The sequence below is a fragment of the Carcharodon carcharias genome, chromosome 9 (assembly GCF_017639515.1).
Source record: "Carcharodon carcharias isolate sCarCar2 chromosome 9, sCarCar2.pri, whole genome shotgun sequence".
In the NCBI taxonomy this organism is placed as follows: Eukaryota; Metazoa; Chordata; class Chondrichthyes; order Lamniformes; family Lamnidae; genus Carcharodon; species Carcharodon carcharias.
This window is the reverse complement of record NC_054475.1, coordinates 104,392,338-104,536,516: the sequence shown is the minus strand read 5'-3', so window position 1 is coordinate 104,536,516 and position 144,179 is coordinate 104,392,338. Positions and strand designations below refer to the sequence as shown.

The following is a 144,179-nucleotide window of genomic DNA, read 5'->3' as shown; positions in this document are numbered from 1 at the left end:
GGTTTTATAAGCTGGGGATATTTCTTTGCATAGCTTTGCAGCAAATTTCTGTGGTGTAGAATTGAAAGGGTTGTCCAGGCGAGAGGGAGGAAACAAGTGAGGAAGCGGGAGCTGTGAATGGGAGGGTTGGGGAGGGAAGTGATGACCGCAAAATGGCACTAGCCAAGAGGTTCAGGGAACAGGAAGGTAGGGGAGTGGTAGTGAGAGGGTCAGGGAGGGAAGTAGCAAGCAGGAGGGCCAGTGAGCAGGAGGGTGCAACTCCAAAATGGCACCATTCAGGAAGGTCAGTGAGCGGGAGGGCTAGGAGTGGGGGTGCAGTGAGTGGGAGGGTCAGCGAGCCAGAGGGGTAAAGAGCAGGATAGGCCGCAACAAAATGGCACCAATCAGGTCACGCATCATTAGCTCCTGCACGAAACAAAGTTAAAACAGAAATCCCATTGCTATATGCACACACCATTATATCCGCGACATTAAAGCAGAACAACTTAAAATGGGGCAACTTAAAACGGGGAATCATTGTACTCAGTTGTACTAATAACATCTTCAAAAAAGGGGCAGTGTGTACCTGCACATGGGTCAGATTTATTTTTAATTGGTTCCCCTTGGATGACAGGACTCACCTAACAGTTCATTTTGCTTACTGTATGGTAGTTCAAGGTCTCTATGTTATCAGGCAGATTTCAAAGCTCACAGTGCTAATACTACCACTGTCAAACAGTTAGGGTTCATAAACCCTAGTCAGGAGCACTCATAGCACCAAGTTCGGAGACCACACAGAACTCACACTATCATACTGGAAAATGAGAGTTCAGGTGAGAAAGGGTGAGAAATAGAATGATTTCAACTTAAGGTGAACTTTAAGATAGAGCGTTGTTGGACCAGGAGCCAATGTAGGTCAGCGAACTAAGGACTGATAAGTCTTCATGCAAGTAGGGACATATGCAGTTGATTTAGATGAGCTCAACTTCATTGAGGGTGTAGATGGAAGACTAACCAGGAGAATACTGGAATAATGGAAAACAAAAACAGAACCACCTGGAAAAACTCAGCAGGTCTGGCAGCATCGGTGGAGAAGAACAAAGTTGACGTTTCGAGTCCTCATGTCTGTTGAAGGGGCATGAGGATTCGAAACGTCAACTTTGTTCTTCTCCGCCGATGCTGCCAGACCTGCTGAGTTTTTCCAGGTGGTTCTGTTTTTGTTTTGGATTTCCAGCATCTGCAGTTTTTTGTTTTTGTTTTATCACTGGAATAATGGAGTCTTGCAAACAATACAAATGTAATGCAATGCATTTTGATAAGCACACATAATACACCCTTATTCTTTCAGAACAACCCTTTTCTCAAGTCTCTCCATGTAAATGAAGTCTTTCATTCTTAGTGCCATTCTGGTAAATTTTCTATGCACTCTCTGTAAGGCCTTGAAATCTTTCTGACAGTCTGGTGCCCAGAACTGGCCACAGTACCACAACTAAAGTCTAACAAGCGTGCATAAAGAAAAGCAGAATACTGCAGATGCTGGAAATTGGAAATAAAAAGAGAAAATTCTGGAAATACTCAATACTCAAAGAATCTGTGGAGAAAAGCAGCATTGTTTCAGGTCGATGACCTTTCATCAGAATTCAGCTTTTGTAAAGATTTAGCATAACTTCCTTGCTTTTGCACACAACTCTTGTGTTAATAAAGCCAAAGATCTTGAAAGCCTTTTAAGTCTTCGCCAATTATCCCAACACCTTCAGAGATGTGTTTACATACACGCACAGGTCTCTGACCCTTATAAAATTCTACATTTTGTTTGTATTGTTTCACCTCACTCTTCCAACTTCCCAGAGTTCCAGGCATACCTCCCCAACTCTGGTTCCAGACCTCCATTCCCCTGGTACCCCAATTGCAACCCTCCTCCAAGTCACAGGCCTTCTCCAAACAAAAACAACTAGGAGGAAATATGCTTCAGATCATAGGCTCTAACTACCTGGTGACCATCTTCAGTTCTACTCCTGTGCAGGTACACTTGCACAGGACAGCTAATTGCTTTTGTAATAATTACTCCACACAAGATATTAGGGTAGATAACCAAAAGCTTTATTTTAAGGAGCACCTTAAGGGAAAGGCAGAGGTTCAGGAAGGGAAATCCCAGAGTTTGGCATTTGGCAGTTGAAGGTGCAGCCATCAATGGCAGAGCAATTAAAATTAGGGGTGATAAGTGAACAGGACTTAGCATGAATTAGAGCACAGGGAGCAGACTTGAAACGAGCTTGATCTTATGGAAACCTGGCCAAGGGTGCATTGGAAAAGTCCAGAGGTAATAATGGCATGGATGAGCAGCTAAGGCAGGGCAGAGTCAGGCAATGTTACAAAGATGTGAGCATGCGTTAGGACCATAGGAAAGTTATGGAGAAGAAAGAGGCCATTCAGCCCATCGTGCCTGCGCCAGCCTTCAAAGGAGAAAAAAGAAGCTAGCCGCTCATTTTTAATCCCAGGTTCCAGCACCTGGTCCGTAGCCTTGCAGGTTGCAGCACTTCAGGTTACCTTTTAAATGAGTTGAGCATTTCAGCCTCAATCACCAACTTTGGGAGTGAATTCCAGGCATCCAACACCCTTTGGGTGGAAAAGTTTTTCCTCATGTCCTCCCTAATCCTTCTACTAATCACCCAATCACCTTAAATCTATACCCCCTGGTAATTAACCCCTCAGCTGGGGGAAACATGTCTTTCCTGTCTACCCTATCTAGGCCTCTCATAATTTTGTACACCTCAGTTAGGTCACCCCTCAGCCTCCTCTGTTCTAAGGAAAACAACCCTCGCTTAACAAACCTTTCTTCATAGTTGCAATTTTCAAGCCCTGGCAACATTCTTGTAAATCTCCTCTGCACTCTCTCCAGAGCAATTATGGCCTTCCCGTAATGTGGTGACCAGAACTGTACACAAAATTCCAGCAGTGACCTAACCAGTGTTTTATACAGTTCCAGCATTACATCCCTGCTTTTGTATTCAATACCTTGACCAATAAAAGAAAGCATTCCATATGCTCTCTTTACCACCTTATCCACCTGTCCTGCCATTTTCAGTGACCTGTGGATATGCACTCCAAGTCTCTCACTTCCTCAATCCCTCTCAATATCCCTTGCTTTGTTTGTCCTCGCCCCCCAAATACATTACCTCACTCTTCTCTGGATTGAATTCCATTTTCCACTTTTCTACTCAACCAAACCATTTATGTAATTCTGGAAACAACAACTATCCTCTTCACCATCAACTACACGGCCAATTTTTGTGTCATCTGCAAATTTCTCAATCATGCCTCCCACATTTAAGTCCAAATCATTAAATTATACAACAAACAACAAGGGCCCCAACACTGAGCCCTGAGGAATGCACTGGAAACTGCTTTCCACTTGCAAAATCATCCATCGACCATTACCCTTTGTTTCCTGTCATTGAGCTAATTTAGGATCCAACTTGCCACCTTCCCCCGTTTCCCATGGGATCACACTTTTCTGACCAGTCTGCCACACAGGGCCTTGTCAAATGCCTTACTAAAACCCATGTAGACAACATCCACTGCACTACCCTCATCAATTCTCCTTGATACTTCCTCAAAAAATTATATTATTAAGTTAGTAAGACATGATATACACCTAACAAAACCATGATGATTATTCCTGATCAATCGTGCCTCTCTAAGTGAGTTTATCCTGTCTCTCAGAATTGATTCCGATAATTTGTCCACCACCAAAGTCAGACTGACCAGCCTATAATTTTCTGGCCTATTTCTCGCACCCTTTTTAAATATTGGTACAACAGTCGTAGGCCTCCGGTCCTCTGGTACCTCACTTGTATCTAGTGAGGATTGGAAAATGATCCTCAGAGCATCCGTTATTTCCCCCATGGGTTCCTTTAACAACCTGGGATACAATCCATCTAACCCTGGTGACTTATCCACCTTCAAGAATGTCAGCCCTCCAGTACTTCCTCTCTCATTATGTTTATTGTATCTAATATTTCACACTTCTCCTCCTTGACTAGAATGTCTGCATCATTCCACTCCTTAGCGAAGACATAAATAAAGTACTCATTGAGAACCCTGCCCACATCTTCAGCATCAACCTGCAAGTTACCATGTACATCTCTGATAGGCCCTGCCCTCTCCCTAGTTCTCTTCTTGTTCTTAGTTTACTGGTAAAACATCTTTGGGTTTTCTTTGATTTTACCTGCCAATATTTTTTCATATCCTCTCCTTGCTTTCCTTATTTCCTTCACCACTGTACTTTCTATACTCCTTTAGGCTTTCTACAGTATTAAGGCTTTTCTGAGTGCCACAAGCTCTCGTTTACTGTTTTATCTTACCCTATATGCTTCTGAATAACCAGGGGTCTCTAGATTTGGCAGTACCATCCTTTCTCTTTGTGGTGACATGTCTACACTGTGCCTATAGAATCTCACTTTTGAATACCTCCCATTGATTTGACACTGTTTTCCCTTCTAGTTGCTGTATCTAGTCCACTTTTGCCAATTCACCTCTCACTTTGTAAAATTTGTCTTCCCCAATTTAGAACTTTTACTCTTGTTCTGTCTTTGTCCTTTTCCATAATGATGCTAAATCTAACTGTATTATGATCACTATCTCCAAAATGGTGCCCCACTGCAACTTCATCCACTTGCTCAGCATTATTTCCTAAGACTAAATCTAGAATTGTGCCCCCTCTCATTGGGCTTGTTATGTGCTGGCTGAAAAAGTTCTCTTGAATGCAGTTCAAGAATTTTGTGCCTCAGTGCCCTTCACACTGTTCTTATCCCAATTAATATTAGGGTAGTTGAAGTCTCCAACTATTACTGGTCTATTGTTTATGCACTCAGAAATTTGCCTACATATTTGCTCTTCTAACTCCCTTCCACTATTCGGGGGTCTATATTACACTCCTAGCAATGTGGCTGCACCTTTTTTATTTCTGAGCTCAATCCATATGGCCTCATTTGGTGCTCTATTTATTATATCATCCCTCTCACAACTGTAATCGATTCTTTAACCAATAATGCTACGGCTCCACCTTTTTTTATCCCCCTGTCTATCCTGTCTGACTCTATATCCAGGGATGTTGAGCTGCCACTTTTGCCCCCTCTTTAAGCCAAGTCTCCGTTACAGTGATGATTTCCTGCTGCGTTGTATCTATCTGCGCCCTCCGCTCATTGGCTTTATTTGCTATACTCCTTGCATTTACATATACACCGTATAACACTGCCAAATTCCCGTGCTTCTTCTGTCTTTCAGAGTCACTCACTAATTCTCCATCTCCCATTCCCTGCTCTGATTTTGCCCTCAGGTGCCCAGCCCCCTGCCAATCTAGTTTAAACCACCCCCACCCCCCCAATTTGCACTAGCAAATCTCCCTGCAAGGACATTCACCCTAGTCCTGTTCAGGTGTAAACCATGCAACTTGTACAGGTCCAACCTTCCCCAGAACCGATCCCAATGCCTCAGAAATCTGATGCTCTCTCTCTCCTACACCAGCTTTCCAGCCACATGTTCAATCGCCCTTTCCTCTGTCTCTGTGCGTCAAGTTACTGCCTACAGGAACCAAAGCTGAGAAAACTCACTGCCCAGGGTATCGTGTTCTTTGCCTGGGACTGTTTAAATCTCTTTGTTTTACTGCTATCCTAACGGAGGTATAACTGGAAGTCAGAATTTTAGCAGTGTGGTTGCTCCATTGACTGAACTATTAAAAAAGAACAATGAGTTTCAATGGAAGCAGGACTGTCAGAAGGCATTTGACAGTTTGAAAACTGTATTGAATATGACACCAGTTTTGGCAGTGCCCAATTACACCAAGCAATTTAAGTTGGCCATTGACACAAGTGACATAGGCATTGGAGCCATATTGTTACAAGAGGATGAAACTGGAATTGAGAAACTGATAAAGTAATTTTCACAGAAGTCGAATGTAAAACAGAGGAGATATTCAACGATCGAAAAGGAGACTCTGGATCTGGTGCTGCCATTGCAGCATTTTGGGACATATGTTGAAAATAATTTTTTATACAGACCACAATCCTTTAAAGCTTCTGGACAAATTTCGAGACAGAAGTGCAAGGATATTCAGATAGGCCAGAATTTTATGGCCCTGCCACAGTGTGTCTCCCCCTGGCTGGATGTGGCAAACCATTTACATCTCCATTCAGTTTGGTGGGACTGTAACATCCAGCCAGATGGGAGGGACTGTAAAATCCTAGCCTTGGAGTTTATTACTTCAACCATTTAATTTATAGTTTATACATGTGGTTGGATGAGAAAATCTAATTGCAGATGCATTATCAAGAGTTTGAAGCTCAAAGGGAAAATTGGACATTTAAAAACCTGGACTGGAATGATTTGTTGATACCAAGGATTTGTATACATGCATCTGGTAATGTAATAGTGTGAGTAAATAAGTATAGGAGTGTAAGATGTGTTAAGAAAATAAAGCTGTCTTTTTAAATTATGACGTTTCATTTTCCCATGGGGGGGGTGTCATGAAAATATAATAATTTCATAATATTAGGATTTATTGTAAAGGTAGGTTGATAGTGGGGTTTGGATTAGTTTGTGTGTGTGTGTGAGAGATTTAATTGAATTGGAGACAGCTGGTCTGGAGGCTTTGAGTTATCAAAAATAAGCTAGGTTTGAAATGTTAAATACGTAAACATGGCTGAAGTTCTAAAATGTGAGGTGTGAGGAACATTTGCATTATAGATAAATTAGGTTAGTTTGAATTTCAATGAGATGGTGAGATGTTATACCTAGCCTGAAGAAGCTAAGCCAAACAGTGTGTTTATTTTTCTCAAAGGCTACTGACAAAATTAGTACTGAGATTTATGAGAAAAGTAAAGTTCCAAAGATATATTGGAACAATGGAATTTGCATTAAAAGGGAGAAACACATATAAAGGAGATGAGGCTATGTATAAGAGGGGTAGATATACTAAGATCTAACACAAGTGTGAAAAGCCTCTGTGCATCAAGTTACTGTCTACAGGAACCAAAACTGAGAAAATTCACTTTGAAACTCACTGTCCAGGGTATCATGTTGCTTTGCCTGGCACTGTTTAAATCGATTTGTTTTACTGTTGCCTTAATGGACGTGTAACTGGGAGCCAGATTAATTAGGGGTTTTAGGAGTTATTATAGAAGTAATTTATAGACCTACGTATGTGCTTGAAATCATTTTCTAGTAAATGTTTAATTTAGTTTTCTAAAAAACCTCAAGTTGTGGTAGTCTTATTACTTCTGAATTCAGGGCACACACCTCAAATTAAAATACAAATTGCAAAACAGCTGTGACCATGTGATCAAGTTTCCCTTGTGGATTTGATCCGCCTGACACACATCATAACATCTCCTATTTCTATACTCACCTGCACATAGGACTGGGAGTATCCTGAGATTACTGCTTTAGAGGTCGTGCTTTTCAATTTTTTTCCTAGCTCCCTAAAATCTGCTTTCAGGACCTCACCCCCTTTCCTACTGAAGTCATAAGTACCAACGTGGACCACGACCTCTGGCTGATCATCCTCCCCCAGAAAAATGTCCTGCAGCCACTCTGTGACATTGGCACCAGGGAGGCAACATACCATCCTGGAGTCACATCTGTGGCCACAGAAACGCCTGTCCCCCTAACGAATCCACTACCACTGCTACTCTTCCCCTTTCCTTCCTCCCCTCCTGTACAGCTGAGCTGCCCATGGTGCAGCTGACTGCATTCCTGGCTCTGACTGCATTCCTCCAAGGACCAATGCCCTCACTAGAATCCAAAATGGAAATCCACCTGGCAAGTGGGAACGCAGGGGACTCCAGCACTACTTGCCTAGTTATACTGTACTGCCGGGCGGTCACCCATTCCCTCGCTGCCTCCAGGCTCCTAAGGTGCTGAGACTTTTCTGAACATGCTATCCATAACTCTCAGCCTCACAGATATGCCACAGTGACTCCAGCCACCGCTCAAGCTCTGAAACCTAGAGCTCAAGCTTCTGCAGCTGATGACACTTTCTAGACATGATCATCTAGGACTTTGGTAGTGTCCACGACTTCCCACATTACAAGAGGTGTCCTGCCATTGCTTCAATTTACTTCCCTTATGTTAACTTTATTTTACTTTGGCTTACTTATACTTTACCTGGCCTTGACAAGTTTACTTCCCTATTGATTGTGTTTCTTACTGAAATCTAAGTAGCTCCTTTTAAGAATGGGCTTATCTAATCTTCAGCTACTTGAAGGCCCTGCCTAACAGCAGCTTCTCGCCAACCGATGAACTTGTGTTTCTCTTGTGATGTCACTCTTGGATGTTTTCAAAGCTCAGCCCTCTCATGCAGCTTTTCAACACCTGGTCTTCTGCAGGCTGAGAAAGATAAAAAGAGTTTCAGATTTTCCTGGGGGTGAGCCTTTAATTTAAATGGAGATGGGTTTCCTGTCCAATTAGCTGCTGGGGCTGGGGGTGACATGGGCTTTAGACATTTAAGGTAGCAATAATAGAAAATGCTGGAAAACTCAGGGGGTTCGGCAGCATTTGTGCAGAGAGAAACAAGACTCAACGTTTCAACTCAGACTCTAATTTAGAGCTCCAAGTCATACAGACTCCATAACTCAGCTAGTTCTTTCACTGCACATGGTGCCGGACCCGCTGAGCTTTTCCAGCATTTTCAGGTTTTGTTTCATACTTCCAACATTTGTAGCATTTTGCTTTTACTCAAGGGAGCAATCACTGTGACTGCCAGTTGTCCTAAGGAAGAGTTTGTGACAGAGGCCTACCACTGCAACACACAGAAGCAAGGTCACATAGGGAAGGTGGTGGACTGGCATCAACAAGGGAAAGCAAAGTCCTCCTCCCAGATTGGCAGGCCACCTCATCATGCAGGGGAATTTGCCTGTTCAGTGTCATTTCCCTCTGGCTCCAATTCCTCCAGCTCTCTTACCCCCTGCTTCTCCCACTGTGAGCTGTCCACTTCCAGGACCACACCATCAAGGTCTACAGATCTCTGTGGAGGGCCATGTTATGCAGAAAGCAGCAGACCATCACAACAGCCAAAGCCCTTGCAGGAGGGTATTGCAAGGCAATAACTGACAGCAATACGCACCATACTCAGTGCCCTCTAAGGCCACAATGCCCCAGTAGTTGTGATCCTAAGTTGTGGCTCAGCATTGGTAAAGGGACCTGTCACCTCCATGATGTACTCGTGTGCAATCACCTGAGATACCACAGAGGTACATGGTAACAAGGACACAGACGTCTATGGCCATCTGCTTAGAATTGCAGTCTCCTTCAGTACTGGTTTTGTTATCTACAAGTCTCTTCACCTGTAGATCCTGCAGTCAAGGTAGTGCCTGTCTGCCTGAACTTCCTGTGCAGGCTGCTGCTCATTTCCAATGGCCTTGTTTTCTCCAAGGGTGCTGCATAATCAGGTGCTCAGGTAGTCTGAGTAGCTGTGTCCACTGCCCTAGTGCCCACAGGATGCTACTAGGGAAATGACCTCCTGAACTGGCAAGTTCTAAATGCTGGTTCCTCCCCTGACCCAAGATTAGCTGCAGCAGCCTTAACTTCAGAGGGTTAAGCCCTTTAAACTTTAGGAAGCATTTTCACTTTTTGAATTCTTCCTACCTCCAGGAGTTGCCTCAGTCATGGTGATCACCTCCATGCAGCTGGTCTGATCCAGACAGCCACTAAACTGTTTCCCCTCCTCTCCCAGAAAAGCTGAGAAATTGTGGGATCTAGGGTTTCTAGGTTGTTAACTGGCTTCATTATTGGGGCAGGTGAGATCAGAGGTCCATGTTGTTGGGAGTATTGGGAAGGGCTGAAACAGAGGCAGGCCTTCCAGCCACACATTGTGGCCATTTTCTTTTAACCTGCCTGCCCATTCTGACCCAATTGAGACCGGGAAAATCCAGCTCCTTCTCAAATTCACTCAGCTGTTATTAAATGCGGCAAAAGAAAGCAACATTTTAAATAGCCATTACTATAATGTCTCTGCTAAGGAATAAAGTCCCATTCCATTCCCTGTGCTGAGAAACGAGAATGTCTCATGCAAGTATTTCAAAACAAAACATTTCTGAAATAAGATAGTGATTAAGCAACCAGAAAATTCTTAGTGCAGCTGAGTAAAGTGGAAATGCTCCCCTTAAAACAGGTGACAGGGAGATTCAGTATTCAACCCTGTACCCATTTCTTGCATGGTTATAATCATGCAATCTACTGCAGTGTGCTACAGAACTGCACAATTCTTCTAGATTTCCCCAGTAATTTTGTTCCTTCCATTTATCAATGCATGCTTTAGAACGGGATACTCTTAGTGAAACACAATTTGTTTTAATAAAAACAATGTTCTATAGTATTGCATTAGCAGTACAGATCCTATTCTGCAAAGGAACATGGCTTTGGACATGCACCCTAAGGGCATATTACTGAGGATTTTTGTACGAGGGCAGCGAAGAAAACCAAAGAAAAACTACACGCAGTGTATATATATATATATAGAAAGCCTTTTTTTTAATTCTGCCGGGGGGTGGTACTACCACTGTACAGTTCTGATAATTAGTTGCTACTCTGCTTTGCAGCCAGCCTCTTGTCTCTCTCTTCAGCAATGGTGAGGCGGATACCCTTTCCACGAGGCAGGGAAACCCATGGTTTATTACCCTAAGAACAAAGAAAGTTGATTAAAGTGGTGGAAGAAAAGTAAATACATAAAACACATTTTTCTGCAGCTTTTGGATCTATTATCAACAGCACAACCCCAATGGTCACTTGTTTTCCAGGCACCTTTAACTTTTTACCATTACCTCCCTTCCCCCTCCCTGCCTGGAAAACCTCAAGACTCAGCTGCATTGCAACCAGTTGGCCATGGGAGCTTCTAACGGTACATTTTATAAATACAAATCCCTAACAAGTTGCTAGAAAGAAGTGTTGTTTTAAGAAGTTTTGATCAACCATAGAGTAATGCAGAATTAATCCACTTTCACAATAGATTCTGAGAATGGCAACAGGTTCAGTCTTCTGAGAAAGCCACTTTTACTTCACAATTAAGTCACTAACTTGTTCAAATCGACATGTACAGAATTTCTCAAAAGGGCTTGAACCAGAATGCAGCAGGCAACCAGAACTAAGTGCCTGAATTAAATGCAGCCTACCAATTAAACATTTAAATAGAAGAATTTGCATTTTCATGCAATGCCTTTCACATCCACAGGACACCTCAAAGCACTCCAATATCAGTAAAGTACTTCTGAAGTGTAATTGCTGTGGTGTTGTAGTTAGAGACCAGTTCATTTGTTTTAGTGATATTAGCCAAGGGACAAATGTTGGTCAGGACACCAGGAGTCCTTTGTCACATTGTCCCATGGGATCTTTTTTGTTCACCTATGGGGCAAATGGGAGATCAGTTTAACATCTCATCCTAAAAAACAGCACTTTCAACTCACTGAATACTGCATTGAAGTGTCAAATGCTCAAGTCTCTACCAATGGCTTGAATACACAACCTTCTGACTCAAAAGGCAGAGGCTGACACAACTGAAGCTCTGTATTCCAGGCAAAACAAAAGACTTGCATTTATATAGCACTTTTCACAACCATTGTGTGTCTCAAAACACTTTGCCACCAACTAAGTACTTATGATGTGTAGTTACTGCTGTAAGAAATATGGCATCCAATATGCATTCAGCAACACCCCACAAACAGCAATGTGATAACGACCAGATAATCTGCTTTTGCAATGTTGAATAAGGGATAAATATTGGTAAGGACACTGGGGATAACTCCTTTACTTATCTTCGAAATAGTAGCTGGGATCTTACATCCAGAAGAGCAGGCAGATGGGACCTCGGTTTAATGCCTCATCCGAAACAGGACACTTCTGACAATACAGTGCTTCCTCACTTCTGCACCGGAGTGTCAACCTTGATTGTGCTCCAGCCCTTATGTTTCAGGGGCAAGAGTACTACCAACTGAGCCATGGTTGAGAGCACGGAAACAAACGACTGCAATGAACTGGTGAATGTATGCCACTGTATGATGAAGTATTATCTTAGTTTATCAAGTTAACGTTCACACCCAAAGAATTAACAGGCTCATAACCATGCTGCAGTTTACTGCAAATTATCACTACTGTAGAGTCCTTAACTAAGAGCTATCCTGGTAAAGCAGGGCTACTTCTGATTTAACTAAAGCCAATTGCCTACAGTCAACTAGGTAAAAAAACACACACACTTGCTTTCCATTGGTACCAGGAGTCATACTCACCTTTCCAATAACAAAAATGTTGGAAAGCCTGGTAGCAAAGCTGTTACCATTAGCATCCTTTACGTGAACAACATCGAAAGAACCAGGGTGTCTCTCACGATTAGTGATCACTCCAATACGACCCAAGTTAGCACCTCCTATCACCATGCACAAGTTACCTGCAGGGACAAAGAAATAAATGATAACAAATCAAGGATTCACAGATGTTTAGGAATGATACTTATGGATATTATATTCTATAAAAATAATTCATTCAGGATTTTTTTCAAAATGTAAAGTATCCCAGGTACATCACACACAAACAACACTGCATCACAGTATCAACAGTCTAAAAATTAACATTCCCCATGTTCCTGTGCCCCCTAAAAACTCCCAGACCAACATGATCTCATTACAATTGAAGTGGGTATTCATTTGCTAATCTACAGCTGAAGAAAGCTGGGCACATATGCGCAAGAATCAGGCTACAGGAGAGGAAACAAGCCAGAGTGCATGTTCCTGATCTCTATTCAATCCTCCCTGTCGAAAATCCAATCGTGGGAACTTCAGACAAGGACAGGATTGTAACCTGCAAAACTTCTCTCTTCCAGTACGTCTCAGAGGTTAATACGCCGAAAAGGAGGCACTCACTTAATACATGGGGGACAGGTTATTTTTAAAGGAAATATATATTGCTGCCTGGTTGACAGGCACATATCAAAAGCAAGCCAGTAACATGCTTAGATCGGGAAGTCCTCTATAAATGTTTTAACCACTGTCACAATATTTCAATGGAGACTGTCTAATGAGTCATTCAAAGTGCTTGGCACAGATTATTGAAAATTGATTAAGAACTATGTCTGAGGTAAAACTTAAGTCAAGTCTTTAATGGACATGATTCCTTGCAGTCCCTAATACTATCTGTAGTTTCTCATTGTCAGTCATATGTGCCTGTCTGCATGTTGGTTACCAATTTAAAACAGCAAGTTAGATGATTATTCAGAAAGCTCTGTGGTAAAGGATAGCCATGTAAGAAGCAACCATCTTAATTTCAATACTGATCATTTATCCCTTATGATGTTCAACAAATTTGTCAGGGGGGTTTAGAACTGAGCAGCTCTCCGATTATGTTACTTCACCACCCACAGACAAGATTATTGAGCAGCCCAGAATATAACTAGTTGGCATCAGCACAATGCAAAGGTTATCCATTGGTTCCCTGAATTTCACTATATATACCCAGGTAGCTGGCACTAAAAGGCATACATTATACTCACCACCACAAAATTAACTACAAAAACAAATCCACATGATGTTTCATTGAAAGTACAGTATAGGAGCAGATCATTTGGCCCAACTTGTCCGTGTCAAGAATTGAGATTCCACAAGAAGTTCCTCCCAACCCACTTCATCTAACCCCATTAACATAACCTTCTATTTCATTCATCCTCACACGTTTATCCAGGTTCCCTTAAAAAGCATGTACCATATAAACAAAAAGTCCGTTGCGGCTAGTTAGGTGGGCCAATTGATTAATTACCAGAATTCTGTTCCAATGATGCCCTGATTAAACAGCTTCTAATTGTAGAATAATCAGTATTTGTTATTAGTTGTTTGGCAGAACAGAACTCGATTATTGAAGAGATATTTTCTTGTCGAAGCATTTCGTCTACACTCATAAGGACAATTTGCAAGAACACCAAGTGCAGAGGGAACAATTTATACTGGATAAGAGTGCTGATTGGCTGGCAAGTGGACGCTGATTGGTAGACACTGCCATGGAAAACATACCAGTTGACGCTAGCGCTGGTGGGAAGGCTTTAAATTAAAAAAAAACTGCGGATGCTGGAAATCCAAAACAAAAACAGAATTACCTGGAAAAACTCAGCAGGTCTGGCAGCATCAGCGGAGAAGAAAAGAGTTGACGTTTCGAGTCCTCATAACCCTTCAACAGAACAGACCCTTCTGTTGAAGGATCATGAGGACTCGAAACGTCAACTCTTTTCTTCTCCGCCGATGCTGCCAGGCTTTAAATTAACTCGGCAGGGTGTGGGAACTAAGCAAAAATATTAGAGGAATACCAGGGTGCACAAAATACCGGGAGGAACAGATAGAACTAGTATGGAGAATAATAAGTTAATCGGTAAAGTCAGGGTAAGGAAGAAGTAACAAAATCTAAATCAGGGTTACTATGCATGTATGTGAATGCATGGAGTACAGTAAATAAGATTGGGGAGTTATAGACGCGGATTGCCATGTAGAAATATGGTGGCGATAACAGACCTGGCTCAAGGACAGACAGAACTGGGTGTTAAATATTTGCGGGTAAAACATGTTCAGAAGAGATAGGAAAGAAATGGAGAAGAGGTACCGGTATTGGTTAAGAAGAGCATTGCAGTGCTGGAGAAAGAGGATGTCCCAAAGGGTTCAAGGACAGAATCAATTTGGCTAGAGCTAAGGAGCAAAAAGGGTGCAATTACATTGCTCGGTGTAGTCTATAGACCGCCAAATAGTGAAAAGGATGTAAAAGAACAAATCTGGAGGGAAATTAGAGATGCAGGCATTATAGAGTAGTTATAATGGGGGACTTTAATTACCCGAATGTAGGCTGGGACAGTGGTAGTGTAAAGGGCGGAGAGGAGCAAAACTTCTTAGATTGTGTTCAGGAGAATTTTCTATAGCAGGATGTGTCCAATCCAACAAGAAAAGACACACTGTTGGACTGGTTCTTGGAAATGAGGATCAAGTGTCAGATGGGGAACATTTAAGAGACAGTGATCATTGCATTGTGTATTTTAGGATGACGATAGAAAAGGTCAAAAGGCGATCCAGAGTAAAAATAATTAACTGAACAAGAGCCGACTTTGATGGGGCAAGAACGGAGCTAGGCCAGATAGACTGGAATGAAAGACTAGCAGGAAAAACTGTAGCTGAACAATGGGCCACCTTCAATAAAGAACTGGTTTGAGCACCTTTATGGTATATTCCATCGAAAGGGAAAGGTGGGATAAACAAGTCCAGAGCTCCCTGGATGAAAAAGGGAGATTGAAATTAAGAAAAAGTGCACTTATAACAGGTGTCAGGTAGGAAACACAATTGAAAACCAAGAGGAATACAGAAGGTTCAGAGGGGAGGTGAAATAGTATATTAGAGAAGCAAAGAGGGATTATGAGAAAAGGCTGACAGCCAACAAAGGGGAATCTCAAGTCTTCTATAGCCATATAAACAGTTAAAAGGGTGGTAAAAGGAGGGGTAAGGCCGATTAGGCATCTAAAAGGGAATTTACACATGGACGAAGGGGCCATGGCTGAGGTATTAAGTGAATACTTTGCCAAGGAGGTAGTTGCTACCCAGGCTATGGTGACAGATGAGGAAACTCTGTCACTAGAAGGGTTCAAAATTGATAAGGGGGAAGAGTTGAATAGACTGTCGGTACTTAAAGTTGACAAGGCTTTGAGACCAGATGAGTTGCATCCAAGGATACTGAAGGAAGGGAGAGCAGAAATTGCAGGGGCACTGGCCAGAATCTTTCAGTCTTCCCTACACTCAGGGCTGGTGCCAGAGAACCTTGTTAAGCCCTTGTTCAAAAAAGTTTGTAAAGATAAGCCCAGCAACTACAGACCAGTCAGTTTAACTTCAGTGGTGGGCAATATTCTAGAAACAATTATTCAGGATAGAATTAGTAGTCAGTGGAAAAAGATGGATTAATAAGGAAGAGCCAGCATGGATTTCTAAAGGGGAAATCGTGTTTAACTAGCTTGAAGTTTTTTGAAGAGGTAACAGAAAAGATCGATGAGTGTAATACTGTTGATGTGGTGTACGGTGACATTGAAAAAACATTTGACACAGTGCCACACAACTGACTTGTGAGAAAAGCTATCGATCATGGAATAGAAGGGACAGTAGCAACATGGATACAAAATTGGCTGAAAAACAGGAAGCAGAGAGTGGTGGTCAATGATGTTTTTTGGGCTGGAGAAAGATTTGTAGTGGAGTTCCCCAGGGGTCAGTATTGGGACTCTTACTTTTCCTGATACATATTAACAATCTAGATCTTGGTGTGCAGGGGACAATTTTAAAATTTGCAGATGATACGAAACTTGGGAGTGTTGTGAACTGCAAGGATGACTGTGTGGAACTTCAAGAGGACGTAGACAAGTTGAAGTGAGCAGATAGGTGGCAGATGAAGTTCAATGTGGAGAAGTGTGAGGCGATTCATTTTGGTCGGAAGAACGTGGACAGACAATATAAAATAAGGGGTGGAATTTTGAAGGGGGTGCAGGAGCAGAAAGGCTTGGGCGTATATGTGCATAGACCATTGAAGGTGGAAGGAAAGCAGTTGATAAAACGTAGTATTCTGGGCTTTATTAACAGGGGCATAGAGTACAAGAGCAGGGAGGTTATGCTGAATTTATACAAGACCTTTGTTAGACCTCAGCTGGAATATTGTGTACAGTTCTGGGCACCATATTATAGGAAGGATGTGAACACATTGGAGAGAGTGCAGAAGAGGTTTACAAGAATGGTCCCAGGGATGAGAAACCTCAGCTATGAGGATAGATTGGAAAAGTTTGGACTGTTTTCCTTGGAGGAGGAGGAGGAGGAGGAGGCTACTAGGAGACTTGATAGAATTTTCAAAATCATGAGGGGGCTGGGCAGAGTAGATAGGGAGAAGCTGTTCCCACTCATAAAAGGATCAAGAACGAGAGGGCACAGATCTGAAGTGATTTGCAAAAGAAGTAAATTTGACGTGAGGAAAAACTTTTTCACACAACGAACAGTCTGGAATGCACTGCCTGGAGGCAGGTTCAATCGAAGCATTCAAGAGGGCATTAGATGATTATTTGAATGGAAACAAGGTGCAGGGGTATGGGAAAAGGCAGGGAAATAGCATTAGTTCATAATGCTCATTTTGAGAGCCGGTGCAGACTCAATGGGACAAATGGCCTCCTCCTGTGATTATGATTCTGTGATTCTCAGGCTGCTGAATCACTGATCAATCACCTGCTAAAGTGATTCTGTGACTGACAGTTAACTGCCAAGCATTGTTTGAAATTTAAACCAGGCAGCTCGATTCTGACTGATCAAGGCTTTGCCCTGAGCAAATGGCTGTCATTTATTTTGTTTAGCAGAAACAGATGCAATGTGTGTACGTGTTCTTGTCTGCAAAGAACAAGGTCCTGTCTATTAACATATGTAGCTACCAGTACACGCCACACTTCGAACCCAACGGACAATCTTAAATTGGTTGTCAACGTAATCCTTAGCACACTGAGGATTCTTTAGCAAATGTTGCCCAATCTTGGAATCACACCTAATGTTGGGCACTGGGTTGAGTTTTGCAAGCTCGGGCTGGTTGGTATGGTCTTCACCTTGCCTGTTGCAAACAACGAAGGGAGATGTTTGAAACAATTCACCAGTCTTTGGGACATATGGCCTACATAATGCAAATACTGTATTTATGCAAAACCCATGTACAGAGTATACAAAGTGCGTTTATTCCATGTTTCAGGTACTGCAAGAAATATTATTGACATGGATCCCTAAGAAACTTAAAAATGTAAATTTTATATGATTTGGGTATTCAAAAGTTAAATTTAAGTTTAGTTTCACTCTGCATTCCCTCGCTTCGCAAAAGTCTTGATTTGCAACTTAAAGGCAAAAATTCAATGATGATCTGAAACAAAGAATTCTACCCAGTTTCAACCAGAAAAAAGAGATCTTAATTTAGCAGATTTTGATTTTAATTTGAAAATTCTCTGCCATTGTATACTGCCTTATGGCACTGTCCTCTCTACTGCATATGTCTATGCAGACACCTGAAACAATTCCCATTTTAATACCCTTCCTTTAAGTGAGCAGAGGCAAAGGCCTAGAGCCATTTTAACCATAAACTCAAATACCTGTGTCAAATTTGATGAAGTCTGTGATCTTGCCAGTATCCAGATCAATCTGTACAGTGTCATTGACCTTAATCAGAGGATCTGGATAGCGAATGGTTCGCGCATCATGTGTAACCAGATGAGGGATTCCTTTGGTGCCCACACGGATCTTCCTTACTTTGCACAGCTTATACTGGAAAACAAATTAAATTGTCACTCTTCATTGACACTGTCTAAAACAAACATCTTAAAACCAATTTCTACAAATTTAAAAAAGTCCCTACTTGTGCCTTGTAGCCTCATCTCAGAACATGTTGCCACTTTTATCCAGGAAGGTAACTACAGTTAAATACCTTTCAGGTACTGAAGAATGAGGTTATCACCTTATCCTACACTACCTCCAAAAATAATTTTACAACACTACCTATTACAACACTACTTAATTACAAATTAATATTGTAGCATAAACAATCCATCCAATTTAGAAGGTGGGACTGATAACACAGTGCTGCAGTGCACAGTAGCAACTGTGGCAAAGTGGTAAGGCACAAGTCTGCACCTGCAATTTTCCATACTTTTACCAGGTCAACACAAGATTTGATGTTGAGCTGGGGCAACATTTGAACACAGATTCACAATGACAGAAACCCATAAACGCCAAAGCAATTTGTCCTCCAGGGTATAAGTAGGAGAGGTGCAAGAATATAAAAACAGTGAAGTGGTGCAACTTCCAGATTAAGCAAATATTGTTTACACACCTATGTTTCATTAACTTATTAGTTTACTTAAATTGAGGCTTTTGCTCAGAAATCAATTCTCATTAAATAAAGTTGACAAGTCCATTACATATTACTGTACTTGCTCCAACATTATACCCATCTGCAGATCCCAGTGAACTGGGCCACAGAGTAGGGTAATTTAAATATTCATAAAGCCATCTTTAAGTTGATATAACTTCAGCAGCAAACACAAAAAACTAACGGGCCAGTAACCACCCCTCTGCCTAATTACAGCAAAATGAAAATAGTGAATAACACCCAAGGCTGAGGAGCTACATTATTCTGCCCAATTTTACATCGACACCTAGAATTATAATCAGGATTTTAACACAGCTTTAACCTGAGGGGGAAAAGAGGCAGGGGAAAATTGATGACTCTAAACAGATGCTGGAGCTTGGAACCAGACCGAAAGGAAGAACTGCCACCTATCTCAACAGCAGATGCCACTTATATGGCCTGGAAAGACGTGCAAAAGGATAATGTACAAAGGTTCAATTTCTACTATGAAGAAGGACTGAGTAGATTAGCCTATATTCTTTGAGGTTTAAATGTATGGAAGATGATCTCACTGAAACATAAAAGATTCCGAGGGGGTTTGATGAGGTAGATGCTGAGGAGCTGTTTCACTTGCCTGGAATCAGGGGCATAATTTCAGGATAAAGGGTCAGCCTTTTAGTACGAGAAGGAATTGCTTCTCAGGAGGCTGTGAATCTTTGGAGTTCTCTAGCCCCGGAGAGCTATGGAAGCTCCATCATTGAGTATATTTAAGTCTCAGATTGCTGAGACCTTTGCACTGAGGGTACAGGAGTATTGTGAAAAAGTGGAGTGAAATAAAGACCAGCCATGATCTTACTGAAGTGGTCATATGCCTGCTCCTATTTAATGACACTGAAACAAAGCAAAATACTGGACATTGGAAATCTGACCAAAAAAAAAACAGGAAATGTTGAAAACACTCAAGATGCTGTGTGACCTGCTGAGTGTTTCCATGATTTAATGACAATTTGTTTTCAGGCCGCACTTGGCGAACCAATTTTAAAAAGGAAACAAAAATAGTTTCCAGCTATCTCTTATCCGTCAGCACAGCTAAATGGAAGTGCTGCAAATACTGAAAGTACAATTTAACTCAAAACATACAGTGCTGTCAGTAGAATTAATCTATTACAAGAACTTCCAAAAGCATTATTCCAAATGCTGCCAAGCATTCATCTTTGATGCCAACTTCATTACCAACCAAGAATCATGCTACTACCTACTAAAGCTTTCAACTAATGCAAGACATGGTAAAGGCAGCATTTGCTCACCTGCCAGGCTACATAGAGGTTGGGCCTCATTTTCTACACATTAAGTAGCTCGACTGACATCCAGTTATTTAGACTCTTCCAGCCCCAAGAAACCAAGCTAATGCTGATCATGCAGAGTTTTGTCAAAATATTCTCCCTTCCACTGCACAAGACACAGACTCATGGCCATTACACCAGTCACAACCCCAAATACATAAAAACGGAGGCAGGGAAGTGAGCTCATCAAAAAGGGGGGAAAAATCAACAGAAATAAATATTCAAGTCACTCTTGAGCATGTCACTCCAAAGGGCCAGTTGAAGCAAAAACAAGTAACATATCCTATTAACTACTTAAGATGCACAATGCAATTTGGGGTGGGCAATAAATGCTGGCCTAGCCAATGACATCTACATCCCATGAAAGAATAAATAAAATTTGTGATGAGGCAATTACCTTGGCTTCCTCAGCTGTAATTCGATGTACAGCAAAACGACCCTTGGTGTCATAGATCAGACGGAAATGTTCACTTGTCTTATCAATGCTGATCACATCTGCAAATAAACACAAATTTATAAATTAGGCCACAATCCATAATGAGCAATTACTATGCAAACACAGATGTTCCCGAATTCAAAAAGCAATCAACAATACAAGAGATCATTCTTTGCGGGGATGCAGTAGCTACAATATCTGGCAGTTTATTAACATGAGGCAGCACCAGAATCATATAAACTTACCCAGTGAATTACACCCGCCCCCCCCCCACCACCCCAAAACACACATTCCATTTCCTTCAGGTTGTCCTTGCCTTTCCACCTTTCAGATTTGAATCTGGATGGACTCAACCAAATACCCTTTTTTCCTTCTTTCATGGGGTGTGAATATCACTGGCAAGGTCAGCATTTGTTGCCCATCCCCAATTGACCCTTGAAAAATTGGTGGTGAACCATCTCCTTGAACCTCTGCTGTCCATTTGGCACAGGTAGAGTGACAGTATTGTTAAGGAAGGATTTCTAGGGGCCAAATTTTGTGGCCCCTCTCACCAGTGGGATTTTCCAGTCCCGTCAAAGTCAATTGACTTTTGAACAAGTCATCACATTTTCCAATCCCACCCCAGCCATGGCAAGGCCGTAAAATTGCACCCTGGGTTTTTGACCCAACGACTGAAAGGAACAGCAATATAGCTCTAAGTCAGGGTGCTGTGTAGCTTGGACAGAAACTTTCTAAACACACCCATTTGACGTCAGGAGATGTGTGTGTAGTTTTCCAAGAAATAGCACAGCAATGTCTCCATTTTATTTGACTTAGAAACTGAAATCAATCTGCTGAAACCAATATTCAATTCAGACAAAACATGCAAGGGATATTGAGCCTCAAACACCTTTAAAGAATTTCAATTAAGGAAAATCCCCGTACTTACCCATGAATCCAGTTGGGTAGGTGATATCTGTCCGGACTTTGCCATCAATTTTGATGAATCTCTGCATACAGATCTTCTTCACCTCATCACCAGTCAAAGCATACTTCAGACGATTTCGGAGGAAAATGATGAGGGGGAGGCACTCCCGGAGCTTGTGGGGACCAGTAGATGGACGAGGAGCCTAATAAAGCAAAACAGTTTATACACTCAATTTACCACCTATCAAAATTCCCAAATACTCCCTTGGACAATACATTCACTTACTCAGAAAATGTTTTATAACTAGAATGCTTTCAGTAACCCTGCTTTTACTATCAAGCTGCATTACCTACATTTTACTTGAAGCCACATTTCTCATGGTATTTTCATTTCTCTTCCTTCCTTCCCTATAAGCCACAGAAACAAGCCCACAAACTTACTATTGCCAAACCCAACTGTCAAAATACATTCATTTGGAAAGAACCTTAGATCAACACTCTAGGCAATAGAGCAGAACAACTCAAAAACTTAGGCTGAAAAAAGATGACAAACTATGTCAGAGCCTTTAAAAAAGTGGGACTACATAGCAATTGCAGTCTATTACCATTTTCTGACCCTCACTAACCTTGATACAATCACAAAGAATCAAATTTCAAATGCAGTTGAAGAAAATATAGTGCCAAATTCAATGGAGTAAAAAGCCCTTGTTGATACATCACTCTGCCTGTAAACTCAGTAGATTACAACCTAACTGTTAAAAGTGAGAAAAACAAAATTAACATTTTGAGTCCCTATGACCCTTCTTCAGACCTGTTTCAGATTTCCAGCATCAGCAGTATTTTGCTTTTTATCTTAGTGTTAAAAGTGTAGGTTATTTCAAACTGAACTAAAAAGTTAAAAGACATTAACATTGCTAAACAGTTCTTTAGGCATAAAATAGTCAAGGGTTCCAAGAACAGAGTTGCAAGACTTACAAATGTACAACTAGGTATGCAGAACTGAGTACAAACTCTCCATTCAACAGAATATGAAATTTCTGCGATCCCAATGGGCCTATTTCAAAGGGCTACAAAATTCCACCCATCTAAATTCATCCACCGTATCAGAGGCAATCAAACATTAATATTCCATGTGATGCTGGGGAGATACTTACAAATACCCCAGTCAGTTTATCCAGCATCCAATGCCGGGGTGCCGCTAGGCGCTTCAGATGCTTCTTTGGACCTCGGGCCTGTAGGAAGAGTAAAAACCGTTTAGTTTGTGGCTGCAACTGAAGCTCTCAATGCTCCTGTGTCCAGATCCCCCGGACGGCAGCAGCAGCTCCCTCCCCTGCCCGAGTCCAACTCGCTCGCCTAACTCAGAGGAAGGAGATATTTAAAAACCCCGAAACCCAACAGCGAGTCCTGGGCTGAAGCTGCAATTCCAGCCCGCGGATGGCACGGCCCAGCCCTGGGCCTACATGGCAGACAGGGAAGGGAGACAAGTTCCAGTAACCGCACTAAATAATTAAGTCAGCGCCAACCCGAACCCGCCGCCTATAATACGATGAGGGGACAGTAGCAGGGCCGGGTCCCAGGAACCCGAGCGCTGCCCCGCCTCAGGCAGCAATGGCTGACGCTTCCCCCAGCACCCCAAGACCCGCGCTTGGTGCTAAAATATCTAGAAAGCACCCATTCGCTTCGCACAAATTAGCCCAGAGACTGATTCCCCGGCCGTTTATAGATGGATTGCGGTAGGATTAATCGTGTTTGTCCGCTCTATAAAGTGGATGTTATTGGATTCGCCCCACGCTCTCACACCCGCTGATTCTCACCATTTCTGTAGCTGCAGGAAAAAGACCGTTTCCCACAATACAACGCGCAACCAGGCCGCTGTGCGCCTGCGCACTACGCTTCTTGTTCCCCTGTGCAAGTCAGAAACTGGTTACGTAGAGTGTTAGCAGCACAATGGTTAGACGTTGGGAAAGGTTGTGCTCTCATCGTAACTAACAGCAACGGCTTTCTTTTCAACGATTCTAGGGTTTTCACTTTACGTTATCTTACATTAGAGTTGCTAACCATCCAGGAATTAAAGATTAACCTGGACATTTCTGTGAGCAACCAGGGAAAAAAAATATAGGGGCTTTTTAAAAAAAACTTTCCTTTTACTTATTAGTTCTAAACATATGGGGAAGAGAATATGTGTAGGGAGGTAACATCTTCAGGAATAAGTCCAACAGAATTAGCAATCCTACTTTATATGGCAGTCTATCCCTGACTGCTCACTCTTCTTGAGATGATTTTCCTCAATTTAGTTCAAAATTTGCCTTTTCCAGTTTATAACTTAAGCTTTAACTCCACAACTTATGTCTTTTGTCATTAATGGATCTGATCCCAGTCACAGTGTTTTTTCGTAGAGGGGAGCTTGGCAGTCCAAAGAGGAAGCAGTCCTGCTCCTCCTGGCCCAAAAGGTCTGCTGTAGAGGCACTTAGCTTCTCCTCTAGGCTGTCCTTCCCACCATTCAGCTGTTGGGTTTCTCAAGACCTGGAAAACCAGGCTGCACACTGCAAAACAAAGTAAGTCCAAAGCTGCTGGCCTCAATAGAGCAAATAAAGTCTCAGCCCACCAAGGTTGGCTATCGGCCCCTTGCCCTGAGTCCATTAAACTCAGACGTGAGTGGGTTGGGGTTCAGATTTTTAAAATTCTAACATCTGTCCCAGCCTCCAGCTCATTTCTGACTATTAAAATTCACCCCATTGTAATTGTTTTGAGAAAAAACAAACATTGGCCCATCTAGCTAACCCTGCTAAACCATCCATCAGTTTGTTAGCATGATTCTAGAACACTTAGCCATATATCTCCATTGCTAATATGGGTTCATCCACAAATCAATGTAATCAATGAGCCATCTATGTCACCCTCTAGAGCATTAATGTATATAATAAACAGAAGGAACCAAACACTAACCCTTGGGGAACCCAACTCAGGACTGGAGACCTTTTGTAGTGTACTCCATTTTAAACTACCTTTTGTTAAGTCTTATTCATTTTAATGCATCCTTCCAATGCCTCACCATTGTTACAACCAGTCTGGACGAGGTCCCCAATTTTTAAAATTCCCGGATGAGATCCCCCATTTGTTACACCCGGGACTGGATCCTAATTTTGTTATGATCCTGGGTGAGGAGGAATAAGCTGGCTCCCCTTTTATTCAACCCCTCAGTTGATCGCAACAAAGTTTGTTTAAAAATCTTTTCCCTGCGGACACCTTTTCCCAGTCCAAATGTATTTACTTTTTATAAGGAGCCTATTTAATTAGGTTTTCTTGAGTCAAAGAAAGAGTAATTTTATTAGTTACTAAAACCCAAGAAAAAATATTAAAGACACGACATACATATACATATTCTGATCAGAAAGGAGAAGTTGAGAGTCCAAATAAAAGTTTAAAAATTTACAAATCTGTCCTTGGCTTGTCCGTGAGGCGTAAAATTGGGTGATTTCGGTAGAACTGACTGGCAGATTCACAGTCTGTCAGAGATGCTTGTTGACTGGTCCCAGGGAGAGGAATCTTGGTTCTCTGAAGGGTAGCTGAAGAGGCTGCCTGTTTCTTTTTTGGTTGTAGTTTCTGCTAAAATCTTGCTTCCAGCATGAGAAAGAGAGAAAATTACCTGCTTGTCTTTGCAGAGGTGACTGACTAGTGTTTCTTCTTGTTTCTGTCACTAACATCGCATTGGTCTGCAGCCAGCTTTTTAACCCATTTTTCCGTGTGTATTCCCTGGAGGGGGGGAGATGCATGTCTTGCACCCAGAATCTGTTTTTCTTTCATCTCATCTTACACATTCTGAGATATAAATCAACAGAAGATGGATTTTTGGATGACTGCTGACATGTGGGAATCAGTCTTCATTGTCATCGCAAATACAGGACATTGAAAGTCCAGTCTTTTGCATTTTCCATATCTTCCTTTCAAGTGTCTCTGTTTGAAATAGGCCTTGACACCTCTTCAGGTGCAACAGTATAATCCACACAGGAATTTTCCAGAAAGTGGTCACTTTACATTATCAGCCATCTTTTAGTCAGTCTTTACTTGCATTTCTTTTAAAAACACAGGTCTTCCTTTAAAAAAGTTCAATATGCCCATAGGTAGTTGGTAGCTGTGCCCACTTTCGTGACACAGTACCATGAGACCTAAATCTTCTGCTCAATTCCTCATGTACCAACAGCCTTTTGAAAATCCAAGTAGATGATGTCTATCAAGTCTCTTTGATCCAGCATTCACTTGAGAATAGGCAAATACAATGTTAAAATATATCTTCTCCACTCAGAGAAAAGAGTATGTGGAATGGGCTATCCAGGAAGATAGCTGATCTGACCAGTGTTATAATTTTTGGGAGAATGGTGGATATATTTTTGTCAGTCAGAGCTATTAAAGAGTTTGTGATAAAAAATGGGTTATTAAGTGTATGATCTTAGACACCCCTCCTAAAGGATAGTAATTGTCTTTTCCAGCCCAGTATACTGCTATGTGTCTGAAAGCAGTGGGACACATTGAGAAGGGGGATTAAATACATTTGTGGTGAATCATGAGTAACTGTAGTCTTCTGAAACCTGCCTGATTATTTAAAAAAAGCCAGGAAGAAATTTCCCAGGACTAGTCATGATATTGGCTGCAATTTTTTCTTTTTTCTGTACTTACTCCCTGTCCTAAGCCCCCACCCCCCCACCCTCACCACCCCAAGAGTTAGCAGTATTAATAATTGTAGAGGGTGGTGTGAAACATTGCCATATGTTGAACAACTGTGGTCTTTGGTCTTGTTTGTATATAGTAATACATGCTTGTAAAAACTACTATTTGTGAATATTGTTTAATTTGAACTTACCCTTTGAATTTACCTTTTCTATATTTCTATAAGATTACCTTATTGCCTCCTATCAAAGCTGAAAATCCCAATTTTTGTCATTCTTTCCTCATCTTTTCTGATGTTGGTAACCTGTCTTGCCAAGATTCATGGCAGTATTTCCACAGCTTGAATGTCAGTCTTGTGATCTAATAGCTAGATCTGAATACGGTAATCAACAGAGTCTGGTCAGACCGCTGTCCCATCCAAACATGACTGTCTCCAAGTTATACTCTACTGTAGTTCAGCATTTTAGCGTAAACCTAGTGTACAGATGAAACATTGACTGAAAGATAGAAATCTTCACTAAAATAGAAGGAAGAGGAATTTCTGGTGAATGCATTAAACATTTGCACAGTAGAAACTCACGGTTTCATTTCAAGGCTTGAGTGAAATGATACAAAATCCCAGGAAAGCTTTTGAGCTGTAACTGCCATTATAACTGTTAGAAACAGTGCATGTGAAGATTTTCGATCCAGCTATTTAAAATATTTTCTTTCCTATCTTCTCCTATCTTCCTTTGCATTTCTTAGATTTTTCCAAGCTAACCCCAGCAGCATAAGCAGTCTGCTCCCATAGTCTGCAAAGTACCTCACTTTTGATTCAGGATATGGGAAGCACATGCATGTGACTCATCTTCCAAGGTTCTCTCTTGACAGCACATAGCTGTCAGTTCCATTTAGGAAATTTGACGATTTGCAGAGTGAGGCTTCATGGATATCAAGTGGCGCCCTACCGTTCTAGGGCAGAATTCTTAGGAGTACCAATATGCTATACCAACGTTTTCTAACTCTATTCCAAGTGATTAGGCATTTTAAATGTATCGAATCACTGGCATTTTAAATGTATCGAATCACTGGCATTATCATTAAAGTTCTAATTCATGTTGCACATTAACAGTGAGAAATGCCTGGCTAATACACATCAGAGTACTTACCAGATAAGTAAAACAAAATGAGGCATAGAGCACCAAGAGAGAGATGAATAAGGAGACAAAAAAAGGACACAGAAATAAGGATGATGAGAGTGAGAAGAAAAAGAAAAATAGATTAAAAGATAATATACAGAGATTTAGGGCAGGATTTTGCATTTTGGGTCAGAACCTCCAACATTGGGATCAAATGCAGGTCCTGACCCTATTGCATGTCAGGATCAGTCACCTGACAGTGAAATTGTTCTGTTTATTCGGTTAGTGGCCAGAGCAATGGCTTGTTGTCCAATTAAAGACGACGGGTGGTCTCTTGAAGTTGGAAGGCCAATAGAAGGCCTTCCAGCATGGAAGGAACTGCAGACTACTGCTTCAGGTAAGGGAGAGAGAGGGCACCTCTATCTTGAGCCCCACACCCATAAGTAACTTTAAAAAATCTGAAATAAAAAGTGGCCTGGGCTACTGGGCCACAGTTATGGAGGGGGGAGGCTGTGGCCACAGCTGTGGTCAGGTACACAGGGAAGGTCCTCAGAGTTTGCCTTAAGCACCGACTCCCCTGGTCTGCCATGGATGGTTGCCTCTGGGCAGCTGCCATATTGCCAATGCTGTGAAGGGACCCCTTGAAAATTTCAGTCGGCCTCTGATCCAAGGCCTTAATTGACCTTTTAATGACCTCAATTGGCTACCCCCTGCATATGGATGGGTAGCATTCCACCGCTGATCCCGCCTTCTCCAAAGTGGCTCCGGAGCAGGATCAGCGGTGGAATGCTACCCATGCACACAGACCGGCACCATGAAGTTTTGTGCCATTGTGCCTCCATTTCCACCACAATATCAGGGTGAAATTCCTGCCCATAAAGAAAGCAAAATAGCAGACTGAAAGAAAGACTGAGAACTATTAATTTTGCATCTTTTCTCACGGAATCACACATATCCTAGATTATGTATTCCAAAAGTCACAGCCAGAATCATGGAGTATTGTCCTGAAAAATGCACATCATATGGTTAACTCTATGAAATGAGATGCTTCACACTCTTCATTTCTATATGACAAATTGTATGTTTATTAAGTAACAGTGCTGGTAAAATAATTTTGGGCCATTTTAAACAGTTCTACAACATTTCACCCAGAATAAGACCAAAGTGCCACAGTTTTAGGTCATCTTGATTTTTTTAGTGTGTACATTTATCAACAATCCAACATCAAATGACCCTGTGAAAAGGTCTAAGTTGACAGCACTCTATTGTATAAAATAATGTTCCACCTTTGATATGGTCATTATAAATCTATTTTGCGTTGAAAGCAAATCTTAAGAATTTGCCGTATTTTCTTCAAACAAACTTTTGCAAATGTTTCAAAACTGTGGTGTAGGACATTAAGGACACAGTTCCTGTAATTTTCTCACTTTATCCCTGCCTTAAATAACTGAAGAACAGCAAAGGCAGGGAACGGTGTAGGAATTGTATGCGCAGACACTTAGAGTCCAAACTATTGAGAATTAAACTGAAGATCCTGGCAATCTGAACTAAAAACAGAAAATGCTGGAAATACTCAGCAGATCGGGCAGCATCTGTAGAAAGAAACATTGTTAATGTTTCAGGTTTGTGACCCTCCATCAGAACCGTTCTGATGAAGGGTCATCACCACCTGAAACATGGGGCCGAATAATACAGGGGTGCGGACAGCACATCCCCCAAAAACCACATCACAATAAAGTGCTGCAGGACTCATTAACGAGGGCTGAGTGGGATTTCTGCCCCTCATTGGGGCGGAGGACCCACCCTCTGGAACTGCTGGACAATCGGATTGGCCAGCAGCTCCATCAGTCCTGCAGCGCCTGGAAGGCATCAATGGAAGCGGCCGGGACTGCAGCTGAAAACAAGACCCCAAGGCCTAGAGTCCCTGGAGCACTTAAGTCCAGGTTCTTGGGCTGGGAATGTTTGGGAGCACTGGGGGTTGGGGGGTGTGCAGGCTGGGTTTAAGAAATGGAATCGGTAGGAAGGAGCGGGTGGGGGGCTGGGGGAGGGGTGTTCAGTCTAAGGGGGTGGAGCCACCCCACAATCAGCAAAGGGCAACCCCCAAAGACCGACCTCCCCCCTTCTTTCCCACCCTTTAACCATTTGAGGGTAAAAATCGGGCTTCCCGCTCCTGTCCTGTTGCCTACACCAAATGCATTATGGTGTGGGCAGCATATTATCAGGGTCAACTGGCTTGATAACAAGCCTAATTGACCCTAGATTTGTCATTCTAATATGACGGGTGGGCTGCCAATTTTGGCGCCTGCCCCCATATTATGATAGTGAGCTGGGGGATGGGAGAGAAGGTGGTGGGATGAGCACCCACCCCATTTTACATGCCCCCTCCATGGGAAACACACCTGCTGGAGACATGTAAAATTCAGCCCATTAATTCTGTTTCTTTCCACAGGTGATGTCTGCCTGACCCGCTGAGTATTTCCAGCATTTTTTATTTCTATTAATAAACTAGTGTGAACATGGTCCAATTAAAAACTGGGAATGGAAAGAAGAACTTCCCATTTTTATTTAAGAGTGACTGCTCTTAAGCCCCATGGTAGGGAACAACTGAAGGTCATTTCCATCATAATGATACCATGCAAGTGACTGACATTTGTTGAACTTCCAAATTGATTCATCACATCTGTGTTCTTCAGAATTTTTCTAGGAAACTAGGAAATAGTTTCTTAGAAAATATGTTGTTTGCACTTAATCAATTGTAAGAATTACAGAATGGTTACAACACAGGAAAGCATTCAGCCCTGTAAGTCTGAGGCACTTCTCCGTAAGATCACTTTAAATAGTCCCACTCTCCTGCAAACTCTTTCCCTTTAGGTGCTTATCCAAATCCCTTTGCAAAGCCACAATTAAATCTGCCTCTACCACCCTTTCAGGCAAAGCTTTCCTGATTTTAACCGTCATTATAATTATAAGCTATTTTAGATTTTCAGCGCCCATCTTTCCACCTGGAGATAACACTGAACTTACTCAACTACTCAGCTTCATTGCTCAAATTATTTTATCTGATTTCCTTCTCTTCACCCTTGACAGCTATATTTTTAGATTTTTCTCTTTACTGATGACAATCCCAACTCAATTTCTAAAGCAAGAGGGCTGACAAGTAACCTTAAGCATAAAGGGAGCTTAACAAGCTTAAGGGAACATGATGACATTGCAGTAATGTCACTTGGCTAGTAATGTAGAGTCCTGACTAATGCTTTGGGGATATAGGTTCAAAACCCACAACAACAGCTAGTAGAATTTGAATTCAACTAATAACTCTGGAATATAAAGCTAGTAATGGTGACCATGACAACCAGCACTGATTGTTGTAAAAACCCATCTGGTTCACAAACATTCTTTGGGGAAGGAAATCTGCTATCCTTACCTGGTCTGGCCTACATGTGACTCCAGATCCACAACAATGTGATTGACTCTTAACTGCCTTCCAAAATGGCCAAGCAAGCGACTCAGTTCAAGGGCAACAAAGTCTGGCTTTGCTAACAACACCCACATCCCAAAAAATACTGGTCCTCTTTTACAACGGTGCTCTCTAACCAGCTCCACTGACTGTGCTGTACAGAGTGATATGTGGTGATTGGCTGATTCTTCCTTCTTCTCCCTAAAGAAAGCATCTAATGCTCCCAGGCCCTTGCTCCTAATGCTACTTTAATTTTGGATGTAGAGCTCTTGAGACTCGAGTGAAAGCATAATTCGGTTTGTCTCCTGCTTTTGGCACACAAACATGAGCAAGCTTGAAGATTGTCCATTGAATATGCAGGGCTTGGCTATAATCACACTACATTTATCTTCTCCATCCACAACCTGCTGTATGTCAGCAACAAATCTGCTTCTCTCATGTTCCTTTTGGGCTGTAACTTAAAACCTGATGAACTTAATCCTGAACTTATTTTTTTAAATTTTTTTAAAGAAAATCATGCTTTGCTTTCTGATAATTCTAAGTTGCACATGATCAAGAATGAACATCAAGCTGCCTGTTAGTATATAAGGACAGCTGATCATTTATGACATACTACTTACTACTGAGTGTTAGAACTTACTGTGCATTGAACTGCATTGCAAATCCATGTCCTACCTCCACATTACTTTGATTATTTTACTACCTAGTGGGATCTAAATGTCTAATAGTGTGGGTCTAATATCTTAAATTAGAAAATATGTTTTCTACCATTGGGACTTTGTCTATCGTACAATAGCCCAGCTCAGGAATGGGGAAAGGAGCCAGGTGACTCCTCAGGATTCTGCCAGTATCAACCTGAAACTGGCCACTAGGAGCACAAGAGTTGTCCACAGTGAGTGACAGGCATTCTGATTTCTCTGTCCTGTTGGGGAGAAGTGTCCCTTCGTACCTCCCCTTACAAACCAGGAACATAGCACTATCAGTACTACCATTGCTACATATAATACGTATATATAAACCATATATAACATATATATGAGTTATGTAAACACCACAACTCTGAAGTAAGCTGAAACTACTTCGGCCATAGATATGGGAGACAAACCATAGGCTGTGGACATAAACTGGGAGGAAGACTGAATGCTCAACAGTGTTTTTCATGGGATATGGCCACTGCTGTCCCTCTGCTTTCATCCTGAATAGCAAGCTTCCAGCTGTATTTGGTAGTTTTTTATATATTTTTCTTTTGTGTTTCTTTAATCAGTTTTTACACAACTGATAAGGTAAGGAGGGCAATGGACTAGATCTGGAAGACTACGAGCATCCTGACGGAGAAGCTTTGGCCCTTTTCTCCCTATAGGTCAGGACATGATGCTATTTTGCAGAGATGCTTATGCAATCCAAAAGGAACTACATCAAATTTATGTCAACTTGGTTGTTCAAGTTAAATAAAACATCTGGCATGTGATGTATGGTAGTGTGGACTGGTGAGACAAAATCCTTAGGCCACTGCCCATCCCAGTCCCAAATTAAATACAGCAAATTCAGCAGTCCAATAAAGCAATCTGGCATTTTCCAATTTTGTCCACAGAGGATTAGTGTGTTTCCTGCAGAGCTGAGTATCTCAAATTTGCCATCTAAATGAAAAACAAGAGAGTGGGATATGGCTGGTGTAACTTTAAGGGAATGTCTATGGTTCTGGTTAACCATCTCCAGCTCCCAGGTGAAAAAAAAACAAGAATGTTGCCAACTTTTTAAGGCACATCAAACAGGATCATAGATCCTTTTGTGTTTCCAAGAAATTAGGATTTCAAGTGCCAGCTCCGTTTGTGTCAAACATATCTTGATGGTGTCCTACAGCACTGCAAGCAAGCTCCTTCATCGACTCTGCAACTCGGTCAATGTGGAAATCTTTCCTTGAGAGATGACATTTCTATGACATAACACTTTGCGAAAAGAAAGCCAGTCCACTATCTGAGTATACAGTATTGGTACAGCTTGTAAATAGGGAACTGAATGCTATCATTCTCAGATCAGTTCACTTCGGCCCAGTTCAGATCTGTTTTAATCAGTTGGGATCAGATAGGTTCATACATATATAACTAGCAGCTGGCCAGGCTGGCTCACTGTCAGCAGGTCGGAGTCACATCAGAGGTGAAATCAAACTCATTGTGTCCCAGCCAGAGTTCAGGTAGTTCGTCCACTTGGTCCAAGCCCAAATCCAGCACCAGGGTCATAAGTACGTCCTCATCGATGAGGTCCGTATCAATGATACCTGGGGGGTGGGAGGCCGGGACCGTCTGGGCTGGGGGCTGAGGAGCAGCCGGTGCCTGGCTACCCCCAGGGGTTGCAGTAATGTGCAGAGCTGAGCCGTGGTACTGGCTGTTGAGTTTCTGCAGCTGCAAGCTGGCCAGCAGCTGCGGGCTGTGCAGGTTGAACTGCTGCTGCTGGACTCCACATGAAGAGGCGATCAGCCCTGAGTGAAACTGTCCATTGCTGCCACCGGGAGCCCTGCTGCGAGTTACCGAGTCTCCATAGTGCCTCATTGTGACTGCTTCCCGTTCCTTCAGTCCGGGATACACCAGAGAACTCATCGACCCACTGAGATCAGCCAAGGACCTTGGGGAGGAGGGGAAAACAATTTTAAATTAGCAACACCCCAGGGATAGAATTGCAAACACCAACAGTGCATCTTCAGGAAAAAGCACATACCAAAAACTTGTTCATTCTGGGACTTTTTAAATGCTTACATTCTAGTCGCTATGTTGCAGCATGTTAGTATTCAGAATTGGCATCAGCGTGTGCCACAGTCCTCACCAGATCTCCTCCATACAGTGCATCTTTTAAGGTCAGTTTCTCATTAATCATGTCATAGGGCAAAACAACAAGACTCTTGATGATGGTCCAGCTCTAAGTGGCAAAGCATTGGGGATCCGATTAGCTCTTTGCGATCAGATAACAGTTTGCTCCAAGTGAGATTGTTAAGACATTTTAAAAGATGCAGTTCATGTAGAACTGACAGCCTCTGCAGACAGAATGCTGTCACTGAAATCAATGTAGAACCTGTGTAGACAACCATACCTAATCTAACCAAAGAAATATTGAAAAGAGTTATAATTGGCAAGCCTAACCTCTTCATTCATAAGTGCAGGGTCAGTAAAGGTCGCTGGCCCTCACACTCTTCTCATTTCACTATGTTGATCACCCGTGTTTCTCGTTGCCCAGCGGTATTCCAAACATTTATCGCTTTTGAAGAAAGCTGTTCGTCCTATTTTTAATTTAACTTGATGTCCCCTGGTCTTACTTCCCTGCCTTGATTTAAAATAGAATTTTGGGTTTACAGTGTCAATGTCATTTATAAATCTCCATGAGGTAACCTCTTCCACCCCCCACCAACCCAACCCTTAACTGCCTCCATCTGGACTGTAAAGCTTAGCTGTTCTGATTTTTCCTCACAACCAAGGGCACTGGTTTGCAGTTTACACAAAAATATTGAATAACTTGCTGGAATCTTCCAAAACACTAGCACATTTCCTGCAAAATCCCCTAAAATCCTATGTGAAAAAAAAAGAAATTTGCTTATTCAGTTGCCATGAACCAGTGAACCTGTCCATAGCTCAATGGCCTGGTAATTAATTGCCCGAACCAGAGTTTTAATCCCTAGGTATTACCCCTGCTTACCTCAGCAGTGCCCAGCGGGTGATAAACCAGTTCCGCCAGATATCCTCCCTGACCTCTCACAGTCTGTTGGATATATATCATGTGGTCCAGAGGAGTTACAAATGTGAAATCCCTTTAACCTATCAAAGACATCTGCCACACCTGCTTTAAAGTTCTCAATTGGCCCTATAAGAAAACAATGGGAAGCAAATTAATATTTGCTGGATATTTCAAAACATTCCTACAACTACATTCCTGTAGTAACATTTTAATTTTCATCCTCATTTCACACCACTTTTGCCTTCCAGAATTCAAACTTTTTAAATGATCCCTTTGTTGCTATGACACTGGAAGAATGTTTTTCGTTGTATGATGTTTCAACACCATCTGCTCATCCCATCTCTTGGACTTTTTTTGTGTTTCTATTATCCCCATTAACCTGCCATAACATATTCCCACAGCACCCCCAAGGATGTCTCCCATTCCAAATGGACAGGGTCACTGGTTCTCTAACAAGGCAAGGGATTACATTATGAATGGTAGAACCCTGAAAAGTACTGAAGATCCGAGGGACCCCAGTGTGCATATCCACAAATCCCTGAAGGTAGCAGGGCAGGTAGGTAAGGTGGTTAAGAAGGTTTATGGGATACTTGCCTTTATTAGCCAAAGCATAGAATACAAGAGCAGTAAGTTTATGCTGGAACTGTATAAAACACTGGTTAGGCCACAACTGGAGTGCTATGTGCAATTCTGGATGGATGTGATCACATCAGAGATGGTGCAGAGGAGATTTACCAGGATGCTGCCTGGGCTGAAGGGTCTGAGCTATAAGGAAAGATTGGACAGGCTGCGGTTGTTTTCCTTGGAGCAGTGAAAGTTGAGAGGGGACCTGATAGAGGTGTATAAGATTATGAGGGGCATAGATAGGATGGATAGGAAGGCACTTATTCCATTAATAGATGGGGCAATAACCAGGGAGCATAGATTTAAAGTAAGAGGTAGGAGGCTAAGAGGGGAGTTGAGGAGAAATTTTTTCACCCAGAGGGTAGTGGGAGTCTGGAACTCACTGCCTGAAAGGGTGGTTGGGTCAGAAACTCTCATAACATTTAAATAGTATTTAGATATTCACTTGTGTTGCCATAACCTCCAAGGCTATGGGCCAAGAGCTGGAAATTGAGATTGGTGTAGACAGATTTTGTTGACCGCGCGGACACGATGGGCTGAATGGCCTCCTTCTGTGCTGTAGACGTCTATGAGTCCAACACCAGGCCTTTACTGAACTTTTCAAAGCCTAAAAGGCACATATAATAAACATTTAAAATCTTTTAACAAGCCCTAAATTGATATTTTAGTAATATCGATATAACGGATCTTGTCTGCCATTAAATGACTACATAAATGCAGGGCAAGAATATTACAAGGGTTAAAAATGTAGACATTTGTTCAGACGCATGCTTATATTTTATTCTGAGGTTGAACCGCACCGGTTCTGTTCTGTTTGACATACTTAACGGTGAACTGATTGTGCGATGGATGATCGAGACCTATACGTTTCAAATACCATAGAGTCGAGAGATGAAATGCATTGGATGCATTCATTGCACTTTCATCCACAGTTGAGACAATGTCACCTGGATGCTAAATATGGCAGGACCCAGTTTCCCGGGCGGTTGGATTGGTTCGGGGCTTAGCTAAACCCAGCGACCTGTTCCATAAACACGGTTTCTGTAAAAATTCAATTGGAGCCAAGGGGTCTGCCAGCCTGGCTCCAGCTGTTGTTGGTGGGGTCAAACTGGATGAATCTGGTGAAATATCTTTTTAAGCAGCATGCATATCGATGGAAGCTACTTCTGCAGAGGACCGGCTAGCCCCTGCTGAACGGCCAAGTCGACAGTTCCTAAAAGTTGAACAATTGCTGAGGTATACTTTATAACATAGTAAACTTTATAATCTAGTCTGCATTCAATCTGCTGAGCATTAAACAAAGGGGAAAGGGACCCGTGGTGTCCAGTCTTACCTTCTCCAAGGTTGCTTCCCCCGAACTAGTTGCTCAGGTTTCTTCTGCAAACATGACTTTGTTGATCGGATGGAAATGCAGAACCACAATAACCAACCCCCTCCCCTCCCCTCCCCAAACACTCTCAGAAAGTAACCCTCCAATGTCCAGCTTCTGTGTGATGCGGTCCTGTCTCCTTGGGTTGGTGCTGGAGCTCCGCTGTCTACACACTGATCTGATCTGGATAAATCCCCGGAATTGAGGGCTCAGTCCGAGTCGATGGACGGTAGAGTTCTCAGTCAGATCCGAGAGCGCAGTGTTGGTCCCACATTTGAATTTGATGATTTGCTGGATCACTTACAGCCACAGCGGTATCTGTGCTGGTTTTCTCCTGGGTTGGAGACCGTTCCCAAAGGATATCTCAATTTGAACGATCTACACTCAATCCGATTCTCTCTGCCCAGCGAATCTGTGCACCGCTCCCTCTGTGAATCCCCACTTGCAATGAAAGCGCTTTTCTCTTCTGGTCTCGGCGTTATTCTGACCTATCCCCATCAGCATTCACTGACACAACGTGCAAATGGAACCGAGGGGAGCGACTGCAAAACCTGGTCTGGATTGTCCTGTTTGTTCGTCTGCAGCTTTTCCATTGATTCCTTAAATAAAAGCAAAGTCAAGGCATCATTAAAAGGGGAAATCTCAAATAATGCGAACATCTGCTGATGGTGTGTCGCTTAGAAAGAACAAAAGCCAAATTGCCTTTTATTGATTCAAGGTGCATACTAAGCAGTTCTGGTCTCAAATGGCTGGAGAAGAATGTAAGAGCATAAGAAACAAAGAGCAGGGATAGACCATGTGGCCCCAGCCTGTTCCACCATTCAATACCAGCACTTGATTCTCTGAGAGACCAATGCATCTCAGTCTTAATATATTCATTGATGAACATCCGCAACCCTCTGAGGTAGAGCATTCCAAAGGTTCACAACTCTCTGAGTGAAGGAATCACCCAACGCACTCTAGATCTTGCCCCCATGCTTTAGATGCCCCAGCCTTGGGAATCAACCTTTCACTGTCTACCCTATTAAGCTCCTTCAGAACCTTTGCATGTTTCAATGAGATTGCCTCTCATTCTTCTAAACTCCAAAGAGTAAAGGCCCAATTTACTCAGTCTCTTATCACAGGACAACCCTCTCATCCCAGGAAACAATCCAGTGAACCTTCACTGTTATGTCTCTAATGCAAATATATCCTTCCTAAATATGGGAAAACTGCACTCAGTACTGTAGGTGGTGTCAGCAAAACACTGTATAATTGTAGCAAGACTTTCTTATTCTTGCCCTATAATCCCCTTGCAGTGAAGGCCATTTGCCTTCCTATATGTTAAGTTTCTCGTTCCTTGCATGAGTTAACCCAAGTCTCTCTGAACGTCAGCATTTAGAAGTCTCACACAAAAACAAAAACAGAATTACCTGGAAAAACTCAGCAGGTCTGGCAGCATCGGCGGAGAAGAAAAGAGTTGACCTTTCGAGTCCTCATGGCCCTTCGACAGAACTTGAGTTCGAGTCCAAGAAAGAGTTGAAATATAAGCTGGTTTAAGGTGTGTGTGTGTATTTAGAAGTCTCACACCTTTTAAAAATGTGTTCTACTTTTCTACTTACTATGAAAGTGAATAACATCCCGCTTCCCCACTTTGTACTCCATCAACCACCTTGTTGCCCACTCGCTTAACTTGTCTTTGCAGCCTCTTTGTGTCCACCTCACAATGCACATTCCCACCTAACTGTGTATTGACAGCAAACTTGCAATACTCCAGGTCTCTTTGTCTAAATCATTAATATAAATTGTAAATAGCTGACACTCTAATCTGATTAGCCAGCTGCTCTCTAGTCCCAGCAGTGCCAGAAGCTGCAGTGGACAGGACTGGGACTGCAAGCAGTCCCCAGAGTCTAAGCATCAGGAGTTCAATATGAGGTCCTCAGGGTGGGAAGGGGAGCTGTGAGGGGAGTGGGACTTTGGGCAGCAGGAGGATGGGGGTATTGATGGAGAGGCTGTGGAGCAGGCGGGGGAAAACCCACAGGGTGTTTGGGAGGGGTGTTCCTGATGTTGAAAGGAGGCTGTTGATAGAGGTGCCTCCTTCCCCCGCTTCCCACCTGAGGCCGGAGCAGGGGCACTTTTCAGGTTTACCCCTGCTTTTAAAGAGCAGCATACTCAGCAGTAACACTTACATGTGATCAGACTGCACACAATGGGCTTTGCATACATTAAGAAATCATAAGGAAATAAATGGGAATTGTGTGTTTTGTTCTCATCTGACAATGCATCACATGCAAGTCCTTTATTAATTGTGATCAAGTGAATACAGCATGTGTCTGATCATCACAAGTATAGACAATGTTTTTGAAATACAGTATTAACAAAATTTGGCATTGGCATTGGGCTTTTGATATTCATGCTTTTGGTCTTCCTGATCCCATGATATCTACAGAAACAGCCTCAGGGGGACATGAATATCAGATAGAAAAGGGAAACCAGGTGAAAAAAAGAGGAAATTCTTATTTCAAAATGGGAAATTCTTCTGTACTTAGAAATCAACATAGGTATTTCTTATACTCCTGCACTTAAATGTGCAATAACTCAGGAAATACTAAGTAAGCCCACATTTGTCTTGTACAATCCCTTTCATCGATACTTTGAAAAATATTTTTTATTTCACACTTTGCTTGTGTCCAGAACACTTTCCCTTATTTCTGACAGATTAGATTCAGAGGAATGAGCTTTTTTTTTATTCATTCATGGGAAATGGGTGTCACTGGCTGGGCCAGCATTTACTGCCCCTCCTTAATTGCCCTTGAGAAGGTGATGGTGAGCTGCCTTCTTGAACCGCTGCAATCCATGTGGTGTAGGAATACCCACAGTGCTGGTAAGGAGGGAGTCCCAGGACTTGAACCCAGCGACAGGGAAGGAACCCCAACCCCCACCTATGGCACCACCCCATGCCCGCGCAAAAGATGTAACACCTGCCCCTTCACTTCCTCTCTCCTCACCGTCCAAGGGCCCAAACACTCCTTTCAAGTGAAGCAACATTTCACTTGCATTTCCCCCAACTTAGTCTACTGCATTCGTTGCTCCCAATGCGGTCTCCTCTACACTGGAGAGACCAAACGTAAACTGGGCGACCGCTTTGCAGAACACCTGCGGTCTGTCCGCAAGAATTACCCAAACCTCCCTGTCGCTTGCCATTTCAACACTCCACCCTGCTCTCTTGCCCACATGTCTGTCCTTGGCTTGCTGCATTGTTCCAGTGAAGCCCAACGCAAACTGGAGGAACAACACCTCATCTTCCGACTAGGCACTCTACAGCCTTCCGGACTGAATATTGAATTCAACAACTTTAGGTCTTGATCTCCCTCCTCCATCCCCACCCCCCTTCTGTTTCTTCCCCCTTCCTTTTGTTTTTTTCCAATAAATTATATAGATTTTTCTTTTTCCCTCCTCCTTTATTTTGAAATATTTTTAAATCTTTTATGCTCCCCCCACCCCCACTAGAGCTATACCTTGAGTGCCCTACCATCCATTCTTAATTAGCACATTCGTTTAGATAATATCACCAACTTCGACACCTATGTGTTCTTTTGTTCTGCCGTCTGTGACATCTTTTGATGATCTGCTTCTATCACTGCTTTTGCCTACAACCACACCACCCCCCTCCACTTCTCTCCCTCTCCCCCAACCCAACCCCCCCCCCCACCCCCCCCAACTTAAACCAGCTTATATTTCAACCCTTCCTGGGATTCACCTAGTTCTGTCGAAGGGTCATGAGGACTCGAAACGTCAACTCTTTTCTTCTCCGCTGATGCTGCCAGACCTGCTGAGTTTTTCCAGGTAATTCTGTTTTTGTTTTGTGACAGGGAAGGAACGTTTGAGTATGGGTTGAGCAAGGCACCATGGTTATGCATTTCAAGGCTTGAATTGGCACCTGGGAGATTAATGAATTTGAGGCTAAGGGATGTAGAAGTGAGGAATAAGGAGGAGGCAAGGATATATGTGAGTGAGAGTGTGAGAGAACAAAAGGGAGATAATGAGAAAGAAATAAAATGTTATTGGCCAGTAAAGCCTAAAACACCAATTCTGATGAAAGGTCATTGAGCTGAATCTTTACATCTGTTTCTTTTCTACAGGTACTGCCTGATCTGCTGAATGCTTTCAGCATTTTCTATTTTTATTTCAGATTTCCAGCATCCACGCTATTTTCCTTTCGATCCTGTGATGCTCCTTTTGTATTACTACAGGGCTCAGCGTACGAAACATCCCATTCAGTGTTACCGTGAAACAGTCCAAGACTGCGGTCAGTCCATGTTGTGTGCCACACTCATTCCTCCATGTTTTGCAACAATCCACTTCCATTCATCGAAAAGGGCAGATGTTCAGAGTGTTTGCACAAAAGTAGCTGCCTAATCGGCACTTCAATAACACTATACCTCAGTATTCAGGGCAATTTGAAGACCACCCGTTAAACACACTTTCTTTTCAATGCCACCCTATCCAGAGCTCTGCATTTCAAACTGCTTTTCCTTCCAGTGGGAATGTTGCAGCTCCACCATTTCCACAAGATTAGATTCTTTGCTGTTGTGCGTTACATTGTTTTCAATAGCGTAACTATCTCTCAGCTTTAAGCTGCCAAATTCACATCTGTCCGTCTGTCGCTCACTGATCTGCTGATCAATACCCACATTTAGAAAATGTAAGCATGGAAGTATCAGAGGATGAGCAAGATATATTTCAAGAGGCAGCAGTGACGAAACGATCTCACAAAAGTAATCTCAAGTGATTCCCCTGTCTTTGAAATATTTATTAATGTAGTATTACTCGGGAGTGGTCATTCTTTTTTTAAAAAAGTCCAGCTTACACATATAATTAAGAATTGATACCAGCGCTTGTCTAGCTTCTTCCCTGACTGCGACAGGATGATTTGTCCTCAGGAATAGAATCTCCTGGTTTAAGAGCATCCAATTTGTTGAATCTCTGTTTGGACTATCCGCAGAAATTCCTGTATTTCTTCTGGGTTCTTGAAGCATCCCAAGGTTGCTTCAGTCTGATCCCTCAGTGTGTCCACGCCTGGGAAGAACAGCTCTATCAGTCACTTTTTGCAGATCAGGATCTTTTCAGCCATGCGTCCAGCTGTTCAAGGTTCATTTGTGGGCGTTTGTTCTCTACAAGCGATGTTGAATTTTATCTGTATCTGGAAGATGGCCAGTGAGATAGCGGGAAGCTATTTAAGCAAAATCCATCTGCAAGGCGAGAACACCCAGAGAGGCCATTTGAATGGAATGCTACTTATTCCAACTGTCTACTGTAAATTTTCCCAGACCACCTTTACTGCTTCTCTTATGGGAGGTGATAATGGAGGGGACCACTCAAAGTATTGGCGGTAGCTCTATACACATTCACTATAGAGAATGGTGCTGAGTCAGCATTCTGCCACAGTCTCCTATTAAGGCCGAAGGGGGCTTTATTTGAATGGACCGTTTTATTTGTCTCTCCCCTCCCCCACCCCTCTTAGCAAAAAAACACACTTATTAGGAATGACTAGTTATCAACCTGGCCACCCGGTATTGAGGATCGCTAGAACTACCCAGCTTGTCGACAACACTCTCACTGGTACTAAAGTAGTATTGTCGGCATTCTGGAACAGTGGGGCTCTTCAGAAGGAAACGTCATGAAAAATCTCGTTTCTGTCTTTAAGTGAGGTGCTTTGAACACAGAGACCACAGGAGAAAAAATTACAATTATGTTGGTGAAAATTGGGTAGTCAGGAACAATGTGAACTCTTTGAAAACTGTTATATTATTAACAAAAGTAAAGATATGGCATACGGGTTGATCGATTAATTTGTGTTTTCATTTACAGCAGAGGAAGAGGAGCTGGACATCTCAAGGAAACTAATATTGTAACAGGGACAGAGACACATCAAATGCAAACTAATGTATGTAACAACAGGACTAAAGGGTGATAAATTCAGGACCAGATTTTAAAGGAAGTAGCTGAGAACATTGTAGATGCCCTAGCTATGATCAGCCAAAATTCTGTAGAGATTTTTCCCCTTGAAATTGGAAAATTTCACATGTTGCTTTGCTATCTAAGGCAAAAGGGGGAAAACGGAATTATAGCCCAGTCGGCCTAACATCAGTTGTAGGGAAATTACTAAGGTTTATAATTAACCATAGGGTAACTAAACACCTTGAAAACTTTCAGCTGATCGCAGAGAGCCAGCATAGATTTGTAAAGGGTACATGCCTGACAAACCTGACTGAGTTTTTTGAAGAGGTGTTTGAAGAAGTGGACAGGGAAATATCAATGAATGTTATTTATATGGAACTCCATAAAGCATTGATAAATTCCTTGATATGAGGTTATTAGCTAAAGCTTGGCAAGTTTTATAATTGCCAGGATGTAATTAGTGGTGTCTTACAGGAATCCGTGTTGGGGCTCAACGATTCACCAAATTTATTAACAATTATTTAAATGGGATAGAAAGCCACCTGCAAGTTTGCTGACATAAAGATAGGCAACGTTGCAAGCAGTGTAGATTGAAGTATAACATTACAGAGGTATTGATAGATTATTTGAATAGGCAAAACTGTGGCCAATGGATTTTAATGGAGGCAAATGTGAGGTAATCCACTTTGAACCTAAAAAGGACAGAACAGGATACTTTCTAACTGGTGAAAAGGTGGAATTGGTGGAGACCCAAAAAGACTTGGAGGTCCAAGTCCAGGATCATTAAAATATCACGAACAGGTACAAAAGGTAATAAAAAAGACTAATAGAATGCTGGCCTTTATTTGACAAGGATGAGAGTATAAGGGGGTGGAAGCTGTGTTTCAGCTATACAAAACCTTAGTTTTGCATTTCTGGATGCTTAGGAAAGAAATAATGGCTTAGGAAGGAGTGAAGTGTAGATTTACTAGAATGAACCTCTGAGGGTTAAATTACAAAGAAAGATCACACAAATTAAGGTTGTATTGGCTGGAATTCAGAAGGTTAAGGGGTGATATGATTGAAGTTTTCAAGATATTAAGGGGAACAGATAGCAAAGAAAGAGAGAAACTATTTCCACTGGTTGGGAATCTAGGACTAGGAACATAGTCTAAAAATTTGGACTGAAGTTAGGAAGCATTTCTACATACAAAAAAATGGTAGAAATTTGGAGCTTTCTTTCATAAACAGCAATTGCTGCTAGATCAATTGTTAATTTAAAATCTGAGCTTGATAGATTTTATTAATTGAAGATATTAAGGCATATGAGGAAAGGGTGGGTATATTGACTTAGGTCACTGATCAGCCATGATCTCATTGAATGGTGCAACAGGTTCAAGAGGATAAATGCTCTACTCCTATTCCACTGCTTTTTAAAATTGTTACTTCGAAAATGGAGATTTCAGTGTCATGCCAGTACAGGCATGAAGATATTGCAATTTTAAAAAAACTGTTTCTTTTAAAATGGACCCTGATGAACCATTAATATGTCTGTCAAGAGAGTCCGGTGACCATTTGCAACTTCAACAGACTAACAAGCTTCAGGAAAGTTCCGAATTGGATTATAATGGGTGGAGGTTCCCCCACATCCCCTCCCACCACCATCCCTTGAATGGATATGCCTAAACAGCACTCCTCTGTGGAATTTCATATCTGCTAATGTGAAAGTGTTATCCAAAACACAGAGGCAAAAGACTCCTAGGCTGGGATTTTCCAGTCCCGTTGTGGGTGGGACCTGCCACGGGCGAGGTGGCACCCCAGCCAGAAGTCCATTGACTTATGTCGGGACCAGCAGATCATGTTGGCGGGCAGGTGTGGAAAATCCTGCCACTAGAGTCTATGACTCCAGGTTTGTGATGTACCAAAGGAAAGCTATTGAGACCAGTTATCCACAAATGAAGTGCGAATGACCACCATTTACCTTATATTGAAATCCAATGATCTTTGACCATGTGACTGAAACTATAGTAATTTTTTTACTACTGGAAGGCCATCATTTTGTCATGCATCAATGGCCATTAATCAAGTGATTAAAACAGTTCTCAGATATTGAAAATCTTGTATTCCAAAACACAGAAGAGACCTGGACAGTCTGCTGACCAACATCAATATACCACAGTTGCACAGAAAGGCTGTGCCATTTGGCCTTTCAAGAACTGAGAGGCTCAGACACCTTTTAAAAGGCCTCCTCCAGCCTGTTTCCGAACAGCTCTGAGTTTGCCTATAAAGAGATCGGGCCTCCAGTTACAACAGCCACCAGTGCCTGTCTACATGACCTGCTGAACAATCTTCCCTTCGAAGGAATCCGGCAGTTAATCTGGATCTGACCCAGCCATCTGAACTTACCTGAACTACAATTCCAGAGTGGGAAATTCCTTCACTTTTCTCTCAAAGACACTTGAACTGCGAACTATTCTGCTTGGTTTTAATACTTGTAGAAATTGATGTGTGATTGATATAATGTTAGATTTTTCCAGGGTGATGTGTGAATAACAACCATCCCTGTTTAACTCCATGAAAGCTTGCTGCTGGTGATTTTTAAATTGTCCACACGCTAACGAGAGTTTGGGAACATTAGCCTTTTAAAAAATAAACTAGACTGATTATGGACAGAAGGTGTCATGATAATGAAGGAAAAACACCAAATTGCATCCCGAAATATTGGACTTTAAAAATAAGACCTGAGTTTTTAAAATGCACACAAGCCACTGGCTAGAGGGTGTCTCCCTAAGAGATAATGGAACCCCACCCTGTTGCTATACAAGGTACTGCTAAAGACATCCAGAAACTAACTGCTCCCTCCAGTAGAGACAATGGGACATAATGGGAGATGAGCATCATCTCATCAAGAAATCCTGTGAGCAATGCCCAGGCAGATTTGTGAATTCACTATTCACTTCCCACTTAGAATATACAAATGGGGGGTTAAAAGTGAGCTGAAAAGCTGCCCTGGTGTCTGTCTATTGTTGAGTGTTCTGAGAGAGAGCTGGTAGTTTGACTCAGAATTAACAGCCACACACAGTACCCCATGTATTGTGCAAGGGTGACATCAATCACCATTTTGCAGGTATCCTGATCTCTCTCCCGCTCTACCGAATTCAACACCACTGGAACCTCGAAACCAACTATTCATCTACCAGAATCAACTCTACTGGAATCTCGAATCGCAATGCTCAATCACCTACTCCCCATGAGTCAAGAACTATTCCGTATACCCTTTTATTTTTATTTACATTTTTATATATATATATATATTATATATACGTTCATTTATTCAAACTAAATTCTTACTTTTAACCTGTATAACTGTATATGCATGTGTTATCATTTCTTGCCTTTAGTAGTTAATAAACTTACTTTTACCTTTTAGTCAAGGGTCTGATCAAATTGGTTCCTTCAAAACCTGAACGATTGGGTCTGGGAAAAGGTATCCACAAAGGGGATCCTTTTTAGATTAAACCTTGTTGCGACCAACAGAAGGAGGGGTGGCGGGGCTGAATAAAGACAGGAAGCCAGCTTATCCCTCCTCACCTGGGGCATAACAAGTTGGGGGTGGCCCAGCCAGATGGTGACAAATTGAGGGGTCTCACCTGGATCAACAACTTTGGGGAACCTCACCTGGGAGTGGGTTGTAACAAAGGGAAGAAAAATTGGGGGTTTCAGTTTATCTCTCTTTCCTGTTTGTAATATCATTAAGCTACAAAATGACCACTAACAGCCTGACAACTTTCCTTGATAGTTCCTCCAACTTGCTTAAAACAGAACAAAAACAGAATTACCTGGAAAAACTCAGCAGGTCTGGCAGCATCGGCGGAGAAGAAAAGAGTTGACATTTCAAGTCCTCATGACCCTTCGACAGAACCTCTCTTCTATTTTTCCTTAGTTCTGTCGAAGGGTCATGAGGACTCGAAACGTCAACTCTTTTCTTCTCTGCCGATGCTGCCAGACCTGCTGAGTTTTTCCAGGTAATTCTGTTTTTGTTTTGGATTTCCAGCATCGGCAGTTTTTTTGTTTTTATGCTTAAAACAGAGACTGACAGATGACTGTGGGATTTGCAGTTGTGCTCATGTTTGGAGACTACCGTGGGTAGGAAATTGCAAGCTTGCTTCTCCTACAAGGTGTAAAAGGCTGTTAACATCTCTCCTGGCTCATTTATTCAAAATAAAATCCATTTTAACATGAAAAAATCCCCATGGTATAAAACTATAGACTGACTACCACTTCTCAGCACCAGTGTAACAGCAGCAAACTGGGTAAACTGGAACTATGTCCATACAGAGCTCATCTTGAGGGTCTACGAAAGAGACAAGTGCACGGATTCAATCCAGATGATCAGATTTATAACAGACATTGTAAGAAACTTCTCTCTGGAAAGGGTTTATCAATAATATATTAAGTATTGTTAACTTTTCGAGTCCGTATGACTCTTCAACAGAACTAAGGAAAAATAGAAGAGAGGTGAAATATAAGCTGGTTTAAGTGGGGGGTGGAGTGGGGGGGGGGGTTGTTGGTGGGACAAGTAGAGCTGGTTAGAGGGCCAGTGATAGGTGGAGATTGCCAAAAGAGGGAGGGAGGGGGAGGTGTGAGGGCGGATGCGCGGGAGATGGGCCGGACACGGCTGAGGGTCCTGTCAACAACCGTGGGTGGAAAACCTCAGTTAAGGAAGAAGGAAAACATGTCAGAGGAACTGTTTTTGAAAGTGGCATCATCAGAACAGATGCGACGGAGGTTTCCCACCCACGGTGGTTGACAGGGCCCTCAACCGTGTCCGGCCCATCTCCCGCGCATCTGCCCTCACACCTTCCTCTCCCTCCCAGAACCATGATACGGTCCCTCTTGTCCTCACTTATCACCCCACCAGCCTCCACATTCAAAGGATCATCCTCCACCATTTCCACCATCTCCAGCATGATGCCACCACCAACCACATCTTCCCTTCACCCCCCCCGACGGCATTCTGCAGGAATCATTCCCTCTGGGACACCCTGGTCATCTCCTCCATCACCCCCTACACCTCAACCCCCTCCCACAGCACCTTCACATGCAACCGCAGAAGGTGCAACACCTGCCCCTTTACTTCAACTCTCCTCACCGTCCAAGGGCCCAAACACTAATTTCAAGTGAAGCAGCATTTCACTTGCACTTCCCTCAATTTAGTCTACTGCATTCGCTGCTCCCAATGCGGTTTCCTCTACATTGGAGAGACCAAACGCAGAGTAGGTGACCGCTTTGCGAAACACCTTCGGTCTGTCCGCAAGCATGACCCAGACCTCCCTGTCGCTTGCCATTTCAACACTTCACCCTACTCTCATGCCCACATGTCCGTCCTTGGCCTGCTGCAATGTTCCAGTGAAGCTTAACGCAAACTGGAGGAACAGCACCTCATCTTCCGACTAGGCACTTTACAGCCATCCGGACTGAATATTGAGTTCAACAATTTTAGATCATGACCTCTCTCCTCCATCCCCACTCACTTTACGATCCCCCCCTTTTCCAATAATTTACATAGATTTTTCTTTTCCCACCTATTTCCATTATTTTTAAATGTATTTCCATCCATTGTTTTATCTATACCTTTTGGCCTATTTCGATCCCTTCCCCCCACTCCACCCCCACTAGGGCTATCTGTACCTTACTCGTCCTGCTTTCTACCCTTAATGTCACCTATTAGCACATTTCTTAGCTAATATCACCACCGTCAACACGACTATGTCCTTTTGTCTATGACATCTTTTGGCAATCTCCACCTATCACTGGCCCTCTATCCAGCTCTACTTGTCCCACTCCCCCCTAAACCAGTTTATATTTCACCTCTCTTCTATTTTTCCTTAGTTCTGTTGAAGAGTCATACGGACTCAAAACATTAACTGTGTTCCTCTCCGCAGATGCTGTCAGACCTGTTGAGTTTTTCCAGGTATTTTTATTTTTGTTTTTGTTTTGGATTTCCAGCATCCCCAGTTTTTTGCTTTTATATTAAGTATTGTAATGCTTTAGTATATTGTGTTTTTGCTTCTGTATACTCCTTCACCTGTAAATAAATTTGAACAATTAGTTTTAGTCTGTATGGATTGGTCTGGGTTATTTTCTAATTTTGAGGGTGGAAGAAAGTGGTGGGCATCCCAAAAATTTCCATTAATCCACTTAGCATGTTTAAGAATCAGGGCATACTGACAAGCCCACAGTGGAGAATAAAGACTCAAGTTCTGAATTAAAAGCAATTAGGTTTGATCATGGAAACTGCCATCTAACAATGAGCACAAGAGAAAGTCTGGGGAAAGAACTTAAATTATATTGTGGGTCCTTAACTGACACCTTTGCTTTGTATTTCAAAAGTGTTCCAGTGCTATGGTCATTTGGAGGTAGCTTAGTTTCAAAGCAATTGCCTCCAGCAATATTTAGCACAAAATGTGTGAGAAATGTTTTTTTTTATACTCATTCCTGAGATATGAGTTTCATTAACAAGGCCATTCCTAATTGTACACTGTACACCAGTAGTTGAGGGAATAAGTATTTAAGTTGGTGGATGGTGTGTTGATTAGGTGGGCTTCTTTGTCTTGGATGGTGCAGAGCTTCTTGAATGCTGCTAGAGTTACACTCATTCAGGCAAGTAGACAGCATTCCATCACAATCCTGAATTGTGCCTAATAGATGGTATAAAGACTTTGGGGAGTCGGGGGATGAGTTGCTTGCTGCAGAATTCCCAGTCCCTGATCCAGTTAAGTTTCTGATCAATGGTTACCTGCAGGATGTTGATGATGGGGTTTCAGTCGTGGTAATGTCATTGACTGTCAAGGGGAGACAGTTAGACTCTCTCTTGTTGGAGATGGCTGTTGCCTGGCACTTGTGCATGCATGTTGCTTGCACTTGAATGTTACTCATCACTTATCAGCTCAAGCCTGAATGCTGTCCAGGTCTTACTACATGTGGACATTGACTGCTTCAGCATCTGAGCTGTGAATAGTACTGAGCACTATGCAATAGTGCAAAATAATGCAAAAGTGAACATCCCCACTTATGATGGAGGGAGGTCAATGGTGAAGCAGCTGAAGATGGCTGACCCTAGGGCACGGTCCTAAGGAACTCCTTCAGTGATGAACTGAGAAGAGATGATTAGTCTCCAACAATTACAACTATTTTCCTTTGTGCTGGAAACTGCTAGATGCACAAGATCTGGCTCAGCTCAAATGCTTCCCATGATTAACCTAAAGACACCCATGGATTTAAACTTTCATGCGCAGAATGGGATTTTTGGTGATCTGCTGGAGGAATACTTAAGAAAAATAACCACCTTTAAAAGGGGCAAGAATAACAATTCAGTTTCACAGTAAAATATTTTCTTAGACAAGCAATACCAAAAAGACTGATTGACTTTTAAGGATCCCCTAGCCCATCTTTGACAGGTCAGCAAATTATTGTCTACATGATAGCAATATTGTGTTTGTTCTCTTCAAGTAGTTGATCAGCACAACTTAAATCTTAGATATAATTCATCCATCTGGCAGGAGATGCTGGGGATGGAATTAACTCAGTAAAGTAGGAGACAGCCAAGGTGACAGCTGCTGACAGAACTAGTCTCATTCTAATACTTCACCAGCGGAGATAATTATTCACATCACATTTCTTTAACAAATGGAAATTCCTTCATATCCTTTCTCAAAGTAACTCTAACATTGAATATTGCTGCTTGATTACATTTCTTAGGCTTATGAAAGTCTAACAATCCCTAGTCTTTCTATGCTTTATCATTTTTTTGCAAAATGAGATTCTCTTTTCCATTGAAAAGCAGTGAATAAAATATTTATACTAGTTATTAAATGAATGGTGGTGGAAAGCAATGGTACAATGACCCAGTGAGTGCAATTGTTGCATGGTAAGATATGAGCCATACAGGTCAAGAAGGTGGCAAGTTCAATTTGACTGAGGTAGCTATTCTCAACTGGAGCAATTTTGGGATGCTAGAATTAGCCTTAGATTCCTAGACTAGGGAAAAGGCAAGAGAATAAATAGTGTTTTCGCTTGCAATTATAGAGGAGATACAGTACAGAAACAGGTCATTCAGCTCAACCAGTCAATATGCCAGCTCATATGCTCCACTTGAGCTCCCTCCCATCTTTCCTCATCCTTCATCTAATCCTAGCAGCATAACATGCTACTTCCTTATACGCTTATTTAGCATCTCCTAAATGCAGCTATTCTACTTGCCACAACTCCACCCTGTAGAGTTGAGTTCCATATTCTCAGTACCCTCTAGGTAAAGAAGTTTCCTCTGAATTCCCTAATTGATTTCTTGATGACTGCCTTATATTGGTGGCCTCTAGTTTTGCTCTTTCCTACAAGTGAAAATGCATCAAATCCTTTCATAATTTTAAAGACCTCTATTAGATCACACTTCAGCATTTCTTTCCAGTTGAAGTCCTGTAATAACTGCTGGAAAGCAAGGATATTTAATGAAGGCTAATTAGCACTCAGTGTGTAAATACCATCCCGCTGCCTCCACCCAGTAAAATAGTTTAAAAATACTAATTTGTGAGGCTCACACATAAAAGGATGATCATAACAGTGAGGTCCTAGACAATTATTGCTGTGTTTATGAGAGATATAAAATCCACTTTTTGGTTTAATAGCCTGTTCCAATGAATCATACCTAACATGTGAGGCAACTGTTCATTATCCTCAATGTAAAAATTTATTTTTAATCAACACCAAATACACCCTCACATGAAAACACACAATTGCAACAATAGTTTCTAAAAGAATGTTTTCAAAAGGTGAAACACATGTCTTTATGCACTGTTCTACACTACAATGGATGCAATCATTTCCCATAATTCTCTACATAAACTTCTGATCAAAGACACGGAATTAAGGGATAGATTGAGAGGAAGTGATACACTTATCCACACAAGAGCATACAAACAGCAAACCATTGCTGTCTATCCCTTAGGCATTGTGATGCGAGCCATTCTGATGCTTGAAATGAGAACCCTACCTGCAGAAATGCATAGCCTGGGAAATATTTGCAATTAAGTAGTTCCTATTCAAGACAAACATTTTTACATAGCTTATGGAATTGAAGGCAAATTGTTGACCTAATTAAGAAATTGGTTGAACTTCAGGACACAGAGTGTAGGGATAATGGAACAATATTATATTTGACAGGATGTGACTACTGGTTTCACACAGGGATATGTAATGGAGCCTCAATTATTCAATGTATTTATTAACGACTTAGATGATGGAATAGAGAGCCACATATCCAGGTTTTTCAAGGACATAAAGATAAATGGCATTGTAAACAGTGTGGATGGAAGTATAAAATTACAAGGAGATAGTAATAGAATAAATGAACGTACAAAATTGTGGCAAATGGATTTCTATCTCTGTGCTTTTCTTCATTGCTCGTCCATACTATATCCCTCACTTTTATTCCTGGCACTATCCCTCACTGTTGCTCCTGGCACTAACCCTCACTGTTGCTCCTGGCTCTATCCCTCACTTTTACTTTTGGCATTGTCCCTCGTTGTTACTCCTGGCTCTAACCCTTACTTACTCCTGGCTTTAACCGCACTGTTACTCTTGGGTCTATCCCGCACTGTTACTCCTGGCTCTATTCCTTGCTGTTACTCCTGCTTCCATTCCTTGCTGTTACTCTTGGTTCCATTCCTTGCTGCTACTCCTATCTCTATTCCTCACTACTACTCACAACTGGATTAGCAGGGGGATGGGAACCTGAAGGCAAATTCAGAGCAAGGAACGGGAGGTGGAGAATTAGTGAGTGACTCTGAAAGACAGAAGCAGCACAGGTTAAAAAGTGTGCAGCACAGGAATTCAGCAGTGCTAAAAGGTATATATGTAAATGCAATGTCATGCCTCACTGGGGATAGTGCGCTGTAAAATCAAGCCCCACTGCTCCCCGAGGTGTGACAAATGTGAAAAGTTTGACCAAACCACCAGATTGCCCCAATTCTACCTAACTGTTTGATTTAGGTTAACAGATTACGAGCACCAGGTTTGTAAACTTAATAAATAAAAAACTGTTTATTGACCAAATTGTCTTTAACTGGAGACAAAATAAAGAATTATGAACTGCTAACTTCTAACTCAATAATTTAAACTCTACTCCTTCTTAAATCCCTACACACATACACACACACACAGGACACACAAAAAACATGGATTTTAAGGGTGGGATAAAAAACAGTTTAATAGCACCAATTCTGGAGTACAGGATTCGATGGGTTGATTTTGATCAATATCTTCCAAATTGCTTTCAGTTCTTGTGGATGACACAAGGTGGTCTTCCAGCAATTTCAGTATTTAGTTCACTGGTTAAGCATTTGCCTTTCAATGTCTCTAACAGTTCTTTTCCCCTTTGCCTCTTGACAGGGGTTTTCAGAGAGAGCGCAGGTTATATAGATAGGAGGAGAAAAAGCCAGTTAGCTATTATTGTGGAATTACTGGAATCTTTCACAGACAGGAGAAATAGGTTATAGGTCTTATTCTTTTCAGGCTAGGAGCTATTCTTCTGCACTGTCCTCACACAAAACCTGGTCACCTGGTCAGGAGCCAACTAAAACATTGTTGTCAGGCAGCTCCCTTGGTCCAAGATTCCTTTCCAGCACCATCCTGTCTTTCATGGCACATTCTATTCCAGGGCTGCAATATTATATATATCTCTCACACTGTTCTAGTGGATATGTCTTTCAAACTACAGCCATTGTAATTTTAATCCACAGTCCAACAGAAAATAAAAAGATGTGTTATTTACAACAGTCCAACAGAAATAAAAAAATGTGTTCCTTACATGATTCCACCCTTAAAAGAGATGAAACGCCATTTCAAAAATGTGTTTCATCACAAGATATGTGGCACATAGACAACAAAACACCAGACTTGCTTTCAGTCATGCTTTCTCTTCCTTACACAATCTTATAAACCTCTTTAACTTATTTTAGTATTTTACACCTGGGACGATGCATCCGCAATCACATTATCTTTACCAGTAATATGAACAATCTTTACATTGAATGGTTGAAACAATAGTCTCCTATCATGAAGAGATTAATGCCTATAATATTATTGGAAATTATTTTTTTAAAATAGAGATTATTAGTGTCTGTCTATGTGTGTGTGTGTGTGCCTTAATTGGATTAAAACCAGCTAGTCTGGGTGCTTTGATGTTTAGAAAGAAGCAGGTTTGAACTGATAATTAGATAAACATGGGGAAGTTTAGAAACCATAGGTGTTAAGGGTGTACATTTGCATTTGTTGAATAAAACATTCAAAAGTAGGAGTAAAATCTTGCAACTAGCTGGCAGATGCCAAGCATTGTGTTTAAATTATTAAAAAAACTGGTGGAATGAAAATGTTATTGTTAGAAGATGTGATGTTAAAAACCAAGTAATACAATAGGAAATTTACATTCAAAGGGAAAGCTAGGTATAAACAGAAAGGAGTTTGTGTGTGTAAGGCTGAGGCATTTAAGATCTAACCAGTCTATACACCTGCAACTGTGTCTGCAAAGAACCTCAATTTGAATTCATAAGGTCAAAAGTGCTTTGCCTGGGGTCTTTTTAAATCTATGAGTTTTACTGTTGTCTTAACAGGGGTGTAACTGAGAGTCAGATTAATTAGGGGATTTTTGTAGTTATTATAGTAATAATTTTGTAGACATATGTATGTGCTTACAATTTTTCTTGTATTAATACATGTTTCATTTAGTTTTATAAAAAAATCTCTTGAGACTTGGTGGTCTTATTACTACTGAATTTAAAACATACATCTTGAAAAATACAAATTGTAAAAATGGATTATGACAGTTGTTTCAAGTTTCCCTCTGGGATTTGAGCACCTCAGCCTTTACCAACTGCTGTGTCATAATGCTCCATCTAAACAGTTTGACATTTCAAGTTTTAAACATTTCAATGAATGCCAGTGGATTATGGTCAGTGTAGATTAGTGTTTCTTTGTTATTGTGTTGGACATAAACTTCAAAATGTTGAAGAGACAACAACAATGCTAGAGTTACTCTTTCTATTGTAGACTACGTCCTCTGATATTGATTTAGTTTTTTGGAAAAGTACCCCACTGGCTTCTCCATCCCTAATTTATCATCTGAGCCTACCCACAAGTTGCTAACACCAACTGCCATTTTAAAAGGTTTGGTAAAGTCAGGGGCAGCCAATACTGGTTCATTTATTAAGATTACCTTCAGCTTTTCAAAAGCTGCTTGGCATTCTGCTGACCATACCACTTTTGCTTGTTTTCTTAACAAATTGGTGAGAGGTACAGATATTGTGCTGAGGTTAGGCATAAACTTCCTATAAAACCAACACATTCTCAAAAACCTCAGGATTTCTCATTTAGTTTTAGGAATGGAAAATGGGGAATTATATTAGGGCATTCATTTTTGCTGTTCTTGGTAACACTTGCCCTTGTCCTACAAGGTGACCCAGATATGTTATCCTTGCTTTTACAAATTTGCTTTTGGCCAGATTTATGACTAAGCCAGTGAATTGCAATTGCTTAAACAGGTCTTCTAATTGCTTTACATGTTCTCCCCATGTGTTACTATATATTACGATATAATCTAAATAAACCACACGGTTAGGTACTTCAGCTACGACTTGATTCATAAGTCTCTGAAATGTAGCTGGGGCATTTTTAAAGCCAAACAGCATGACTAGACATTGATACAACCCACTTGGTGTAACAAAGGTGGATATTTCTTTAGCCCTTGATATTAATGGCACTTACTAGTACCCCTTCAATAAATCAAGTTTAGTAAGAAATGAGGCACTACCAACCCTATTGATGCAATCTTCTAACCAAGGAATTGGGTATGAATCTGTCCTCATTACTATATTCACTTCCCAGTAGCCCATACAAAATCTAGTGGATCCATCCAGCTTAGGAACAAGCACTATTGATGAACTCCGGCTGCTTCAGCTAGACTGAATCAATTAATTGTCTAGCATATATGGATCTGTCTCTAACTGAGCTTGTTGTTCTGGGCTCAACCAATAATGATGTTGTTCTATCGGCATTGAGTCTCCTATGTCCACATCTTGTTTACCTTACGTAGTACATCCAAGTGTATCCCTACAAATTCCCTTATACTTCCCAAGTAACTATATTAGATCTTTCCTTGGTCCTTCTTCTAAATATGAAAACACAGTGTCTTATTGTCCCAGTATTGTCGTATTGGCTAGTCAAATTGTAGGAGGTTCGCTTTGGGCCCTGTCCACTTCTCCTTCTACCTTGCCCTTATTGCCTCTGTCGTCCTCCACTACTCCTACCACCTGGCATGTATGAAACATTTTACAAAATTGCACTATGTCCTAATGGTGCCTTGGCCAGGTAAATTGCTTGTTTATCAATGCTTGGGTTTTCTGTATTCCTATATGTCCTGCCATTGGGATTTCATGTGCTACTCGCAATATCTCCTTACAATATTTGGGTAGTACTACTATCTGATGAACAACCAACCATTCCTCATCTGCAAGTCCATGAGGGTGTCTCCAGTTCCTCATCAGAACTCCGTTTTTAATGTAATAGCACTCAGGAACTCCTTCAGCCTCAGCTTCAATGTGAGCTGACTATGCTAACTTGTTTAACTCTGGATCTGCTTTCTGAGCCTCAATTAATGAAAACTTGTCAAACACTTCCTTTGAATTATCCACATCCTTAAAGAAAATTTTGGCTACTCTAACATCTGCTTGTGGTATTACCCTGACCTCTGGTGATGGACTTTGTTTAGCCATTGCTCTGGTCACCACACATGATGGAAAATACCAGGAATTTGTTCTTGTCCCTTGTTCCATTGCAGGGACATCTCTTCCACTTGCAGGGAAGCTTTAGCAGTTTCTAGCGCCATCTTATTTTTGACAGTACAAACCTGATGTTTCCTTTAAGCTTTTATTACTTAATGGAAGTGTAATTGCTCCATCTCTTTAGCCTCTCTTGGACTTTCCATAATTATGGGCAAAGCTATAATCTTCACTCCTGACAAATCATTCCCCAGGAGTAAATCAACTCCATCCACAGGTAATTTCTTAACCACTCCTACAACTACCGATCCAGATGACAAATCACACTCCATTTGAACCTTGTACAATGGAACCGGGATAAACTCTCCACTTATCCCATTTGCCAATACTTTAGCTTTCATTGAACTCTCTGGAGGGAAAACTAGGTCCTTCTCCAGCAAACGAGTAGCTCCTGTGTCCCTTAATATAGTTATGGGCTTAGCTGTATCATTTGATGAAAAAGGGGTTACCTTTCCTTTAGACAAAAACCCTTTATATCTCTCATCTACCTTACTCACTTCACCTGCATTCACGGCAGTGGTTACCTCTAGACCCTTATTTGTAATTAAAGCTACAGTTTGATCTGTGGCACTTTCTTTTTGAGTTCCCTTTTCGGACTCATTCTTACGAACTCCAATCAGTCCCATGGGCTTCCCTCACAACTTACAGCATTCTGAACAAATGTGTCCTACTTTATTACAATGGAATCATTTAGGCCTCCGAGTTTCACCTCCACCTTCAGTACTTTCCTTCATGATCAAGGGAGGAGATCTCAAGGTATTCCCAGCTATCCATTCTTTATCCAGTCTACTTGCTTTCCTTTCACTCTCCCATTTTCTATCCTTTTCAAATTTATGGGGTGATGGAACAAAGGTTTAGTTTTATCGATCAGCTCAAAATCGTTAGCCATTACTGCTGCCGTCTAGCAGTTGCAATCCTTTGGTCTTCAACTTGGGTTCTTATTACAGAAGGTAGATAGTTTTTAAATTCTTCCAAGAGAATGGTCTCTCTGAGAACTTCATAGGTAGCTTCAACTCCTAGTGCTCATATACACCCGTCAGAACTGCTTTGCTTAATCCTTTCAAATTCAATGTAAGTTTGTCCAGGCTGTTTCCTTAAATTTCGAAACTTTTTGTCTGAATGCTTCAGGGGCTATATCATATGTACTCAAAATGACCTTTTTCCCCACATCATAATCCCTAGAAACCTCCTCTGACAGTGAAGCATACATTTCCTGTGCTCCACCTGTCAATTTGTTCTGCATAGGCAATGTCCTTTGGCCAGTTCATCTGTTTAGCTACCTTTTCAAATGAAATAAAGAACACTTCAACATCTCTTTCCTCAAATTTTGGAACAGCTTGCACAAATGTAAGCATCTCCCCACTGGGTTCTGATCTAGAAATAAGTCCTGCCTCACCTACTGGTGTCTCTTTTGTAACTGTCAATATTTTAAGCTGGAATCCTCTTTTTCCCTTTCCTCCTTTTCCAACTTTGCTATTTCTAGCTCCCTTTGAAATGTCCTTTCTCTTTCCTTTTCTGCTGCCTCTAGTTTCAATTTTTTAAATTCGCAACTGAATTTGAACCCATTCCAATGAACCACCCTTTGGAGCGCCCTGTCTTTTGGGTATTCCTTCCAATTTCAAATGCTGTGCCACCTCTTCGATTATCTCTGCTCCTTAGTTTTAGCAGGCAATCCTACTTTTAATTTACTTGCCAATTCAATTAACCTGGCTTTTGGGATCCTTTGTAAAATGGTCAGGGACATCTCTTCCACTTGCAGAGAACCTTTGGCAGTTTCCAGTGCCATCTAATTTTTGACAGTACAAACCTGGTGTTTCTTTTTAGCTTTTATTACTTAATGGAAGTGTAATTGGGAGTTAGATTAGGTAGGGGATTTACAAGTTATTATAGTAGTAATTTGTAGACATACATATGGGCTTAAAAATAATTTTTCGTGTTAATAAATGTTTAATTTACCTTTGTAAAAACAAATAAGACTTGGTGGTCTTATTACTACTGAATTCAAGGCATGCATCTCGAAATTTATACAATTGCAAAACATGTTGTGGCAGTTGTTTCAAGTTTCCCTTTGGGATTTGAACAACTCAGCATTTACCATCAGCTGTGCCATAACAACAGGTAAGAGGTGCAGATTGGCCTCTCACTGTACCTATGGGCAGAATTTTCCAGTCCTCCCAGAAGTGGGTTTTGTGGCAGGTGGGAGTGGGAAATTCAGAGAGGCCAAAAGTCAGGATACTGCCAGTGGGAAAACAAGTTGGAATTTTCTCCTCACCACTTTCATGATGGGCTGATTGCAGGTTGGATTTCCCTACTGACCCATCATGGGAACCCTATTTGCATATATTAGCAAGTCACGAATACTCATTAAAAATGCAACTTGTCAAATTCACGTTCTCCATCCTAATCACATGCTACACCAGCAAGAAATTAGACTGCCCTCATTCATGACTGGATATAAGTGGCGTGCAGCAATCCACCCACTCTTTGCTTGTGACTTCGAGGTGAGTGCAACATTCGGTGCCTACCTGCAACCGGGCTGCACTGGGTCCTCAGTGATGCCACTATTGGTACACACACTGGTGGGGGTTTATGCTTGGGCTATTCACAGTGGGTGCTGTGGGTGTTGAGCCAGGCTGCTCATGGTGGATGCTACGCTACTCCGGGACGTCAGCATTGTGTGTGACGGGCCTCAGGCAGGGCTGCACTCTAAAACAGGCCAGCATGATGAGGTGTGAGTATGAAGGGAGTATGGTGGGGTTGCAGGGGGAACAGAGAAGACTAAGGCACTAGGGTGAAGAGGGTATGGTGAGGTTGCAGGGGGAACAGAGAAGACTAAGGCATGAGGGTGAAGAGGATATGGTGAGGTTGCAGGGGGAATAGAGAAGACTAAGGCATGAGGGTGAAGGGGGTATGGTGAGGTTGGAGGGGTACTGAGAAAGAGGCTAAGGCATGAAGATGAAGCAGGTTTGGTGGTATTGTTGGGGGTGTGGGACACGATGACAGGCAGGTGGAAGATTGGGGGTGGGGAAGCTGGATCCATGGAACACTTAAACTCAGACACAGGAGTGAGGTGGATGGGATTTGGATTCCATGAATGCGAAGGGATGCAAACAAACTCTGGAGTAGGAAAGTGTTGGTTGGTGGTGGTGGGGGGGGGGGGGGGTGCTGGTGTGGCATGCAAGGGAAGGATTGCAAATAGATTCGTGAGAGGTGGCGGGGAGGGGGAGGGCAAGGGCATAAGAGGGTCAGTTTGCAGAGAGACTCATGGAGGAGAAACGGTCTTGTGGCTGGTCTGGGGCAAAGAGGTCTGGTTGGGAGATTAAAGGCAGCTCTGGGGCTCTGTGGACCACTTAGTTGAGGTGAGAGATTAAGGTAGCCCTGGGGCTTCACAGGCTATGATACAGGCCTATGCATGGCATGCATGTTTTCTTCCTGCTCCAGGGAGGGGCAGGGCCTGTGTGCTCAATGGGGATCAGGCACAGTTTGATGTTCATAGTCTCACACTCGGGGGTGATGGGGGTGTCTGGCTTGGTATTGAGCTGCAGACGGGGACGGTCATGGTCAGGGGAGGCATCTGCAGCCTGTAAATGGGAAAACGTAATAAAGGTGGGGTACTCAAAGCTCTCTTGAGGGGTGTGGGATCACTTGTTTGTCACCATGCACACAGCCTCAAGATTGGGAGGAGTGAAGTCCATATGGGATGTGGGGACATCAACAGTGATAGGTTCAGTGAGGGGCAGGAATGTATACTACAATAACAATGGGATATGGGGTTACAAGAGGAGGCTGGAAAATCACCAGAGGGAGTTCTACCTACACATCGTGAGGTTTGAGGAAGATCAGGCGGACCCTGACACTGACTGGAGAGGATTAAAGCTAGTCTTGGAGTAAAAAGGCAGCACTCACCGTCTTGAGACCTCAAAAATATGATACAGTTTAAAATCAAAACTGGAAAAAAATCTGCCTGGGAGGAGTCTGAGGGTGTGGGAGGAGCCCATGGCTGGGTTCAGAAGCCCTCTCAGGATCACCCTTAAACTAGTGACAACATTGAAATGAACTGATGGAAGTCTGGGAGTGTTTTGAGAAGTGCAATTGGAAGCACTATATCTGGAGCACTTTAACTTGAGTGCAGGACTCATTGAGATCACAATGAAGTAGATCAATTTGAGCATTAACAGAGAGGAATGAGAGGATGGAAGATGCAGCCATCCATTAAGGGAGCACAGCTGCTGGATATCTGCAAGACGATCAACGATAGCCTGAAAGGTGCTTTCTCCATCCGGCATGGCTAACGGGCTAAAGGACATCCAATCGTTCCAAAAGTGCTAGTTAGGCATAATCAGTATACCAGAGCAGGCATAAGAGTGGCCTTAAGGTTGAATATATCATGGATCTGCTGAAGCCTCTTCCAACCTCTCAGGGATTGAGATGTCAAATTTCTGGTCAACTTGGTCTCCTAGATCTGTGAGGTAGCACCTCAGCTAGAACACTGGATCAGGGAAAGGCAAGTAGCGCAGATACAGCTCTAGGGCTTGACAGTGGCTTTCTGGTAGCAAATGGCAGTCGACTACAGTTGCCCATCATTCATCAAACTGTTGCATCAATCTGTCCACAAAGAGGAAGAGGAGCGAATAATGGGGTGGATTGAGTCTGTATACCCCAGCGTTTCGAAGAATGAGGACTGACCTCATTGAAACTTACAACATTCTTACACGGTGTGACAGGGTGGATATAGACGTTTCCCCTGCCTGCTGAGTCTAAAGCCAGGGAACTTAATCTCAGGATAAGGGGTAGGCCAGTTAATCTGAAATGAGGGAGAATTTCCTCACTCAGAGGGTGGTGAATCTTTGGAATTCTCTATCCCAGAGGTTATGGAAATTCAATCATTGAGCATGTTCAAAGCAGAAATTGATAAGATTTCTGGTGACTAATGACATTCAGGGAAATGGAAAGTGGAGTTGAAGGAGATGATCAGTCATGATCTAACTGAATGGCAGAGCAGGCTCAACAGGCTGAATGGCCTACTCCTAGCCTTATGTTCAAATCTTTTCTATTTTGGATTGTTCCTATATTTCTGTTTTTATTTGGACTAAATACACATTATAATAATATTGCCAGATTCTAAGGTCAATGGTTCAGAAAGCCCTTCTTTATCGGTGTCTTCCTGGGCCCTGGTCTCAGCAAATTTTGGTGTTGCTGCTGACCGTGTAAAACCCATAACTTGGAATCCAATGCTATTAACAACAGCTGCTTGTGACCAGGCTCCAGCCAGGAAAGCAGATGAGTACAATCACAGACTTTCAAAAATATGATTTTGTTTGTTGCCAATTTTCTGTATTCCACCGCTGAAGCATTAGTGCTTGCTGGCATGTGGTTCCCGGGCCTTTTGGCAGCTCACCGAGTGTCCATTATTTGTGGGTGAGCCTAAACAGAGCATCTTCAGGCAGTTCAACCAGAGATGAATTACAATTGAGCCAAATTCCTACCATCATTCAACATTTGCACATGGAAAACACCTGAAGTTGCTGGACAACAATGAGGCAAAGTTGCTTTTTCCACTTTAACCAGGCAGTACAACAGCCAATTGTAGCATTCATACTGTGAGTCCAATGACATTAGCTTATTTAGCATAGGTCAGGGATTGTCACCTAATCAGTAGATAACTAAACATGCCAGAAATGCTCATCTTTGATCTCTGGTCTATTGAGTTAGCTGATATTAACCAGAGTATTAGATATATGAGGTGTTATTAATGATGTCAGTGCCATGGTAAGAGAGATGGGGGAAAATCAGCTAAGGTTCTTGCATGGATTACCATGCAGTTACACTTACTGGAAATTTACACACATGTACATTGAATAGGATCTGGATTGACTGTGATGCCCCCGTGATTTAATAGCCTCTCGTCACAAAATGAATAATAGTGACTTGGATGATGCAAAGAGTAACTGGGACCCATGGAAATAATAGGCTAGCAAGGAGACAAGGCGTCACATCTCTCACAAAAGCAAAGACGACTGAAATGAAAACACAATTCCATGGTGGTGGTGGTGGTGGTGGTGGTGGTGGTGGTGGTGGTGGTGGTGGTGGGGGGGGGGGGGGGGGGGGGGGGGGGGGGGGGGGGTGCGCGCGCGCAGACAAGCAATAGCAAGAAAGGAATTGTTGCCAATGGATAGGAGGTAAAGGGCACAGGAACAGGAGTAAATCATATCACTAACATGAAGTTAAGAAATTCTTTTCAGGGGGTGGTTGTCTCATTATTTTTCTTGTTGGGTATTTCTTAGACTTGCACCCACAAAAGTGAAAAAAGGAAGATAATACACCCCTCAAGAGGATAAAAAAAAGGCAGTTTTGATCTCTACCTTTAAAATGAAGCCCTGTGCATTCTGCATGAATTTCCACATTGGTATCCATTTAGTCTTACAGGCAGCAATGGCTTTCTTCATATTACTCATTGCCATGTGAAGAACCAATATGATCTTTGGTAGCTAACAAACGTGCAAGTTCCAAAAGAGATTCAGTATTCAGAAGGATTAATCTGCACTGTTTTTTTCAGTGATGTGTGCCAGTGGTAAAACTCTTCCCTTGATTTTTTTTTCATGGAAATACAAGGAGGTTAAGAAAAATATCAAAACTAAGCCCCAGTCATGACTGTACTGTACTAGCCTTTAGAAACACTGTTAAAGGAGCACTGTCTGAAAGCAAAGAGAAGTAGATGGTGTTTTTAATTCCATTTATTAATAACAACATTGTATAGTTTCTGGCCACCACGAAAACTGCAAAAATAAGAAACAGTAACAGGAACAATGTACAAAACACTATTAGAGCTTGGCTCTCAGTAAAAATGCCACAAAATTATTTAATAAGGCTGAGGTATAGTTAAAAACCTATGTTTGAAATATACCTAAATAGGACTTGGTTTCAAAAATATGTTAAAAACAAGCAATTACAAGAAGATGCTGGTGAATGAATGGATTGGCTAAAATTGAAGCATCCATTTTTTTTATTAACCTCCGCAGATGAACTGTGACAATTCTCTCACAAGACATTGTTCTTCATTATAATAAACATTTCACAGGAATGCTTTGGTGAGTGTCAAAAGGATGTGGCAGACATCTCAACAGTGACAGAGTCTGCAAAATTATGGTTGCTCAGGAAAAGCGGGGTCCAGAAATTGACATTCCCAGTTCCAGCTAGATTGAATCTCCTACCAAATTTAACACTTACATGATGCTAATGATGCTAGGGGCAAAATCATAGAGGTAAGGACCAGGGAACTGAACTGCGTGTCTCTCTCCACATTTTCACTAATTACAATTTTTTCATTATTTTCTGTCACTTTGCTGTCTTTTAGCTTTCAAATTTCTCACATTTGATTTATTTGCTTATTTATTATGTGTTCTCGTTACTCCTGCCCATCGCTCTTATTTTTCTCTCTGTGCGCAGTTTAATCCTTGCTCTGGTGTTGGTTTTAAATCTTCTCAAATCTTTCACAATTGTGTCTTAACCAACATTCCACGCTCAATCAATACCACCAAAAATCAACTGATCAACTTATGGCTGTTTGTGAGTCATTGCCAGGCTTGCCGAAATCAACGGTCACTGCACTCCAAAAGTAGTTCATTGTGTAAAGCACAGGTACTTAAAACTGATAAGGCACATATTAAATGCAAGCCCACAGAAAAAATCTCTTGTTCGGCATTTTCCTAGTATCTGTGTCTATATGGTGTGTTTTATATTACTAGAAGCGGAGTTTTCTATACTCCAACATAACAGCAATGCCTCTTTATAACCACTACTTTTTTTGCTGAAAATTTTTCAAACCAGTGGTGATGACAATTAGCGGAAGCAGATTTGACAGGTTAGAGGTGACTGTGCTTGATGTGTGAGGGAGTTGAATTTATATCAACAGAAGTAGAGACAATAGCAAGCAAACATGCTATTTTAACTGTATGCCAAGCATAGAGTAAAGATCTCTCACATTATTAGGCTCTATACCGCCAACACTTTGTGGTTAGAATGGCACATCTATTGATTAATTCAGTTTCCTAGTTTTGCTAGGCTCAGTAGCACTTGCCCGCCAGTACTCAGTTCTTCTGACTGCTTTTATGTTGTATTCAAACTCATGATAGAGATACCAGCTCTCAGTTTCCACATTACATGCAGCCATCTATAAGCAGAAAAGTCAACTTGCTGGAATTCTCTAAGATCACATATTGGGGAGATCCAGAAAATGATTCTTCCTAGCTGCCAGCCTCAGTAAATACTGTGAAGTATACTTTTGTATTTCTAATGCTGCATGAGATACAGGTGTTGGGAGTTTACTGACGTCCTTGCTCTGTTAGGCCTAGAGCCAGCAGCTAGTATTACTTACTGTGCAACTTTTGGTGTTTATTAAACTCCTTCATGGTGTTGGGCTCAGTAACTTCTTCACTTAAGTCCTCTTGTCACATCAGAATTCAGTATTTAAACAAATGCATTTAAAAGGGAAAAAGATTAATCATAACGTTTAATAATTAAACCCTTAAGGTTACCAATAATGATATTTACTTTTTGAAGAAACATTTAGAATGGATATCTAGGTGTAACTGGCATTTAATCTATAGCACAAGAATTTACAAGCTCTTGTCCTTAAGGGCCATATGTTAAGCTAGTATCCACTTTTCCATTAATATTCACAGGTCAATTACTAATACTAATAGCTCTTGCAGTTCTAATTTAGTGAAATAACAGCACCAAGAAAAACACTTCCAAACCTCCACCCATGTTAAATTCAAATACAACAAACCAAGATGAGATAAACTGAAGTTCAAGGGTTACACATGGCTCCAGGACTGCAGGTTGGACATCCATGTTATAAAGTTAAGGTTAAAAGTGTTCATTTTGACCAGTAAGCCTATCAACTAAAATTACTGTTTGTAATTGGTGGCAGATGTCCTCTCTGTGAATGTTCAAAAACAAAAAAATGTTTTTCATCTTTTTGTAGCATGCATCTGTTGTTCCAAATTGGTATTTTATCTCAAACACCACTTGAGTAACTTATTTTCACCGATATTTTTCAGAGTTGGAAATAGAAATCATCACAAATTTGAGCTATTTGCTAAAGACATTGCCACTCCATGCATCTGTAAACTAGAGGTTTGCTTAGGACAGCAGGAGGGTTACGATCTATCCCATCACAGAGTGACTGCCTTAGGGGCCCTAGGGGAAAAGGATGAAAACAACCACACAAATCCATATATGCTTGGATTGAAATGCGATTCTACAGCAAATCCTTCCAGAAAATAAAGAAAGAAAACAAACAGTGAGGAAATTAAAGATCAACTTAAAAAGCTGTCACAGCGAATGACTAATTTCCTAACCTTTCATTTGAAACTTTTGCTGATTTCCCATCTATTTTAGGCACCATCTCTCTTCTTCACATGATATGCACCATACCTACAAAAAGGACTGGTTTCACCCAGCATTTTGGAACCAGGGTTAAAAAAGGATCTTTAAATGGCTCTGGAAGAAGATCTTTAAATGGCACTTTTCACTCACCTTTACTAAGACATTTTGCCCCCTTCCTCTGAAAATGTAGCCAATAAAATTGCCAGGTAAAGAACAAAAAATACACATCCAGGTCCTTCCTTAAAAATCAGTGCACTGGAACATTACATTGCTACATGGATTATTTCAGTTTATAAAGTTTATATTCTCTTTTTGCAATTTCTCTGTGGTTGAACCAAGTCATTAACTCTGTATTTAGGTACAGAAAGCAAAATGCTACTCAAGTCCCAGCATATATAACTGGCAGGTTCTTTGGCCAACTACAAAGTCAACTGCAATTCCACTATAGGGTGTATTCCAAAGCAGCAACTAAAATGAATTAAAAATATAGTTACAACAAAATGAGGTTAATTAAAAACAAATCCCACAGGATACCGTAATCTTTGAATGTCCGATGTTCTGTCCCACATAGTTGAACAAGAAAGGGTTAATTGCAGCTCTAAGTTTCAACGAACATCTGTTGTCCTGGAACTTGCAAGTAATTTCGTCCAAATTTCCCCTGCAGCTACAGCAGCCACAGACTGCATTTAGTTAAAAGACTTCTCCAGCCTTCCGCTCACTCCCCACCACTTATTAAATTACATTCTTCAGATTTCCTGGAAAATACACACAAAAAACAATATTTTTACATAAACTTTTCCCCTCACTGGTTCATAGCACTATACCACTAGCATATTAGCTTCAGATCATATGCAGAAAGTGTGAATCAAATGTAGTCAGATCCTCACTTTGTCAAATCCAGGAGGACTCTCATTAAGCTGCAGAAATAGATAGTCTTGATAAACATTAAACCATATAACCATAACAGAATCTCCTTTAGAAGGATTGTTTCTGTACTACCAATAGAACAGAGATCAGCTGACTGCTGTGGTGTCAGAATATGGTTAATTGGATGCCAAGTTACCGTTTCCAATTATCTGGGAAGATGGGATGCACATCTGTATCTGTGTGTAGGCAATGCTTCAATCTTATAAACTGCACTGTTTAAAAGCATTCATTGCAGGATATATTCAGGTCACTTAGTGCAAAGTCAAAATCCTGGAACTCCCTCCCTAACAGCACTGTGGGTGTACCTACACCACACGGACTGCAAAGGTTCAAGAAAGCAATTAGGGACGGGCAATAAATGCTGGCCTGGTTAGCAATGCCCACATCCCATAAATGATGAATTAAAAAAAATATAGATTGAACACATTCCAAGACAGTGGCAATTAACTTGAATTTTCAATTTATCAAACTATCGGTAAGACCTAAATAGCTAACTTCTGATATAGTAATATGTGATAATGATCAAGATTTGATTCTGAAAATCTTAGTAATTTAAGTTCATATAATGCTTTTCAAGGCTGTAACAGCATCCATATGTCACAACTAAGAAAAAATGTTGTTTTATTATATCACATACGTATTGCCATCTTCTGCTTTTGAACTTTGAATAATTCCGCTATCGAGCATATGGTCTCTGCAGAAATGTAGTTTGGTTGACATGTTAGACAAGTATATTTCCTGTGTTTAGTCTGCATCTTGTATAGTGTCCTTAGAGACACAATACCCTTATGCTTGCCAAAGCCAGTATTACATGCCTACAGATATATTTTTGCATGATTGTCTCTAGTTAGGTGTCAAAAATCTAACCATTACACACTTGCCACCAGTACCAAAGCCACTAAGGTATTCCATGTTCCTGTGAAGTAATGATCTAATATTGTCAGATAATACGTGCTAGTCCATTTGAATAATTTTCTGGCACTCATGAAACCAGAACTTTGAATGCCAATAGGGATTTTCCAGTAAGGAGAGCAGGTAGAATTAGACACAGGTAGCAATCAACTAGAATGCCAGGGCCAGATTTCTTTTAGTCAGGGCTTTCCCAGCAGCAAGAGGTCCAAAAAGAGACTCTTGAACTGAGGAGATGCTCGGTTGCACCAGTTATATTTTGGGGCAGCTTCCTAATTTTATTATTTGGGGATCTAACAAGGCTTATGGATTGCTGTTTGTGAGCTCTCAGTGCCTTCTGTGCTGGCTGTTGATGTTGAGGATGCACAGCAGGCCTCGGGTTTCCATAGCCAATATTGGAGAGAGCAGGCGTCCAATATACTTCAGTACATCAGATTACTGTCCCCCTAAAATAATGCACATGAATTTGTTGTTTGCTGATATTAATCAATAGTTTCTTTAAAAGATTTCACCATATAGATTGAAAGAAGTCAGGACTGGTGCAATCTCATTTGGATTTGTGCAACAACTTCTAATTCTCTTCGATTTACAACAGGCTAACTGATGGAATATGTATGTAGAAATGCATTGCATTGGGTAATTTTCCAAAACAATTTGATGCCCAGCAGTCTGAGGTTTAAATCTTAAGATTTGTGAGATTATTGAATTTATTACGTTGCAGATGTCTTCCAAAACAACAACAATGTGATTACATCAACATCAAATAACAATGCTCTGTGTCCCATATAGTTAAATAGGAAATATAATGCTTCCACCTTAAAAATAGAAATTGTAGACTATAGATGTCATTTCAGTTTAGCTTCTTGATGGAAATTTTCTGGACTCCAAAGATTAAAGACTGCTCACTGTTCAGTAGGTATACTTAAGCAGCCTACCTCTCTTTGCAACAAATCTGACGTTATCTTAAAAATGTAAATCACAGAAGGATCCAGCTAACTCTCCCAATACTGAAAAATATGTCATCAGATCATAGAAACTTGGCAAGTAGATCAGTCCAATTTCAAGAGCAGAGCTGTTCTGTTCCAGAATATGGTTACACAATTTAATCGCTTTTAAAGTTTGTTAAATATTGTTTGATAATGCTCCTGTGAAGTGCCTTGGAACATTTTACTACAGTAAAGGTGCTATATAAATAAATGCAATTTTCTTCTCTGGAGAGAAGGGCATTATCAACACAACACTATGACAGTGAACTTAACCATTGATTGTGGTGGGAAAAAGTTTGATCTTCCACGGTTGAACTCCTGATCTTAGCCATACTTTTATGGCTAGATACAGTATTGAAGAGAGGTCAGGAAATTACTCAATGATAGGACCTTTAAGGAAAACTGGAAGTACAGCCACCTTTGGGTCACTCAAATGGCTTTTTTGAATGTTGGAGAACTACTTTTCTGCCTAACTAGGAACTGGATATCCCAATTTAATTTTGCCTCCCATAGACTACAAATCCAGAATGGAAAATGCCAACTCCTTAAGGAAACCTATGAACCAGCATCCATTTAAAATCAATAATGATGAGTCCAACCAGTGCTGATTGGGTTTCAACTTTTTGGAACATAGAAACAGGAGTATGCCATTTAGCTACTCCAGCCTGTTCTACCATTCAGTGAGGTCATACCTGATCTATGAACTAACTCCAGTATCCCCTTTTGCTCCATGTCCCTTAATACCTTTGTTAACAGAAATCCATCAGTCTCAGATTTGCAATTAACAATTTGCAGAGAAAGTTTCAAACTTCAACGATCCCTTGAATGTAGATGTACTTCCTAAATTAACTCCAGAAAGACATAGCTCTGATTTTCAGGCTATGTCCTCTAGTAAATCTAAACTACACTCCCTCCAAGACCAACATAGCCTTTCGAAGGTGTGTTGCTCAGAACTGAACACAGTACTCCAGGTGAGTCTAACCAAGATTTTTCTATAGCTGTAGCATAACTCCGAACCCCTTAATTTCTAAACTTCTAGACAAAGGCCAGTATCCCATTCATCTTTTTGATTATTTTTGTACCTGTTTATAATATTTTAATGATCTACTTATATGGGCCCTCATTCTCTTTGGACTGCCACTGTTTTTAGCTTTGCACAATATAAAAAACACTCTATTCTACCTTTTTAGATACAAATTGAATACCTCCCACTTGTCCATGCTGAAATCCATTTGTCACACTTTTGCCCATTCACTTAATTTATTTCTCTCTTTGTAACTTAATGTTCCATCAACACTGCTTACAATGCCTATCTGTGTCATCGGCAATCTTGAATAAGTGGCTTTATATTCCATCAAAGTCATGAATGAATATAGTGAATGGTTGAGAACCCAACACTAGTCAGATTCTGCTATTTAGTGTACCTGCCTATTAATTTTACTTTCTGTCCCCTGCCACCTAGCCAATTTCCTAACCAGGTCAATAATTTGCCTTCAACTGCATGGTCTTCAAATTTAGCTACAAATCCCTTATCAAGTATTTTATCAAATGCCTTCAGGTAGACCATATAAATTATATACACAGAGATTCCCCTGTACACTACTTTAGTTACTTCTTCAAAAAAATCAGACACAATGTATTTCACATATCCAGGTTAGCTCTCTCTAATCAGCTAGAAGTTTTACAGATGTTCAGTGACCCTATCCTTAATTATAAACTTCAGTAACTTGCTGACGACAGATGTTAGATTAACTGGTCTCTGATTCCCTGGTTTCCTTCTATCACCTTTCTTCAATAGTGGAGTTACATGGGGAATTTTCCGATCTAAAGGAACAGTTCCTGAGTCAAGAGCACTTAGGAAAATTACAGTTAAGGCACGTGCAATGTTCTTGTCTACTTCCTTTAAAATCCTGGTATGAAAACCATCTAGATTTAGCACTCTTCAATGGCACTGATTGGAATTTTTCACAGAGGTGTTGGCAAAATTCAGGGGTGAACCCGCCTCTGCTGGCCCGGGAAGCCACAACTAAGTTTCATAGTTGTTAGGCAGTTAACTGCCTGAGGACATGGCTTCTATCCCCATGCGTGAGGGTATCCTGCCTCCACAGGACCAGCAGCTCTCCAGTCCCAGCAGTGCTTCCGAAAGCCGTGGTCACTGCTGGGACTGCAGTCGGTCCCCGACATGGAATGTCACCAGAGGGCTTTACAGAGCCAGTCAAGCAGATCCTGGTGAGTTGGGGGAGGAAGGGGTGTGATTGGGAGTCAAAGGGGGTGGGGATGTGAAGCGGGGGCAGCCAAGAGCAGCATGGAGGGTGGGTCCCTAAATTTCTGGCCATTATTTTCTTCATTAGTGTCAATTTGATTGCCCTTGCAAGGTTCTTTTCATGCTCCTTTTTTGTAGTTCTTAGTACGTTTTGTCACCCTTTCCCGTTCTTTGTACGTCTGCTATTCACCAGGATCTTGTAAGCTTTTTCTGCAACAACTTATATTTCTACAGCAATCCTAACTAAAACACCCCAGGACACTTCACAGCAGAGTTATAAAGCAAAATTTGACAATGAGTCATGTAAGGAGATATTAAGGCACATGAGGTAATGTTTAAGGAGCATCTTAAAGGAAGAGGTTTAGGGAGTGAATTCTAGAGCTTAGGACCTTTACAGATGAAGGAATAGCCACTGATAAATAAAATGGAGATGCTCAAATGGACAGAATTTGAGGAATGCCGATATCTCGGAAGGTTGTAGGGCTGGAAGAGATTACAGAGATAATCATGCAGGGATTTGAAAATAAAAGATGAGAATTTTAAAATTGAGGTGTTGCTTAACGGAAGCTAATGTAGGTCAGCAAGCACAGGGGTGATGGGTAAATGGAACTTAGTGCAAATAAGACACAGGCAGAGTTTCAGGTGAAGGGTAAAATGTGGAAGGCTAGCCATCAATTCATTAGAATAGTCAAGTCTGGAGATAACAAAGGCATAGATGAGAGTTTCAGTAGATGAGCTGAGGCAAGGGTTGAGTCAGGTGATGTTACAGAGGGGGAAATAGGTGGTCTTAGTGATGGCACACAGTAGGTGTTAAGAAGCTCATTTTGGGGTCAAATTTGACACACCAAGTTGTGAACAATATGGTTCAGCCTCAAGCCAATTACTATAAAGAGGGATGGAGTCAGGGATGAGGGAACGGAATTTGTAACTGGGACCGAAGATAATGGTTTTAATCTTCTCTATATTTAGTTTGAGAAAATTTCTGCTCATCCAATACTGGACGTCAGACAAGTCTATGAATTTATAAACAGTGAAGGAATTGAGAGAGGCAGAGGTGAAGTAGAGACAGGTGTCATTAGTGTACACGCGAACATATGGACGGCTTGCTTTCAAAAATGTGCTGAATAAGAGCATGTAAATGAGAAAAAGGAGGGAGTCAAGGATAGATTCTTGGGGTGCAGCTCAGGGAACAATGCAGAAGTGGGAAGAAAAGCCATTGTAGGTAATTCTCCGGCTACGTTAGGTAGGTAAAAATGAAACCAGGTGAGTGTAGTCCCAACTACCTGGATGACAGTGGAGAAGCAATGGAGGAAGATGGTGTGGTCAATTGTGTGAAAGCCCACAGACAGGCCAAGGAAGAACAGGAGAAATAGTATACCTTTGTCAAAGGATGCCGTTTGTAACTTTGGTAAGAGATATTTCAGTAGTCTGGTAGGGATAAAACCTGACTGGAATGATTTAAACATGGAGTGCCAGGAATGATTTTTTAAAAATTAGTTTTATATTGTCATTGATCTGATTTAGTCACCAATGAATCTTTTTTGGCAAGTAGAACTCTTGCCCCTTAGTGGTATAAACTGTATCACGTTAAATTATTTTTTGAACACCCCTGCTGACATTCTATAGTTTTACCCATCAAATGATTTGCCCAGTTTACTGTGGGACAGCCTCTGCCTCATCTTATTGAAGTCAACATTACTTGAATCTTGAATCTATGCAGCTGCTTTGCCTTTCTCCCTTTCAAACATGGCAATGAACTCAATCGTATTATGGTCGCTAATGGATAAATGTTCATGCACCATTCGGCTGTTAAATAGATCTGGCTCATTACTTATTACTAAATCTAGTATGGCCTATCCCCTTGTTGGTTCTAAGATATACTCTTGCAGGAAACTGTCCTGAACACACAAAAAATTTACTATTTATCTGATAAGAGCTCATCTGCTTCTCCCAATTTCATGATAGTATGTGCTGCTCACCTCGAATTGTGCTAACTATCTGTTCAATCCGCTGGGAATCATTCTGGTCAGTCCTGCAGCTTCGGGTTATTTCCAAAACATAATCAGGCCCATATTCTGTAAAATACTATGAGGTCAATTGGGTTAGTAATGGCATTGAAAAGTCTGTAGCTAAGTTAAGCATAGTGTATATATACTCAGAATCTAAGTAAAAAGTACAAGTTCAAATCCCAATTTAAATTCAATTAAATAAATCTGAAATAAAAAGCGAGTATCTGTAATGAAGAGCATGAAGCTACCAAATTGTTTTAAAAAACCCATCTGTTTTGCCCCTTAGGGAAGAAAATCTGCTGTCCTTACTTTGTCTATATGTGGCTCCATGCCTACAACCAATTTAGTTGACTCTGAACTTCCCTTTGAAATAGCCTAGCAAGCCACACTGTTGCATTCAAAAAGGTAGCACACTATCAGATTCTCAAGAACGATTAGGGGCGGGCAATAAATACTGGGCTTGCCACTGATGCCCACGTTGCTTGAATGAACTGGGAAAAATAGGAAGAACAGTATTTACTTAGATAGTTCAATTTTTACCCCTGCAGCAACTATAAGTTACAACACTGACTGCCCCTGAATTACCCTGATACCCTGAATTAAAGTGATATTTACAGATGCAGGTTCCCAACCACAACCATATCTGAACTGGTAATACTCTATGCTGCCATACCTTCTGAGTATTTTCAGCATTCTCTGTTCAATATAATCAAGCTGTGGAGTAGGAACGAATTTTCTAAGACTTACATTGCCCATAGTCATTCAATACTAGGTTCCCAATACTAGGTACTCTGATCAAGTTTTTACTGTGGAAAAGTGACCTGTCATCTGAATCAATTATTTTGGTCTACACGGAGCAACCCAAGCTCGTTATTCAATGTAGCAGGCAGGATTTGTAAGGGCAATTGCCTGTAAATTCTACAGTACAATGTCTTCTGAAGTAATTGCAGGAAGTGCCAACCCAGTTACACTGGGTGTTGATAAATAATTAAGTAACTTGAGGCTCCATACAAGCGGAACCAATTATACTCATGACAATGGAGCTGTAAACCCAATCAGAGATTAGAAGCACAAAGTTCGGGTTGCACTGCCTCATTATTCTCAGTTTACTAATGGTCTACTACATTTTCAAAGCAAAAACCTGTGTGCTTCTCTACACTTGGTGTGAGAATGTTGCAAATAAAGAATTAAATTCGAAGTGGCACTGTGTGAACAGATGCCCTAATCTGCATACACAAGCTTAATTACCAAAGGAAATGTCAGTTCCCTCAGTGCGGGGAATGATGTTAATTATTCCATGGAAATGGAGCAGTCAACTTCCTTTCAAAGCTCAGTGCTCTGAAATTAGATTAGGACCACTAGTCCTAGGGGGATTGTCAAACTGAAAATTCAGCTTCAAAAGTTCCACTTCAGGTCATTTCACATTTCTCAGTCCAGCTTTTTAGCTTCATGACCACAATCTTAACCCTTCTTTCACAACTTTAAAATGATAATTTGTGGCAATTAAGAATTTCTTTCTGCTGCTTTTGTAAAATTAATTTTCTCTTCCAATTGAGTCTCAAGACTGTACACTATTCACAGACTAGGAGTGTCAGTGACCTGCTTTCAGGGTTCAACCAAATTCTGCCCTGAAACCAGTTGGTGGGAGGCACAGAAACATACTGGGATGACTGCTTCCTTCACTATTGGCAGATCCTAAATGCCTTTAGCACCTTCCCACGGTAAAACATCAAAGATCATTACTAACGCAGCATGTTGATAATGGAAACAAACACTTGCCATCACTTCAGGGCTACAATGGCACTTGAACATGCTCTAGCCCCTCAACGTGTTTTCCTCCCTTTGCAATTGTATCACACAGGCAAAATAAAAATCTATTCACTGGTTCAAATGAACAACTCACCTTGTACCAAGAAGAAATAAAAAAGCACAGGTTATGTAAATCACCATTTGACAGTTGACATGGCAACCTAGAATGAACAGGCTGTTTGAGATTCCAGAAATTGTTCTTGCCAACAAAACAAACAGAGTACCTCCCTGTGACAGAGGTCAAAGAAATCTTATATTCACTGCATAACTCAAGAAAGATCATCATCAGCTCAGTGAGACTAGAGATATCCCCCCCACCCCCACTACTGCTCTCAATCCATTCTCAGTGGACTAACTGAGATTACATTTGCTATTATGTTTACATTAATGTGTTAAAAGAACACAGTAGAAATCTGCGATTAGCAAGATACGAATTAATACACTACTGTACAATACTGGGTGGTACTTAATTTTTTAAATCATTCAAGGGATGTGGGCTTTGCTGGCTAGGACAGCATTTATTGCCCATCCCTAATTGAATTCTTGAATCACTGCAGTCCATGTGGTGTAGGTACACCCATAGTTCTGTCAGGGAGGGAGTTCCAGAATTTTGACCCAGAGACAGTGAAGGAACAGCGATATATTTCCAAGTCAGGATGGTGAGTGACTTGGAGGGAAACTTCCAGGTGGTAGTGTACCACGTATCTTCTGCCCTTTTCTTTTTAGATGGCAGTGGTCACGTGTTTGGAAGGTGCTGTCTAAGTGAGTTCCTGCAGTGCATCTTGTAGATGGCACACACTGCTGCCACTGTTCATCGGTGGTGGAGGGAGTGAATGTTTGAAGATGGGGTGCCAATCAAGCAGGCTGCTTTGTCCTGGATAGTGTCAAGTTTCTTGACAGTTGTTGGAGCTGCACTCATCCAGCCAAGTGGAGAGTATTCCATCAAACTCCTGATTTATGCCTTGTAGATGGTGGGACAGACTTTGGGGAATCAGGGAGTGAGTTACCCATCACGGGATTCCGAGCCTCTGGCCCACTCTTGTAGGCACAGTATTTATATGGCTAGTCCAGTTCAGTTTCTGGTCATTGGTAACCCCCAGGATGTTGATAGTGGTGATTCAGCGATGGTAGTGCCATTCAATGTCAAGGGGCGATGATTAGATTCTCTCCAGTTGGAGATGGTGATTGCCTGGTACTTATGTGGTGCAAGTGTTACTTGCCACTTGTCAGCCTAAGCCTGGATGTTCTCCAGGTCTTGCTATAATTGGATATGGTCTGCTTCAGTGTCTGAGGGGATGCGAATGGTGCTGAACATTATGCAATCATCAGCAAACATCCCCATTTCTGACCTTATGATGGAAGGAAGGTCATTGATGAAGCAGCTGAAGATAGTTGGGTCTAGGACATTACCTTGAGGAACTCCTGCAGTGATGTCCTGGAGCTGAGATGACTGATCTCCAGCAACCAAAACCATCTTCCTTTGTGCTAGGTATGACTCCAAACAGCAGAGGGTTTTGCCCCTTATTCCCGTTGACTCCAGTTTTGCTAGGGCTCCTTGATGCCACACTTGGTCAAATGCAGCCTTGATGTCAAGGGCAGTCATTCTCGCCTCACCTCTGGTGTTCAACTCTTTTGTCCATGTTTGAACCAAGGTCATATTGAGGTTTGGATTTGAGTGACCCTGGTGGAACCCAAACTAAGCGTCAGTAAGCAGGTTATTGCTAAGCAAGTGCCACTTAATAGCACTGTTGTTGACTCTTTCCATCACTTTACTGATGATTGACAGTACACTGATAGGGTGGTAATTGGGCGGGTTGGATTTGTCCTGCTTTTTGAGTACAGGACATACCTGGGCAATTTTCCACATTACTGGGTAGACGCCAGTGTTGTAGCTGTACTGGAACAGCTTGGCTAGGGGCATGGCAAGTTCTGAAGCACAAGTCTTTAGTGGTATTGCCAGTATATTGTCAGGGCCCATAGCCTTTACAGTTTCCAATGCCTTCAGCTGATTCTTGACATCACGTAGAGTGAATCGAATTGGCTGAAGGCTGGCATCTGTGATTCTGGGGACCTCTGGAGGAGGCCAAGATGGATCATCCACTAGGCATTTCTGGTGAAGATTGTAGCAAATGCTTCAGCTTTATATTTTGCACTGATGTACTGGGCTCCCCCATCATTGAGGATGGGGATATGTGTGGAACCTCCTCCTCCAGTGAGTTGTTTAATTGTCCACCACCATTCATGACTGGATGTGGCAGGACTACAGAGCTGAGGTCTGATCTGATGATTGTCCAGGCTTGATCCCCTGGCTTGATGGTAATGTAGAGTGGGGGATATGCTGGTGCGTGAGGTTACAGATTGTGGTTTAGTACAATTCTGCTGCTGCTGATGGCCCACAGTGCCTCATGGTCACCCAGTCTTGAGCTGCTAGATCTGTTCAAAATCTATCCCATTTAGCACGGTGGTAGTGCCACACAACATGATGGAGGACATCCTCAATGTGAAGATGGGACATTGTCTCCAAAAGGACTGTGCGACAGTCACTTCTAAAGATCTGTCATGGACAGATGTATCTGCAGCAGGCAGGTTGGTGAGGATGAGGTCAAGTATATTTTTCCCTCACCACCTGCCGCAGACCCAGTTTAGCAGCTATGTCCTTTAGGACTTGACCAGCTCAGTCAGTTATGGTGTTGCCGAGCCATTCTTGGTGATGGACGTTGAAATCCCGCAACCAGAGTATATTCAGTGCCCTTGCCACACTCAGTGCTCTCTCCAAGTGGTGTTCAACGTGGAGGAGTACTGATTCATCAGCTCTGGGTGGGTGGTACACAGTAATCAGCAGGAAGTTTCCTTGCCATCGGCCTGATGGCATGAGACTTTGAGGATTCTGAGGTCAACTCCCTCCTGACTGTATACCACTGTGCCGCCACCTCTGCTGGATATATTCTGTCCCACCTGCAGGACAGACCAAGGATGGTGATGGTGGTGTCTGGGACATGATCTGTAAGGTATGATTCTGTTACAATGACTATGTCAGGCTCAATTTTGGCATAAGCCCCCAGGTGTTAGTAAGGACGACTTTGCAAGGTCGACAGGGCTGAGTTGCCCTTGTTGTTTCCAGTGCCTAGGTTGATGCTGGATGGTCCGTCTGATTTCATTCCTTTGAGGCATTTTAGCAGTTTGATATAACGGAGTGGCTTGCTAGGCCATTTCGGAGGGTGTTTAAGAGTCAAACACATTGCTATGGGTCTGGAGACACATGTAGGCCAGACCAGATGGGTTTTTACAACAATCGATAATGGTTTCAGATTTTTATTTTTATCTGCCATGGTGGCATTCGAATGCAGGTCTCCCAGAGCATTATCTTGGGAATCTGGATTACTGGTCCAGCGACAATACCACTATGCCACCATCTCCCCTGCACTGTGCTATAGGATAATGAATGGCATTTAAGATCGATGTTTCTCTTTCTACTCGGAAGAACTCTAATGCTATTGGGGTAAGCAATAGCAATAATGGATAATCCTACTGCACACCAGGGATATTTTCATATCTATGGAAGAACACTATATGGGCAGGTCTGACAGCATCTGCGGAGAGGAACACAGTTAACGTTTCGAGTCTTCAATTATACGGACTCGAAACATTAACTGTGTTCCTCTCCGCAGATGCTGTCAGACCTGCTGAGTTTTTCCAGGTATTTTTGTTTTTGTTTTGGATTTTCAGCATCTGCAGTTTTTTGCTTTTAGTTTTGCTTTTAACTACATGAGCAGACTGTGTACTTCAGACTAAACAGCTAATTTTGATTTATGGCAAGTAAAATTATACAGAAGCAAAAGCAATCAGCAGATAAACATCAACAAGTAAAGGACTTAACATTATGTCGTCTGTTCCATTGAACACTGAGAATTCTAAAACCTTAACAAAAACAGAAATACCTGGAAAAACTCAGCAGGTCTGGCAGCATCTACGGAGAGGAGCACAGTTAATGTTTCGAGTTGAATGTTCCTTCAACAGAACGATGTAATTTTCTAGCTATTTAAAAAATATAATTTAACACAAGTCAACAATCAAAACAGATGTAGTTAATAATGCAAAAGCAATCTCTTCTTATTTCCTCCCAGTTGGGAAACAGTACATGGAATTGGAGATGATTAATCTAAAAAGTGGGAGGAAATTACTCAAAAATGTAAAATAAAACTTTTTTACTTAGTTCTTTTGAAGGGTCATTCGCACTCGAAACATTAACTGTGTTCCTCTCCGTAGATGCTGCCAGACCTGCTGAGTTTTTCCAGGTATTTTTGTTTTTGTTTTGGATTTCCAGCATCCGCAGTTTTTTGCTTTTAATTCTAAAACCTTTGCAACTTGCTTTGGTAAGTTTCAGACACTAGTGTGTGATGGGAAGTTTTACGAGGAATTAGCCTCAACACGTAGTAACACAGTAAAACAGGAAAAAAATAAGAATATGGGGCATATGCCTGGTTTGAATTCTTCCTTCGCTTTGATGTCCAAACTGCCAGGCAAAAGACATCCTTAACAAATAAATCAAAGCAGCAGTGACTGAGACACAAAAGGATACTGCAAATGTAAACAATCTCAATATACAAAGGCCAGACACATACAATTTAACTAATTAGGATACACACAGAGGTGTCCAGTTAATTTGACCAATAAGCTCTCAACAGCAGGCTGAGGATATCTTTCTAAATAAAGCATGGCAGTCACAACTTCTTTCTTATCCAAATGACCTGCCACAAATTATCCTAAAAAGATGCAGTATTAGTTTAAATTGAGGCTGGAGGGATTGTAGGATCCATCATGCCAGTTGCTTAAAAATGTTAACATTTATGTGCAATAGAATGAACTAGAGTACTGACTTCAGATCTGCCTCATGTGTTGAAGGTTTTAGTTAATTACTTTCAAGGACAATGAAATGTACAGCAATGATGAAGCAAGTAGCAATGAATAAGCAAGTATGCTAAACAAAGAATGAAATGAGGATACATTTTCTAGCTATTTAAAAATATAATTTAGCACAAGTCAACATTCAAAACTGATATAGTTAATAATGCAAAAGCAATCTCTTCTTATTTCCTCCCAATTGGGAAACAGTACATGGAATTGGAGATGATTAACCTAAAAAGTGGGAGGAAATTACTCAAAAATGTAAAATAAAACTTGCTGCATAAGCTAAACACAATATGCTGTCCACCAGCAGCTACGTTAACATAAACCATGTACTGAACAGTAGACTGAATTTAACGATCATGGTGGTGGTCTCATCCACCAATTGGAAAGCTGGTAGCAACCCCAATGCTGTCAATTCTGGGAGCCCTGACAGGATTAAATGCCCATAGTTATAAACACCTAGCTCATGGTTCATAGTAATATTTTAGAGGTTTTTTTTGTTCTGGGAATATTAAAGTTTAACTAACGAAAATGGGATAAATGCAACTAAAGCAGCTTGAAGGCTATTACACTTAAAAGGTTGGGGCCATGTTGACTTCAGGAATTAAGAGCTAGAAAGGTAAGATCATGAAACAGCAGGTGGGCTTACTTAGCTGGAGAATTGGAGACGAGATATCTACACTGCTTGCAAAGAAATGCAGCCCAGAGAGTTACTTTGTTTTGGGAGTGTGTTTGCTGGGGGAAATGTGCGTTCTGTAGCAGAGGAAAAGGCCATACTCAAAAGGTCTTGCTGTTAGCAGGCTCCAGGCAGCAAGAGCATTGCTGTTAGTTGACGCTGTGTAGTTGGGCTCAGAAGTTCTGGGGAGCTGAGAAGGTGGTGTCCTTTATGCTAGGAAGAGTTAGGGCTCAGAAGAAGCCTTGAGAGCCATTTATAGCTAGGTGTGGCTGAGGAGATTGGAACTTGATGAAATCCAGTGAAGTAAGTTGGCTAGTAAAGAGCTGAAATTGCAGAATCAGAAATCCAGGAGAACGAGGCTGAAATCCTGGGAGGTGTGCAGTTGTTGGAGCGGCTTTGAAAGTGAAAAGTTTGGAGTCCCTTGTGAGGAAGTTTCATCAAAATTGGTTGACTATTTATTGACGTGTTGATGAGAAATCTGGGGGACCTGTCTTGGTTGCATTTGCTATTTACTGAACAGTGTGGTGTGTCCGACCACAGTTTGCCTGTTAATTCACATGCACCTCATATTAACCGTGAATGTTAGAGTATAAGATAGATATTGTAAATTGTTTTATCCTTTTGACCTTACATAGTAAAGTTTATTTCTGTTTGTTCAAAAGCTTTGGCTTTATTCTTTAGCAAGTGTCTTGAATCTCAAATTTTGTCTACTTTAACCAAAACGTTATTGGTCACTAACCTGATCTTACCAAAAACTTGGGGTCTGGTTTAGAATTATAACACCATCATGAAGTTAACTGGCTGCCATCAGATTCCTGGGCTTTTGAAGGCGAAAAGCTCACCCTCAAGAACTGTCGGTCAATCATATTGCCAGCAGTTCTTCAGTCCCAGCTGTGCCACCAGAAACAGTGGCCACTGTTGGGTCTATGGCAGGTCCTGGACCAGAAACATTCCTGGATGCCAGGAAGAGAGGAGAGTGGGGCGGGCTTGCTGCTGGGGTAGGTGGTTGTTGTGTAGAGCAGGGACGCTTTTATAGCAGGGGTGGCCTTTGCTACTGGAAGAGCCCTCTGTGGGGCACAGTGTGCCCAATCAAGAGGGACCCCCACCTCTGAACCTACAGGCAGGCCGCCAGTTATGCCTACCTGGTATGGGTCCCCCCACCCCACTAGTAGAATGCCCTGTGACAACGAGGTGTCCCTTAATTGGCTACTTAAAAGCCTCAATTGGCCCAGGGGCCAAAAGGCTGACTTCAATCTTTCCCATTCTGGACTTAGTTAAATTCTGCCTTTTGAATATTTAGCCCCAGTATTTGGAACTCAAAACATGATCTTCAGTCTTACACTTAGGTAATTGTTGAATTGACAGGACATTCTTTCACGAACATGAAAGATCAAGATCTACAGCTCTTCTTATACACAACTTAATGGTGGGTCATTATTATGCCAGCAATGGTAGAATGTTCATTTAATGAACAGCAATTGAACAACTATATTAAAAACATTATGTAATTGGACAAGATTTGCTACACTGATGGAAGGTAAAGTTTCCACGAATGCAGATGGCATACAAGATTATGAGTTGGCGTGTCCAACTGTGGTACTAGAGTCACTTGCAACCCTACACCCTGGTAATCTGCTCCTTTTAAACAAGGCAACTAATTCCTTTTTCTCTGCACTGTAGGTAGCCCTGCTCAGTACATTAAGAAACAATCATTCAGGAAAAAACAGAAACCTGTAAGATAAGCATTAAATTGTATTTGCATGGAATCAATGTATCTGTGATAACAACAAATATGCAATGTTTAAAAAGGATACAATACTACCCAAATCTGAAAAAAAATTCAAACTCTAAAAGTTTGCAGAAAGGAGGCCTCTCAGTAATGACTGAAGAACAACCAAATGCTTTGTCTATGAATCAAACAGTTGTAGCTTCTTTCAGTTCAGAACAAGCCCATCATTCTGGGGGAAACGGAGAGACAGTGCATTATTGTTGCGCTGTCACTTGACTACAAAACCATATTCAGAGTAAAAGCCCCAGGTTTGATTAGTCGGAAGACTCAGCAGATAGCAAGAAAAAGAAGCCTTACCTCATGATCAGGAACCTCTGAGGAAAGGGTTTTTCCAAGGATAATGGCAGTCAGATATGTCCAGCACCGGGCTGTGTTAGCATGGTTATAGCCCCCTGTCTCCACCAGAAAAGCAAACCACACAGAAATAATTTATTTGACAGAAGGCACAGTGATGATGTTCTTTATTATGGTCCCATCTTAAAACTATCCTTCCGCACTGTTATATTTTAGGAGATGGTTGAAGTTATGGTGACGGATGATTTGTGAAGATTTCCAATTATTTCACCTTTCCATCTTCCTTCAATAACAATTTTTCCTGAGCTGGCACAATGCATTTGATCCTTAGTACGTGGGGCATGAGTACATGTACCTGTCTAGATCCTCAACACTAATGTGACTCATTAACATTATTGACAGCCTCATCAAAGTCTATATCATGGCCTACTAGAATGTAATATTTCCTTTTCCCTTGAGCTAAATCAATAATTTGGTGCCACTCTGGGCAATTGGTGCTTTAAGGACATGAACATTATAATGTGAGCTGAAACTGCCCAAATTCATTTTGTACAGGATGCTTACAACAAACAGAGAAGGAATGTTTCATTCCATCAGTCTGGGATGGATTTGAACTCAGATCCCAAGTTTGTCTTTTTCTAATCTCACTCTCAAAATCATTTTATTTAATTGAACTGTGATTGCAACATTGATGAACTCAAACTCTCCCCTAATTCAACACCCATATATACTTCTTAACGATACCACTGCTGTGAATAAGGAGTGGTAACTCTAGTTGTTTTACACACCTAACTCAAGGATAGTGATCAAATTTGCAGGGCTTCCACTATTGCTTCAGCTAAAATGTGTTCATTCTGTTAACAGATCTGGGATGGATCTTGGACCCTTGTGGCCAGTTTACTTCAGTGCCACACTATATGATGCATTTATTTACACAATTGCTAAGAAGCTCTTGCTTTATATAAAAAAACTCCTAAAACAAAACTAAAACGATGTTAAACTATTTTTAAAACACATAGCAATAAACTCCTCTTTACATTTAATGTTGTAACTTGTCAATTCACTGGTTACTTCTCTATTTGCAATTATTAATCACCTCTGTATTTATTAAACATGTTGCAACAAAAGACAGATGGACTCACCTCCTCCTAAGACCAGAGTTGGTAGCTCCCAGTTCAGAATGTAACGCAGGCACTTTCCCACTCCCACTGGTGTCATATTAAAGGAGCACATTGGGTCTCCAGCAATAGTATCTGCTCCTAGCTGGCAGACCACTGCTTCAGGATTGAATGATGCATACACCTCTTTTAACACACTAATGAGGAAGCAAAGTAAATAGATGTTACTAGATAACAGACATTTGCTGCACTTGGCATCGCAGGATCACTGTATTCAACAATTTCCTCATCATCAGTCCTATTCCCAAAGGACCATATAGGAATGGGCAATAAATGTTGGCCTTGCTGGTGGTGCCCACTTCCCAAGAATGCAAAAATAGGTCAGTCTAATACCAATACTATGCTTTATTGACTCATTACTTTTTCTATATTGAATAGTTTAATCATGAACAGAACTATTACTTTTTGGATTAATTAGGTGTGTACGCAGCTTGTGTGATCAGGCACACTGGAAATGTTTAGGGGAAGCCCATTTCCCTGAAGGGAATGGCATGAGGGATAAAATCAGATGGAAAATCATCTTTGGGTGCTCTCATGAAGTTTCCTGTTGGCGAATTCAAGTTATTGCTTGCCATCCTACATGCAAACATGAGAAAGGTGTGAAAGCCTGTTCCAGTAATCCACTATTTGACTTTTGAATTCGCTGATAGGAAATTTCATGAGAGCACCCAAAGATGATTTTCCATCTGATTTTATCCCTCATGCCATTCCCTTCAGGGAAATGTGCTTCCCTTAAAAATTTCCAGTGTTTAACTGCCTGATCATACAAGCTGCATGCACACATTATTAATCCAAAAAGTAATAGTTCTGTTCATGATTAAACTATTCAATATAGAAAAACATCTTCACAAAACCAGTATTCCTAAATTTGCACAAATATAAATGAATATCTAGAAATTAAATAAAATCAAACAAAGTTAAAAGTTTATGCTTGTTTGTGATGGTCAGAGTTTTTTCCTTTAAATGGTTAACTGGAGTAAACCTACCATCCCCAGGCTGGCACCTGGAGTGAGTTACTACGGTCCCTCTCAGTATCAATGTAAAATACAGCTACTCCTCCTTTGACGGCTAATAGTTTACAGCTTCCACATAATTTTTTCATCACAGATATTGTTTGTAAATGATCTCAATGTTTTATATTACACAACCACAATTAAAACAATATTAAATAAGCACAACACATCTCTCTTTATGAATTCTCTTGTTGGAACAAATTCTTCTTGGGATACAAAAAAAGGCTAAACGTTTTCTGAGGCTTAACCCTCAATATTCCTAACAACTAACTGAAACTCTGCAAGAATGAGTCCAGTCAATAGGAAATCAAAATATTTTTAAAGATCCTGTTGTTTGTGCACATTGTATTTGAACTTCACTGGCTGGAAGCAATTATTTGTGCTGACACCATGTGACAGTTAAATTATCAGAAGAAACAAGGTCATTAACATAGGGTACTAGTTGTAAATAATTACTGAGTCTGATAGCTCAAGGCAACTGTACCAACATCAGTACAGGTTCAATCACCTACTCAGGGTTCTGGCTGAGAAGTGCAGGAATGCTGAATTACCATAAATAGAGATCTCGCCATGAGCCCAGCAAACAAACCTGACAGTAAGACTCACTGTTAAAACATGTGCACTCAATGGGCAGAATTTAACGGGGACCTCAGGAGCAGACTGGGAGGCAGGGTGGCCGGAGAAGGCATCTTCCCAATGCCTTGGAATTCAATTAGCAGTGGGGAAGGTCGAAGACAGCCTCCCTGCCCAGAGGACATAGGTATAAAGAGGGATGAGGTCTTGCATCAAGAATTCAGGGAGTTAGGCAGTAGACTAAAAAGCAGGGCCTCTTGTAATCTCTGGATTACTCCCAGTGCCACGTGCTAGCGAACACAGAAATAGGAGTATAGCGCAGATGAAAACGTGGCTTAAGAGTTGGTGCAGGAGGGAGGGTTTTAGATTCCTGGATCACTGGGACCATTTCTGGGGAAGGTGGGACCTGTACAAGGTCTACATCTAAACCAGAGCGGGACTAACATCCTTGCAGGTGGGTTTGCTACTGCTGTTGGGAGGAGTTTAAACTAATTCGGCAAGGGAAGGGGACACAGAACGTTAGCAGAATGGGGACACATCATAATACAGTAAAACAATCAAGTCAGAGGGAGTACAGCTGCATTAAGTTTCAAGGGAGTAAGGCAAGGCTGGATGGCTTCTACTTTAATGCCAGGAGTATTACAGGTAAACGGATGAGTTAAGGGTGAGGATTGACACGTGGAATTGAGATATAGTAGCCATAACAGAGATGTGGTTGAGGGAGGGGCAGGATTGGCAGCTCAACATTCCAGGACATAGAATCTTCAGGTGAGACAGGGGAGGGGGTAAAAGAGGATGAGGCATTGCATTATTAGTTAAGGAGTCAGTTACTGCATTAAGGATAGATGATATCTTGGAGGGGTCATTGAATAAAGTTTTGTGGGTACAGCTTAGGAGTGAAAAAGGGGCAGACACATTGTTAGGCATTTATTATAGACCCCCAGATAGTCAGTGGGAAATTGAAGAGCAAATATGTGCAAAATTTGTGGAGGTGTGTAAAAACAATAACAATAGGGTAATTATATTAGGCGATTTCAACTTGCCCAACATTAATTGGGATTGACATAGTGCTAAAGGCTTGGATGGAGTGGAACTCTTGAAATGTGTACAGGGGGACTTTTTAGATCAATATGTAGAGGGTCCAACAAGAGACGGCGCACTGCTGGACCTATTTCTGGGGAACGAAGCCGGACAGGTGGCTGAGGTGGTGGTGGGGGAACATTTTAGTGATAGCAATCACAACAATTTAAGCTTGTTATCGAAGAAGAAATATACATATTGCAAAAAAATGTTTTGGATTGGGGGAGAGCTGATTTTAGTAAAATAAGGCAGGATCTGGCCAAGGTAGACTGGGAACAGCTACTTGTGGGGAAATTTACAGAACAGCAGTGTGGGGGCGGGGGGGGGGGCATTCAAAAAGGAAATGGGGAGGGTACAGGCTCAACATGTTCCCTCTAGGATGATAGGAAGGAGTAACAAGCCCAGAGAACCATGGATGACCAGAGATATTCAGGATACGATGAAAAGGAAAAGAGAGGCTTTTAGCAGGTACAAGGGGAGCAAATCAGTGGAGTCATTAGTGAAGTACAGAAAATGCAGGGTGGAGCTTAAGAAAGCAATTCAGAGAGCAAAGAGAAAATGAGAAAGCTCTGGCTGGTAAAAGTAAGGAAAATTCCAAGATATAGATAAGTATATCAATAGGAAGAGGATAACCAGGGAAAAAATAGGGCCCATAAGGGACCAAGGGGGCAATCTATGGGTGGAGCCAGAGGACATCAGTAGAGTGTTGAACGAATACTTCACATCTGTCTTCACCCAAGAGAATGAGGGTGAAGGTATGGAACTTGGGGAGAGAGACTGCAAGGTTCTTGAGCAAATTGATGTAGTGAGTGACAAGGTATTGGAGGTGTTGGCAGGCTTAAAAGTGGACAAGTCTCCAGGTCCGGATGATTTGAGTCCCAGGCTGCTGAGAGAGGCAAGGGAGGAGCTCGCAGGGGCTCTGGTCCAAATTTTTAATTCCTCTCTGGCCACGGGGGAGGTGCCAGAGGACTGGAGAACAGCTAATGTGGTTCCGCTATTTAAGAACGGTTATAGAGATAAGCCAGGGAACTACAGACCAGTGAGTCTCACGTCAGTGGTAGGGAAAATATTGGAGAAAATTTTGAAGGAGAGAATCTCTCTCCACTTGGAGAGGCAAGATTTGTCAGAGGGAGGTCATGCCTAACAAATTTGATTGAATTTTTTGAGGGGGTGACCAGGTGTGTAGATGAGGGTAGTGTAGTTGATGTAGTTTATATGGATTTCAGCAAAGCCTTTGACAAGGTCCCATATGGGAGACTTATAAAGAAGGCAATGGCACACGGGATAAAGGGTAATTTGATAAGGTGGATTCAAAATTGGCTTAGTTGTAGGAAACAGAGGGTGATGACAGAAGGCTGCTTTCGTGACTGGAAGCCAGTGTCCAGCGGTGTACCACAGGGATCTGTGCTAGGTCCCCTATTATTCGTCATTTCTATGAATTACATAGTCATCTATGTAAGGGATAGGATTAGTAAGTTTGTGGATGACACAAAGATTGGCCAGGTGGTTAACAGTGAGGTTCAGTGTCTTGGGTTACAGGAAGATATAGACAAGATGGTCAATTGGGCAGATAAGTGGCAGATGGAATTTAACCCTGAAAAATGTGAGGTGATACACTTTGGAAGGAGTAATTTGACAAGGAAGTATTCAATGAACGGCATGACACTAGGACGTCCTGAGGAGCAAAGGGACTTTTCGTGTGTCCATAGATCGCTGAAGGCAGAGGGGCATATTAGTGGGGTAGTGAAAAAGGCATATGGGACACTTGCCTTTATCATTCGAGGCATAGATTACAAAAGTAGGGAGGTCATGTTGGAGTTGTATAGAACCTTGGTGAGGCCATGGCTGGAGTACTGTGTGCAGTTCTGGTCGCCACATTAAGGGAAGGATGTGATTGCACTGGATGGGGTGCAGAGGATATTCATCAGGACGTTGCCTGGGATGAAACATTTAAGTTATGAAGAGAGGTTGGATAGACTTGGGTTGTTTTCGTTGGAGCAGAGAAGACTGAGAAGCGACCTGATTGAAGTGTACAAGATTATGAGGGGCATGGACATGGTAGATAGGGAGCAGCTGTTCCCCTTGGTTGAAGGGTCAGTCCTGAGGGGACACAAGTTCAAGGTGAGGGGCAGGAGATTTAGGGGGGATGTGAGGAAAAACTTTTTTACCCAGGGTGTGGTGATGGTCTGGAATGTGCTGCTGGGGAGGGTGGTGGAGGTGGGTTGCCTCACATCCTTTAAAAAGTACCTGGATGAGCACTTGGCACGTCATAACATTCAAGGCTATGGGCCAAGTGCTGGTAAATGGGATTAGGTAGGTAGGTCAGGTGTTTATCACGTGTCGGTGCAGACTCGATGGGCCGAAGGGCCTCTTCTGCACTGTGAGATTCTGTGAATTGAGGCCCTTAAATGGGGGGGGAGGGGAGGGAAAAGGAAAGGAGGCCTCTGCCATGTGGGGGCAAACATCCACAAAGATCCAGGGGCATCCCTGCAGGCTCAGGAAAGAGGCTCTCCTAATCACTCTGTGGCCCACAGAGGGTCCCTTCCCAGCAACAAGGGCAACCTCTGATGAAATGCTCACCCACCACTTCCCATCTCACCAGAACCTTCCTGACTGGCTCCGGCGATCCGGGCCCCACTTACCTTGGTTCTGGGTAGCATCCATGATGTTGCTCTGGGCTGGGTGCAGTTCCACCAGTTGCCAACACTGATGTGGGTGAAGTGCTGCCTAGCCTCTGACTGGCCAGCAGCTCTTGGAGGTGGGATATCATCTATTAAAGGGACAGGGGCCATGACTCAAGGCAATTGATTGCCTGAATGCCACAGAATCTAGTCAGGGTTCCCAGATACTCCTCAGGCATGGTTGTTCCCAACTTTCCAGCCAGCTGTCGGGGCCATCCTAACAAAGTTCAACTCAATATCAATGCAATGGAATGGGATTAACAGCAGAAAAGCAGGTCAATTGTTTAATACATATTCATTTGATGCAGTAGCTCCTCTAACCCAGTTTACTTGATGACAACATTAACACTGACCATTTAAATAAAACTAATACACCCTCCCCAAGCAAGTGGAGCTAAATAATTGTTAGATTCTGCAATTCAATTTGATTATTAGAGTAGTGTCCTGTTGCTGATTGGCAATGGTGTGAATGCTTGTATGATGGGAGTCACAGGATGTGGTTTTCCAGCCTTAGGCCAGAAGAGGGGGATAAAACTGAGATTGGGCCCAGTTGTTCCTTGGTGTTCTGACTTAGTTCCTAGCATTTGGTTTCAAAGCAATATTGAGAAAGGACTAAGGGAAGACCTACATCTGCCTTGACAGCCACAGTACAATGGCAGAATAACCAAGAAGAAGGGCAGTATGGCCAGGAGATTTGGGGCGGCGCAGGGGGGGAATGGTGGTGGGGATAGAGATTTTTAAAAAAACAATACCTCCACAAACCTCACAATATTGAATACTGCCTGAAGTTAACAACATATTACTATCCAAGGCATCTAAGTTAAGCGCTAAAGCAAAATTTACTATTAGAGTGCACAAGCCTGATTTTAACTGCGTGTAAGTGGATGGGTTTTGATAAATTAAAATCTCAGCCCATGTTTTCAAACTGAATTTCAGAGATGATCCCAGAGGATAACAGAGAACAGGTTTCTATCTCTCATCGGATTTTTCTATTATTTCTACATTCACCAGAATGTCATTTCTGTTGCGATAGGCTAAAATGATGCATCTTCTGCAATGACTGCATTACTTTACCATCGATAACTGATACAAAAATATTTGAAAACAAAAGCATGCTATGTTGGGAGCAGATTAGGTTGAGAGATAGAGGAGAACCAGGTTTGTGCATAATTCTAAAGCATGAGAGACCCCACAGATTAAATTGTAAAGCACAGGCAACTCTGAACTGATACTGAAAAGTTCTTAGAAAATGTTCTTTTTTAAAAAAAAATTGAATAAAGAAAAACACCAACTACCATTCTGGGGAAAGACCAAATGTTCTTTCTAATCCCATAAATTTTAACCTCACTCATCTTTCTATCCATTCAAGACTTTTTTTCAGCTCGATTCGATGATTCCTATCTTCACAAATCTGCATGCTGCACACAGTTCTTGTGGTCACGGGAAACAGAAAGTGTAAACTCAGACTTTGTATTTTCAGTAAGTGCATTTGCGATTTCATTTTGGCTCATGTGCATGAATTTTCCTGCTCATTGTGCCATTGAAAAACCCTGTCACAATGTTTGACTGGTTGCTAAATATTTTTGCCTAATTTGTAATTGATTATGATCAGTTTATGCTCATTTGTTGGATGGAACTGATTGGGAAATGTACCTCAAGAATTTTCATTTCGTACATTTCAAAGTTCTGGAGGTGGGACAAAACATGTTGGAATTACTGCTTACTTTTCTTGGTTTGTGTGGATAACGCTGTCAATTTGAAATTAATTTCTCCAATTCTGTTATTTGGTCTCCCCATTCTATACACCATCCATGGTCGCCATTAATTTCACTAAAACATTGGTTAACATGCAAGATGAATCCAACCATAACTCTTCCTCCATCTGTGGTAGTCCCTGGCCTCTGCTCCACATTTTTAAAATGGAGACTGACAACCCACCACAAATACATGTCTTAACCTCCTATGATATAACATGTTATTGTCTAGCACACTGCGTTACTCAAGCTGCCATCCCAGCAACGAGGTGCACTTTGCCACTCTCTCTCTTCCCATTGTGGAGATTGATCACTTCAGTTTGCACTGCAGTCTTTAATTTCAAGAGGGTAGCCCTGCTCATTGTCTCAGCAGGAGGATCACCTCTGTGATGAGTAGTCTTTTCTATTGCACAAATACTCCACTCATATACACGTTGACATCCCAGTACAAATTTGCTGGGATTTTGGTGCTCTTAGCAACACAATGTTAATTTTGTGAAGCATCAACCATCATTAAAATGATTTTTTTGTCCGCAATTTGTAGTGTACGAGATGTCCACTTACATTGGGTCAAACCCAAACTGTCTGCAATATAATTCTGGAGATGGATTTTAGAAGAAGCTTCATTTAGTTAAGGACTTAATTCCCAATCAACTTGGGATATTTGATTATATTTATAATTCTCCGAAATCCAGTGAAGGAATTCAACATTCTGGTTCCTGTCACACTAGAATGATTTAATTTATATAGTATCTTACCAGGATTCTTCACTTGCTGTTCTGTATGCTGCAGGTTGGAACACAGATGAAACTGATTGTTCACATTTAACACCCACCTTTCATTATGTATAAGGGCCTAGAAGTTACTTATTAGCAAGGGTGAAGCCAGAGGTTATTCAGAATAAAAGCTTCAGATCAGGAGGCAGGCATTCAACGAATGTTACTGCAGCAGCAGCATCACTGATTGGACAATGGATTAAAGAGATGGACTGAATTTGCCTTAGACATGCTCAAGAGTATAATGACAATTTGCAAATACTCCTACAATCAGTCTGAATGACCCTTCCAAGGTTCAACCTCACACCTACTTAACTGAATTGGTGGCTCGGCTGGCAAGTACAAACACAGATCCGCACCCTTCCTGATCCTGACAGCAATCTCAGAAGCTCTAATTTGATTCAGTCCTGTTTATTGTGGCAGATGTTTACTTATTATTTCAGTTTACTACATTGTTAAGCTCAGTGACTCCCAACAGGCCAGAGAATCATCATCATTCATTACCTTAAACAAAAATACTTAAAAATTTACGAAAATGAACAAAAGAGATATTGATGCTCATTATTCTTTTTAACGTTTCAATATTTGACAGGAGGCTTCTGCAGTTCAATAAGAGTTACAGATGGTGACATTCCCAAAATTTCAAAACATACACTAAATTGCCAAGACTGCTTTGTTTGACTGATAACACTCACTTTAGAAAGGGCTACATTCTTGCAATTGGTTAATACAAATAATTACTGAATTCAACTAAATTTGGCATACTGATCCCACTTATAGTGTTGCTCATTGACTACATCCATTATGTTAATATTGCAGCACCTTCAAACTTGAGGTGTAAATAGTTCCTGAATGGGTACAGTTTTGTGCCAAGTCAGTGTACGAGATTCTGCAACACTTATCGTGGTTGACTTCACGCAACAGTAACACGCTAACATCTAATGGCTGATATAAAATAGGCATTGAAGAAATAGAAATTCAAGTGGGTCACTACGGAAACTTTTAAATAATGCTAAACTATTCACAGCTTTGCTTTAAATTGAAAATATACATTCAAGAAAGGCTGATTTAAAATGCTTTTCTATGCAATCCTCCAGTCACTGTGTTATGGTGAAACCCTCCATTCACTGTGTTATGGTGATAAAAGTAAAGGAAATCTCTTCTAACATACATTATTCATTATTACTGTCAATAGGATAAATCTATTCAAAGGGTGATTGCAATTGCTTTAGTTTTCATCTAAAATCTCTTGGTTGGTCAAGCTACAAATTATGATTTGCAATACTGGCATATAATCACAATGATTGTTAAATACTTTAGATGGTCAATGTCTCCATTAAAGTAAAAGATAGAAGACTACCATACAGTATTGCCAGTAGTAATTTCTAGGCTTTATCCTTGATAGTGAGTAAATCATTTTTTGAATTAATACAGACCTTTTTAAAAAAATTCCCGAGATCTCCAAGCAGTAACCCTAGCTATAGCAACAATGAGACCCAGAGACACTTGCAACGAGATCCCTCATCGCAAAGTATCCCTAGGCATTCATATCGTAAAGTTAATGAACACAAATCTCAGAAGAGGAGCCATGAAATGAGGTTTGCTTAAAGAGCATACTTTACAAGACTATGTACACATTAACAACTTTGAGTAAATATTATTCACACTATTTATCTTCAGGTGGTTCAGCAGTGTCTGTTAATGTAGCTTAATCAATAGCTGCACTCTCATTCATTTCACCCAGGTTCTAGTTTTCTGAAATTATGCTCCTTTCACAAGTGCTCAACAAGTTTTATAGGCATAATTATGGGCTGTCTATACATCTTTTTGTACCAGAACATGGGTTTGATCCACTAGGTATTCTAATCAATGATGATATTAAGCAGTTTTATTTATTTTCCCATCCCACCTCATCCGTAACTTTGATCCTCACTTTGTTTCTGGCTCTGAATGTTACTCTTACTTCTTTCAACTTGCTTCCGATCTCTGCATCACTCTACATTTTTGATTCTTCTTGATCTTCTACAGTGCCTCTCATAGATCTTATGTAGCATCTCAGATCTCTTAAAGCCCCAGAATATTGTATTTGCTGCTCATAAGACAGTCTCCACTACATTGGGGAGATCAAAGGCAGATTTGGTGATCGTTTTGTGGAACACCTCCATTCAGTCCAAATGTGTGATTCCAAGTTTCTAGTCGCCTGTCATTTTAATTCTCCACTTCACTCCCACTCTAACCTCGACCTCCTACACTATTGCAATGAAGCATGACTTAATTTCGAGGAACAGCACCTCATCTATTGATAGGCACTTTACAGGCCTCCAGGCTCAGCAGTGAGTTCAACAATTTCAGATTATAACCACTGCCCCATTTTTCTTTTAGCAGCTGTAGGTAATAATTCTGCCATCGGGCTGTCAATGAGCTTGAGGCAGGTCTTCCACCCCAACTGGGAAGGAAGTCCCACCTCCGAGAGCTGCTGGCCAATCAAATCCTCTCTGATGCCAGCAGCTCTACTGGGTGCGGTGGTCTGCTGGGACTGCAGCTGAGGATGGGGGAGAGAGATATTCTGGGATTCCTCCAATGGGTGCAGAGTGCACAGACATGTCCCCATCCCTCCCATCCAATTGGCCATCAGCCTGCCATGAAACCTGTCAGTCTGTTTGCTTGATGCCTGCCTCCCATCACTGTGGGTAAAATCTCAATGGCGGCAGGTCTTTACGTAGCCATTAATAAGCCACTTAAGGGATTCAAATTGCCCATGGGCGGGCAGCTAAGCCTCCCAACTAGGGTTGCCAATCTTCCAGGATTGGCCAGGAGACTCCAGGAATTGAAGATCCATCTCCAGCACTGCTGCGTATGGCCCTGGAGAAAATCATCAAGATATTGTTTTGTCATTCTCTTTGAACTTTTCTCTTTACCAGATATGAAAATATTGAAAAAAGCTGCTTGGCTGAGAATCAAGCATCATCCAATTGAGTCTTTTTGCTTTCCAGTTGGCATAGCAAGGCAGTGTGACACAAGGATGGATGTGATAGCTGACTAATGGCTAGAGTGTGGGGGCAAGTCATGTGATGAAACCTCCAGGACTGCATTAAATTGCAATTTGCAACCCTACTCCTGACGCTTCCCACAAAACTGGTAAAACTGTAGTGTCATGAGCAGGAAGGTGCTGGGAATGATGTCGATGGCATGGTGCCCCAACCTGCCCCCCAGGGGTCTCAAAATCCAACCCTTGAAGTCAGTAAGTACTATTTCATCACCTGCCACAACACTCCCTGTAGACATCGGAAATTTGAAACAACTCTGAAAAGCAACAAAAATGTGTAGAATTGAAGCAGCAGCCTGAAGAAATAAACACAGCAACTAACATCTAAGTTAAAAAAGCTCTGGTTGCAGTTGGGGGCTGTGGGAGGGAATTTTTCTTTCTACTTCATGTTCAGTAAACCGAGGTTAAGAGAGGACATCAGCTGGAACGTGTAGCTCTAAAATGGCACGATCCTCCCATTCTGCATACTTCCAGCAGATGCGAAGTACATGCGTGCTGACCCTTTTATCACCTCAGAAGTGTGCATGTGCACTTTGAAACCCTGAGAGGTCTTGTCATGCCCAAAAACAGGTGCAAACGAGTCCAATTCAACTCTAATTTTTGGTTGTCAATGGTAAATAGTCAACATTTCAGAATTACAACAGAGACTTAACTATTTGAAACTGTAAGACAATGAATAATGAACAATGAACTGTGTCCTTTTATAATGTTTAGCTATTTGTCAATGAAAAATCAATATAAGTTTTGCAAAAAAAAAAATCTCATTTCTATTGTCTAAATTTCCAGGTTTGCAAATAAATGGTTGATACAGGGTATTGGTTTGCAGGGTGCAGAAAATATTCAATAATTCATTCCAGCCACAAATTCTGAACAATGATGTTTCAAGTTATATAGGTCAAGTTGTCCATGGAAAAAATCTGTATCCCACAAATTAGCATGCATAAAAACAATTCAGTTTATTTGTGCTGGGCTTTTGGTTAGTACATTTGCGTTACTATGACAAACATAAATACTTTCAGCTGGAGGTTTGACATTGCTTGCAACACAGTTAGATCTTGATGATAATTTCAGAGTGTTGATTAGAATTTGGAAACACCAATTAACGCACCAAAACTTCATAATGAAAAACAATTGCCTTGTGGAACTTGAACAGGAAAAAGCAAGACACTGCTGGTGCATCAACATACCATATCATGAAGTGGCAGGACTCTGCTTGTTGTTCCCCACTTAGCAAGTTCCTGATCTCAACTGTGCCAATAATAGTTATCAAACAGAAGTTAAGCTGTTTCTACATTTGGAAGGAGAAATGTCAAAGTGCTTTGTTCTCACACTCTGTTTAGCATCCAGCTAGTAACATTGGTAGAGGCCTGGTGAAAAAGCCGCCTGTCCACTAGTGATTTGGTGTGGCCTAGAGGAAGGTCTAAAGGAAAGGAAGGGGAAAAAATAATATTTTTTAAAATGTTGGAAATTGCATGTAACCTTTTGATGGAATTTCTTGACGTATAGTTCAGATATGAAGGGCAGCATATTTGGAGGCCAATGGGGGTGGGAACTCAGGCATATGGGTACTTAATTTCATGCCATCAGCCATCATCCCACCTTTCCCCCGTCCCCCCACCCAAAAGCCATTTTCAGGAAGGCAAGCAGCAGTAGCTTGTTAGGGTTATTGAAAAGCCAGTTAAGGCCATTGATCAAAGGTTAGCTGGAATTTTCCAGTCAACCTACTGGACTCCCACAGTGTCAGGAGCAAGGCAGTCACCTGGACGCAGCCTCTTTGTCCATAATGGTAGTCCTGCAGCTGTGGCCATTTTTTATTTCAAAACTTTTAAAAGCCCTGAGAGCGCACCTCCAAATAGAGGTACCCTTACTGGCAAAGGCAGGCTGCAGCTCCTTCAGCTCTGGATGGCCCCCTATTGAACAATGAGTGTGCATGTGGCCACTAATTGGCCAGTCCAGGTAAAATCGGCCGGGTTGTTGCTCCTGACAGAGTGTGGAGTAGGGACCTGCAAGGGCCCCAGGGTCAGTCAGGCAGGCCTTGGCGAGATGGTGTATGGTTGCCGCAGGGCAGCTATTACTACTGGGGGGATCCTTCCAAGGGTCACAGTACCTGAATAGGTGCGCCCCTTCCCACCCACCAAGCTCACAGGGAGGCTACCAGGGTTCAACATGTTGTTTTCCTACATGGTGGAGGGCCCACCAGCCACTGGTAAAATACCAGTGGCGCAGGAAGAGGCCCGCAATTTGCCATTTAAGTGGCTTAATTAGCTTCTGAGCTGGATAGCTGTCCTCCACCTACCCCACCGCTGGTGAAATGGAATGGTGCAGAAAGACGACGGGCACTCATACCTTGCCTTTCCTCGCCATTTCCATGCTTCCCAGCCTTTTCCTGGAGGGCTGGTAAAATCAAGTCACTGGTGCTAGGCCCCAACCCTCACCAAGCTTCAATATATTTTGATGCAATGGAGTGCTTATAAAAGAAATCTCCTGCCTATACTGTCACCACATCATAAGTTTAAAAACTGATCATTCAATATCCTGATCTTCGCAATCACGTTACCAAAGCCGGACTTGAATAAAATAAAGTTGATTTAGTTCCCGACCACAGCAAAGCCTGAATGTTATCAATGGTAGGGAACTGATGAATTTAGGTTGTTAGGATACAACCTGATGGTGTTATAAAAGATTTTGTCTTGTTAAATCAACAATGACAAATCCATTCATTTCAAATCAATGAAGGAATGATCTGACTGCTCCACCTTTCAAATGGTCCTTATGACTTCATCAATGCAGTCATCAAGACTGAATAAGTGGGATAAAGGTTTGTGCAATGTTAGTATATTGTCTATTCACCTCTGCAGCCAAAGTTAAAATCCAGCCCAGATTAATAAAATGTTAAAGTCTTCTCTATCCACTGGCTATAAGGATGGCAAAGAAAATGAGGCTGGGCATTCTTAGTGCAGTTCCAAGTGATCATGAATGCACAGCACACAACTGCTCAGAAATCAAGATCAATTGGCAAGATCACCAAGAGGTCACAAGATTGTCTTTTCCTAAATCTCATAGATATCTAGTAATTGCTTATCATTATCTGGAGAAAATTGCCTTACGATCCTTCTTCCCTTGCTGGAAAACAGCTGACCCTAAATTTGATACATGCCCTGTGTCAATGCAGAAGATATCAGGAATTCATTTTTGTATGTGGTGAGTTACAGGCAGAAAACCCACTTGTATGCGGTAGATGAAATTTAGGGAAACACCAATTCAGGCATAATGGTTTACAAGAAAGTAATTCCGAATTGATTAGGATCTGACTGAATTTTATAGTAGTTCCTACCTTTCACATATTTGGTAGTATAGGTCATCTTGAATACCATCTTGTAATGGGACATTCACGGTGTAATATCTTCCTTTCCCCATTCCAATATCTGTCACATCACCTGTCCCTTGGGAAATAACCACAAGAAATCATAAAAAAGGAAAAGTCTGAACCAATACTGCAATCCAGAAGGAGGACTAAAGTGACAGCAGACCTACCTGGGAAGAATCCAGGTGAATACTTGTGGAAAGATACAGTCATTACTTTTGATGTAAAACTGAATGCATCTTCTACACCTGGAGACAAGGAAAAATAAGACAAAGAACACCACTGATTGGACCAGTAAAGTCAGTATGTCCCATTGACTGTAACAAAAGGCTGCTTAATTTCATAAATGCAAACTAAACTTTTCAAACTGTCTCAAAAATGACTATTAACATACTGTCCTTCTCATGTGTTACACTAACGAGTTGTAGGCCGTCAGGTTTTCTTTCCAGCTTTTGTTCACAAAGTAACATGCACATCTCAGCCATAATGCCACAAAGATGTGCTGAGGGAGGCCAGATCTTTCTCTGACAGAGGAGGAGAAAAATCAGCACAATACTGACTTCAGGGCATTGCCCAGCACTTTCTATAAACTGTTTTTACACTGGCATTGTTGAAGATTTGGGAAAAGGTCACTAACGCACTATCTTGATCAAGAATTTGTGTTGTGTAACAACACTAAAACAAAGAGAGACAATTCTTCAAGATTAAAAAAGGAAGTTGAACCAGCAAACCAAATATTATCATAAAGGATAGCAAACATCCCATTTGCCTACATAAGACATCATCGCATTAAGGTCAGAGAAAGGGAGAACTTTTAAATATCATAGTGTGCCCCAGCACCTTCAGGTTTTACACATGGACATTTCTAATAATGCTTCAAGATGCAAATCATGATACAGCATGTAGGACTGACAGTGTTAACTTATGACAGTGTCAACAGGGTTAATGGCTTGCAACAGGTCTTGCAGAGTTCACAAAGTTGTTTTTAAATAGCAAATTAAGGAGTAATTCAATGTTTTTTGGTGTAAGAGTAACAATTGAGGCTATTAGCACTCACCATTATTATGGAGTATTAACCCAATGCATTCAACACCTTTCTGGGACTTTGGGAGACTTTGCATCTACTCATAGTGTACTCAACAGATTGTTGTCATTGTCTCCAAGCATAAATACCGTGCACCTTCTTCTCAGTTCAACAATCTAAGCCTTTCTTTGATCTCTAACAATCAATCCACCAGGCTGAGCATCCAGCAGACTACAGAACAAGTCACACAACCCCTTTTCATTTACCCTAAATTTAAAGTTACAGTCCCTAAATATAATCCTCTAAACCTCAGAACTGTAACATATAATCTGTTTTTATAATTCTTGCTAGCTTACTCTCATATTCTATATCCTCCTTCTTCATCAATTTTTGTCATCCTTTGCTGCTTTCTTGTACTCTCCCAATCCTCAGGCTTACTACTCTTCTTGACAGCATTAAAAGCCTCTTCTTTAAACTAATACTATTGTTCACCTCAGATGGATCACTTTTCCTGTATCGCTTTTATTGCTCAATAGAATATATATTTGTTGAGAATTATGAATTATTTCTTTAAATGTTCACTATTGCTTATCTACTATCATAGCTTTTAATCTAATTCTCCAATCTACTTAGCCAAATTGCCCCTTATTCCTATGTAATTGACTTTGCTTAAGTTTAACACTCCATTTTTGGGCTTAAGTACGTCCCTCTTGAATTCAATGTGCAATCCTATCACGTTATAATCACTCTTCCTCAGAGTTTCCTTACCATGAGATTATTCAGCAACCCCATCTCATTACACAAGACAAGATTTAATATAGCGACTTCTCTGGTTGGTTCCACACTGTGTTCTTCTAGGAACTGTCTTGAGTGCAATCCATAAACTCATCTTCCAAACTACTTTCACCAATTTGACTCATCCAGGTTATATGAAGATTCACTTTCATCAATTTGATGTATCCAATTTATATGAAGATTTAAAACTAACCACCCCCCCTCCCACCGTGATTATTACATTACCTTTGTTACAAGTTATTATTTCTCACCCATACTGCTGGAGGACCCATCGGCTACTATCACCATTGTTTGTTGCCCCTCGTTTCTTATCTCCACCGATACTGATTCTACTTCCTGCTCTTCCCAGCCAAGATCTTTCCTCATTAATGTCCTTATGTCATTCATTATTAACATGACTATCCTACCTTTTCATTTTCTATTTGTCTGCTTTTCAAAATATTAACTACCCTAGGAACATTTAGTTCCCAACCCTAGTCACCACAGAACCATGAGTCTGTAATGACTCTTCGATCAAACCCATTTATTTCTATTCATACTACTATTTCATTTACTTAGTTATGAATGCTTCATGCATTTAAATAAGGTGCTATTAATTTTAACATTTTACTTGATTTGATCTTATTCAATAGTGTACTAACATAATTTTTTTGTCCATTCCTGTTACACAATTCTTAACTTTACCCAAATGGCTACACTACCCAATGGCCTTGACATTTCTCTTTAGATTTATAAAATTTGCCCTCATCTGAACCCTTAGTTGAAAACTAGTTATTCAATTCATCAGGATTAAAAGCAGCAGTTCTACTAATTGTAACCAGGTGCACTTGAGAATTCTTGATAAACTTTCCAACTGCTATAAATCATGACACCATTTCACTGGTGAATTACATTTTTTAAAGTGCATTTCTTTCTAAATTATTTAAAAATCTAATTTATTTCAAACTGACAGATGATCACCAATCTCATTAGGGACTCGAGGGAGTACATTGCAAAAAAATGCCACAATTCCAACATGGGTTTTTTAAGTTATTTTTTAGAAAAATGCAACACTGTATATTGCAGGTTTCTAACAAAATTCTTCTGATATGTTCATAGATCAAGCTAGAATCAGGGTTGGGAAACTGGAAAGGAAAATGATAAAATTGGGTCCATTTGAGAAAATTCCGGTATTTATTACAAATATGTTTATATCTTTAAATGCACTGTGCATCTATTTGACTGAACCAATGTATCGCTCACAATGCCTGAAGGCAATAATCTGGGTTGCACATGCAAGCCAATGAATAAATTAATTTTGCAAATCTCCCTCTCTCCCTCCAAGGTTTAAATCATTCATATTTTAAGCTCTCTCCCTTCATCCTCATACTTTGTAATCATCACTCTATCACATTTTTACATTTTTGAGTATTTAGCCTGGACAAACTTGGTGGATTAATTTATGTTAACATGCAATAGCAAATAAAGTTCAGCTCACAAGAGGTTAAATCTAAACATATAAGCTTCTAGGATGGAGATTAGATTCAGATGCAGTATACTCAGAATAGTGCTTCTCATATATCAATTTAGTTTGAGGCATTTTCTTTTTAAGCAGCTTTAAGATTCAAATTTGTATTAAGAGAGAAACTGCCTCTGTCTCTACTTGTGTCTTTCCTCCTCTGTCTGTCCTGTCCATCTCCGCTCTCTCTGGCCTCCACCCCTCCACAATATTCCACAGGTGCAAGCTATCAATAATGACCTTGGCTAATCACGAGCAAAACATAGGCGAGATAATTTTTTGGTTTCAAAGTTCTAATCTTTTTCAGAATGGTAGTCACATTAAATAAAGTCTCTCTCTCTCCCCCCAGATTACTATACTTTTAAGTTTGTGGAACTAGTGAATTTACAATAGATATCTAACTAAAGCATTGTCATTTTTCTATTCTCTTAAAAAAAAGTATTCAATATACAATCAAAGACATTTATGAAATTTATCCTCTTGTATTGCAAAATTACTGAAGTGCTAGAAGCTAAAGAAAAATATTTAATTAATATATTTGACAGTGGTACAGGTACTAAGTAGACTGCAAACACCCCGTACCACATAACCAAAATTATCTCAGTCACAGCTCTAAGCAAAAATGTTGGCCTGAATCTTACAGTCAGCAGCAAAGTAGAGGCATATATTGCTAACTGTGGTAAAAAACCATGTGCCGACCTTGTTAGTTGCCTGCAGCAGCAACTGGCTCTCCAGCTCAGCTCAGGGTCAAGTAAGTAATTTAAATGACAGATTAAATTTAAAAAACTTTTAATTGAAGCTACCCCTGTCACTGCACCCAACCACCAACCTCCCCCTCAACATCCTGGTGGTTGCCATTGACCAGGAACTGAACTGGAGTAGCCAATATAAATACTGTTGCTACAAAAGCAGGCCAGAGGCTAGGAATCCTGTGGCAAGTAACTCACCTCCTGACTCCCCAAAGCCTGTCCACCATCTACAAGGCACAAGTCAGGAGTGTGATGGAATATGCTTCAGTTGCCTGGAGGAGTGCAGCTCCAACAACACTCAAGAAGCTTGAAACCATCCAGAACAAAGCAGCCTGCTTGATTGGCACCCCATCCACAAACATTTACTCCCTCCACCACCACTGATGAACAGTGGCAGCAGTATGTACCACCTACAAGATGCACTGGAGGAACTCCCTAGGGCTTTTTAGACACCACCTTCCAAACCTACGACCGTTACCATCTAGAAAGACAAAGGCCGCAGATACATGGGAACACCATCATCTGGAAGTTTCCCACCAAGCCATTCACCATCCTGACTTGGAAACATATTGCCTTTCCTTCACTGTCGCTGGGTCAAAATCCTGGAACTTTCTCCCTAACAGCACTGTGAGAGTTCCTACACCATAGGGACTGCAGCGGTTCAAGGCGGCAGCTCACCACCACCTTCTCAAGGGCAATTAGGGGTGAGCAATAAATGCTGACCCAGCCAACGACACCCACATCCCATGAACAAATACAAACAAAGTACCCAGCTCTTGTCCGACACAGGTGGCGCTGAAAAGCTGTGGTGGTGAGGACCCCTGGGTGCCAGGGGCGAAGGGGTAGGGAGTGGAGAGGAGCTGGGGGTAGGAGGGAGGTGGGTGGCGAAGGGAGGCAGTGATGGGGGCTGTGTCAGAAATGCTGTTGTATTTTGACATTCCTGATGATTTAAAGACTGAGCTTCTGAGCAGGCTATGTGCCAGCTAGGAGCAGCTGTAAATAAACTAGTACAAATATTGGGCTAAAGTTCAGTGCGAACAGTACAAGTTTACATGCTGACTGGTCTCAGCATGACCATCAACATGGCTCTCCCAGAGCTTATTCAAGCTCAAGTGCACCACAAATTCCAGATTCAAAATGTAAGTGGGTGCGCCAGAAATACTACGTAAACATCTCAATCACTTGTAAGATCTGCATCAATAAGTCTAAGTGCAGACATTTGGGAGAGACTGATGAATTCATGTAAAAACTTTAGTGGATGAATTAAAAGGCAATTCATTAGATTATGTAATCATGTTATTATGAAATAATAATTAAGTTTATTTTAGTTAAACCCTTATTTTGGATATTAGAAATTTCAGTCAGAGGAAATAATTTACAGGTGAAAAATGGGTATTTTATGGTAATCTGGTGAGCAGATGATGCAATCAGAGTAACATACACAGAAACACATTCCAAATATAAATGTAGAAAAGTACAATGGGAAAAAGTTAATGCAGAATATGTGATGAAAACAAGACAAGAAGAAGTCGAGCTTTGCAGACAGGAGGTTTTGTGCATATATAAGATCTAATAGATAATTGGAGTTTAGAAGAATGAGAGGTGATCTTCTTGAGATATATAAGATTCTGAGAGGGCTTGATAGGGTAGATACTGAGAGGATATTTCCCCTCATGGGGGATCTAGAACTATGGGGCACAGTTTCAAAATAAGGGGTCTCCCTCATTAAGATGGTGAAGAGGAGAAACTTCTTTTCTCAGAGAGTTATTAATCTTTGAAAATCATTTCACCAGAGAGCAGTGGAGGCTGGGTTATTGAATAAATTCAAGGCTGAGTTAGACATGCTTTTGATCAAGGGGAGTCTAGGGTTATTGGGAGGGATGGGGTGGAAGTAGCAGGCAGAAGTGGAATTAAGACCACAGTCAGATCAGCCATGATCGTATTGAATGGCAGAGCAGGTTCAAGGGGTCAAATGGCATACTTCTGCTCCTATTCTTATGCTCTTACTATAAAAGTTTTTGGGATATTTCATTCTTGTGTCAGGTATTACACTTTGCCATACTTTCAAGTCAGTCATTTCCTGCCACTTAGTTCTGACTTTTAATTCACCTCAATATCTGATGAAAAGCAATTCATCTCTAACTGACTCCAGCATGGTACAGGAATTAAATATTGCAACCTTAGAGAACATACTGGATTACACACAGCTTCAGTTTCGAAGCAGACTAGTACATTGCAAGTACTTTAATACTCCTGTCCTTGTAAAACAGAATATCCTTCAATTTACCATCGGTAATATCACGTGATGTTTTCTTGTTCCTTTATAACTTTTATCATGATATTGTAATGAAGTTGAATTGAAAAATTTGACCTTACCATCACCATGGTGTAGATCCAGGTCTATGTATAAAACTCGATCAAACTTTTGTCGCAGTTTTAAAATGCCAAGCACAGCATCATTCAGATAACAAAAACCAGATGCTTCATCTCTTTAGAAAAAAAACAGAAACAGGTAGATGATGAGAACATGATGGTTTTTCTCTTGGGAGGCGGTGGCATAGTATTGCCACTAGACTAGTAGTTCAGAATCCCAGGGTAAAGGTCTGGGGACCCAGGTTTGAATTCCAACTTGGCAGATAGTGGAATTTGAATTCAATAACAATGTGGAATTAAAAGTCTGATGGTGACAATGGAACCAATGCCGATGATCATAAAAACTCATCTGGTTCACTAATTTCCTTTAGGGAAAGAAATCTTCCATCCTTACTTGATCTGGCCTACATGTGACTCCATCCCAAAGCTGCTTCAGTATCCGAGGAGTCACGAATAGCGCTGTACATTATGCAATCATCAGCCAACGTCTCCACTTCTGATGGAAGGAAGGCCATGAAGATGAAGCAGCTGAAGATGCTTGGGTCTAGGACACTACCCTGATGAACTCATTGTCATTGAAGTATACCTACCACTTCAGCATAAAGGTTGCTAGTATCATCTCTCATTCCATGTTTAACACTAAGTCCTGAACAAGTCAAAATTTTGTTCAGCTCAACATTAGTAAAACAACATTTCTCAGTTCCTGTTAGAAAATACATGCTCCTGGTCTCCAACCTCCAGTTGCCATGTAAGGCTAATCCAAGGTACAAAATATTCCATCCTATTTAATCCTGAGCTAAACATCCTTCCCCACATCCAATCCTAGACACAGGATGCCTCAAAACTATTTGGGCTTGCACCACTATCTGGCTGCAGAAATCCTATTTGACGGGTTGACGGAGTTCAACAGGTTGATAATCAGCCTAGTAGGCTACCAACACTTCCCCACAATGACCCAAAGGGAAGAAAGTGTGTGTTAAGATATGAGACAAAGGCTACCAAGAGCATGAGGAAAATAGTTACAACAGCTATGGTCAAATCGTCACAGAAGAAATAAACTTGACAGACAGTGTGTTGCCATAAGGCCGTTAAAATAGATGGTTCTGCTACTGTGATGGTGCTGAATTAGATCCTTTCAAGCTTCTTCCACCTGGATGTTTATTTTTATTGCCTTCTTTATAGTTGCTGACTCCTGCTTCTTCCCTCACCTTTTCAAGCCAGTCACCCACCCTGCCACTGCAATGCTATCCCCTGCCCTTCTACAAAGGCTGGTTATCCTGCAATTTGCCTGCTTTTTCAGTGACCATCTACCTCTCGTTCTACTTACATTTTCTGTGATGCACTCCCTCTGACATCTCTGCTTCTTCAGTAACCTAATACTCTGCTTTTATAGTTTTTCTTTGTGACTTCCCTGCTCCCAGTTTTGCCATGCAGAAATGTGAATGCAGCAGAAAACTGGGGATGAATGTTCAAAAGACAAACTGAACAGAAGGAAACAGAAACACAAAATAACCAAGAAATGGTGAAATGTTGGAAAAGTAAAGAAGCAGAAAGAAGACAGGAGAAGTGAAGGTGATAGAGGAAATGGGACTGAACAAGAGGAAAAAGAGAAACAGGAGAGAGAAAAATTTGTGGAGTTGAAAAAAGGAAGGAACATTTTTAGGTACTATCTGGTATTAGCATCATTAATTCGAAAGGTTATAAATTCTTTGGTAGGGCTGAAAACTTGGAAACTGGCTGAAAAAAGTCTGTAATCAATTAGGCTACTCACTCATCTGTGTCTGCATTTACTTATAGACTTTACCTTAACTATAGTTTGTCTAGATGCAATTAATTAATGGAACACTGACCAGCTTGAAACAGTATACCCTATCTACCACACTGTACAGTAGACACTAAATCAAGTCTGAACAGAAAGAAACAGAAAGCTCTACACTTCCACAGATAACTATTAAACTATAACCCACTTCTTCTAATATGCAAAAAGCAGTAATATGGCTAATGCGCATTAGCAAAAATACAGCTCTTCATTTACATCTGTTAGGTCAATCATAAGTATCTACATACAAATAACAAGATGGATCACAAGGCAGAGGTCTTGCATCATAATAGTGAAACTCAGTTGATTTGTGAATATTCGTGGAACTGAGGAAATGTTTCTTTTACCTCATTGCTCCATATTTGCATGCATGCATTTTTCAATAATTTATTTAAGTCCAGTGATTGGCAGACTCAGGGCCCAAAAGGAAGTTGCATGTCCACCTTTCAGCAGGAGGATTTTGCAAAGTAAATTAGAGGTAAAATTTATGAAAACATATTTATAGAAATGAATGGTTTGAAGGAATTTGGAGACATCAGACACTTGCATTTGTAGTTTTAGTGTTTTACTGTTCATTGATTGTTTCTTTGATATGTAAATCTTAGCAGGGAGATGGTGGCATAGTGGTAATGGCACTGAACTGGTAATCCAGAGGCCCAGGCTAATGTTCTGGGTCCCACCCAGGCAGCTGGTAGAATTTAAATTCAATTAATAATCAGGAATTGAAAAGCTAGTCTCAGTAATGGTGACTGTGAAACCATTGTCAATTGTTGTAAAAACCAATCTGATTCACGAATGTCCTTTGGGGAAGGAAATCTGCTGTTCTTACCCAATCTGGCCTACATGTGACTCCAGACCTACAGTAATGTGGTTGACTCTTAACTGCCTTCATAAATGACCTAGCAAGCCACTCAGTTCAAAGGCAATTAGGGGTGGGCAACAAATGCTGGCCTTGCAAGTGATGCCCACATCCCATGAAAGAACAAAGAAAAAAAAAGAACATCTGGAAGTCTCATGCAGCAACTGTTAAAAGGTAAATAGCAGCCGTAGTTATGGCCCTTAGAGCCTGCTCTACCAGTCAACAGGAATGTGACTGGAATTCAGCCTCAACTCCACTTTCCTGCCAACTCCCCATATCCCTGGAATCTGAGAGATCAGAAATCTGTCTTTTCGAGCCTCGAATGTATTTAAAGAAGAAGCATCCAAAACCCTCTGAGGTATAGTAGAGAATTCCTGAGATTCATAACCCCATAGTCAAGTAATTTTTCATTTCAGTCCAAAATGTTCGACCCCATATTTGAAGCTATGCCCATGTTCTAGATTTTCCAGCCAGTGAGAACAACTTCAGTGTCTACCCTGTCAAGCCCTTTCAGAATCTTTCACCGAGATCACCTCTCATCCTTCTAAACTGCACAGAGTACAGGCCTATTTTACTTAGCCTCTCATCATAGGAGCCAATCTAGAGAACTTCTAGACTTCTGTACCGGTTCCAAAGCAAGTATATCCTTCCTTAGAAATAGAGACGAAAGCAGCACACAGCAGTCCAAGTGTGATCTTGTACACCAATCACCTTTCAATAAAGGCCAACATGCATATGCCTTCCATATTGTTTGCTGTACTTCCATGCTAACTTTGTGTCCCTTGTAGAAATACACTCAAGTCACTCTGAACATCAACTTTTAAAAAAGTGTGTTAATATCTCACCGAAAAAAAAATAGGCACTACAAATTAACGAAATATCAATACAAACAAGGGAAAATACATAGTGTATTTCGGCATAGATGAGGTAAGGGTGACTGCCTTTGACATCAAGACTGTATTTAACCGAGTTTGGCATCAAGGAGCCCTAGGCAAAACTGAAGTCAATGTGAATCAGAGGGAAAGCTCTCCACAGGTTGGAGTCATACTTAGCACAAAGGAAGATGATTGTGGATGATTGTGGTTGTTGAGGATCAATCATCTCAATCCTAGGGCAGCGCTGCAGGAGTTCCTCAGGGTAGTGTTCTCAGCCCAACCATCTTCAGCTGCTTCATCAATGACCTTCCCTCCATCATAAGGTCAGATGTGAGGGTTTTCGCTGATGACAGCACAATGTTCAGCATCATTTGCAACTCCTCAGATATGTGTCCATATGCAGCAAGACCTGGGCAATATTCAGCCTTGGGCTAATAAGTGGCAAGTAGTATTTGCATCATACAAGTGCCAGGCAATAACCATTTTTTCAACAAGAGAAAATCTAACCATCTCCCCTTGACATTGACTGGCATTACCATCTCTGAAGCCCCAACTATCAATATCCTGGAGGTTACCTTTGACCAGAAGCTGAACTGGACCAGCTATATACATACCGTGGCTATAAGAGCAGCTAAGAGGCTGTGAATTGTTCAGCGAATGACTCACCTCCTGACTCCCCAAAACTTGCTGACCATCTACAAAGCACAAGTCAAGGCTGTGATGGAATACTCTCCACTTGCCTGGATGATTACAGCTCCAACAACACTCGAGGAGCTCAACACCATCCAGGAAAAATCAGCCTGCTTGATTGGAAACCCATCCACTATCTTAACTATTCATTCCCTCCACCACCAACATACAGTGGCAGCAGTATGTACTGTATATAAGATGTACTGCAGCAACTCACCGAGACACCTTCCAAACTCGCAACCTCTGCTATCTAGAAGGATAAGGGGAGCAGGTGCATGGGAACACTACCCCGCCAAGTTCCCCTTCAAGCCACACATTATCCTGACTTGGAACTACATCAGCATTCCTTCACCTTGGCTGTGTCAAAATGCTGGAACTCCCTTCCTAATAGCACTCTGGATGTAACTAAACAAGGTCTGCAACAGTGTTGAGTGTTGTTGGGGCTATACTCATCCAAGCAAGTGGAGAGTATTCCATCACAGCCTTGACTTGGAGAGAACTTGCAGTTGGTGGTGTTCCCATGCATCTGCTGCCCTTGTCCTCCTAGGCGGTAGAGGTCACGGGTTTGTAAGGTGCTATCAAAGGAGCCTTGTTGAGTTGTTGTAGTGCATCTTGGAGATGGTACGTACTGCTGCCACTGTGCATCTGTGGTGGAGGGAATGAACATTTATTGTGGTGGATGGGGTGCCAATCAAGAAGGCTGCTTTGTCCTAGATGGTGTTAAGCTTCTTGAGTGTTGTTGCAGCTGCACTCATCCAAGCAAATGGAAAGTATTGCATCACACTCCTGACTTGTGCCTTGTAGACAGTGGACAGACTTTGGGGAGGCAGGAGTGGAGTTACTCTCCACAGAATTCCCAATCTCTGACCGGCTCTTGCAGCTACAGTATTTATATGGCTGGTTCAATTCAGTTTCTGGTCAACGGTGACCCCAGGATGCTGATAGTGGGGATTCAGCGATAGTAATGCCATTGACTGTCATGGGAGATGGTTAGATTCTCTCTTGTTGGAGATGGTCATTGCTTGGCACTTGTGTCACGCAAATCTTACTTGCCACTTATCAGCCCAAGCCTGGAAATTGTCCATGTCTTGCTGCACATGGACACAGGCTGCATCGGTGTCTGAAGAGTCACAAATGGTGAACATTGTGCAATCATCCCCATTTCTGACCTTATGATAGAGGGAACATTTATAAGCAATGGCAGCGTGAATACAAAATTGACTGAGGGATAGAAAGATAGGATAATGTAATTCTAAATGCTGACATAAAAGTATGACCAAAATCATGACAACAGAAAATAAGATATCAGACAAGAAACGCACATCAAAAAGCAGGCAAAAGAAGGACCCAGAGGCAGTCAAAAGCACAAAAAGAGCAGGTGAAAAGAGGACCTGGAGGCAGTCAGTGGCATCCAGAAGAGCAGGTGTCAAGGACCCAGAGGTGGTCAGTAGCACTTAGAAGAGCTAGCCAATCCAGTTCAATCTGTGGCTCCAGAACAGAGCAACCATGTTCTGAGAGGAAGCAAACTATGACATCACAGTTGAATGGGTAGTGAATGTTTTGCTCATTTATCTTCAAAACTCAGGTAATTTATTAGTAATTTTAAGGTTTTGATCGTTGTAGTAAGATTTACTAGCAGTAGTAAAGATTATTAGAATAGCAGTGTTTTTTAATTATAAATCAAGAAAAATAAATTAACATATAATAAAAATTGCAGGGCAGGTGGTGTGTGGCAACTGCAGAATGTGGGAGTTCCTGGACACCAGTCTGAATCTGGGTAAACACGTCTGCCATAAGAGTCTGCAGCTTGAGGAGCTTCAGCTCAGAGTCACTGAGGTGGAGGCCGAGCTGCAGACCACTGCGATGCATCAGGGAGGGGGGAAGTGACCCAGACGCTTTGTTGCAGGAGGTGTGGTCACACTCCTTAGGATAGGGTTTTCTGATTTGGTCAGTGGTCAGGGACAGGAAAGAGTGACAGCAAGATAGGCAGGTATGGGGATCCAGAAGGTAAAAGCGGAGGAGCTTCAGCCTTTGCAATTGTCCAACAGGTTTAAGATACTTATAGCCTGTATGGACTAAAGCAGTGGCTACAGAGTGAATGAGCAAACCAACCATGGCAACATGGTACAGGAAGCCATTCAACCAGGGTGGAGGGTGGAGATAATAGGAATGTAGTGGTAGTGGGGACAATACAGTCAGGGGGAAGACAGTTCTCTGCAACCAAGAATGGGAGTCCAGACAACTGTGTTGCTTGCTTTGTGCCAGGGTTTGGGGCATCTGCTTTTGGTTGGAGAGGAACTTGCAGTGGGAGGGCAAGGATCCAGTGGTCGCCGTTCACATAGGCACCAATGATATAGGTAGATCAAGGTAAGAGGCTCTGCTGAGGGATTATGTGCAGCTAGGGCTAAATTAAAAAGCAGAAACTCAAAGGTAATAATTTCTGGATTACTACCTAAGCCACAAGGAAAATGGTTTAAGGTAAATCAGATTAGTGTTAAATATGTGGCTCAAAGGTTGTGTGGGAGAAATAGGTTTTGATTCATGGGGTACTGGCACCAGTACTGGGGAAAGTTGGAGCTGGGTATCATTGGGATGGCCTTCACCTGAACCGTGCTGGGACTAGTGTTCTGGCCAGTCTATAACTAGGACAGTAGAGAGGACTTTAAACCAAATAGTGGGGCGTGGAATCAAGTTTGGGAAGATGTGATAAATTAAATGGAGCAGACAAGGAAAGAGAGCAAGGTAGAAATAAGGGAAATGATGATCAGAGTGTGGCAGGAAGGGACAGAGTGTACAAACCTAAGTGCGCAGTAGAAGATAAGATTAGAGGTTACAAAAATAGTAAAAAGACAGAACTAAAAGCTCTGTTTCTGAATGTACTTAGCATTTGTAACAAAACAGATGAATTCACAGAACAAATAGAAATAAATATGTATGATTGGATAGCCATTACAAATACATGGCTGCAAGGGTACATGACATTTAGGAAGGACAGGAAGCTAGGAAAAGCTGGAGGGTTAGCTCTGTTAATTAATGATGACCTTGGTGCAAGAGAGAGAGATGACCTTAGTTCTGGGAATCAAGGTGTAGAATCAGTTTGGGTAGAGATGAGAATAGTAAAGGTAAGAAGTCACTTGTGGGAGTAGTTTATAGGCCTGCTAACAGTAACCATATTGTAGGAGGGGACAGACCGGGAGAAATAATGGGGGCTTGTGAGAAAGGTACGGTGCTACTCATGGGTGAGCTTAATCTACATAAAGATTGGACAAATCAGATTGGCAAAGGTAGCCTGGATTATGAGTTCATTGAGTGTTTTCAGAACAGTTTCCTAGAACAGCACGTTCTACTACCAATCAGGCAGGAGGTTATACTAGATCAGGTGATGTACAACGACAGGATTAATTAATGACCTCACAGTGAAAGTGCCTCTAGGTAGCAGTGATCATAATATGATTGAATTTCACATTCAATTTGAGGGCGGGGAGTGGATCTAAGACTAATATTTTAAACTTAAATAAAGGCAATTATGAGAGCATGACAACAGAGCTGGCTAAAGTGATCTGGGAAATAAGGTTAAGAGGTAGGTCAGTAGTGATGCAGCGGAAGACATTTAAGGAGATACTGCAGAATACTCAGAAAAGATACATTCCAGTGAGAATGAAAGACTCCAATGGAAGGACACACCTAAGAATCACTAAAAGATTAATAAGGAGGGAGAAATTCGAGTACAAGATAAAGCTAGCTAGAAATATATGATAATAAGAATTTCTACAGATACTTAAAAAGGAAGTAAATTGAGGTTGGATCTCTCAAGGGTGAGTCTCAGAATTAATAATGGAGAATAAGGAAAAGGCAGATGGAATAAACAGATATCTTGCAACTGTCTTCACTGTAGAGGATACAAGTAACATCACAGAAATAATTGTGAATCAGAAGGTGAAAGGGAAGGAGGAACTTAAAACAATGAAATCACCAGGGAAAGGATACTAAAAAAAATAATTATTAGAACCAAGAGCTGACAACTCCCCAGGACTGGTCAGAGAGTCTTAAAAGAAGTCGCTGCTGAGATAGTAGATAGAAACATAGAAAGTAGGAGCAGGAGTAGGCCATTTGGCCCCTCACGCCTGCTCCACCATTCAGTATGACCATAGCTGATCCTCTATATCTCAACATCATATTCCTGCATTCTCTCCTTAACCCTTGATGCCCCTAACGTCCAAAAATTTATTAATTTCTTTCTTGAATATACTCAGTGACCCGGCCTCCACAGGTTGACCACCCTCTGAGTGAAGAAATTTTTCCTCATCTCAGTCCTAATTGGCCTGCCCTGTATCCTGTGAATGTGGCCCCTGGTTCTAGACTCCCCAACAAGGGGAAATATCCTTCTAGCATCCAGTCTGTCTAGACCTGTTAGAATTTTATATGTTTCAATCAGATCCCCTCTCATTATTCTAAACTCTAGTGAATACAGGCCTAGTTGAATCAATCTCTCTTCATACGACAGTCCTGCCATCCTCGGTATCAGCCTAGTGAACCTTCGCTGTACTCCCTCTATAGGAAGTATATTCTTTCTTAGGTAGGGAGACCAAAACTGCACACAATACTCCAGGTGTGGTTTCACCAAGGTCCTGTATAACTGCAGTACGACATCCCTACTTCTGAACTCAAATCCTCTTGCAATGAAAGCCAACATACCATTTGCCTTCCTAATTGTTTGCTGCACCTGTCTATTTACTTTCATTGACTGGTGCACAGGGATAACCAGGATCCTTTGTACATCCACATTTCCCAATATATCACCATTTAAATAACACTCTGCCTTTCTGTTTTTCACACGGAAGCGTATAACTTCACATTTATCCATGTTATATTGCATCTGCCATGTGTTTGCCCACACACACAACTTGTCTAAATCACCCTGAAGCTTCCTTGCATCCTCCTCACAATTCCATCTAGTTTTGTGTCATCAGCAAACTTGGAAATATTTCATTTGGTTCCCTCATCCAAATCATTTATATATCGTGAATAGCTGGGGCCCAAGCACTGATCCCTGTGGCACACCACTATTCACCACCTGCCACCTGGAAAAAGACCCATTTATTCCCACTTTCTGTTTCTGGTCTGTCAACCAATTCTCAATCCATGCCTGTATATTACCCTCAATCCCATGTGCTTTAATTTTGTCCAGTAGCTTCTTATGTGGGGTCTTATCAAAAGTCTTCTTGAAATCCAAATACACATCCATTGGTTCTCTCTTAACTATTCTACTAGTTACATCCTCAAAAAACTCCAGTAGATTAGTTAAGCATGATTTCCCTTTCATAAACCCATGTTGACTTTGTCCAATCCCATTAATGCTTTCCAAGTATTCTGTTACCACGTCTTTTATAATAGACTCTAGCATTTTCCCCTGATTACTGATATTAGGATAATTGGTCTGTAATTCTCTGTTTTTTTCTCTCCCTCCTTTTTTAAATAGTGGGGTTACGTTTGCCACCCTCCAATCTGTAGGAACTGCTCCAGAGTCTGTAGAATTTTGGAAGATGACCACCAATGCACCCAATATTTCCTGGGCCACTACCTTTGGTACTTGGGGATGTAGATTATCAGGCCCTGGGGATTTATCAGCTTTTAACCCCATTAATTCCTTTAGCCCCACTTTTTTATTAATTATGATTTTCTTCAATTCCTCTCTCTCTCTAGACCCTTAGTTACCTAACATTTCTGGGAAATTATTTGTGTCTTCTTTTGTGAAGATAGAACCAAAATGGGTTCAATTCTTTTGCCATTTGTTTGTTCTCTATTATAATGTCCCCTGTTTCTGACTGTAAGGGACCTACATTTGTCTTCACTAATCTATTTCTCTTCATATATTTATAGAAGCTTTTACTGTCAATTATGTTCCTTGCAAGTTTACTCTCATACTCCATTTTCCCTTTCTTGATCAATCTTTTTTCCACTTTTGCTGAATTCTAAACTGCTGCCAATCCTCAGGCTTGCTGCTTTTTCTGGCAATTTTATATGTTTCCTCTTTGGATCTAATACTATGCCTAATTTATTTTGTAAGCCATGGTTGAGCCACCTTTCCTGTTTTATTTTGTGCCAGACAGGAATGAATAATTCTTGTAATTCATGCACGCCTTCCATTGCCTATCAACCCTTTTGGTAAGGTTTTCCAATCCATCATTGCCAACTCGCGCCTCATACCCTTGTTCCCTTTATGTAGATTCAGGACCCTAGTTTCAGATTCAACTTCTTCACTCCCCATCCTAATGAACGATTCTATAATTTTATGGTCGCTCTTCCCCAAAGGACCCTGCATTACAAGACTGTTAATTAATCTTTTCTTATTGCACAATAACCGGTCTAGGATAGCCAGCTCTCTAGTTGGTTCCTCAACATATTGGTCTAAAAAACCATCATATACACACTCCAGGAAGTCCTCCTCCACAGTATTATTGCTAGTTTGGTTTGTCCAATCTAAAGTCACCCATGATTACAGTTATACCCTTATTGTACGCATCTCTAATTTCCTGCTTATGTATGGGTTTTAAATTTCCAAAATTTCCTAGATTCTGAAAAGGTTCCATCAGATTGAAAGAAGCAAATATGACACCTCTATTCAAGAAAGGAAGGAGACAAACAGGAAACTACAGGACAGTTAGTTTAACATCTGCCATTGGGAAATTGCTGGAAGATATTATTAAGCAGGTTATACCAGGACTTTTAGAAAACCTCAAAGCAATCAGAAAGAGTCAACACGATTTTGTGAATGGGAAATCATGTTTGACTAATCTATTTGAGTTCTTTGAGGAAGTAACAAGCAACGTGGATAAAGGGGAGTCTGTGGATGTGCTGTACTTAGATTTCCAAAAGGCAGTTGACAAGGTATCACATCAAAGGTTACTATGCAAAATAAGAGCTCATGGTGTAGAGGATAACATAATAGCATAGATAGAGGATTGGTTAACTAACAGGAAACAGAGTCGGGATTAATGGGTCATTTATTTGTTGTGATAGTTGTACAGAGCATTGGTAAGACCACATCTAGAGTGCTGCACAGTGTTTCGGTCTCCTCATTATCTCCTGCATTAGAAGCAGCTCAGAGCAGGTTCACCCAACGGATACCTGGGATTGCTGGGAGTGTTATCTAATGAGAAAGGGTTGGACAGGCTGGGCCTGGAGTTTAGAAGAATGGAAGGTGATCTTATTGAAACGTAGAAGATCCTGAGGGGACTTGACAGACTGGGTGCTGAAAGGATGTTTCCCCTTGTGGACAAGACTAGAACTGGGAGACAAAGTTTAAAGATAAGAGGTTTCCCATTTAAGACAAAGGTGAGAGGAGTTTTTTTTCTCTCAGAGGGCCATGAGTTTTTGGAAGACTCTTTCCCAGAGAGCAGTGAAGGCAGGGTCATTGAATATTTTTAAAGCTGAGGTGGATTGATTCCCTTATTAGTCAAGAATCTAAGGTTCTTGGAGTAGAGGCTGTCAATGTAGTCTTAATTACATTGTTAAGGTTTAATGGCAATTCCATTCCGGTTTAATAGCAATTACCTTATGAAACAGGTAATGGGTATTTGTACACCTATAAATGGAGATAGCTGAGACACTGGAGGGGTGGAGTAGTGTTGACTGTGAACTAAGTCAATAATCTCTCTCCAGCAAAGAAAGCTACTGTGTCTTAGTTTTAACTTCACCAACCAGTGTGGATCCAGCTCACAGAGGCCACAATCAGATTAGCCATGATCTTAGTGAATGGCAGAGCAGGCTTGAGGGACCAAATGGTCTTCTACTGTTCCTAATTCGTATGTATGGTCACAATGTTCCAAAGATTATTATACATGAAGATGATACTGTGAGCATAACGTTACAAGATCAGGGCCAGCCACAGAATAAATAATTAATCCATCTTTGGAACAACATAAGAGGGGGAAAAAAGTAAAAAGCATCTTAAATAAATGTGCAAGATGTCTGACTTTAAAATAAATCAATAAAGTTAGTCAAAGAACAAAATGAGGGGCACCTGTGGCTTACCACAGCTGAATGGGACATTCAAAAATGCAGAGTGCTGAAATTGGCCTCTGTGAAAGAACTGCTAATTAGATTTGCTAAAATAAGCAGTGATATCCAGATGTCAGAATGAACCTACAGCACTCAACTGACAAGACAACAGCAAGTAGCAGACTGAATCATAAGGTGGCATTAAAGTGTTACTACACAAGTATTGTTTCCTCAGTCAAGACAAAAAAAAACGTTCTAACACCTGCTGTCTCTCCCCAATCCTGACCTCTCCCCGGCAGGTATTCAGTTGGATGTTAACAAGGCTCTAATTTATAAGGCTGTGTTTGCTGCCAACACCGTGCACGCACAAGTCGACTGTTTTACTCAGTTACGTCATTGAAAGCGATGGAGTAGTTAACGGCTAGGACCAAAGATGGTGCTGCTCAAATCATCACAGCTAGCCAGCAATGTCCTTTTAACGTGCACTAAGAACAAAGCTGCCCTAACAGTAATAGGTGACGCAAAAGTTTCAAATGCACCACATGGAGAAAATGCCTAAACTTAACAATATGAGTATGTATTTCACTGTATCTCTGTTCATTTCAGCCTCGAGTCACTGCCCAGGGAAATAATGAACCTGCAGACACACTCCCTGGGGATCCCATCTCTGTTTACAGTTTATTAATCAGATCCTTGCCTGGAGAACTTTTTGTTCTTTCCCTTTACACTATGTCTCTTGAAGGGAGAAGGGGTTGAGAAGGAGCGGATGGAGACCATGAAAATACTGCCCAACATTCCCCACGGATGCCCTGTGCATACTGACACACTCCCAGGGAAACTTGATGATGCATTTGGAGCATGCGCAGTGTGATACTGGCAAGCTAGGCACAGCAGAGTGACATCACTAGATTTCCACATATGTGTAGACTAGTGCGCATGAGCAGACCGCCATCTTGCGTTGGCAGGAGACAGAGTAAATTTATAAGGTAACAGCTATAGATAATGTTCAGGTTTTCCAGTATTAATTGGTGGTGAACAGTGTCTTAGGTTGGAATGTTTAATGTGTTTAAGTGTTACAGGCTTAGAACATGATTGGGGTGGGGGGGTGAGGAAAAATGCTACCAACAAAATACCCTTTTTCTCTCAAATCACCATTCTGTCTCTGTCTCTCTTTGCATTTTTCACTAATGTTAGAAATCAAGATCTGATTTAAATGATAAGTACTGACCTTTTCTACGAAAAAAAAACAGGTGTGACAATTAACTGGCTTCAATATTAAACTTCTTTTTTGAAAACTGAAGTAACATTAAATGAAGAAAACTCATGCTTTGTCAATTCTTTCTGACATCCCTCTCTCTACCTCATCTTTCTGTCCACCTCCCTTAATTAAATATTATAGAACATGAAGAGTAAATATGCATGTAATGTGTCATTTTCTCACTCTCATATACAAGAGTTTTAAAAAAAAAGCTTATAAATTTTATTTTATTACAGCTTTTGAAATTCATTGTGTTTCAAAATTATTTCAACAAAAACTACTTGGAAGAAAGTGCCAGGCAGGAACAAATGTTATTACAGATGAATACTGATGAATCCTGGGAAATTAGGTACACTGAACACGTTCAAACTGAGCAAATAAAAATTCAACAGCATCAAAACTCGAGCAAATTATCAAGTCTCTGCCCAGGTTTTCAGAAAAGGCCAAGGCCTTAAAATTAAACATTTTAAGGAAAACATTAAAAGACACAAAGGATAATTCAATTAACAAATTGAATGTTATTTTGAAATATGTAATTTTTTGATTTTCTTATCTTGCCAGGTGAAGAAATTATTTTCCAAGCACTCACTTCTTTGCATGATGCCATCCCCCAGGCCAGTTTATTGCCACTTGATATTTTTTGTCTATCAGACACTGTGCAGCTGTAAGAGTGGCCCCAGCTACTGCCGCAGCATAATCAAACACTCCCTCTGCTGCAGGGCAGTCATAACCTGAAAAATATAGAAATGGAAAGAGATAATCAAACTGAAAGAACAGTTAAACCAACTCAAGAGCAGACAGGAATCCTGATCTATGGATAACTCAAGCACACAGGGTCTCATCACAGAACAGTTTTTTTCTCGTTATTTTTTAGTTCTTTTTCCTTCATCTTCAGCCACCATATCCTTGTTTTCTTGAGGGTACCAAGTCCTTGTTGGGGTATGATTCCACAGATACTGCTTGTGCTAAAGTACTCCAGACAAGCGGCCAATACTCATGGATGAGTTTTGAAAATGCATGGCTGTTTAACTGCAGGACAAATCACAACTAAGCCCAATTCTGTTCACAATGAACATGCACACTTTCAGAACAGGATAATGAGCTCTGATTTATTTTCTCTTTCTTAACCCATGGGTGCTGAAACTAATTGAAGCTGATTGTAGCACCTCTACCATTGCCAGCGCTGAGATTAATCCAACACAGACTGATAAATTGAATCACACACTGTACAGTTTTGCTATTCACTGTACAAACTCATTGAGTTTTTAAGAAAGCCATTTCCACTTCCATTTTCAGCCTTTGAAATGATATACACCATTTCCTGAGCTGAAAGAAATGCTTATTCAATCTTCTCCTAGGCTTCCCCTGCTCATCATTTAACCACTGGTGATATATCACACACGAAATCAGAACACTTCAGCCTCCCATCCCAGTGTAACTAATTTTCCTGCAAGCAACTAATCCTTCCATTTCCCCTCCCCTGAGAGTGAGCTCGTGGGAAAGAAATAAAAATCAAAGTGCAAGTCAAACCTACATCACTTCTGCACAACTTCCAGTTGTCATGCTGAGTGCATGAGGTTGCTCTGCGTTAAGGAGCTCAAAATGCAACTCAGCTTGAGATAATTGACTTTCTTCAGATTCAAAACATGAGCTAATGCCTAATAACAGCCTGAATTTCAGTGTAATATTTTGCCAAAATGCAAATCTCCCTCCTTTTAAAGACTTTCTTTGGGTCAGTCCACATTATCTGTGGACCAAAATAATTTACAGGTTGTTCTTTTTAAGCCTTTAAAAAATATATTTAAATGTTGGCCTTTATTGTTCTAAAAACGCAGGGAACACATAGGAAGAGACAGTGAGTGATGGGAAGATTGGGTCACTTTAGGTTGTGTGGCTGTCTCTTTATTAACAGATGCACAATAGTACAGGGTTAGAAACAGGACACTTGGCCATACAGCTCAGAATGGTTCACAATAACATGGAAAAACAAAGAAACATTACAGTTTAAATAAAGAGTGTATTGATCTGAAATAGGAAGGTTTTCAACAAATTGCAGATTTATATCCAAATAGAGACCATACTCTGTATCAACTCTTGCAGACCTATTTCATTCAACACCAGAGCATGAAGCCTTCATTTCTCCAGATGATCTGAATCCTGTTCCACAAAAAGCAACAGAAATGCTTTTGTTCCCCCCCTTCCAAAGCCAACGTGGGGACCAGGGAGTGGGGGATTTTAGAGTAGGAAACACCAGCCTGATTGGCCTTTGTCTTTTCCCAATATTGGCTGCTAACAGTTCCACAGAAGGTCCTTTGTTAGATCAAGTTTAAGTGAAAGATAATGAGCATTCTGTGAGCTCAAATTTCTCTTTGCTGGAATGGTCCCAGCTTTCAGACAACCTGACTGACGTTAATCCTTATCTATAGAGTATTGCAAGGCACAGTGTGAGGCTGCATAACACTTAGCAACAGAAAAAAGCTTGGCAGCTCCAGCAATGACACAGACAGACAGGCAGGATAGACAGAGCTATTCACAAATTCATTACCATAAGGAAAAAATGAAGGGGTGTGTTTCTGAGTCAGCCTGTTCCCAGGTAGTGTAGTAAAACAAGGTTAACTTCTTGAGTATCAAATCTCCATAGAAGCTGGAAATATGGGAAATATGGAAATAAGTGGTGGCCCAGGATGAAGAGAGGTTGATTTGCACCATTGATTACCAATGCAATCTGTTGTCTGCTCACTTGTTGATCACATTTATTTCAAAAATACACTTTAAGCCTGTATTTTCACCTGTGTGAGAATGTCAATACTTCTGATGACTAAGAAACATCTTCCAGTGGTTCAGACCTGCGGTCAAGGCTGGTTTTGATCTGAGTGAAAGAGTATATGTAGGAAGCATTCATACACTATTCTGGTGTTTTTTTAAAGTTAGCCATCTTAAAAGAAAAACATTACTTTCAAGACAAAGTACTCACTTACATACATTGCAAGGGTCATTCTTGATTTTGAGACTGTTTCCATTCAAAGAGGAAATCAACCTGCATTATAGCATGAAAACTCAGAATCACAGAATGGTAGGAGGTCATTATATCTGCACTGGAAAATTCTTTACTAATATTCCCACAGAAATATCAATGGTAGAGCACAGAAGAAAAAATATTTAACCCATCAGACTTGTGGTCTCTCTGAAACAATTAAACACTTAGTCCCACCCCTCCGCCCTTCCACCCCCCACCAAATACTTATCCAATGTCTTTTGTAAAGCTTTATTTTATTTTCAGTTTCCACTACTGTTTTTGCTAGGGTATACCATATCCTAGCTGTCTGCATTAAAATACTTTTCCTAATCACTTACTGTGTTCTTTTGGCAATGCTCTTAACCCTCCAGTTACCGAATTATTAAATAGTCTTAGAAATTCTGAACATTTCGAGATGATCTCCTCTTAACTTATGCTCAATTGAAAGGATCATAGTGTCTCCAACTCTCCTTGGATGGAAGGCTCCTATCCTTGGAATTATCGCAGTAAATCCCTTTTATAACCTCTCTGCACCCTTGTCAACTTTCCTGAAGTAGGGCATCCAAAACTGGTTGCAATATTCTAACTGCAGACTAATGATTTGCATAGATTTAGCATTATCACTTGGTTTTTATACTTCTGCATCTAAATATAAATGTAAGAATCCCATCTTTTAAAGGCAGCTTTATTTAAGAGCACTCATATTTTTTAAAGCCTTGTGTAACTGAATTCCTAAGCTCTTCAACTCCTTTTAAAGTTTTAACCTTTAGTGCATCAACCGAGCATTTTCATCCTTATGCAAAAAATATCAAAGTTTTCTCCTTCCTTACCTTCATTCCAGTTTCCACGGGCAATCTTTTTTAAATTCATTTACGGGATGTGGAGATCACTGGCTAGGTCAGTATTTATTGCCCATCCCGAGTTGCCTTTGAGAAGGTGGTGGTGAGCTGCCTTCCTGAACTGCTGCAGTCCATGTGGTGTAGGTCCACCCACAGCACTGTTAGGAAGGGAGTTCCAGGATTTTGACCGAGCGACAATGAAGGAACAGCGATATATTTCACAGTCTGGATGGTGAGTGACTTGGAGGGGAACTTCCAGGTGGTGGTGTTCCCATCTACCTGCTGCCCTTGTCCTTCTAGATGATAGTGGTCATGGGTTTGGAAGGTGTTGCTGAAGGAGCCGTGGTGAATTCCTGGAGTGCATCTTGAAGATAGTACACACTGCTGCTACTGTGCATCGCTGGTGGAGGAAGTGAATGTTTGTGGATGTGGTGCCAATCAAGCAGGCTGCTTTGTCCTGGACGGTGTTAAGCTTCTTCAGTGTTATGGGAGCTGCACGCATCCAGGCAAGTGGGGAGTATTCCATCACACTCCTGACTTATGCCTTGTAGATGGTGGACAGGCTTTGGGAAGTCAAGAGGTGAGTTACTTGTCACACAATTCCTAGCCTCTGACCTGTTCTTGTAGCCACAGTATTTATATGGCTAGTCCAGTTCAGTTTCTGGTCATCCTAGGGGTTGATAGTGGGGGATTCAATGATGCTAATGCCATTGAACATCAAGGGGTGATAGTTGGATTCTCTCTTGTTGGAAATGGTTGTTGCCTGACACTTGTGTGGCGCGAATGTTACTTGCCACGTGTCAGCCCAAACCTGGATATTGTCCAGGTCTTGCTGCATTTGGACATGAACTACTTCAGTATCTGAGGAGTCACAAATGGTGCTGAACATTGTGCAATCATCAGCAAACATCCCCACTTCTGACCTTATGATGGAAGGAAGGTCATACCGTTTCCTCCTTTGCGCGTCTCATCTTGCTCCACTCCTTCTTCCTCTCATTTAAAATTCTCAATCCATATTGTCCATCTAAATACTGACATGAAGTTGTGCTTTATGTCAAAATATGATTTTTAATCCACCAGCTGGAAACATGAATTGAACTTTTAAGAGCAGACTTGTTTAAAAGACAGACTAAGTGACTTGAACTCACATTCAAGATGGCTACTTAGTTTGCATTACTGTACAACTGGATGTCCAAGGACAATGACCTTAGATGGGTGTGAGTGAACCATGTTTCCTATTCCATTAGCACAATGTCCAGATACTCAACTGGGTGGAGACAAACCATCAAACTTAATTACTTGAGCCATATGACCCTGGCTAAGAGGGGGAATTCCCAGACCTGACCTAATCAAATTACAACTGGAGTACACAATCATGTTTGAATTACTGTTCAGTTGGACGGCAGTCACATGACAAGCCATGCCAACCACTCCTCCCACCCCACCCCACCATTGTATGTTTTAAGCACATGTTTTCTCAGCAGAACAGATGACAAGTAGCTGAGAATGATCATTTCACCCCTCTCTCTCTCCACCAACTTGCAAGCTTTTGGGCCCTCTCTGCTATTGTTTGACTCTCTCTTCATTTGCAGTGGACAAAGATTTTAAAGAAATAAGTCAACTGCATAGCTGTGTCTCCAGAAGCACAGATGGATCATCCATCTGTAGTTTTAAACTGCCTCAAGACTGAAAGCAAGACCACCTGATTCAGCCTGAAGCTAGCTGAGTCACTAAACTACAGATTGTGAATTCCATTTTAACTTTTATGGACTCTAATGTGACCAACCTACCCTTCCTCACTCTGTAATCTCTATTTGTGCATGCGTGTAGATTTCGAGTGTGTGTGAAAGTCTGTGCATAGTCTATTATTTTACTTAGACTGGTTTAAGTATAATAAAGCTAAATTCTATCTTTGTTAAACTCTAGAAAACCTGCCCTATTGATTCTTTTATGAACATGGAACATAAAAACGGTTAAGTACTCGCTGAACTGGCAAGTATTTCCTTTCCAACAAAAAACCTGTTGGGGTCAAATGGGGAGAGGGCAAAGAGGGGAGCCACTTGACTCCTCCTCACCTGGTGGTAACAGTACCATGACAATTTTCTCACCAAGACATCTTCACTGCTTTCCTCCCTCAGCACTGCTCCGAATGAACCCTTATTCGCGGTGACTTCAACATCCATCTGAACTCATCATACTTTTTCTCTTCCGAGTTCACATCCTTCCTAATCTGTACCAATGGCCATTCCTCTGACCTTGCCATCTCACACTCACTATTCCTATTGTGTCAAGCACAGGTAAGATCATCTCGGAATTTCTGATCACTTTCTTTCATTGCTCTCCACCTACATCCCCCTTCCCACTTCCAACTTACTTCCTTATGAGTCCACCCCTAGAAAATCTCTCTCCCAATTCACTTACAATTGTCAGCACCCCAACTGTTTTGCCTTTGAACCTCCACACATACATTTCTGCAGCCACCAATCTGCTCAAGTGCATCCTCACCCCACCTTTAATGTCATGGTCCCAATTAAAAACACATTATTTTCTCTCATCCTGGTCAATGTCCTGGTATAGCCCTCATCTCCACTTCCTTAGATCCTGGGAAACAGACTTGTATATATAAAACGAACAATTGGTTAGCCAAATCATTACTTGGCAACCATATAGGAACAGCAATATCTAGCTAAATTAGGATACCATTTGACTTGGAGAAAGATCTGAAAGTACTGGATTTCATATAAGACCATTACTCATCATCCAGTTGGGCTGGGATTTGCTAATTTATTCTTTAAATGCATCATATTTAATCTCAGGAGTAAACTTATATCCTACCTCTCTATGGCATGGGATAAAAATGGTTATTAACCAAGGTTAAAACACAGGGCTTCTCCTAGTACCATAATTGTCTGTAGTTCTGAGTTTGGTTGTGGGATGAAGTATTCTTATTTCAGATTCTACTATACTAACTTGCAATGCAGTTGTGTTGTGAACCTTGATGACACCACAAAAGCCAATGTATAAATTTCTTTCCATAGATGCTGCCTGACCTGCTGAGTATTCCAGTATTATCTGTTTTAATTCAAATTCCAGAACCTGCAGTAGTTTGCTTCTGAGTAAATTTTGGCAGTTGACTCTTTTAATAATAAAAAAATCACAGTGGTGAACTAGCAATGAAATGTTTTGGCATACCATTACACTACATAAGATAACATCGTGGATTTATGCCCAGCAGCAACTTAATCTTAGAACTTTGCAGAGACACCAAGGTAGGTCAGGTACCACTTCATAATGAAGGAGAGGAACACAATGTAATAAGATTATTGGGTGATACATGTAATCTCCCTCAACCGTACTCACTACTTCTCACAGAGTTATCAGTCAGCGCTAAGGAATCTATGCCACTCTGGATCAGCAATCACAAAGACAGCCTTGGAACCACTAGCATCAGCTTAGTCAGTTTCTGCCTCCAGCCAATGCAAAAATTGAATCTCCACAGGAGGGATACAAAGCTCAAATAAATTAATTTCTTTCTGCCAATAATTAGAAAAAAAAATCTATGCTCTGAAATTCACATGAAATGCTATAAACTTGGAAGCTACAGTGTCCTTCAATACTATTCTTTAATAAGTACATAAAGCAATGAAACAGACATTGTGGATCCTTCCAGAGATTGGTAATTAATGCCATCTAGTGGCTTGCAACAGTAACATATTCATATTTGGCAAGCTGATAGGAATGCTCTTCCTTTCTGTGCATGCATTTGCAGGAAGGTTTGTCTTCTAAATCTGCATTTATATTGCGGAATTTTAATTAGTATAGCAACAAGAAATGCACAACTGCAGCAGGAGGATGATAACCCCTGTATGGTTTGACAATAATAAATTTGCCAGGAGCTACTTCTCAAAGTTCTTTTTTTAAATGCTCTTTTTCCAGCTCCTAAATTCATTCAAATCAGATGTAATAGATCAATGCATAGATGTCAAATGTCTATCTAAATCAATCATCCATTGGGAGTATACGGTACACAATTAATTACTACTCAGGCAGTAACAATTTACAAAAGTGGTACAAATCTTGGATCATTGCAAAATGAAACAGTGTTATCTTTATGCTTCCTGAGCAGTAATGTTCAAAAAGATTTTCTGAAACTCAAAGGTTTAGGAAATGAATGTTTGATTAGCTGTTTGTTTCCAAGTACAACTCATACACAGATCAGAAACAGATATTAGGAAACAGCAAAAAAATCAACATAAAGCTTTCACATTATGTGCACCTGTCACTAAAAGATAATTCAAAAACTTCATTCATTAATCTTTAAGAAAGCAGCAGGAAGAATCAGATGCACAGGCTTTCACTTTCAACCTGCTCAATGGATGAAAATCATTCATTCCCAATGGATAACATTTCTACATATTAGACTACTTCCCATTCACTTTTATACAGATTTCACATACCACTGTAAATGTATATTTAAATTCCATCCCATTACTTCTGTGTGAATTGCATTTTTAATCAGCATTTTCTTCTTTGGTGGTATACCAAGTTTCTGATTGAGATATGCATTGTGGGACAAAGAAAATGAAATTATCTTTAATGTATTTACAGTTTTCAGAAAGCTGGATACAAGCAGAACATTTCCTGGCAAAAGCATTGCATTTATTTGAATTCAACTCTTAAAACATATGGACTTAATCAGAAAAGGCCTGCGGAGCAACTAGAACATGAAATACATTTATAAGACACCAGAAAAGCTAGAAAAAAAGACCAGCTGATCCATTGAGTCTGTCCCATTTACCCATTTTAGGCAACACAACCCCCAATTCCCCACCCACCAGCAGCCATATAATCTCTCAGGGGAGGCACACAACAGATTTAAAAACCCGAGGGCAGTTCAGGGAAAAAGATGAACTGCTGCTTTCGTAAAATCGCACTGATGTACCTCAGTTTATTGTGGCGTTGAAGTTACAGAATTACTGAGAAATAAAGAAGCACAGCAGGAGAATACGAACACACTGTGACACAGGCTGCATCCCTATGATCACTCTCCCAACAACCCAAGTTCCTGAGCTCAGTCGCACTATGGAGTGGGAAGTTGCTAAGTAGGGACTAACAGAAGGAACAACAGTTCTTTTCAGTCTGCACTTAATGAAAGTTGAGGAGTTGTCGAGGAAACCCACAGGAAAAAAGAGGCGCTATACCATAATATACACCAATGGAATACTTCATTAACTTTGTCCTTTTGTCCTGGTTTATTACTCAATCCAGACCACTGGAATCAAATGACAAGTTTACTAAGTGAAGGAATTCAGCGGTCTCAAATCAATCCTTTATGGTCATTAAATCAAAGTGCAAAATTTTCACTGATTATCACCATCAAGTGCATTCATTCAGCACTATTATTTTATTAAGTTGGCAGGGCTACTCTAGAGACCACAGACGTGGCTAGGGTAAGAAATGTACAAGTCACATTGGTGAAATAACAGTGCCTCTTGACATTCAATGACATTACCATCGCCGAATCCCCCACTAGGAACATCTTGGGGGCTACCATTGACCAGAAACTGAACTGGTCTAGCCATATAAACACTGTGGCTATAAGAGCAGGTCAGAGGTTAGGAATCCTGCAGCAAATAACTCACCTCCTGGTTCCTCAAAGCCTGTCCCACCATCTACAGAGCACAAGTCAGGAGTGTAATGGAATACTATCCTGGATGAGTGCAGCTCCAACAACACTCAAGAAGCTTGACACCAACCAGAACAAAGCAGCCCGCTGGATTGGCACTCTTTCCACAAACATTCACTCCCTCCACCACCGACGAACAGTGGCAGCAGTGTGTACCATCTACAAGATGCACTGCAGAAATTCAGCAAGGCTCCTTAGGCAGCACCTTCCAAACCTACAACCACTACCATCTAGAAGGACAAGGGCAGCTGATACATGGGAACATCACCACCTGGAAGTTCCCCTCCAAGTCACTCACCATCCTGACTTGGAAATATATCACCATTCCTTCGCTGTCATTGGGTCAAAATCCCAGAACTGTCTCTTTTCCAGCACCGTGGGTGTACCTACACCACATGGACTGCAGCGGTTCAAGGCGACAGCTCACCACCACCTTTTCAAGGGCAATTGGGGAAGATCAATAAATGCTGGCCTAGCCATTGATGCCCACATCCCACAAATGAAAAAGAAAACAGAGATTAGTGCAGAATGGAAAGTAATTTACAATTGACCTATTAAAGCTAACAGTTCTTAATGGTGACAATCCTTCAGAAGAAGGAAATTACAAAAAAAAACATAAACATTCAAAAGAGACAGTCAGACTGCTCACCTATTCCATACTCTGCAGACTCAGGGTCATCATTATCACCATCCTCACTGACTTTCCGTAAATGCTCCAAGTAGGCATCTGTATGGAACATTGCCATTTCTTCCATAGAAGCTACTCGGGGTTTGACTACCCTGTTGTAAACAATAAAAGCATCAACCTTATGATTTTAGACTTTATGGAATAAGTATACTGGAATATAATTCTTTGCTAAAATATGAATTAGCTTCTAGGGTTTGTCCATCAGCCTCAATGTCTGACTTGACTGGCAAACACCTCATCCTTAATAGGCACTCAATATTTTCAAAATGCAGCATAATTAGTAGTCAACTGGCTAGATGATGATACAAAACCTATACTTAATAAATAATTAACCATTTGTGTGTTCCAAATAAATAAGTGCATACCGTTAAAGCCTACATATTTTTAGAAAATGTGGAAATACTAAAGTTAGCTACTAGACTGAACTCAATACTCAACACGTAAACTCAATAACTGGTGTGGTAAAGAACTATGCAAACCAGAAAGGTCTGTGTTGGATTAACTGATCTCAATAAAGACTGCAATTGGTAGTAGTGTTCCCAAGTCAGGGATGGGAACAAAACAGTTAGCCAGGTTCTCACTGCTGATCCTACATCAAATAATCTACTGGAAACAAATGTATATGCCCTGCCGATGGTCACTGCCTAGGTTCAAGTACAGACCAGTACATGAAAAAACATACCATTATTTTTGTTTCCATTACCAACTGAAATGAAAATCTACAATTTGTATCAGAAGGGCAAACTTCGTCAATATGGCATACTATTTGGAGCAAGTTAAATGGCTAACCCTACTAGGTGGAGCTGAAACCAACTTTGAATACAATTGGAAAGTTTTTAACAATACAATAAAAATGTGGAAGACAAATATGTACCCAAAGTCAATAGAATGGAATGTGATAAGAGAAAGGCAAGGTGGCTGATTGTCATGTACAAAGTCAAATAGGATGCAAACAAAAATGTTCTTCAAACTAAAGACATCTAACACTCAACTAAATGGAGTGAAGTACAAGAACAGCTAAAGAAAACAAAGCCTGTTATTAAATCAGCTAAAAGGAAAACTGGAAGTGTATTTGTAGACAATTATGGAAGTAAAGGGGAAAACTTTTCAGTTTGGAAAGTGTTTTAGAACTGTCAAAGACTGTATTGAGCCACTGAAGGATGCTCCAGGACAGTTATTACTCGTTGTCTATGGCAGAAGTATTAACTTGAGTATCTTGCATCGGTCTTCACTCTTTAAAAGGATGCTCTACTGTTCAAATGAAAAGGTAATATTGATAATAAAATTATTATTTTAAAATTAGATGAACATATTGTTTTAGAATGAATTAAGAACCTGAGAATAAATAAGAGCAACCGGGCCAGATGATATCCACCAGATAGTCCACAGAAAGATGGGACAAGTGCTGCGTAAACCCATTGCTCATATTTTTAAAAGCTCAATTCACTCTGGGATACTTCCCTTGGAGAAGAAGGAGGCTAATGCTGTTATCATCCTTAAAAAAAGAAACAAGACAGATCTGGGTAAAATACAAGGTCATTAGTTTGACATTAATAATGCTTGAATAAATCACTAGGGATGCAATACATAATTACTTGGAGAGAGAGGGGCACATTACAGATATCCAACATGGTTTCAAAAAAAAAGTATGGCCATGTCGTACAACTTTTATTATTTGAGGAAGTCACCAAGATGTTGGATGAGGGATGCTCAGACTTCAAAAAAGCCTTTGACAAGGTATCGAACAAGAGGTTTCTCTATAATATAGAGGTATCTGGTATTAGTGGTAATGTATTTCCTGGATAGAGAACTGGCTAGAAGGAAGTAGGCAGAAAGTAGTTATAGATGGAGTTGGAGTTGTTTGGAAGCTGGGCACCAGTAGTGTCATGCAGGGATCAGCATTGGAATGTTGCTGCTTACTATTATTAATGACGTAGATGGAAATGAGGAGAGCATGATCTGCAAACTTGCAGATGATACAAAAATCTGTTCAAGTGTTAGAACTGCAGAAGATACTTTATGGTTTCAGGTGCATCTTGACGTGTTAGGGGATTTGTTATGACCTCGGTCGAGACCAGGATGTTATTTTAAAAGAAGAAATTCAAGATCCTAGTTATTTACTGTAAGAACGAAGCCACAAGACTCCACGGTTTAATGAACTCTTGCTATACAGGAGTCAAACAAATCAAACACTAAATACTATCTCAGATAACAACCTATATTCTAAAACCCAACATAAATTAAACATGAATTAACAGACAAATTGCAGTTGATTATAAATTATAAAGTACACATTGGGGACTTCAATTATCTATATATAGACTGGGATAAGAATAGTACAAAGGGACAAGAGTGGTGAGAATTCCTGGAGTGTGTTCAAAATAATTTTCTGCAGCAGTATGTTTCCGGTCCAACGAGGAGACATGCACTTTTGGACCTGGTTCTGCGGAACGTGTTGGCCCAAGTGGATCAACTATCAGTGGGAGAGCCTCTAGGGGACAGTGATCATTGCATCATAAGGTTTAAGTTTGTCATGGAAAAGGACAGGGCACAATCCAGAGCAGGGGTAATTAATTGGGGGAAAGCCAACTTCAATGGGATGAGAATGCAAATGTTGGCAGAAAAGATGGTGGCTGAACAATGGGCCTCCTTCAAAGAAAAGGTATTGCAGGCAATGTCAAGATATATTCCCTTGAAGGGGAAAGGTAGGACAAATAAATCCAGAGTGCCCTGGATGAGAGAGAGAGAGAGAGAGAGAGAGAGAGAGGTGAAGATGAAAAGGAAGTGCGCAGATGACAGATGTCAGGTAGAAAGTGGAATTGAGAATCAGGCTGAATATAGGGCCAGAGGGGAAGTGAAGAAACTAATAAGAAAAGCAAGGAGGCAGCATGAAAAGAGGCTAGCAGCTAACTTAAAAGAGAACCTCAAGGTCTTCTATAAGCATGTAAATAATAAAAGGGTGCTAAAAGAAAGATTAGTGCCAATTAGGGACAAAAGAAAAAGGGGAAACAAAAACAGAATTACCTGGAAGAAAAAGGGGACTTGCATGTGGAGGCTGGAGAAATAGCGGAGGTATTGAACGAATGTGTTGCATCTGTCTATATGTAGGAAGAAGATGCTACACAGGCTGAGGTGAGAGAGGAGGTAACTGGTACACTAAGAAGGCATTAGAAAGGCTATCTTTAATTAAAATAGATAAGGTACCAGAACTGAACGAGATGTACCCAAGGGTACTGAGGGAAGTGAGTGGAAATTGCAGAGGCATTAGTGATAATCTTCCAGTCTTCCTTCAACACAGGGGAGGTGCCAAAGGATTGTGAATGTTACACCCTTTTTCAAAAAGAGTTGCAAGGATAAAGCTGGCAACTACAAACCAGTCAGTTTGACCTCAGTGGCAGGGAAACTTCTGGAAACTATTGTTCAGGATAAAATCAATAGTCACTTAGACAAGTGCAGGATAATTAAGGAAAGCCAGCATGGATTAATTAAAGGAAAATCATGCTTAACTAACTTGGAATTTTTTGAGGTAATAGGGAAGGTTGATAATGGAAACGCAGTTGGTGTGATGTCTGTGGATTTTCAAAAGGTGTTTGATACAGTGCAACAGACATGTGAGCAAAATTCTAGCTAATGGAATAAAAGGGAAAGTAGACACTTAGATAAGAAATTGTTTGAGTGACAGGAAACAGAGAGTAGTGATAAATGCTTGTTTTTCAGATTGGAGAAAGGTTCGTAGTGGAGTTCCCCAGGGGTCAGTGTTGGGACCCTTGCTCTTCCTCATATGTATTAATGAACTAGACTCTGATGTGCAGGGTATGATTTCAAAATTTGCAGATGATACAAAGACTGGAAACGTTGTCAACTTTGATGAGGAGTCTTGAACTTCAAAAGAACATAGACACGTTAGTGGTTTGGGAAGACAAGTGGCAGATGAAGTTCAATGCAGAGAAGTGCAAGGTGATCCATTTTGGCAGGAAGAATATGGAGAGAGAGTATAAAAGAAAGGGAGAGGCTCTAAAGGAGGTGCAGGAACAGAGGGACCTCGATGTATATGTACTTATGTACTGAAGATGACAGGGCATGTTGAGAGAGCAGTTAATAAAGCATATTGTATCTTAGGCTTTACCAATAGGGGCATTGAGTACAAGAGTAAGAAGGTCATGTTAAACTTGTATAAGACACTAGTTAGGCCTCATCTGGACTCTGCATCCAGCTCTGGGTGCCATACTTGAGAAGGATGCGAAGGCATTGGAGAGGGTACAAAGGAGATTCACAAGGCTGATTCCAGGGATAAAGAACTGCAGCTATGAGGACACATTGGAGAAGGTGGGACTCTTTTCCTTAGAGGAAAGAAGCCCAAGAGGAGACTTGATAGAGGTATTCAAGACTCTGAGGGGTATGGACAGGGTAAGTAGTGAGAAACTGTTCCCACTCAAGAGAGCGTCAAGAACTAGAGGGCACAGATACAAAATAATTGGCTAAAGGAGTAAATGTGATGAGGGGAAAATTTTTTTCACCCAGAGGATGGCTGGAGTCTGGAACGAACTTCCTGAAATGGTGTTCAGGCAGGTTCGATCGAGGTATTCAAAAGGGAATTGGATTGCTACCTGAAAAGAAAGAATGTGCAAGGTTACGGGGATAAGGCAGGGGAGTGGGACGAGGTGGAATGATCTGAAAGCCAGAGCAGACTCAATGGGACGAAAGGCCTCCTTCTACACTGTAAAGATTCTGTGAAATGGCAGATACAACTAAGGCAGATCTTACAAATTGGCTCAATATTCCACTCAGCATGTCATCAATACCAGTTACAATGTCCTTCATAATTTTGTCTTCCTCATGGAGAATTTCAGTTCCATTTTTACTATGATTTAGCCTGATCCCCAGCCGACAAGAGCATACAATTAACCCGAATTACATGGGCACACACCTGCAGAACCTCCTCAACTTTGTTTATGAGGGTCTGGATGGTGTAGATCCACCAATGTTATCTTCAAATAACAAACAACTGCAGCAACTGTATATTTGCCTATTCTCAGCTTCTGGATCTAGCCTCCATCTTGTTCAGCCTGCTTATACTGCACTACTGGAATCATCATCTGAGCTCTGAGTCCTTTTACAGGTTTCAACCAGTTTCAGTTTCCCCAGAGGTTTTGGTTTTCAATATCAGTTTCAGTTTCCTTAGAAACTAGAAGGGTCAATTTCCTTTCCCAATTTCCCTGAAAAACTTTGAGATCACGGATTCCATCACAGGTCGGACTCATGACTGGCAAATTATGTTGAACTTGAATAAGTGTAATGTTATGTATGTGAATGTTCAACATACATATACCCTTCAGGAAAAAGTATTAAAGAAGGTGGGAAATAGAGACAGGCCTGGATGTTCTTATACCTAAGTTTCTAAAGGTTCAGATGAAAGAACACAGGCCCAAAACGTTACCTCTATTTCTCTCTCAACAGATGCTGCCAGACCTGATTTATTTCAGATTTCCAGCATTTGCAGTGCTTTGCTTTCGACCTCCAAAGGTTCAGAAGCAATGCTACGAAACAATGGGAAAAGCAAATAAGGTGCTCCAGTGCATTGCTAAGACAATTGAAAATTAGACAAAGCAAAATTTGATCAGAGTTGGAATATCAAGTCCAGTTTTGGTCTCCTCACATGGTGGTTCATATTGGAAAGGGTGCAAAGGAAAACTGCTGGACCAATCCCCAGTTCAGATCTTTGTTATCAAGTTAGGCTAAAAGGACTTGGACTCTACACTTTAGAGAAGAGTAGACTTAGGGTTGACCTGGTCCATATTTAGCAGGTGGTGAAGGGAATAGATTGCATTCAAGTTGACAATTTGTTTTAATTAAATAAATTAGGGAGGACCAGTGGTCATGATTTTAATCGTAAATGGCCAGATCTAGGTTATATGTCAGGAGGTGTTTTTTACCTAGAGAACAGTGGACATCTGGAAGAGGCTTGTGAGACTAATGTTGATTCACTTGATTTAATTCCAGCAAGAGCTACGGTAGAGGTCTCCTCACACAAAAGGCAAGTACTTCAAGGAATTATCAGAGCCAGAGCAACTGCCTGGACTAGTTTTGATCGCCTTGAGGGGAGCTGGGAGGTCAGAGAGGAATTCCCCAGATTTTACCCCATCCCCCCCACCCCAACTCCATTGGCCTGGGTTTTTTGCTTATCTGTTTTCCTCTCTCAAGATATCACATGGTCTTTGGCTGGGGTGGGGAGTGTGTTCACTGTATTACACAATATGTCATCATTGTGTGGGACAGGCTGGATGGACCAGAGGGTCTTTTTCTGTCGATTATTGTTTGTATAACAGAGCACAAACAGCATTTACAAAACACATCACAGACTCAGTCACCACCTTCTGAAAAACTGACGAACTGGGAAGTTGGATAACAAATCAGTGCCTGATCCCAATTTGATCTGATCATCTGAATGAAACAAGAACCAAGCTTTGAATTCTGTAAATTGCCTCTTCATAGTAACAGCATTTGCACTAAAATGGAACAAGCAACCTTCATGAATTGCAAAGAAATATATATATACTCCTTACTTGAGAGGGCACGTGAGCTGACCTGGCTGAAGTTCACTTGAATTAATTAAATTAATTAACTTCAATTCACTAGGATACTAGGCTAGAGGATAGATCAATAAGAGGAGCAATGGAAGACATTTAAGAAGATAGTTTAGAATATTCAGAATAAGTATATTCCTTCTATAAAGAAATATTCTAAGGGAAGGAGGGTTAATAAATAAGTTAAGGAAAGCACCAAACTTAAGGAAAAAGCATATAACTGTACAAACATGAATGGCAGGTCAGGTGATTGGTCAGAATATAAAGAATGGCAGTGAATGCCTAAAAGGTTAATCAGGAGAAAGAACTTAAGAGAATGAGAGGAAGCTAGCAAGAAATGTAAACACTGATAGCAAGAGCTTCTTCAGGTATTTAAAAAGGAAAAGGTAAGTAAAGTGAGTGCTGGTCCTCTAGCAAGTGAGAATGGGGAGTTAATATCAGATAAGAAGGAAATGGCGGATAAAATGAACAAATATTTTGCTTTTGTCTTCGCAACAAAAAAAATTTCAGGAATAGCCATGAATCAAGAGGTGGAAGAGAGAGGGGAACTTGGTGAAATTACAATCACTAGGGAAGCCTTACTGAGCAAACTGTTGGAGCTGCGGGCTGACAAGTCTCCGGGTTCTGATGGACTTCATCCTAAGGTCTTAAGAGAGTTGGCTAATGAGATCATAGATGCGTTGATGTTAATTTCCCAAAAATCGCTAGATTCTGGAAAGGCTCTATCAGACTGGAAAATAGCAAATATAAGCCCTCTATTCAAAAAGGGAGGGAGGCAGAAAACAGCCTGCTGTCTGTCGTGGGGAAGGTGCTAGAATCAATCATAAAAGAGGTTATAGCTGGGCACTTAGAAAAACTCAAAGTATCTAGGAAGAGTCAGCATGGTTTTGTGAAAGGAAAATCACGTTTAACCAGTATACTGGCGTTCTTTGAAGGAGTAACTTGCACTGTGGAGAATGGGAAGCCTGTAGGTGTACTGCACTTGGATTTCCAGAAGGCATTTGATAAGGTGCCACATCAAAGGTTATGCAGAAAATAGAAGTTCATGGTGTAGGGGATAACATATTAGCATGGACAGAAGATTGGCTAGCTGGGAGAAAACAGAGAGTATGTATAAATGGGTCATTTTCTGATTGGCAGGATGTAATGACTAGAGTCCTGCAGGGTCTGTGCTGGGGCCTCAACTTTTTACAATTAAGCAATGACTTAGATGAGGGCAGCGACAGCATGGTAGCTAAATTTGCAGATGACTCAAAGATAGATGGGATAGTATGTTGTGAAGAGGACTTAAGGAGGTTGCAGACAGTCAGATAGGCTGAGTGAGTGGGCAAAAATCTGGCAGATGGAGTACAATGTGGGAAAGTGTGAAGTTGTGCACTTTGGCAGGAAGAATTAAAAAGCAGAGTATTATTTAAATGGAGAACGAGTGCAAAGTTCCAAGGTGCAGAGGGACTTTGGTGTTCTTGTGCATGAGTCACAAATAGTTAGTATGCAGGTACAACAATTAAGAAGTCTAACGGAATGTTATCCTTCATTGAGAGGAATCGAACATAAAAGTAAGGATGTTATGCTTCAGTTATACAGGGCATTGGTGAGACCACATCTCAAATGCTGCGTGCAGTTTTGGCCTCCTTATTTAATGAAGTATGTTAATGCATTAGAGGCGGTTCAGGGGAGGTTTACTAGATTGATAACTGGAATGAGCAGGTTGTTTTATGGGGAAAGATTATACAGACTGGGCTTGTTTCCACTGGAGTTTAGAAGAGTGAGGGGTGACTTGATTAAAGTGTATAAGATCCTGAACAGTCTTGACAAGGTGGATATGGAAATGATGTTTCCTCTTGTGGGTGAGTCCAGAACTAAGGGGGCACTGTTTTAAAATTAGGGGATGCTCATTTAGAGCAAAGATGAGGAGAATTTTTTTCTGAAGGTTGTGCAACTTTGGAACTCTGCCTTGATGGCGGCAGAGGCGGGGTCATTGAATATCTTTAAGGTGGAGGTAGATTGATTCCCTTGCCTAACAAGAACCTTAGGTTATCGGTGGTAGATGGGAATGTGGAATTAGTAATACAAACAGATCAGCCATGATCTTATTAAATGGCGGGGCAGGCTTGATGGGCCAAATGTCTACTTCTGCTCTTATTTCATATGTTCGTATGCACTTCTCTTTTCGCATTTTTGTATTTTGAAACCAGCGCAGAGGACCACCCTGGGAGCACAGTTCAAATGGGGATAATGAGTAGCAGTCCACTGGACCAAAGTTTTGCCATCTCAGTAATTTTGGATTACTACACCAAATATCCAGTATATAAAGCCCTGGTTAGATCACATCTGGAGCACTATGTACAGTTTTGGGTACCACACCTGGCATTGGAAGGAGAGCGGCACAGGTTCACCAGAATGTCATCAGGACTCCAAGGGTTAATTATACAAGGTGAGTGGATGGAGCTGGGAATATTGTAACACTAACTCCTACTCCAAGCAGGAACATTTGCCGACTCAGCAATCACTCCATCTACTGGTGCACATGCTGTTTCTCCCACCATTGGCATCACTGTTTTGTGCCATTGGCCACCTCCACTCACTGCCCTTCTCCTGAGCCTTTGCTGGTGAGCACCCAGGAGAGGGGTGGCAAGTGGGAGGCAGAAATCGGGTGGTGAGGGCTCAGGAGAGGAGCAGTGAACGGGGTGATGAGTAGGGGCCCGGGAGGGGCCAGTGAGTGGGTAAGAGCCTGGGAGAGGGGCAGTGAGCAGGTGAGAGAAAGGGACAGCAAGGGATCAGGAGACAGGTGGCAAGCAGGGGTGGACAATGGGCGCACACAATGTCAGCAGTGGGAGAAACTGTGTCTACGGTGACAGATGGAGTGGGTATATGTAACCGTTCCTGTTCGGCAGCAGCAAAAGCAAGCATTTTACAAGTATTAACTTGATGCCTAGACAGTTAATTTTGGTAAATAAAATGGCTGTACCTCATGTATTTCAGCAATCCATAAGAAGCAATCAGAGAATGAACCATACTGGCCTAGAAGTAAAAAATAGGGATTAGTTAGGAGACAAGTGAAGATCAACAATACACTACAAAACGTCTAACAGCAACTAAGCAGTACATTGAGTGTAAACTTGGAACTGTGCTTCCAATTCCTTACACATCAATTCAACATCTTGCCTATTCCATCAGAGAAAGACCAAGCAGATAGCAGGCATTTCCCTATGGTAACAGCTGGGAGAAGACTTTAGCAGCAAGTTTCCCTGCAGTCACACTCAATATTCCCCACAAAGCCAATTCAGGAGCAAAAGTGACATGGAGCAAAGAGCAGATAATCTGTGTTGCTTCTGGCATAAACTGACAACCGAAAGCATATTTCCTTTCATATTTAATACAGCACTGCAATTGGCTCCAACATCTCTGGATTGAAAACCCCACTACCGTTTCTACTGCCCACTACCCAATGTACTTGCTGTAAAATACTAGCACATGAATCTTAGGCAAGTGCAGGATAGGGCTCAGCTATTTCCGTTCCCCACCAACTTGGTCAAAGCACTGGAGAGTGCCCAATAACATGGAACCACGTCCTCAGGATATGAACAGGTAAGCAGAGTGGAGGTTTCGAAATTGGCGAATAGAAAAATGATAATCTTAAAACAATTCACTATTTCAAGGTTAAATTCCCTCAGCCAAGGTCAGGAGTAGAACTATCTGCTGATGATTGCAGTACTCAGCTCCATTCTCAACTACTCTGATAGTAAAGCAGCCAATGCCAGCCTGTTTCAGGACTTCAACAACATTTAGGACTGGGTATTGCCAAAAACAGAGACATGCAATCAAAGCTATTCATCCTGCACTTATCAGGATAACTCACAAGAAAGTAAATATAAACAATACCCACTTGGAACATACCCACACTGTAAACTTGCTTAAGGGGAAACGGTTTGGAAGCGCAATTAATAATGCTGCCAAACATGTAGCAAATCTCTCGGACCATGAACTCTCTGAAAGCAAGGAGTTTGTTCTTGTGCATGGCTTCATGCCATTCTTAATAAGGGGTCCAAATTCTTTTCAATTGGATCTGCCACTAAACATGACCAGGTAGCCCTGCAAGAAAGCAAGTTACTAAAACTCTTGTTGAATTTGTGTAAGAATAAAGAGCTGCCAGGTGGTATTTATGATAGGATTCGTCCTCACGCCTCACTGAGTCTGCAATGTATGGGCTGCCCAAGACACACAAGGGTGATGTCCCATTATGCCCTCTTCTTACCCATGACTAGTTCTGCCCAACATGAATTGACATAATGGTTGGATGAGTTGCTGCAACCAGTTCAGAGCAAGTTTTCCCCATACACGGTGAAGGGCTCCTTCACCTTCACAAAGGCCACACAGGACTTGCATATCAATAGCAATGCCATGTGGGCGTTCGACATTGCCAGCCTATTCACCAACGTACCGCTCAAGGAAGCCATAGACATTTGCACCTTATCCCTATATCATGGCGATGCAGATGCACACCAATATCTGAATCCGTTTTCATTTATCTTATGAATTCAGCAATGCAAGCAGTTGAGTTCAGTTTTAACAACACCAAATAGGTAGTGTTGTTAGGGGATCCCCTCTAGGCCCAGCTCGCTCAAGCATCTTCGTCATTTCCATGAGAAACACATCTTCAAAGGAATGACACCTAACCTTACTCCTTGCATATTTCCAATACACTGATGATACATTTGCTATATTTGAATCCATAGCTGCATTAATGGGCTTCATCCTGTGCTTTTGAAATAGAGCAGCCAATTGAGCTCCCCTTCCTCGATGTGCTAATTGAGAAATCTACCAATGAGTTCTGTACTACTGTCTACCGCAAGCATACCTTCGCTGGTCAATGTACATATTGGGACTCCTGCAGTTCCACGTGCGATAAGATTGGCCTTATCAGCAACATTGTAAATAGGGCCCGAGCCATTTGCTCGCCGTGCAAGCCTGATGCTGAAATAGGGCACATCAAAGCCTTCCTATGGGATAATGGCAACCCTGATCAGATCATTGTTGCTGCAGATCATGCAAACTCATGAATGGGCTTAAGGCCGCCACTTTTGGTCCCGAAAAGTGCCCTTTCCACCTCAGGTTACCTTGAAGAGTAAGGTGTCTCAAAAATTTGAGCAATAGTTTAAGCTAGCTGTTTCACACTGCTACTATGCAGTAGCAAAACAAGTGGTACTCCATTCACAGGATGCAGGCATCAAGCCAAGATGTTCTGCCAATCACAGAAATGAGCAATGTGGTATATGAATTTTAGTGATGCCAGGTATATAGGCCGTATGTCTCAACGACTGGTGGATCGTGTCAAACAGCATGTCCCTTTGGCTGCTCGCAACAGGAAGAATACTCTCTATAACCAATCAGCTTGTGCTTGCAAAACTCAAAACGTAGTGTCCAACATTAGATATGATTCCGCAATTGGAAAACACTTGTTGAACAATCCTCATTGTGCTAAGAGTTACACTGAAAACCAAGTTAAGATTGTCAGTCAGGTTTGCAGCGTGGCTCACTTACGCAAGCTAGAAGTCACATATATTTACACAAGGGGCCCTGCTCTCTACAGACAGAAGGAGCATGTTCACACCTTGCATCTTTTTCAAAAACTTAGGGAACAGTCATTCTCTGGTTCATTCCCCAGGGCATTGCCTTGACCAAACAAAGTTGACCTGCCCGGTTTGAATTTAAACAAAGCTGGGCAGTTAATGGTTCCATGCTGCATTCTCCATGGCAATGCCTCCACCAGCCACAGTCCACTTGCCAACCAATCAGCAAACTCTTCTCATGCAGTATAAACTGTTATTCCCCTGTTGCAGTTGGTAATTTGCCAGCTATCCCAATAAGTGCAAGAGGAAAAGCTTTGATAGCATGCCTCATTTTTCAGCAATACTCAAGCTCTGTACTGCCAAACAACTATTTAGGACTGGGCTGATACTGGCGGATAATGCAACGATTAACTCATAGTAAAACAAAGTAATCTCCATTATCCTTCAGCAGCATCATCAACAAGCCTTTCAGCAACACTATCTCATGGATCATGACTGGCCAGGTTTAAATGCGCCAGTCATTTTTATCAAAGTAAACCAGACACTGTAGACTCTGCAACATCTGGTTCACCTCCTGCCCCTCAAAGTCTTTCCACCATCTGCGAGGTTCGTCAGGAATGTAATGAGTTACTAAACACTCACCTAGATGGATGCAACTACAACAATAATCAAGCTTGGCCTAAATAGCTAAGTGGTTATGGTACTGGGCTTGTAACCCCAAGATCAAGAGTTTAAATCTCACAATGGCAAACTATGAAACAACGTAACTTCATCTGAAACAGATGGAAACAGGCTTGTACTCAAAACAGTTACAACAATAATCAACTCTATAAGAGTTACAGCAATAATCAATAAGCTTAACACCATTTAAGATAGAGCAGAATGCTTGATCAGCACCTCTCAACATTCAATTCCATATCCATCCCCTCCATCACCAGTTCACTGTAGCTGCTGCATGCACCATTGACAGAATTCACAACAGCAACTCACCTAGGTTTTTTTTAAATTACATCTTCATCCCGTTACCTCTTTGACAGAGAAGGATAAGAGCAGAAATATCATACAAACACAAGAAAATGAAACACAGGAAGAGACCAGCTGGTCCACCAAGCTGGTCCCATACTTTATGGTGAATTTATATAAATAATTTTTACTGCATTTCCTTCATATATGTTCGCTGTTACTTCTTCAAAGTAATGAATAAGGTTGGCCAAGGAGAACCTATTTTAAGATAGACACTTACTGATTTATAGTATGAGTAACTTAAGATAAAGTTGATTCAGTGTTAGTGAGTAAATTGCAAGCTTATTTTTAGAAAAGGTTGATTCAGAAATTCCCTGGGATGAAAACAACTCCAATCTAAGGATGAAATGCATCTGGTTGTAACTTTCTCTATCCAGTTGAGTGACACAGTAGATGCATCAATAGAGCCATGACACTGTGTGCTAAATTCTCAGGGCCCCTGAAGGCGGGAATGGAGGTGGGTGATTGCTGAATATACCAGCCCAAGTGGCATGTCAATTTCAAGTCATTGATCCAAGTGCCAACAATAATCACCAAGGCGGTGCAGTTATCCTACTCCCCTCCCCAAATTTAGCTTGATAAAAAGCTCAATTACAGCTGGTTGAAGAGGGAATGTGGAATATTTAAAGGGGCACACAAGTTTCAGAAGCTGTTAGTTTCTGAACAGCTAAGGAATAGTAAGTACACTTCCTGGGACCTTACCACGGCCCCATAAAAGGGTCAGCAGGGCAAAGTGGAAATAGGCATTTAAGGAGTATCCTTGGCACTGCACAGGTGACAGGGAGAGTTATCACTCAGCACTCCTGGCATCACAGGAACAGAAGAGTGAGAAAGACTGTCAAAGACACTTGGACCGCCACCAGCCCAGAAAGAAAGCTCCAGTTGGCAATGAGGACACAAGCGTCAGATTTTGGGCCCAGTGACGATAAAAGGGGTACCACCCATTGCTGGAAGGGCAGAAACCCAGGCACAGGAGAGGAAAAAAAGGGCAAGGAGGCAAATGAGACCAAACCCTTAACACAGGAAACTGAAGGTGTAGCCACCTGAAAATGATCAAGAAGCCATGCCACAGGAGACTATGACTTGCCAGGCAAATGGTCACAAACATTGGTGCCCTTATCACCAAAAATATCGCAGCACTGGTCAACATGCTGTGTCAGTGGCAGTCAAAGCCACCATGGCCTTGAGCTTCACTTCTGGCTCCTTCCTAAGATCAGCTGTGAACCTTAGTGATCTCTCAAAAACGGCTGCACATCACTACATCTTGCTGGTCGCTGATGCCTCCTTTGCCAGTGCTGGACAGCACATTCATTTAATGACAGACATGGCCTTGCAGGGATAGAGAGCATTATGTTTCACCTCCATCGCTGGATTCCACTAGGTGCACGGCATCATCGACTGCAGTTATGTGGCCATCAAGATACCCAGTGACCAGCCAGTGAAATCCATTAACAGAAAGGGCTTTCATTCCCTCAGTGTTGAATTATTTGGTGAGCTTCCTGCATGTGCATGCTCACTTTCCTGGCAGCTGCCATGACTCTGTCACCTTCCACAAGTCCAGGCTGCCTCAGATCTTTATTTCACCCATCCCAAACACCTTGGATCCTAAGAGGAAATCCCTTGCAGAGATGGCTACTGACACCTCTATGGGAGCCCAAGACAAAAGCACAGAGATAAAATAACCAAAGCCACCTGCTCAATAGGACAACCACTAAATAGGTCATCGGGCTTCTGAAAATATGATTCCCATGCCTGGACCAGTTGGGTGGTGTCTTCCAATACCTCTTGCAAAGGTCGGTCACTGTGGTGGTCTGTTGTGTCTTCCATAATATGGCCCTCGAGAGAGGGGTGGACCTTGAAGATGGTGAGTCCTTGGAAGGAGACAGCCCATCGGTGGGGGTGGGGGGGGGAGGATAAGCAGGTACTATGAAAGGAGGAGAAATTGGAGGCAGAAGGAGATGATGTTGAATAGGGGTGCTCCTGCGACATGATGAGGTGGTCTCCTCTTGTCACCCTTCAGGAAGAGGACCACCTTTCTCTCGCTCTGTTAGCTGCCAACATTACATCCAGGTCACCATAATAAAGCGAGGTTCTGTCTGGTGCCAGGCTTCCCCCTGTGAGATCTCGCTTCCCTTTGGTGCAGTGAAAGGCTCTGTCACAAACCACAGATGTATCCGAGATGAACCAGCAGTCACAGTGAAGAATGCCTTGGGGTGCCTAAATGACTCCCTCACTTCATCTGACCTGGCCCCATCCCTATCGGTTCCAAGGAGTCAGGAAACCTATCTCCATATCAACTGAGGTCCCACCCCAGTACAAATCGGAACTATAATCCGTTTCCTATCTGAGGCAGGCTTCTGACCCAAAAACAAAGCCGGTTCCTGTTTCCCGTCCCTGTGGCAAAATTTCAGCCCAAAGTCTCTGTCATTTCTAGCAACGGCTCCAATGCCACTGCCCCAAGGTATTGGTGGGCTCGGTGTGTGTTTCTGTTTTTATTTCGGATTTGAAGTTTTTAAAACCTGTTTAACATTTGTGAGTGACTATTTGTGGGGGGAGGGGCGGTGGTGACGGTGGCTGGTGGAGGCTCTCGTCCCCAGAAGCTGGTTTCTATTGACCGCCCCCACCCAATGAGGCTGGAGTTTGCAGCTTTTCGCCTTACCCGACTGGTGACCTTGGAAAGGGAATCGCATCTTTCGATGTAGTCGGGACTATAGATGTATGAGATATTGCTGGCGGCGAGTGACTCCATATCCAACCGGAAAACCCGTCCCCCGGCTGGCGCCGTGCAGCCGGGAAAAGGGTCCGGCTCCCTCTGCCTGACGCAGCCGCAGAGATGACCCTGAAATTGAAAGGTTCCGTCACCTTCGGCAACGTCAGTTAGTAAGGTGGGTGTAAGGAGAAATAACACATCAACGAACCAGGAAGATGTTACTAAAAGATCATTGGATTACTTGCATCCTAAAGCCTCAGGGTCATATTTTATATTCGCCTCCATTTCAGTTCGGGTTGTCAACCCTCCAGGATTGGCCTGGAGTCTCCAGGAAATGAAGATCAATCTCCAAGACACCGT

At 41.4% G+C, this 144,179-nt stretch overlaps 3 protein-coding genes across 5 annotated transcripts; all 3 read right to left on the bottom strand.

Moving 5' to 3' along the window:
• Window positions 1-10,487: 10,487 nt before the first annotated feature.
• rps4x (ribosomal protein S4 X-linked) lies at window positions 10,488-23,479 on the bottom strand. The gene is made up of 7 exons (XM_041196055.1): window positions 23,391-23,479; window positions 22,731-22,808; window positions 21,599-21,779; window positions 20,632-20,729; window positions 18,137-18,308; window positions 12,255-12,412; window positions 10,488-10,653 (listed from the first exon to the last, which is right to left on the bottom strand). The coding sequence occupies exons 1-7, from the start codon at window positions 23,391-23,393 to the stop codon at window positions 10,552-10,554; spliced, it is 792 nt and encodes a 263-aa protein (XP_041051989.1). The 5' UTR covers window positions 23,394-23,479; the 3' UTR covers window positions 10,488-10,551.
• A 7,866-nt stretch (window positions 23,480-31,345) lies between these two features.
• On the bottom strand, window positions 31,346-36,551 carry cited1 (Cbp/p300-interacting transactivator, with Glu/Asp-rich carboxy-terminal domain, 1). Its single transcript, XM_041195941.1, has 2 exons — window positions 36,494-36,551; window positions 31,346-33,435 (listed from the first exon to the last, which is right to left on the bottom strand). Exon 2 carries the CDS (start codon window positions 33,408-33,410, stop codon window positions 32,946-32,948), a length of 465 nt encoding a protein of 154 aa, XP_041051875.1. The 5' UTR covers window positions 33,411-33,435; window positions 36,494-36,551; the 3' UTR covers window positions 31,346-32,945.
• Window positions 36,552-63,056: 26,505 nt separating this feature from the next.
• On the bottom strand, window positions 63,057-143,920 carry hdac8 (histone deacetylase 8). Of its 3 annotated transcripts, none has more exons than XM_041195785.1 (11): window positions 143,769-143,920; window positions 137,485-137,537; window positions 127,894-128,024; window positions 118,293-118,434; window positions 104,205-104,317; window positions 97,933-98,010; window positions 97,733-97,841; window positions 83,440-83,612; window positions 82,301-82,395; window positions 72,792-72,897; window positions 63,057-66,482 (listed from the first exon to the last, which is right to left on the bottom strand). In XM_041195785.1, exons 1-11 carry the CDS (start codon window positions 143,856-143,858, stop codon window positions 66,460-66,462), a joined length of 1,113 nt encoding a protein of 370 aa, XP_041051719.1. In that variant the 5' UTR covers window positions 143,859-143,920; the 3' UTR covers window positions 63,057-66,459. The 3 variants fall into 3 exon arrangements, with proteins under 3 accessions (XP_041051719.1, XP_041051721.1, XP_041051722.1); XM_041195787.1 differs by having other exon boundaries at window positions 97,733-97,835; XM_041195788.1 differs by lacking the exons at window positions 63,057-66,482; window positions 72,792-72,897 and having other exon boundaries at window positions 82,301-82,399.
• Window positions 143,921-144,179: the final 259 nt, after the last annotated feature.

Bases quoted from the DNA above. Each gene is read 5' to 3' on its own strand.
- hdac8 (XM_041195785.1), bottom strand. From the start codon at position 143,858: ATGGAGTCACTCGCCGCCAGCAATATCTCATACATCTATAGTCCCGAC. The intron at 104,318-118,292 runs GTGAGTGCTTGG...TTTTTTCTAAAG, and splicing joins GGATGGCATCATGCAAAGAA to AGATGAAGCATCTGGTTTTT. The intron at 66,483-72,791 runs GTGAGCAGCACA...TGTATTTTCCAG, and splicing joins GATAGTTAGCACAATTCGAG to GAAATCTGAAGAATGTAATT.
- rps4x (XM_041196055.1), bottom strand. The intron at 21,780-22,730 runs GTAAGTATCTCC...TTGCTTTATTAG, and splicing joins ATAAACTGACTGGGGTATTT to GCTCCTCGTCCATCTACTGG. The intron at 20,730-21,598 runs GTAAGTACGGGG...GTTTATTTGCAG, and splicing joins CTACCCAACTGGATTCATGG to ATGTGATCAGCATTGATAAG.
- cited1 (XM_041195941.1), bottom strand. From the start codon at position 33,410: ATGAGTTCTCTGGTGTATCCCGGACTGAAGGAACGGGAAGCAGTCACA.